The following is a 144,179-nucleotide window of genomic DNA, read 5'->3' as shown; positions in this document are numbered from 1 at the left end:
CATATGGATAAATTCTGGTACAAGAAGGATGATTTTCTGACGTCAAATTAATGCCAGAATATAATACCAGCCCAAATGTGAATATCTCTTTGATCGCAAACCAATTTGAATTTTAAAAGTTTTCTTTTTATTTGGGCCTTTATGGCTCCAACTGTTCCTATAGCCATAAAATGAATGAACTTCAGGTGTAAATTGTATTCCTTGCATTGCTGTTAGGACAAATTTCCCCCTCCTTTTTGCTGGATGGTTGGTGGCCCTCTCAAATATCAACAGTGCACAAACCTCATTAAACTGCATCCTGGAGTGTGGCCCCCGTCAGCTAATAAAACATCTAAAAGAAGAACCGGAGAGCTTGAATTCATAGCAGACACCACTGGAGGATCAAGATCTCAATTAACAAGTCTCTCCTCCCGGTAGGTTTTTCTGCTGCAATGATTAAGAGGAGCTGCACCCACACAGGCTTGTCTTTATGAACAGCTTGTTAAACCTTGGGCTCAGAGGAACACGCATGGAAATGACTGGACTTATTTCCCCGATGGCCTTGTTTACTCTCTGTCTCTGTCCCCGCTCTTATTCTCCTTAGCTGCTTGTTTCCTATCTATTTTACTTCCCTGCTTCCGTTTTAACTACAAGCACTGAATGCTGATACATTCGAGCCCTCCAGCTGAAGTGCAAAAGCTCTTTGACAGTTTTTGCATGACCTTGTTCTAGTTTATTGCCAAATAAAAAAAATGGACTAATAAGCTAATATATTATCAAAGTCTGCTGGAGGGCTGTTAAGGCCCTTTGCTTTTTCAACTAACGCATAGATTACCTTGAAGGAGCACCATGTGAAGTCAATCTAAGGTATACATTTGATATTTCCTGAATATTTTTCAGGCTTCAAGTAACAGCTGAAACATGCCAGTGGGTGTCTCTGTCTCTCCAGTAATTTTACAGTGAATCAACCGCTTTGACTTTAGCTTTAGGAAAAACCTTTTAGACATGTCTGCACATTGCAGATATTTAAGAATACGCCTGTAAAGTTCACGTCACGGTTCTGGCAGAAGAATCCTGAATAAGTGATGGAGAAAAGTTCATAAATATTTTCATGTAAGAACAAAGTTGAAGCAGAATGAATGTGTGTGTTTTGAGTTTGATATGCATCAAATAGAGCTTGATTACATTTTCTATTCTTAATGAAGAGATCTGTATTCTTTGCAGGTCTGGAAAGCCAGTGCACCGTCACCTGCTTTTAGTTCAGAGTTTGTGAACGCTTCATTGTTTTTCGCTATGGTGAAAAATTGTTTGCTCACTGTCTGCACATGTTAGGCTAAATGTCAGGAGAGTCAACCCAGACGGCTTGAGGAAGCCACAGCCGTTCTTCATCACTTCCAGCTGTTGTCTCAGCCAGACCCTATTCATTACACACCATCCTCTGCCTCTCAAAAGCACAATGCAGCACCTGTCAAACGGCAAGCTGAGCCCATCATGGACAGTAATGCATGTATTTGTAGAACTGAGAGCCCAGCAGAATGGAGCAGACTGGATGTTTAGCTTGTTCTTAGCTCTGTTAAATGGCTAGGATGCCATGTGTATTAAAGTTTGACGACTTACAGTTAAGGAGAACAAAAACAAGTGAAAAAATGAAAGGTTTTTAGGGAAGGCTTGAATTAAATATTACATAAACACAGTAGTTCCATTAAAATGGACAGTTATGAGAAATCAGGCAGTTTACCTTCTTGTTAGAAAAGCTGAGTGTAGATCCGTTCCCCCGTTTTTGGAAATTTATCATTTCATTTCTGTTACTTTTGCGCACATAAAGTTAGCATTATGAGTTTTAATAATGACATCACTAAAATGGATAGGCATAGATCTTTCAAAACTGTGTGCTTCTTGAATGCTACTGTGAACCCACCATGTTTCCTGGAAAGGGTTCTGAAAATGGGAACTCCTGGATTGGTTTGGCTTAAATTTATTTTATCCCTGCTTCACAATTCTTATCTTGTTGTCACACATAAGTCAGCAACCTTGGAATAGGTTAGTAAACAGGTGCAGAGGTAGTAGCATTCTTTCTGGCGAGACTGACCTCATTTTTTCACTTCTGAAAATTGCCTACAAATAAAGTAAGCAGAAAAAAATCTAATATGTGGACATTCTGAGCGGTAAAAGATTAGTGAATTTAAATCAAGATGATTTGATATTCCAAGTGTTTTAGGAGGTCATGAGATATGAAACGATACAAATCTACTTACCTTCAACAGCGTGCACATGAGAATAACAGGGATAATGTACTGAAAATATTAAGAGAAGTCTTGAAGCTTCAAATAAAATTGAGTGTTGTGAAGAGACAGTGTGCCAGAAGCCATCAAGGACACCACAACAGAACTCAGAATGCAAATGATTAAAGAGTTGCTAAGCTGTGTGTAACATACAACTGGTAGAAAACACTGAACGTGCCAATACTTTGTATACCTCTGATTGGTTCAATCCAATTAAATTGTAAGATTCTGTCAATTTTAACACCGATGAACAAAAAGCTGTTGAAGAATTCCTTCACTCCACTTTCTGCGATTGGGAACTTTGTGTGTTTCTGTGTGTGGAAGCACAGCCCTGTGCGGGAATATATTCTGTCATTCATTTCATTACTGTCCATCAAGCTGATCAGCTCCGACAATAACGGCCCAATTCCACAGTGTCAGCCGATGAATCATCTGAATGATGAAGACAAGTTTGTATATAAACCGATCCCTCGGTGAGCATCTGGGAAGCAATAAGGACTTTGAAGTGCTCTGAAAACAAATTAAGCATCCCAGAACCAGCATCCAGTGGTTTAGTTAAACATTTGTTTGTCTTCAATTTATGATTTGCCAAATTGGAAATGGAAATATTTAGCCATGCACTGTTAAGCCTAAGTATGTAGGAGTGTGAGCTTGTAAGCTTCCATCTATTATTTGTGTTAACCAGAAGTCCCAGAAATATATTTCTATCATACATGTCTGCATCTGCCATTAAATTGTTGCCTTACCATGTGATTAGTGATAGAAACTATTAGAGGACAGAAACAATTAGAGGACAGAAACTGAAGTTTTCTAACAAATTAGCTTATTGAAAGACATTGAACTGTCACATTATATTTTTTTATTTAATTTGGTCACTTGTGGTGCCACTAGAAGGGAAGAAGTCTTAATCATATTACCTTAGCCCTGATTGAGTCTCACAAACTAGTCAATTAACGTGACAACTCTCCAAAGAAAAACTACTTAATAAATTCTCATAAACATGGCATTCATACGGAAGAGGATTAGGGCCACCGAAAAAAAAAAAAAAAATTCTGACTTTAAAGTCAGAATTCTGACTTTAATCTCAGAATTCTTTTTTTTTTTCCGGTGGCCCTAATCCTCTTCCGTACATTCAGTAGAGTTGGTGGTCAAAACCTCTTACTTCACTGTGAAACCATGCCTTACAGAAGTATTCATTTCTCTTAAACTGTTCCACATTTGGTCCAATTATAACCACAAACATTTATTTTATTGTGATATTTTTCAATAAACAAACACAAAGTAGCATCTAAAATTCGAAGTGGAAGGGAAATATTTTTACAAACAAATATCTGAAATGTGTGATGAGCATTAGATGGGAAGTTTGTCTCTCTTTGCATGGCTTCTAACAAAGAGCCAGCTCTTGACTTATTATCTGTAGTCTCATATTTAGCTGAGCTTGGCTTGTTCTGTTACAAAATGCCCATTATTCCTGATAAGATACTTCTAATAATGACTGTGTCAGAAGTGGCCTAACTCAAGGAGTTTGACACAGATGTTTCTGTGTGCTAGCTCTTGAAGCTCTGACTCCAGGTACACTCAAGACTTAGTGAACTCTTCAGTGGACTTTTTTCCATAAAGAGAGAACATGGAAGCTCCACACAGTAAACGCCCAGCTAGGATTTCAAAATCAGGAATAATAGGATGCTGACTTAAACATTTTTAGCGACGGTGCAGGATTTGAGCTAAGGAAATTGAGATAACTGTCCATGACCGTAATTGCAAGGTGGATGATTTCGTCTTTGCCAAGAATCTTAGGTGGCAGTCATACAATTGTGGGGGTGAATGGATGAATGTGAAATTCACGGTAAATCACATTAAGGAACCTGGCTGGTGTTAAAAGTTACATGTGCAACAGGGAATCTCACAGCTAGGTCCATTATCCAGCTGTGTATGTGTGTGTGTGTACCATTCCTGTAATGGCATTCACTCAGGAAGAATGACTTTTCCCCATTTACGCAGGATGTTCCCAAAGTAGAGATTTCAACCAACGACCCTTCAGTCATATTAGAGTTGCACCGACTCAGCTCTACTGTCACCTAATTAGTTTCAATTTATGGCATAACAACAGCACTGAGAGGGTTTGTTGTAGTCGTCTCCATTGCCATAACTCCTCCAGCGTACACGTTTCCCTTCTTCAGTGAAACATATCCTAATTAATGGACTGAAGTAAAAGTGGGAAAACAAGGATGTATTATAACTTGTCCTTTTTTCCCCTCCCCCTTCCAATTAAATGTAATTGATGAACAGTGACCCAAATTCCAGCCTTGAACATGTGCTTTTTGTGTCCAAGCAGGAACAGACTCAGCATTATTGTTTAAGTTCAATAAAATGTGATTCATGTGTTTGATGAACTCCTCTCAGGTCCAGGTGTTTTCACCTCGCGTTCAGTCCTTCTGTTAACACCTCAGCATGGTGCCATGGTGTGTTTTCACTTCAGCTCCGGTTTCAGTGCTTCATTCAGCTCCAGCTGGCGGGTGGAACTTTGATTTGTGCCAAGAAGCTCGTCTCATCCTGCCAGCAAATTGTCTGTTGAATGCTTTCAATTAGGCCACTCGACCAACTCAGGAGAGAATAGCATGAAAAGGGGAGGCAGAAGGGTGCGAAACATTGCAGCACAATTAAGACTGGCTTTAATCTAGTTGGCCAGAGCTTGAGAGGCTTGTTAGCTTTAGCCACTCATCATGCATGTAGGCCATGTCCAGATGAGGAACTTTTGGATTAGCATATCCAAAACCAAAATCATAACATGTTTATAGTGCGAAAATGCAGTAGGCACACAAACTGATTTATGCTTTCTTTTGTCAACTTCAGCATCAATTTCTGCATTTCAGTGCTTTTTACATTTGGGTTATTAGATCTGGTTATTGGGTAAAATGACACAAAGCATTGCTAAATTATGTTGACAGCTGATTGCAATCATGAGTTGGTGCAAAGCAAACATGTCTGAGGAGCCGGAGATAGACAAAGGGTTTCAATTTTGTCAGCAAATGCATCACAAAGGAGTTCAGCTGATTAAAAAAAAACAATGTTTGTGGAAGAAAATTGGAAAGGATTAGCATATTTCTTATTATTCAGCACACATTACTATAACAACAGTAATAATGAATTCCCCTTCAATTTGGAAGAAATTCAACCTATAAGGGAGAACACGTAACCTTATCTCCTTATTTATTATTCAAAACAACAGCAAGAAACTTTGCTTATTATTAGTTGATTTCTTAAAGGATTACTCCAGCTCCTGTCACACTATTTTCTATCTCGCCTTATTTGCTTGATGTTATATTGATCCAAACATTTGAGGAACATCAAATCCAGTCAGGTTTTTTGGGGGTATGTTTGTTATCTGTAATGAACTCCTGTTTTGAATAATGCATGTGTTTTGGGATCAAGGGTGTGGAATTCAAAGTGTTCTGCAGTATCAGGAAACAGGACATCGTATTCTCAGCTTTGGGGATCAACGCCACTCAGGTTTTGGGGAGGAAATTTCGATGCTCTGAATGTCCAGTACTGGTCAGGTACTAATTGACCAATGTGGCAAGTTTCAATTTCAAGCATCCGGCATACAAACCTGAAGACAGCTTACCACAGAAATAGCAAAGGAATAGTGTGAACTTTCCCTGATGGAAATATCCCATGAATTTTTCATGGAAAAATCACATATGAAAAAATATGTGCCACATCGAAAGTAATTTGCGTTGCATAAAAAACACTTTACTTTGCGATGCTGCTGTTACTTCCCCCTCTGAGGATAAAGGCTGCATCTGTTACATGTGGATTTTGAATGTTCCGTAATAAAAAGTTAAAAACAAACATGTAATTCTTGTGTTTGACATGAGTTTCACATATTTCCACATGTTTACACATATGAGAAATATCCGATTGCATGTTCCATGTGTGAATAGAACATGAAACATTTCCTGCATGTGACCCACATGTAGGCAATAGGGACCACATGTGAAGACATGAATTTCGTAGGATTTTCCTGGAAGGGTTGAGTCGGAGTTGTATCAATTCAGTAGCACATTTCATATCCTATGGGTTGGAAACGCAGAAACAAAAACCTGGAATGTTGCTTACCTCAATAAGTGTGCCATCCTGGGTTGGAGCTGTAGAGTTAGGCTTTGGATAAGGATGTCTGGTCAATTGCTCATGAATCTGATATTCAAATGATCGCTTGCTTGTTTGGTAAGGTTTGTAAATTTTAACATTTCAACACCTGCTCTTTCATTCTTTCTCTCTTGCTTTTTCTTTCCTTTTTTACAGAACAAAATATTTGCATTCTATAGAATATTATTTTTTGAAGACTGCTGCTAGCAGCGAAGTCTTTTGGGTTTGTTTTACTTATTGAATCTTACATTACTGAAAGAGAGATCCAGGCCACTAAATTAGCTTCGGTCAGCTCAGCTCTTCCAACCCTCGTCCTTGGATGTGAGTCAGGGAAGCTGCACATGTTTTATAAAGATATGCTGATTGAGAGTCATCACTAGCTGGAGTTCATGCTGATTTTCCCTCACTCACCACTTAGTATTTCAAATTTGGCTCTCACTTATGACAGCTGTAGAAGCCCCACTGGGCTGCGTTATTTCCATTCTAACCAATAATGCAAAGGCTGCTTTGGATGCATCACCGTCGCTTTTAGAGCCGCAGCTTCTAGCGACGCTACAGCTGGAGCCGAGGAGCCGAGGGCCCGAAGTGATACCATAGAATCACTGTGATTCCCCAGCTCACTAATACCTTCTTCAGGTGATGCTGGAGGGGAGAATCTCCAACCCAGTGGAGCATTTTGTAGCAGATGCCTTGTGAGTCTGAGTCCCTCATTGTTACCTTAGTCAGGCATACTAAGTAATTATTGCTTCAAGTATCAAGTGTCCATCAGTTCTACACTTTTTTCAACCACCTTTTGACTCATTTTACAAAATAATCCTGTGGTTGCAGTGAATTTGTTCTATTTCCAAAGATGAACGGTAATGTACACCAAATCAGAGTAGTAAATCTGTGCTTTCAATCAAAGGATTATTGATCATGTTCATAGATTTTAAATGGGATTTTATGCAAATGGCAACATAAAGTGGCACATAATTTAAAAGTTTGGCATTTTGTACAGATTACTGAATGCAAATTGTATCATTTGTTTGTTTCCAGCCCCTTTTGCTTTGCTATTTTGATCAAATCCAATGCAACCAATCAGATTAATGAAGTCCTTCTATCTCAGATTTAATTTCAGTTTAAAAGCAGCTGTTCTGTGAATGCCTCAAAGGTTTGTTCAGGAACATCAGTGAACAAACAGCATTAGGGAGACCAAGGAAGACAGCAGCCTGGTCAGGGATGTAGTTAAGCAGTTTAAAGAATAGTTAGATTGAAAAACAATATGCCAAGCTTTGGACATCTTCTGCAGCACTATTCAGTCCATAATTCAAAAATAAAAAGGGTACAGCACGGGGGGCTGGTTAGAGTTGATGGGACAAGGAATAGAGCTAAATACGGGGTAATCCTGATATAAACCCTGCAGGAGCCTGAAACTCCTGGCAGAATAATGGCCATTAACATACAAGGAGAAATAAGGTTCTGGTTTAGACCAAGAGCAATTATGTGCTAAAATAATTCAGTCCAAAATATTGCACTATTGCATGTCTAGTTATCGAGTGTCACTAGTTGCGTTTCTATTGACCGTATAATTATGCAAATCAGAATCACGAGAAAAAAAAAATTGCTTAATGGAAACATGCCAATTTTGAAAAAAATTTCATTAAATGTCTTTGGTTTTCCTTTTGATTGTATCACACTGAATTGGGAACACTTCTTTTGCATCACGAGTCATGTAATCAACAACCAGATGTTACTACAGGAGGAGACGACACAGAAGAAAACAGGAAATGGTAGGAGGAAGCGTACATGTGTGATTTTAATTGAAACTTTTAGATGCATTTGTTCTCCAACACATCTGAATGAAAAGAGTGAAAGCCTGGTCATGAACCATTCACTAAATTTGGGTGTGTTGGAGCAGAAATGCATCCAAAACTTTTTAGACCCAAGGGCTGGTGTGGCAGACCCTTGGTCTATCACATCAAATTTTTCATAAAGTGGATTGAAATTTGAGGTTGTACTGAGAGAAAAGGTGACAAAGTTGAGCGAGTCTGAATATATTTCTTTGGCATTCCACATATTTTATCGCAGCACTTCCACCTGCTTGTCAGATCAACACAGATTTCAGAGCATAAGACCACAGAGGAAAAAGTCTCCATTCTCATTCATAAGCTGAAAGCATCAGACGAGAGGGCCGGTCCAAGTCTGTGGAGTGCTTTTCCTATAATAGAATATGTGCTCAGATGAGACGTTTGTCGTCTCTCTGACTGCTTGTGTCAATGTAGCATCTGTTGTGTGCACCTGACAAAACACAAAGGGAAGATGAATGAGACTGAGGTGCTTTTTTTCTTTCTTTTCTTCTATTTTTGTGCTACATTGCTGCTATTAACAAGAGGCTGAATTTTTGTGAACAATCTTTCGGTCTGTTTGTGCTCCGTTTTGTATTTTGGCCACTTTCTACTTGACATTTAGGTTTTTGCAAGAATATTAAAGGTGCCCTTTTCAAAAAATCGTATTCTATTAGAAAATAAATGACAGTTGTAAGTAAGCACAATAGAAGGGTATTATATGGAGACAACACCTGTTTTTATCTTTTGACAATAAGAAAGTTTTCACAACTTTGCACTGAAGAGAGTTCATGTGGACTCTACGGAGATATAAAAATGGAAGACAGCTCTACTTTTAACTCTGATGTGAATTATCTGGTTGGCAATCTCATTCCTGAATGTTAAGGCAAATTATGTTATATTAATGTTCAGTGGAATGAAAAACACAAGAGACCTTTGTGATGTGAGTGGAGGTTGGAAAAGCTCTCTGCTCTTATCTTTGATTTATTACTGCATTAGAATTCTGGGATGGCTGATTTGCTTGGACCAAAGAAAAGTAAAAACATTTGGAAAAGTAATGGGCACTGATTGTTCTGATTTCACCTGAGTCATAATAGCAAGGTTTGAAGGGTACAGTTATCACAGTAGAAGCCATTTTAGTTCATGTTATTCTCCCCGTCTCCATGTGCTTTTTATATTTTTGTCGAGGCACTGTTAGCCATAATTGCTTCTCCATTCTTGCATGCTATTCAAATCATCCTTTTTTTCAGTCTTTCTGAATCAAGTTGCATTTTTGGTTGGACTGTACCGTTTCAGAGACAAAAAAATGAAGCTGTATAATCCTTTGAATATATTGCATGTTTTAACATTAAATATCACGTTTATGTAGATCACACAAATTGCATGCAGTCCAACAATTTAGAGCATTTAAATCTCAGAATACATTCACTACCCAAGCAGCATTTACAAACTATTTAAGAGCTAAATTTGCAGAGTTTGAACAGGAATAGATCCACATCCAGAAATTCACAATAATATGGTAAAGAAGAAGCCACAAGTGACTCTGTATAATTTTAAACATAGGATTATAAACGGACCCTTGTTAACAAAGTAGATACTTTTCCTTCCTCCATTTAACCAATATTATGTTACTTTAATAAAGTCACCAAGATGTTAGGCAATAAAAAAATATTTTGAGTAAATTTTTTGATTTAAAGGTTGGGGTCAAAACTGACCCCAAATACCATGGACACTAACAGAAAGCTAACACTATAGGAACGATATCGACATAAAATAACAAGAATATGTGATAAGTTAACTGTCTACATTTTCAGTGTCTACCGAGTACGCAAATAGAGAAGGTCCCCTGTGTTGGACTGGGAGCACGCAAGCTAACTTTGACCCTCCTCCACGTTCACCATCTTCCCTGCTCTGACATTCTGCTAATGAGAAGTCTGCGGCTGAAATTTTGTTTATTGCAGACAAATGAAAACCTAAATATCAAATCAATGGAGATAATCTATAGCAGGTATTGCTGTCACTCCTTCATGGTAAAGGAAATTCAAAAGTTGGGCAAAAAAAGCATAATAAATACTTTTAGACCTACAAATCGAGAAAAAACTTTAAACAATTATAAATTTCCTAACTTAGGTGATATTCCTAAATTGTGATTTATGGTTGACTAACTTAATGCTTGTTAAAATAAATGAATGGTAAACCAAAGTATTCATACTTCTTGAAATTTTATTTTCAATTTTGTGATTTTACATCCTCAAACATTGTTATTTACACATATTTCATGTAATAGACCACAACAAAGTTATAGATAATTGTGAAAATGTAGTTGAAAATGACATGGTTTTCAATATACAAATCAAGTAACTTTCTTCCTGGTTCCTTTTTTCTGTTCCTTGGTCTTCATTATACTGAGGTTTGTTCTGTAACAAAACTCTTCACTCAGCAGTTTGCTGATCTAAGCTTAACCACAAAAGTGAAGTCAAAGTTGAAAAGATAAGGCTTCTTACACACGGAGAGAAGCACGGCACATTTTTTGTAAATGATTATGAAAAAATGTGATCCCACACAGCAGGCTGCAGTGCCCCAGAAAATAATGTATGCCAGGCCAAATTTAAGTGGGGCTGCAAAACATAAATGACAACAAATGTTGCAGAAACACCTAAAATTATCTTGTGCATCTCAAAAAAATCATCCATCAAAAATGTATGAAACCCCATGATTGGAGGTATAAAGATATTTATGTTATTCATATTGCAGACACTGATGCCAAGTTTTATAATGCAAGTAATTAACATAAATATTCCTTATTTGCAATTGAGAAGTCTGACTCATATGTTTTGTGAAATGTATTATCTTGTATTATTATTGAGCTGAATGACTTACTGTTGACTAATTTTGTACTCTATTATTTAACATGGACTGAATGTAATAAAAAAAACATTTAAAACACTTGAAATAGACAGTATTCGCTCTTAGGCTGAGGAATAATCATGTTTCCTTTCTCCAAGTTTCCCCATGTGTTTAAGAAGAAAGTGAACGCAGAGCAACTTATTCTCATCACATACAATTTATATCTTGATATATCTGCTGACTCTAAGAAAGAGCAAAATCAGCATCAAGCACAGCAGTATTAGATGTTTATCACAGAGCCCAAAAGTGGCTTAGAGCATTTTCTTCATAACAAGCAAAGAAGTGTTTTAAGGGGCAAGGAGAAAGTACTGAGACCAGGTACTATTAGACCTCAGTGTTTTTTAAATCTAAATATTAGTGCTTTAATATCTTTACTATGTCTGTGTCCTAATATTTTTACATGAAAAAACAGCACATTAGAAATGATTATAAATGCTGTGTAATCTAAATATATGTAGATCACACGCTGGAGGAGCTTAGTCTTAAAATGAGCCCCTTCTGAGTCTACAGATCTAAAGATATTACTGATGCTCTGCAACAGTCACACCTTATTAACAGGGTGACCCAATTAAAAATATGAGGAGGGCCATTTTCCACCTTAGCTTTGTAAGGATTAGACAAGATGTGAGCCCTAGAATCCTGCCATCCTTCAATGTGTCATACATTGCTATCTTTAACAGTACATCTCTGAACCACACTGTATTTTTGACAGCGTCAATGTTTCTGTGGGACAGATGGCGTGATGCATTAACGTGTTGCACCACGCAAACCACTGCATATTTTAAACTGTTGTCATCCGTGAGTGGAAAAAAAAATGATAGCGGCAATTTCTGCCCTTACTGCTCCGTAGATGAACATCAGAGCATGGACATGATGTCAAAAGAGAACTTCCCAGACTGAGCAGATGCTGCTGGCAGGAGCAGGGTTCGCTCGGACCACACTGACCGCAGGCGCCTGGAGTAGCAGCTAACCTCATTTATTTTCAGAGTGATTATTTCTCTCTGGCTAATTATTCCTTTGATATTTTCATAGTTTTTCAAATACTGTTTGTCCACCTTAAGAGGAAATTACAACTTTGTGATGACTAGTGTTGAAATATAAAGAAGGTAAATGAAAACTGAGGTACTATTAAAATGTTTCTGTGCTTGTAGCCTGCGACTGTTGGGAGCATTAATGAGGCATTTTAAACCCGCTCTGCTTGGCTGCTCAGTCACTTTGTCATAAATCTGAAACCAAACATTGGAAATTATCTACCCACTGTTTTGATAACTCTCAGACAGTCCATGAATAACCCAGCTGACATTTTCATTGCAGTTCAGCGCTGCTGTTTCCTGTACGACGCTACGCCCATCTGTCTTCCTCTTTTAAAGTACTGTGCCATTAGTTATGGATTAGTTTTTCTCTCAATAAACGGGTGATGATGTGATAGGTGAACGGGTAACTGGCAGTTAAAGCCCTTTAGTCGGGCGAATGGAAAGCTAAATGTTGCTATTTCATCAAACACGTAACTCCTTTGAGGGTTAAAATTTCTTCAGTCAGGGCAAATTTGCACCTCTTCAGTTAAAAAAGTAAAACAAATGTTTGATCAAACATCATAAAATACAATTTAAAAAAATCCTAATGGGGAAACCTTGCGTTCAGGCCAATTGTGCCATGATAACCACTGTTTGCTTTTGCTTTCTTGTGTGTTTATGTTCTGATCAATTTGTGGGTTTTCTTTATTGTTTCTTCTTGTCCTATCCAGTTATTTCCTTGGTATTGGACCTGAAGATTTTGCAAATGCTAATGTCTTCCTTGATATTGTGCTATGTGTACTTGCCTGAGGCCAAATGTTCTGTTCAAATACCATATCACAATATAATTATTTCACAGATTTTAGCTTCAGTTTGCTTGTATGTCTACTTCCAGACTGTTTTTTGGGGGGGGGGTTTCACACGCATTTTTTTCAGTTGTGGAAACAAGTATGATTGGTCTGTGCTTTTCTAGGAATTCCTCACCTGGGAATTCAGCTGAGGAAATCAAAAAACTGTTGATGGAACTGTCACAGAAGGTAGTTGAGTTTTATCAAACTGATAAAATTATAGAAAAACTATCATCATAGAACTGATTACATTGTTCAAACTAAATTTAAGTAGTGTAAAATGAGTGATACTATTAAAATCAAGACACGCGGCGTGCTGTGGTGGCGTAGGGGATAGCGCAACCCACATTTGGAGGCCTTGAGTCGTCGTCGCGGGTTCGATTCCCGGATCTGGTGATATTTGCCGCATGTCTTCCTGTCAGCCTACTTTCACATAAGGGACACTATAGCCCACAAAAGATCCCCTGGAGGAGAGAGAAAAAAATCAAGACACAATCAGCAGGTACAAGATTTGTAGTCATCTAAAAAGTCTTGGATCTAAATACATTTGGAGTTTCTTTTCAGGTGTGTAGACGTAGTTTCCTCAAGCCTTCAAAGAGCCATATATACAAAATTCCCTGGTTCATACCTCAACAAGGACATGAACTATTTAGTATTTAAGGTATTTTGCTCTAAAATAAATTGAAAATTTGAGCTGTGCAGAAACTGCTGACTCCTGTCAAATTCTGCAGCTTTTCATGAAGATCAACAGAAGTCTTAGGAAATAATTTTTCATGTATTTGCTACTTCTAATTTAAATTAGCATGTCACACTTTATTTTTTATGTAATGCATATTTTTTATATCCTTTAAAGGTATTTAAGGTTTTCAATATTTCTTTCTATTCTTCTTAAATTGTAAAGCAGTTTGAAATACAATGTGGATAAATAGTGCTAGAAAGAAAATTGCCTAATATTTATTCATTAGGTATGTATCTGCAGCATCATGTTGTTGCAGACGTTGGCTTCATTGTTTCTTATCCAAAAATTCCAGAACAAAGGAAAAAAAAGATTTTTGTTCAGATCCAATCTGAAATGAAATACGACCAGTAATCTTGGATGTGTGAAACCATTTGACAGCTTGATGCAGCAGTTGCTGTCGCATTGGTTTCACTAATTATACCTCCACTCTGCAGTGGAGATGTTGGAATTGGCTGGAGCAGAGGTCAGATGGGGAATCTTTAGAATACAACAGAGATGAGCAGCAGCTGCTGATCATGACTCATTTTTGTTTGTTTACTACTCTTGTTGCCACCGCACAGTGAACATTGAGAATATGATTATTTCAAATTATTTTCTTTGTTCATCCTTTAAATTACACAGTTCAATTTGCATTTTCAGAGCTACCGCCTTACCAACAAAGTGCCAGGTTTTTATTCATTGTGCATTATGGGATGTGCATTTGTAATATGCTAGATCAGATAAAATATTTTGTTGCATAAATAGATTTTTACACTTGAATACTTCTTTTATCTAATCCATTTTTAGAATATAGCTCAGAATGCATTAAAAACCCCTTTTATCAAACAAGAGGCTATTTGCTTTTAAATGAACACCAAGCACAACCAGGCAATAGAAATATAAATAACTGAAAGGATGAAGAGTGCTCCTTTGTTTAAACAGAGATATAAAATGTACAGTTGCATTAAGTCTTTAAGCTCTATTGGTTGACAAAAAATGGAAGTAGAGCACTCACAGTATTTTATAGGAGCAAATGTCATAAGTTTAGGCTTTTAATTATTCAGTTGAGCCGTTCTTTTTTAAGAAGAAAAACATTTTCAGTGACATTTTTTTTTAAAGATACATCGTTGCTATTTCCTTTTAATGTGACTTTGTGTCCAATTGGACCTTCATCCATTTCTACTTAATGCTTCTCTGAGTTTTGTGGCTTGACTCCTAAGTTAATTACTCTATGATCAATTCCATAATGTCCAATGATTAGATAGCAAAATAATAGTAATAATAATAATAATAATATTCCATAAATGTTTTTCATCCAATCTGTCTGTTTTTTTATTAAGATAGAAAAATATATAGAAGTTAAAATTTATTTGTATATAAACTCCTTCCTTCTTCACTATTATCTCTGTTACTCTCTTGTAAAAATTTTACTTGTTTTAAGATGGAATAGAATAAAAACAAATTGCTTGCCTTTCTTTTCGACTACGGTTGCTTCAGTGGAGATAATCGGCAAGAGAATATTGTACTGGAACAGTAATATTCTGACTGTATTTTTGTATTTTTCCAATTGTTTTATGTCCTTTCAATGTGTAGATGAAGAGCACTTGTTGCACATTGTACCATTTGGGCTCACCAGTGCCCCCTGTCAGTGTGGCACAGTACATTCTGCCTCTACCTCAACAAAAGTTTCAACTTCCCCTCAAATCGGCAGCCAGGCAGACAGACATAAGTTGAAACAGGACAATGTTCCCACAAACACATCAAAATTGGTTTTGGAATGAAAAACGTGGGTGACTATCAATCCTCTGGAATGGCCCCAACCTTCTATTTCTGGAGAATTTGTGTGCTTTGCCTAAACCTGTGCAAGGAACCAAATCAGTTTAAATGAACTCCGCCAGGTTCGCCAAGAAGAGTGGTCAAATACCTTGTCAGAATAAAACTGATGTGTCCTAAATGTATATGAATTTAATTGTGTACTTTTTTGGTAGGGTGTTGTATAAAATGAGCATTAAATCTAAACAGATCAGTTAGGTCATCTGATATTATTTTAATAAGAATCCACATTCAATCTAGGATTTAAAATAAAACTAGAGACTGACGTTAATTAAAGGCATTTTTTGCAACATCTATAAAAATAGCTGAAGTTCCTAGTTGTAATGTCTGATAATCTGTCTGTGATGCAAATATCTCTAGTCCATCCATTTAGAAGCTTATTTGTGCTGAGTTAAAAAATAAGTACAAAAAAGAGAAAGGAACAAATAATACTTGCTTTGATCAGGTCTTCATTTTAATCACTTTAAGAGAATTCCTGCATTTAGAATCTGCATGATAAAGATAAGTGAGCAGAAATTGTAGAAATTTCAGTTTGTCAATTTATACCACTGTATGGCTGCGTGACTGGATGAATTAAGCATTGTTTCCCTATTCACCTTATCATTTACAGTTATTCATTCTCAACATAATAATGCCTCTTGCCTTTAATCAGGGATTCAATAAGATGTTACACTTCAAAATATCCCTTGCTCCAGATGAACTTCTTGTTTAATTTAGCCTACAACTACCTCCCCGAGACCATAATTAACCTTAAACAAAATCAGTTTCTCCTTATGAAAGAAACAAGCCACTGGTTATTCATAGTTTTATCCGTCTGCCAAATCCCTCCCTAATCCCCCTCGATGTCTCCAGGCGTATCGGTTGGCTAGGTGGAGGTGGGCAGCTTTTTAAGTGAGATAGATGGAGTTTAGTTTGAGGCTGCTGCAGTTTCTTTTTCTGACCCGGCCATCCCCTGCGGGAGACTGGGATGAATCTGAGCCTTAGTACAGTTCTGTTCTCAAGCATTTTCTTGATGTTAAATCTGTTTTTAAAAGATTATTCAGCAAACTGGCCTTCCCTGATCTTTATTTGGTTCATTAGTTCTCAATACTAAGCCGGCTTCTATTAACACAGATTTAAGGACAAGTTCTACAAATTGAGTGTCTTTACTTGACTGTTACATGGAAAGGGTTGGGACCCAGGAATGTTCCAGAAAGGAGATGAGGAAAATATTGCTATAATCCAAGTGATTCAATAGGATTTAATGAATCTTTAAGTCAAAATGCAAGAAATGGCAAATATAGGTTAAAAATATCACAATAGCTTCTTAAATGGAAATATTTGGTCAACAAAATAAAAGAAAATCTAAAAAAAGAACAATATATTAACAAGTCATGCACTGAAAATAAGATGTCTAATTAGACATTAAAAGATGCCAAAAAAAATGAAATGAAGCTTTTTATAAGCTGATAAAAACATCTAGATAAATAACAATCCATCCATCTGAAGTTGGTTACAGTCCTGTCTTGCAGCAAGAGGGCTCTGGGTTTCCGAAGATAGTTTGCATGTTCTCCATGTGAAGATGGATTCTTCCCTGGTACTCCGGCTTCCTCCCACTGTCTGAATTTTGGTTATAGAACCCTGTTGACAAAGTTCAACTTGTTTTACAAATTGGTAAAAGATTTTCTGTGAAGTAAACCCAGCCAACCACATTATGTGTCTGACTTTTCAGCAATCCGTCTTCCTAAATGATTTGTTGAAAAGCAAATATTCTGAGTAACATGAAGACTAAGTACTGGTCTTAGTCTAATGGTTTAGTTCACACCCTGGTCTTACATGGTTTCACATCTGATCAGATTTTCTTTACGCAGCATTTTGATGTCAGAAGTCTAAGTGGAAAACATTTCAGTTGAGAGTTTTGTGTTTTTCATCTTTCCACTGTTAGTTTACTTTGCCATTTATTCTAATAATTACAATTTTATGTTTGGATTAAAATGGTAAAAAAAAGTGGATAAAGGAAATTCAAAAAAATTATGTTAATATTATTTACATTTTATAATAGTTGAAGGAGCACCTTGATGATCTCTTGATTCTAAGTCACCATGCTGCAAAGGAGGTAGAGCCTAAGGACCCAGGAGTGTCCGTCATGTTGGTTGAAATTGCTGAGGTAAGTAAAAAGTTACCAGGTAGCAGGACACCAGGGATGGAAAAATCTGCACTGAGATGCTCAAAGTGATGCTTAAAGAGAAAGAAAGTTTCTGGGACAAGTTTACTGACATCAAAAGTGCTTGAAGAGAGAAAATCTGCAGGGTTGAGGAAGCTACATAAAACTGCAGTATGTAACTTTTATAAACAACATGCTTTTTTAAAAACAGATTTTGTAAAACTGTTACAAGGCAGTGACAGTTTGATATGTGACAGATAATCTGTAGAAAAAAAATTAAGCTCTCCTGTCTCCTTCCTGTGGTACAGTCACCTATAGAAATACACAGCTCCCAGTTGAAAACAACTAATCAGAGCCAGGAGGAGGGTGTTAGCGCTGTCAATCATGCTCATGTACACCCTTCTCCCTTTAAGTCTGCTAGGCAGCTAGTTCGCCACACCAGAGCCTATTGTGAATGCTTGGGGTAGTTAGCATGGCCACTTATGACAATTTTTCTGTAACAGTAACTTGTTTCTCTGCTATTAGCATAATTAGTAGCACTTAGACAAGTGGCAAGTACTCATATATATCATCAGTCTTCACAAAATATTACCCATTTTATATTTAAATAGATTTAGATCATAAAAACAAAATCCAGTAAACCAGTAACACAGTTCCAAATAGGCTGGTCAGTTAGCACTTTCGAGATTTTGGTTTATTAATGCTTGAATCTGTGATGGACCATTTTGATGCACATTAGGATTCATGGTGATTCATGTCCTATATTGACAGACAACAGAGAAGACAGACAAGACTTATATTTTCTTTGTAAATGGAAACAATTATTTTAGAGAAACAGATTCATTTAGATGTGTCATAATGACACATTTCAGGTTTGACCAGATGATTGCTGTATTATTTATGCTAAAAGATCGCCTTATTAGAAAAAGAAAAAAAAAAAACTAAATTAATTGGAGGTAAAAACAAAATACTAAAATATGTGCTTTGGAAAAGTAGTAAAACTTTGACGTTGCCTTCCTCTAGCAAAGCCCTGAGGCCATTTGTTCCCTTTTGTTTGCTGCATGGATGGTTTAGACGAGATGTAACCTTCAATTCATCTATCCATCTCTGTTGTTTATAAAGTGAACGTCCTCTTCAGGGACAATATCTCCTAAAACTATTCTCTGTGGGATCCAGGTTTTCCACTTGCGGCCCAGTGAGCTGATTATGTCCTGTAATTATCATAACTTATTCAGCTGCTGTTTGCTGATCCTATCAAACCTCTTTAGATCACAATTTTAAAAATACTGCAGACTGTTGCACCTTTACTGGGCGCAGTCTCTCAGACAGAATGAAAATTACCTAGAATCCTCACTTAAGGTGAGACAGACGCTTTTGTCTGAGCGCTGTGAAGTGTTTTTGCACTTACAAGGAAACGAAGCATGACTTGGTTTGTGATAAAGCAAGATAATGAAGCAAGAGTTGAAAGAAAACATCTTCTATCCCCTTATGGGCCTGTAGTCGTTTCTGACTTTTATAGTTCTTATCTTTTACAATCAGAATGAGAGTCGTAAGACTACCAAAGCATAACAAGCTCCCATTATTTTTTTGATTTATTTACTTTGTAGGGTGTTATTAGAAACAAGATATAAACTGATCGATTCACATTTAGACCAGGGCATAGAACTGATTGTTATTCATTAACACCTGATCATGACCAATCTAGGATTATCAGGACTTATACTGATGCTCTGATACTTCTTTGTACAGTAACTATTCTCCAGCACCATTCACCCTAAATGGCACCTTTGGTTAAAGAAAAAAAAAACAGTAATAATTAAGATAAATTAATCTTTCCCTGCAACAGCATAATTTGGTGCTTTATTTGACAGAACTAAATTAGTGACTAACTGAAGTTTTTAATAAAACACGAAGTGGGAAAATATGCAAGCTACAAAGTAGATTAGAACCCAGGATCTTCTTTCTGCAAGCCAACTACACCACCATGCTGTAACTAAAACTAAGTTTTCTTTGGATTTTTGAGCAGAATAATAATCAAAATAGAATGGCCAAATGAACATATTCTTTATTATTTATTAGATCATTAATGAGGGACTGTTGCCCTACTAAATAAATTTTAGCCAATCAAATGTTGTAACCTCGATAGTGTATGTGACAAAAACCAAATGAAAGTTCTCATAATATGTCAGCTCAAATCTCAACAACAGTAGTAATAAGTTGTTAAACCATAACTCTTTTTTCAATAGCCTCTTTTGATTCCAATATATTTCTAGTACAAATTCAAAGAAAAAATCAGTGGAGATGCTTTTATAATATTTGAATCGTAATGGCCTTTAAACAGCACTTGGGATTGAGATGTGTAAAAACCCAACATAATAGGCAATATCCAAAAGAAATCACATACTATATTTGCCTGAAGCTGTGCATCAGCCGATACACAGAGAACTCTATAAGAGCGGGTTGCTTGCAGTACATCTGCTGCGTTTGCCACAGGATGCAAATATATCACAACAAAATCCTATAATTGCATATTTCCTTCCCTTTTCCAAAGTCTTTGTTTTATTTGCAGCTAACCTTCTACGTTTTGATAGCTGAAAACTCATGAGTAGTAATGTGTTGTTGCTCTGTCAAAGTAAGGCTAAAACGGACTTTGATAGTGTAAAGATGCTTTGAATAAGCTTGGAAACTCAGGAATGCTCTGAGGAATGCAGTCTTTGGATTAGCGAGGAAGGTCCGATTTAGAGGTTGACCTCCCTGCGACTTCACACACTTTGGTCATGTTAAAGCATTCTGAATTCAGATTTATCATAACCAGAAGTTGGGAATCCACAAGCCTGTGTGGAATAAGGGGAACACAACTGAAACCATACTTGTGGATCCCATAACAAACCTGGTGTATTGCAGAACACACCAGAATGTAATCATTCAGGGAAATAATGAGCACTGTGTACTTTTTTTGACTGTATCCAAGTTGAATAGATGTCTGTCAAACATTCATACAGACACAATTTCCTCTCAAAATGCAAAAATTTACTGTAGCCTGAAACCTCAATCAGCTCCGTTCTGCCTGGGTGGTTAGATCTGATGAATGCTGAAAGAATTTGATCTCTAGGTAGCTATTAGTACTGGCCTTATTTTGACTCTCTTGGCTCCGAAAGCTCAATCAATGCAGTACCTTAAGAGAAAATAAAGTTGCTCTGGCTTGTCAAGTTACGTGTAAATTTGGAAAATAGGTGTAACGGCAAAATGCCACTGTATTGTATATGTTTTTTATGTTTTTTTAATTTTTTTTTTTTACATATTTCAGCTCCATTTTAGTGTGTGTGTTTAACTGCATGAGTTAAAACACTGGTGAGTCAAGTGTAAATCTTCTGGGATGTGTGACTGATAGGAGCAGAACCGGGCTTGTCCATGTCTGAATTAGTTGTGTGGTGCTCTGTGCTTGTTACAGTCTAATTAACGTCTCTTTCTTCAACAGAGTAAACTACTTGCTCCTCTGTTTAGTCTATGATAAATAGATTAACAGAACTTTATATTATCCATTTTTTTTTCTTCTGTCGTGTGTTTAAGGCTTACTAAAAACATGCCACAAAAACCCAGCCATCAAGCATATTGTTTTTGCCCAACATGGCCCGCATTGTGTGTGAGGCTCAGATTATAGATCAAATCTTTACCTAGCATCACTCAAGAAGGCTAAACTGATGGTGGAAGTGAAGAAACTTCCTACAGGGAAATAACTCTGAGGAAACAAATAACGAAAATGTGATTCTGCAGACAAACCTCTATCTGCCCAGTATCAAGGTGCAGTAGCATTATGATTGCCTTTACAATAAAATATTATTTGTAAATATGCCTTTATTCAGTGACATAAGAACTGTGATGAAGCTCCTGAGGACCATAGATTAGTCCTAATCAGGTATGCAGGAGACTTAAGCTATTTACTGACGGGCATGCCAAATTCATAAATGGTGATAGACATTATTTGTGTGTTTTAATAGAGCCAAATCAGATTTTTTATTTTTTTTGCTAGTTTCATTGCAATGCTTAAAAAATATAATGTTTAACTTGGATGTCCAATATCAGATGAAATACACTGGTCTAGCAAGCTGACAGCAAGATATAGTTTTCGTTTGTGGTCACTTGACTGGCCGCACACTAGATTTGTTTCCAAGTTTCTGGAAAAGCTGTGAGATGGGGAAAAAAGTCTTCTTAGGGCTTGATTAAATGATGTCTTGCCACTGGATATGAAGGGGAAATCACAATTTTATGGTTTAATCCCTTAATGTCAAAGCGTTATGACAAGCATATTAAACAGGCTCTTTCCCTTTCAGTCTTTGTGGAAGAATACAACCACGAATAAAATTTCATTTCAGTGGTACCCATGTCCCTTACTGTACTTTTACTGAAGCAGTTTAGTTTTTAGTTGGTTTCCAAGGCAACTCAGGTGTTTCTGATGACTTTCAACTTCAAGACAATGGGCAATCAGCTCAGAAAAAACTCTTAACTAATTTTATGACAAACTTTCGATGATGTGCTGGAAGGACTTGTAGTATATTTCTTATGTTCATCTGTGTCTTGATTATTTCTTCAGCTTTAATCTTCAGCTTTATGGATCCCAAGTCCCTTCAAAGCTTTAACACACAATCTTTTCAAAACAGATCAATAAAGTGAAGAGTATTTGTAATTGTCTTATCAATGGACCCACAGCCACATGTAGGTGTTTGATTCTGAATTATATCAATGTGTTTTCTTGTTGAAATACTACAAAAAGAGTCTTATAACAGCCTGCCACTTTTCTTTTCGGAAGAAAAGTGGATTAAGTTGTGTGTGTGTGAGAAAGTGAGGAAGAGTGAGATGATTACGATGATGATGATTCGCTAAATAGAGCTAAGAGGCTTTTAGTTTGCAAGCAGTTCTGCAATCAATATAATATGGTGACCCAAATTGAAGAAACTTTAAAGCATATGAAAGAAAAGTAAAGCAAAGAGTCAACATGTCTCTATTTACATTTCCTCGGATAAAGGCTAAGGCTTTTAATTATTTCAAATGTTATGGACAGGAGGACTTTTTAATAAGTCTTTATATGAAACAGGGTCTGCATTCACATTCTGATTATTAGTGTACTTGTCATTTCCTGGCTGACAAACACCCAACCTGAAAATTTCAAAACCCCTGGGGCATTCTGACAGAGGCGAAGCTGCCATCCATGAGAACTGGATCAAAAATTAAAACCTCTGCCTCAATGTTGTCAGAGATAAGGGTTTTTGAGTAAAAAATGTGTTATTAAGGATCAGTTGCCACGGAGCTTTCAGGGCACATTAAAACATAAAAGTGCATAGTCCGTTTTTATCAAACTACACTTTGTTTGCTTAGAAAGTCCGGTTCATTTGGGGAGGTGTGAATGTGTAGTCAAACTTTGCTCAACAAAAAGAAAACTCTGCTAGGTCTTTGTTCAGTTGAACTGAACTCTGGTGCTGTTCAAATGCAAATGTGAATGCCAAGCAGATCAGAGGCCGTTCCAAAACCAGGAAGCAGACTGTAGTGCAAGGGATTGAATACAACCAAAAAAAACAAACAAAAAACCCCACCACTGTCTAGCATTATTGGTAGAAATACCAAAAGACAAATTATTCAACCACTAAGATCTGACACTCCATTTTTTTTTTACATTTCTCAAAGATGGAAGTTGCAATCAGTGTCTTCTTCAGAAGTTTTCGTGTTGATTCCTTCTGTGTTCCTTGATGCAGCGCCACCACAGTCAAGTGAATGAACAGGTTTTTAAAGGATTTGGTTTGTTTGATAGTATAATTTGAAAGTGAACCAAACCAGCTATAAATATAACTAATGTTGCCATTTTCATCCTCAATCGATCCAAATATTCCCTGAAAGTCAGTACTTTCAGTAGTTATAATAAAACTGAAATGTTGTGACTTATAATAGTAGTTATATATTTACAGACACATGTAGAAATACACTCCCACAATGTATTGAGTTGTACACTTCCCGTGTCTAAAACAGAGAGCACAACAGGTAGCACACAGCGCTGCATTGTTATTTTCCATTCCCACCATCCTTTTATTTTTTGCTTATTGCATCTTTGAATTGTTCTGTATTCAGCCAACGATGCATTCACTGTGTAATTATCTCCAGAGCTCATAAGTTAAATTATGTACAATCATAAAAGGCCTGACGCCACAGACGAGGACCCATATGTTTTCTGTAACAATATTTAATACAGACGCCCACAAACTGCCCTGTTATGGTCTGAATGTTTCTTGATCATATTTTCAAGGCTGTGTTAGTCTTGCTTTTTGTCTGGTAGTGTTTGTTGACCTCAGCTGCTTTGTTCCCTCCAGGCAAGATTCCATTATTCTCCCCAGCCCAAATCCTGCACCTCAATGTTCTAAAGTAATTTTCAATCATTGTTTTGTTACTTGTCATCATTTCAGAATCTGCAACAGCCAAACCTCGCATTAGTAAAATTGCAGTAGAATGTAAAGTGCAGGGGACTCATGTTACTCTGTTTCTGTCAGATTTTTCAGGAGGTGATTATCGGTAATCTTGTCAAAACAATCAAATCTATATTATTTTTAAATTCATTACCGTTCATTATTAGTGATACCTGTCAGTTGTATCTGTTGCCATGGAAACATCCAAATTGTAACAGGGCAGTTGTGCATTTAGCATTTTCTATTGTTTCTGGTAAAAAGAAAAATTGCACTCAATGGTTGTTCTAGCTATACATCGTCTTTAAGTTTTATCAATTAATGGTGTCTTTGCTCTTTATATCGTATTTTCCTCATGCACCAACGAAGAAGCTGTGAGATAAAATGAGAAGAAGTTTTAGAGAAAGTCACTTGTGACATTTGCTCCATGTTATTGAGAAATTCAGAGTCATTCTGCCGGTGAAAAAGAGACAAATTAGTCTGACTTATTTCTTTTTTTTTCCTTAAGGAAGATAGAAGAGCTGCACATGTTGAACTTTATAGTCGTAACTCTGATATGTTTTGTTATAGTTATTCTATAATTGAAGAAATGTTACACAATAACATTTTCAGGAAGTGTGAGCCACAGAGGGTTCGATTTAGGAGAGCTGCACAATGTTGAAAATTCTCAGGGACTCAAATCAACTCCTCACAGAATCTAGTGCTCAGACTATCCTTGACCATCCTGCCAGTTCAGGTGGATGGTCATATCTTGTTTGGTATGAAATGGTGCCATATTGTCTTCATTTTCAGTTTATTGATGGGACAGAGATGTCTAAAGCTTGGGATCTTGTTCAAAACCTAACTCTGCTTTAAAATGCCATCCCTGAACTTTAATACTAATAGAAACTACTCACATTGTCATATATTGTCTATAGACAAAATAATATACTATTCTTTTCACAGGTTATATATTTTCTGTTAGCTTGTTCTAAATTAAATGTAGGCAAGTCAAAAGCTTTAAATTTATTGTGGTGAAACCATTATTTTGTTGGCCTACTTGATTAATGATGCCAAAAAAAATGAAATCTCTTTTAACCTTTGTAGCAGATATCTGAAGGTTTTGAATGAAAATTGGCAAGTATTCATGATTTCAACCACCTTTACAAATACCATGATGCTGTGAATTCAGTTGTCTTACTTGAAGGAGCAAATTGCTTGTGTACTTGCAGTTGTAAATAATCAGTCCCTGTTTTCAAGGGATACTTCATATGTGCAAGACTTGGTGGTGTTTTTCCATGCAGGTTGCTTCTAAGCTCTGGCCGGCTTATGGCTGCTGCTCAGCCTTATTTTCCAAGCAATCCACATTCCATGTCCCTTAAGTTGGCCAACTTGGTCAGCTAGCTCACTACTCAGAAGTTGCTCATGCAACTCCTTACTATAACAAGCAGTCTATTGTCTTTTTTCAAAACCAACAACAGAACCACATTTGTTTATCCAGGAGCAATTTCTGCCCTATCCTGCTACATCCATGCCCATCCATTAATTGTGTACAGCTGCTAATCCTTGGAGGGCCGCAGCAAAGACACAATCTCTAATGGTCATCAGGCTAAAGGCAGTTTACACTCTGGACAGGTCACCAGTCTATCACATAGCAACAAGAAAACACAGAGGAAAATCATAGGGATTAATAACCCAAAAAGTTATGTATTTGAAATGTGGGAGGAGTCTGGAGTACCTGGGGAAAACCCATTCATGCACAGGGAGAAAATGCAAACTTCATCCGTTGTGCATCAAGGCAGCAGTTCTACCTTCTGTGCCACCATGCTGTGATTATCGGAGTTCAAATATTTCAGTTGCATTAGTATTTCTTTTTTTTTTTGTCAAATCAGACAATAAGGTCAACTGAAAAAGGTATCTTTTTACTTTAACAAACTGTATTCATCTAAACCTTTTCCTAGATGAATCATGATGATTATGATTGCAATACTATACGTTTTATGTCTACTCTTAACAACACCAAAACATATGTGATAATACTACCACCAATAAATGAAAATCAGCACATCTGAAGTCTTTAGCATTTTATTACATTAATTTATTGAGTTTAATTAAGTTTTCCACAGAACATGGGAATTAATTACTTTGTGGCAAATTTATCAAACTGAGCTTAATCAAACCAACAATGATGTGCTTTTAATTTCCCTCCGTTTCTTTAATTTTGCCAAAGCTTTTAGATTGATCCGATGGGATTTAATTCAGACTGAGATGAAAACGGGAAAGGAAGACTTAAGGGGATTTGTTCTCACCAAAAGAGATTTCAGTGATGGCGAGGTTGGAGGTCCAGGATTTAGAACTTGCATGGTGGTTGTGAGTTGGTTCCAGAAACTTCCTGTACAACTCGACCTTCCAGCCTTTATAGATTCATGAGACAGTGCTATTGATTTAAGCAGGTGTAAAGGCCCCTCTCCTGTCAACGAAAATTAAATCATGTCCAAGGGCCACCAGATTATTGCACAAGACACCAACAGCCTAGGACACCTTTATGTCAGAGAGGCTGACAGTATTCATTTTATTTTAACCTTTAATGGCAGAAAAGAAACAGCCAAAACTTTCCCAGAATTTGTTTTCTCACAAAGGCTTGTACAGGTTCATAAATCAATCACCCAGATTGTCATCTGAGATTTCATTTAGTTTATTAGAACAATTCAAAAACTCATGTTATGTAGCATCATTACACATAAAATGTAGGACTTTAAGTTTATTTCATTTAATGTTGCTCAGAATAGCTTAGAGCTAACGAAGACCAAGTTTTTCAAATATCTAGTAGACAGTCAGTGACAAGGAAGATCACCCACAAAAGTGGTGCATCCTAGCAAAAAATAGTTTAGTGTAAGGAAAAACAGTGATTCAAATTTGTTATTGAGTGGATTAAAAAAAAAGTAAGTGAAATGTAAAAATTATAGTTCCACTGTGCTTGATTAGCATCTGAATTCACCTGACATAAACTCTTGAGGCAATGTATAAGCTAAGCTCCGGAGGAAAATACTAGACCCAACATAACATCATCTTTGTGCCACACCCTAGTTATGTGGCATTCATACAAAAGGAGCTGCTAAATACTGAGTACATATACCTTACAATATGTACAATGAGGCAGGATGACATTTATGTATTTAAAAAAAAATCACTATTTATGGACCAGTTTAATATTCAAATTTTCAAAGAAACATTATTGCTAGTTTTCATTTAAAGATTTCATATAATCATCAAACTTAACAGAAATAGACACTTGTAATCACTCTGAATGTTGTGAATTATATGAGTTTCACTAGTTTTCAGTGATGTTCTGTTTTACTGAGATGCACCTGTATTATGATTATGATTATTTTAGGCTGGGGATTGTCTATTAAAACCTCAATCGTGCAATGTATTTACATTCTGCTCAGTTTCCCCTCTCAATTTATTCGGGATCTGTGCTCATCCTCCCAAAGAAACCCAGTGATTGAGTTCTTTACTCTGTTGACTAAGCTAATTAAGTTTATAAAAAAAGTCTATGTTTCTTAATCAAATCATTGCTGTGAATAATTTCAATCAAACTTTTAACACACTTCCACAAATTGATATCAACTCAATTTAGCTGTGTGGTTTAGTATACACATTGCTCAGTGCTTTCAACAATCATTGGTCGTAAGTCGTCTAAGGTCTTCCTGTTGTGTGTGTGTGTGTATGTATGGTGAGCATGCTCAGACCAATTTCAATCCCTTTCATGAACGACTGATTATCAGAATCTGTAGCCTAAGTCCAGGCACAGCAGCAGCATTAAATTCTTCAGTGCAAGCGGAAGACGAGGGGAAAGAGTCGGCATGGCCCACAAAAGCGACTGTAAGTTAGAATCTTTTCAGCACTTTTGTAGTTTTTTTTCTGCTAGAGGAGTTGATTATAATTGAGATTCAGCTTCTAATATGAGAGAAAAAGAGAGAATGAGTGTCACCAATTAAATGCCTAGATGACATATAACACCACTCAGTGAAACCGGAAACCTTTTGTTTGTTGCCTCAAGATTTCACCTTGATTGGATTTTTATCAGCAGTGCATTTGAGACCTAATTGTATTCCATCACACAATGACTCATGCTTGGAATGTGAAAATGAAATAATAGGCTAATAATTTCAATTGTGAGTTTCACCTCAGGTTGTCATGCAAATGGAGGTTTTGTATTAAAGCTCAAAGGCATTAATTACAATGAAAATGGTAAGATTCTGTAAGAGGTATATTGATGGCTGTATTTTTTAAAAGCATTAGGTAAGCTTACTGAGCCTATTGTGAAATCCATCAGGAATTTATTATTGCGACAACAGGCAGATTAGTCTCACTGAAAACTCTTTTCCTTTCCCCTCCCTTTCTTTTTTCAGTCCAGTTCTCCATCAGGGAATACAAACTCTCAGATCAAGATGTGGTCATGTCACTCTTTCACGATGGGATACTTGAACATGTTTACCCAGCGTTTTTCAAGGCAATAAGCAATCCAGACCATGTCGGGATTGCTCTCAGTATTTCCATGGCTGGCTACGTCCTTGGAGGTAGCTCCTATTTCCAAGCATTGCTCTTTGGGACCCTTTGGGCTGGCTTTATTTATTACTGCTGCCATGACATCTACGATAGCTACATGATGGGGAGGCTAAACACAGACATGGCCGACATTCAAGCAAGCTACCTGGAAATCCCAGACAATGGCTTTTGGGTGGCAGAGGCAGACGTCAACGGTCAGGTCAAGGTGGTGGGAATGGTGGCGGTGACGGGCCAAAGGGGGGTGGAAGAAGGGGAAAGGTTTGACGACTTGAACGGTGGAGTGAGCGTCACAGAGTTTGCTCAAGACGCAGGAGACAGAAGTTACGCCCGGATGACTCATGTGGTCGTGGCATTCGCGTGGCGCCGCAGAAACCTGGGCTCGCAGCTCACACGGAAGGCTCTGGATTTCTGCAAGGATCGAGGCTTCTCCCGCTTCGTTATGGCTCTTAGCTCACCACAGACCGCGGCCATTTCTATGTGTCAAAAACTAGGCTTTGTTCAAACGTCATCCTACCATAACACCCATGCTAATCCCTGGTTCTCCAAATTAGCAAGAATAAATGTGATTGAAATGGAGAAGTTAATTTAAGAAAAATGGACACTAGTTTGACCTCAACACCTGAGACTGAGCAAATAGTTCAGTAAAGCAAGAATATTCCAACTAATTTATGTTTATTGTCATTTTTGATTCAAACCATTTTCTGTATGCGCTAGCTAGTTGCACTTGTTAGCTTGCTCATCTCATAGTTTCGATGAGAAGAATAAATATTAAATTTTCTCTACAAAGCGGCATCAATATTCACGGTTTCTTTGTAGTTTTGTTTACTGTGATACACTATGCATACACCTGCTCTCATTACAGTCCATTGCCCACAAACCTTCAGAACAATGAGACAATTAGTCAACTCTTTCGCTTGGTCGAATTAGCTTATTGTTTGCAAATGGAAAAAAAAATAAATAAATGTATATGAAGCATTGTAAAAGTGATTATGGAACATTAAACATAATCAGAATTAATTAGCTATTCTTTAGTTGTCCAGAAAATTAAATAAAGTGTTTGTGAAAACAGAGAAATACTCATTTGAAAGCAGGAGAACTTTCTCTTAAGCTTCTTTCTAGGGGAAGTAGAATCCCTTTGCCTCAGAGGAATTAATGCCGGCTGACTTCTAAGACCCTACAAGTCTTTGCTTAAAATACCAATGAAATGCAGTAGTATCAGGACATTGGCGGGTTTAAAATTCTTTGGAGATAAGGTGTGAGGTGTGTGTATGTGTGTGGCATAAAAAGAAGATAAAGACTTCTCAATACTGCAGAGCATTCCAGTGAAATACACATAAAGAATCCTGTGTTTGATATCAAATAAAAGCTTGACATTTTGCAATAATATTTGCTCTGAACAGGACACAGGACCATGAAGGACCATGGGAATTCAACACCTTCTTTAGATTTTGTTAAGCGGTTCTGACACACCCCAAGAATCATTAGGTAAACAACATGGAGTTACAGATTTTTCATCCTACATTGCATCAGAAATCCCCCAAAGGTAATTAAATTTCCCAAAAATTATCAGTGCCACACAGCGTTGGTTTATCTTGGAAGTATGAGCATGTTACCAGGCATTAAGCCTACAAGCAAAAAAAATAAAAAAATAAAAAAAATGCATCGAGAATCAAATCGTGCAAGGACAGGTGTGGCCAAAATGAGTTTCAAGAGAGAACGCTGGCTGGATGGAGCAGCTTGGCAGTGAGATGCACTCACCATCAGAGACCTTCAGGCATCAATCATTCCTGCTGAGCCTGTCAGAAAAACATTCGGCCGGTGGCCAGCAGGCAGGTGCTGAACCCGCCAAAGGAAGATGAGAGTTAATGCAGGCCAACCTGTTGTCATCCTCTCACAATTACCAGCACAACTGGCTTCAAGGTAATGACAGCTTAATTGTAATTCCACTCATACACATGCAGCACTGAGAAGTTTCTTGCTGTTTGGATCTGGTGTCAACGTTAGATGAAGATTCATCACAAATCTTGTGGTTTTGATAATCACCATATCTAAACTTGTGCCAATGTACATCAGGAAAACGGTGAACGGTTAAGTAACAAATTACCCAACTTCAGTCAGTTTTTTTTCTGTTTTAAAAATGTATTTAGTCTTTTTAGCCCCTAAACTGTCACCCCAAAACGCTTACATGTAAGTCAATGGGTTCATGAGGCCACTGGTGTCTTCGTGATAGTTTAAAGTACTTATCAGCTTCAACTCTGCCTGATCTTAAACATTAATGTTTTTGGCACCTTCATCCCAGAATTTCTTAGAAATTTCTTTGGAATTGATTTGAGAGACTTTTCTATTGGTTTGTCATTATAGGACTGAAGATTCCCAGTGTGAGATAGCTTAAGATCAATAAAAAATGGGCACAATCTCTTCAAAGGAAGAGATCAAAAATCCAATTGGAAAACATTTTTTGTCTGCTCTTAGAGGAAAAGTGATGGGATGGTATGGGGTGTGTGTGTGTGTGTGAATTTTTTTCAGCATAGCTGGAGATAATATTGTGTCTTCCTGCATTCTTGCAGTAAAGTATTTTTTCCTTATCTTATAAATCAAACTCTTATCTCAATCTAAGCATTTTTGCTTATGATAGAAGGAGTTTATATATCTTTTAGGCAAACTTTTGATGACAATAACAAAGCAAGTAATCAACATTACAAGCAGCGACTGTGTGTAAACAGGGCTGTTTCTTTTAGTATCCTTATTGAATAGGCAAACATTATGGTGATTAATTGCTTAAGGATACCAGCTCACTTTGTGCTGCTGTATTAGAGCCAAATGTAGATTGTTTGGATCATTCATCATCATATGTTATTCACCACTGCCTTGAATAATCGCATTTCATCTTCATTGTTGCACCACAGGAAGTAAGTTACTTTTGGTTCATTCCCTAGAGCTTCTCTGCAGAAGAACACCTGGCCAATTACGTTAGCTGAGAAATCCAAGAAACATCGCAAAGCTTTTCCTGTCTACATTTTCTTCTAACTTTTGTTACTACATTTAAAAAGCTGAAATTATGCAAAATCTGCCCCTAATTTCATTGAATGATTGGACATAATCCTCTTTCGGAGGAGAGGTTAAGACCACACACCAGATTCTGACAGTAAAATCAGTAGAAATTTGTTAAATGGGTCACATGAATCCAAGCTAAGGAAGCTGGAGCATGTGGGAAATTATTCTCATGAATATTTATGATTCACAGATAAAATATTAGATGAATGTGTAATTTGATGCATTTTATATGTATGGGAATAGAAGTTGTGCCCATTGAGATTTTTCTTAGTTTGTTACAATACAACCAGAAACTTCAACGTATGAAATTGATGATCTTTGGCAAGACAAACACATCATAACAAGTTGAAGGAAAATTATACATGTTAAAAATATGAAAAATATATAAAGTATTTGTTTTCAAACTTCATTCTTTTGAGTTATGTATTCAGAAACAATTTTTTTTACCCATTCGTTTTGCAAAATAGCTTAAGGTCCATTATCATATGTCACTGATAGTGTGTTTAGGACAGTGATCTGCAAACAATAACTTCCACTCTTCCATAAAGACCAAATTTATGGCATGAACAACCAATGGTTTTTAAATGTTAGTACATTTAAGAACACACATACAGGTTCTCCCACCTGTATATGCTGCTCTTCTAGACCTCCTATGATCTTCTTGGATGCTTCTCTTTAGCTGGACCACCCCAACTTGGTAGATTTATAGTTGTGCATAATTGTTCTATTTTGGATAATGGATTAAAAAAACTTCAGTAATAGTTTAACCTGACTGGGATGTAAAATTCACAACTTTTCCCTGACTTGTCTGCTTGGTTTTAATGTTAGTACTCCTTTGAGTCCTTCACAGAACAACTGGATATATACTGAGATGAAATTATACACCAGAGGAGTTCTGAAAGCAATTGTTTTAATTTGAATTTTTTATAGGGTTGTCAATTTTAAACAGAACGTATCATCTTTCTCCCATGTTAGAAACTATCTACTTCTTCTTGTCCTCAAAAGTCATCAAAAAACTGCATCTAACTGTTGGGGTGAAATGTGATTAATGTGAAAAAAGCTCAAGAAGTGCGAATATTTTTGCATGGCCCTGTGGTTGATAAGTGTTTTAAACAGGAAACAGCTGCATGGTGGCTGAATGTCGCAGAGGACGAGCTTCTGCCTTGTTTGCTGAGCTGCAGCTTCAGTGGAAGAGGACTGTGGGGATTTGTTCAATGAAGTAATTGGACACAACAACAACTGAGAAATTGATTGCAGCTGCTGTAATTACAAGAAATATGGGACAATCAATTTTTATTACAAATCCGATACAGTGAGGTGTAAAAGTTCTGGAGTGATCCTCTTGTGCTTAAAGTGATTTTGGTGTATATTCTTTGAGCTAATGAACTAAGGGACTCGTATCGCAGTCACATCTCAATCACAACAGTGGCTTACAAACTGCAGTTTTAAATAAGGTGCTTCAAGTAACTGTGACAACTGATGGAAAATGGAAATCAGTTTTTAATTTGTCTTTTATAAGCACTGACTGAGAAAAGTGAGCAAGCACTGTGCACACAGGAGCACTGATAAAGTCCTTGCACAGAAGAAAGGAATTGCATTAAACATTTAAAATCTGGTTAGTGCTATTTTATTATGTTTGGATCCTTAGAGCCAAAAGATGGAATGGGCATGTACGTATATATCTTAAATTATTTTAAATATGACAAAGGTTTTTCAATTACTCCATGTAAGAAGTTTAGATACAGTTAGATTGGTATACAAAGCAACAGTCAATACCAGTGTTTTGTTTTGGGGTTTTTTCAAATATTTTGGTATTTTGTTGTAAAGCTTCATTTTATGAAGATTAAATTTACCTTGTCAAAAACAAGTCTGTTCTTTTGAAAGCTTATTTTTGGTGTTGTTTTCTTCTTATTGGAATGCTTTTCATTAAATTCATTTGAACACTATCACTAATAATCATCATATGGAACATGTTTGCATAGGTTTAAGCAACATTTGGCTGCAGTGAAACACATGGAGACAGAATTTGATGGAGACCAGAGCAAACTGGATTGGAAATCTGAATGTAGATGTTAAAATCTGTTAATGCCAGCTGATTAGCTAAATTCTTCCACCTCTTGTGATGTCTATGACCTCAATACATATAAAATAGAATAAGTTTTTTGTCCCTTTTTAGATCTTTGTATTTTGTGAAATACTGCAGAGTAAATCCATTGTTAACCAAGTTTTTGTTGTTAGAGTAAAATTGTTTACACCACTGGGTTGTTTCTATGAAGAATCAAACTGTTACATAAAAAAAACAATTAGATGAAAGAAATGAACCCAGGAAGCCAAGAAGACATACATGAGGTTTTCTTCTCATTAAAAGGCAAAGCAGTACAGCATAATACAACAAATTCTAATTCACAAACATGTGATTCCAGTGATGAAATGAAAAAGGCAAATTACAAACAACACAACAATGAGTAAAATATTCCAAAGTTGGATAAATGCACTTTGGGCTGTCACATAGAGGAATTGCAGGAAGTCAATAACGATTTCCTGGGTTTTTCGCTGGTTCAACATGATGAGTGAGTCTGCGCTTCTGTTGCTGACCAGCACGGAGTGGACTTGGAGTAGTATCCACTATCGCTCTTAACTTAATCAGCTTTCTACTCTCCGACATAAAGAGCCGAGTTCCAACCCCAACAACATTACCGGCCTTGCAGATCGGTTTATTCAGCCTATTGGCATTCACTCCTCTCAGTCTGCTGCCCCAGTCAGAGCTCTGGTGACCACAAACTCATAAAACATCCTGAGCATCGTCTGACAGATGTTGTGAGACAAAAGTTATCTTAGAAATAGAAATAACTTTTTTAAAAAGTGAAGTAATGGGCTCTGCTGCAGTATAAATTTGTATTTATAATGATTCACTCACATTGAAAAAGAAGCTGCAGGTATCCTGGTCCTCATTATATTCACCAACAATTTAATTTTTTGTTGCTGGGAGTTGCAAATGTTGCAAATCTGTTTTCTTAATAGCCACTCTATCACTTTATTCTTTCACTAACATGATCCAGCAAAATAAACCCAGGTATATAATTTTCTTTAATACAGTGACATACAAAAGTAATAGGAAAGACTAGTGTGGTCAGGGATTGCAGGACAAAACTGGAAGAAACCTGTTAGAGACCACAAATGAGACAAGTGCAGATTTCCAAAAATGTCACTATTATTTAACCGAAAATCTACAGAAGGAACTAAAGTGCATGAAACCAATCTCCAGAATGTTCAAGATTTGAAGACATTATGTGTAGATGAATGGGTCAAAATTTCTGAGCAATGAATGTTTTGCTCAGAAAAGGCTTTTCTATGAAATTTGGAATCCATTTCTGTAAGTGTGTACAATGCTTATTCACAATGTCTTTTCAATTGTTACTTGCTTTTATTTCTTAGGTCATTAGCAAGTTCTTAGGTTGTTGTCAAACAAAATATTAGAAATATACCTACTGATGAAAATATTGCTGCATTCATTACTTATTTGTATATACTGGTATGTACTGTGTTACCAAGGGCGTAAATCCCATCTCATTATGGGGGGAACCTTAAACATAAAAATTACTTGAGAGAAATTTTGGGGGGGTCGGTTCCATTGAAATGTAACGTAAAATGTGGTTTAAAAAGTTTTTAAACCATATTCAAGCTGCAGAACCAAAAATGACTAGTAATGCGCATCAAAAGTTTTTCTTTTTTTTCAGTAAGCAGCCTGCAGAGAAATAAAACTAAAATTAAAATGTTGCTCAGATACGAGTTTTGTTCAGTCTGACTGATTTCATCTCTGCTACATCTTTACAAAAACTTAAGCTTACAAAAGCTTTAATGAATAACTTGGAGTTCTTAATGAAATTCCTCAAAAACATTGATTTATTGAAATGGCTCCCAATACAAGTTATGGCGTATTTAAATGATAACTTGTTAAGTTGCTTTATTTTTAAACCTTTTTTAGTTTTGGCATGTCCTGGGTGACGGAGAACAAATAAGTAGATAGAAATAAATATCTGGGGAGTATCATAATTTAAATGTAACACCTAAAGCACGAGAGTTTATATAGAAAAATATTGAGATTTTATTTTGTGGTTTTAAAGGCTCTTTGTTGAAGAAAGTGAGAAATAAAGGCATAACTTTTTGTTAATTTGTATCTGTTCTCTCTTCTGTTCTCAGCTCCCACACACAGAGCTGGGTCCATTTGCTCAGCCTCTCCCTCCCGTTTCAAACTCTTTTAATTAACTAAAACTTAAAGAGCTAAATATGAATGAGATGTTTGCTACCTTTAACAAAAAAGCTTGTCTACGAAAGCAGTGCAGCAGTTTTGCTAATAAGGCAGCTTATCATGAATCAAAGTAACGGAATAACAAACTGCAGTCTGATTTTTATTGTTAATGTGTTTCTTCTTATTGAGCAGTGATAAATAAAAGTAAATAAAATGTTTACATGTATTTTGCTGTAAGTATTTACTTACTGGAGGGGTTTTATTTATGATACAGAGCTACAGCTAACAGCTAGCTCCTCACTTGTTGATGCATGTTGATGCATTATTGCCTTTAGGAAGAACATCTCTCTCTAAGCTCTTCCCATATAAACTGGACAGCACAGCTAGCTATAGATACAAGCAAGAAACGTAGCAGATAAAAACTCCATTTAGCCATTGCCTTAGTAATATTGCAATGCGTTTCTATTTAAGTATGTAAATACTGTTACATATTTGTAACGGTATTTTAAACGAGCTACGTGTTGCATTGTTTGCTACATTATTGAGCTTGTGAAAACCCAAGACTGTTCACAAACAGAAAACAAAGGAATACATGCAGACATGCATTTGCAGGTCTGTGAGGTGTAAGAAATAGACAAGAATCAACAAGTCTGTTGCTCCCCCAGGACTTCCCAGATTTCACATTATGCTGTAACAGATAATAAAAAGACTGTCTAGCTAATAAGCCATAGAAAATTGACCTGCAACTACTGAAATTAATGTCATCTTCTGCTAAAGACAGATAACTCCGGGTGAGTTTCTGCACAACTACATTAAAATCATGTCCACACATTGATATACAGAATTTAATCACGATTCCAAGTTTTCAAGGAAAATACATTACATTCCTCCTTTGATTGAACTACATGTTATTCTAAAGGTTTCTGAAGTTCCATGACAAGAGTTGGAGGACAGTTTCTTATTATGCCCATTCAGATTATGTTGCTCTGCGGTGAGGATATGCGGCCTGTGTTGCTGTGCGAGGACGACGTTTCGCTCAGGCGTGATGAGCCTGCAGCTCTGAGTGAGAGAAATAGACCTGTTAAGGCCTTCGATTTCTCCTTAAGGAAGCAAGTGACACTGGCGTAGTTTCTGCTATCAGTTATGTAACAGCGAACATGGTGGCTGTCATATTAGCACAGATTATGCTGCTGCTTGTATAATACGCTATAATTCCTGATGTCTGGGCCTGACCTTTCTCTGCTTTCTTGGCCGCAATAAAAACCTCTGAATCTCTTTTGGGGAAATAACTCATGAATAGTTCAGCAAAATGTCCCCCATCCAAATATAACAACGATTACTGTGTCAAACACTTCAGACCACAGAATATTTATCCAAAATAAAATTGTGGTCTTAAAATTACAGTCTTAGGGCATAATGTGTGCATTTTCATAATGTAATCTAAATCTTTATGCTGCTTTTGACCATACAGGGCCTTGCAAACTCACACAATCATTGTCTATGCTTTGCCAATTTGCTTAAAGTCATGGTAAGTTTAGCTTTTTTTAAAAAAAAAAAAGAGAAATTCTCAAGTATGTAGAAAGTAGAAATCCTAACTGACTTACAAGAAAATTCAAATTCGAAAATACTTTGTTGATCCTGAAGGGAATTAAATGTTATTGTAACTCGTATTAATTCAAATTCTTCAGTGAGTTATTGTACATAGTGATGGTTCTTAGCAGGAAAGATCTCTTGTAGCAGTCTGTATTACACTGAATCTGAAGAAGCCTCTGACTGAAGACACTAATAGTCTCATGAAGAGGATGGTAAAGTCTTTTAAATCAAAAGCAGTTTCAAACCAAAGGGGATTGTCTGCAATAATGTAGTGTAATGTTTTAATGTAAAATGTTTCTGTTAATAACAGGTTCTAAAATAAGACGTGATATCTTACTAGATCTCTTGTACCTGCTCTTGGAAACTTTGCATTTTCCTCAGCTTTACATGCCGTCAGTATTGAGCTGTATTGACAGTGTGCAAATGTGGAATATGCAAGGTGAAACGCAAGCTCTAAGATAAACCAAATGGCTCAGAAACTGGTATTGACTGCCTTTGGAAACTTAATAGAGGATTTAATAGGTCGAGACAGAGAAACAACGTACATTTTTCATGAAGCTGTGTCTCTAGAGTATTAATGTTTGGACAGGCTGACAAATATATCTAAACAGTGTATTGTGCTTGCTGCAGCTCCGGAGTCTCTGAGGATCATTTTGAGGTGGATTCTTCCTTCCAAAATGGATTTCTTTCTAAATGAAACACAGACCTACCTGCGTGGACAAAATGGACTATACAGTGAAGCTGTTTTAAAGTGGATCTTGTCGGATAAATACATTTCAAGCATTTCCTCACATTAAACAATCTGACTACTTGCACCATGATCATTAAGTGTTTCTGGACTCATTTGAGTATAATAATCTTCTGCAGAACAGTTACTTTGTTTGAAAGTAATTGAACATAATTACTAAAGTATTTCTAACAATGAAACCAAGCAGTACAATTCTTTCACAGGATAGATTCTTTTTTTTTCGGGATTTACTTTCCTAAACTTCTGTGATAATTTCATTACTGTCTATTATCAAAATTCGTAAAACTGTCTCAAAAAATATCTCTAAGGTGAAATTTGTATTGCTTCAAAATCAATACAACCCCACTGATAGGGATATTCTAATAATAATTCCTTTTCTTCATAAAAAAATTAAACAGCACTATTTTACTGCTGCAACATCAGGAGACATTCTGATTTTTTTGTCCTAAGAGAAGTGAAATCAGCACCACAACCAAGGAACTCTTCTGTACTAACAATTATCGGGCAGATGTGCGTGCTTTCTTCTCTCTTCCTCCATCACGGTGCACAAATTAGGAATGAGTTGTCTGTGTGAAACCACTGAGGTGATGTGAAGCAGACGCTGCTTGGAAAAACATAATTTGTTTGCAATTTTGAACAGATTTTTTTTTTATTTCCAAAAAGATTATATTTGCTTCTTGTCACAACTGCTGCCAGAAGAGCTGCAGGTTTAAGCAATGCTAACGCCGCAACTCCTAGTAAAACTATCATTTTCACCAACGTGTTGATAAAGTGAGGCATCAAAATTTACATTTACATTTTTGTTGTACGTTGCGTTTCAGAAATGTGCCATAAAACAAGTTATATGGAAGATAGAAAGAACAGTTTTAACGAGCAGGGAAAGGTTTGTCCTCTATACACCGTGTTCCAAATTACTATGCAAATTAGATTTAAGTGTCATAAAGGTTACATTTTTTGTTGTGCTATTAAATTTATAGATGGTATTGTGTGTTAGGGCTCTTTGAATCACTACAATTAATTTCAGAGAGCTGGGTTGATTAGTTTGTCTGATGAGCTCAATTAAAAGAAATCTACTTAAGAAGGATGTTCCATATTATTAAGCAGGCCACAGGTTTCAAGCAATATGGGAAAGAGAAAGGATCTCTGCTGACGAAAATCATCAGATAGTGTAGTGCCGTATGACAAGGTATGAAAACATTAGATATTTAACGAAAACTGAAGCGTTATTGTACTGTGAAGAGATTTGTGGCTGATTCAGAACAAAGATGGTTTTATACAGGTAAAGGCAGAATGAGGAAGGTTTCTGTTAGACAAATTCATCGAGCAGCTGTTAAAATGCCCTTACAAAGCAGCAAACAGTTATTTGAAGCTGCTGGTGCCTCTGGAGCCTCAAGGTGGAGGATCCTCCAGAGGCTTGCAGTGCATGAAGCTTCTATTGGGTCCCTAACCAGAGCTAACAAGCAGAACCGGTCTCAGTGGGCCCAGCCGTACATGAAAATTAATTTTCAAACAGACTTGTTCACTGATGACTGCTGTGCAACCCTGGATGGTCCAGATGGACGCAGTAGTGGATTGGTGGTGGATGGCCACCACATCCCAACACGGCTGTGACATCAGCAAGGAGGTGGTGGAGTCATGCTTTGGGCCGAAATCATGGAGAGAGAATCATTGGTCGGCCCCTTCAGAGACCCTGAAGGTGTGAAAAGGAGCTCAGCAAAGTATCTGGACTTTCTGACTGATCACTTTCTTTCATGGTTCAAAAAGAAGAGCCGTACCTTCCATAGCAAAATCACCTTCATGTATGACAATGAATGCTGCAAGGAATATACTGTGTCATTGGCTGCTATGGGCATAAAAGGGGAGAAACTCATGGTGTGGTCACCATCCTCCTCTGACCTCAACCCTTGGGTTGAGGTCCTCAAGCAGAAGATCTGAGGGTGGAATGCAGTTCATATCAAACCAGCAGCTCTGGGAAGGTTTTCTGACATCCTTCAAAGAAATTCAAGCAGAAACTCCACAAACTCACAAGTTCAATGGATGCAAGAATTGTGCAGGTGATATCAAAGAAGGGATCCTATGTTAACATGTAACTCGATCTGTTAAGATGTTTTTGATTGAAATAGCTTTTGATTTTAGTTCATGTGACCATTTAATGCTGCACATTCACAGAATGACCGTTTGCAGTTCTTTATAATCCATAAAATGTTTAGAAAATCTGCTGTGCATAACAATTTGGAACAGTGCATTTTGAGTTTTTTATTTTTTGAAAAAATACTGTTCTCATGAGGAGCTTTAAGTAAAATTAGATTTATACTGTAATAGTTCATGACTTGAAAATTATACTGACCATCATTTGCATTGACCATTTAAGAAAATCTGAGAAAATATCACTTGCGTAATAATTTGGATCACGGTGTGAACCCCATCTTTTCCTTCTTTACTCCCAGAGGAAATCTAAAAACAGCTCCAGATTCTTGGACATCAGCAACACTGTGTTAATAAAGACTCCTGAACTGACTTCTGTGAAACAACATTTTTAATTGCTCCATGGTTCTACAATGCACTTTACAAAGACTCTTTCATTTACACCTTTACACACTTTTCATTGAGCAACTTCTACAAATTTTGATTAACTCCAGCCTTGACTATTGTAAAGGACTTTAAAAATGACACTACATGCCTGGAAAATACATACTTTAAAGAAAAATATGTTTGCAGTCTTAGTCTCTTTTCCTAGTGGCCAAAACATTTATCAATAAACAAAGACCTAGGGGAAAATCAGTTTTCTTAATAGCTACTCTATTATTTTATTCTTTCACTAACATGATCCAGCAAAATAAAAGACAAAGATTTAGAAACTACAGTTTTGTTTGCAAAACCATCGTGGATTGTAAATATTGTCTCCAAACCACAGCAATAAGTCTTCCTTTCCAACTGACTGAAATCCCACTCATCCATCCTCCCACAGACAGACTCACTGTCACCACTGTGCCACACACACAAACACAGACATCCAGGCAAACCTTCATCCTTCATTTGCTGTCCCTGTTTCTGTCTGTGTCCCTCTGTACGCCTGAAGAGCCACACTAATATCGCTAAATTTGACCATCCTACACCTCCAGGCTGCCTGCCTTGTGGCTCTGGGGCAAAACGACTTTTACCCAGTTACAACTTGCAACAGCCCAGAAGCTTGAATATCGGCTGCAGAGGAAGGGTAGACAGATGGATGTTTATTAATTTTGTGTGCTGCACTGAAATGGAGATGTCTGCTGTGGGTCGCTTGTACCCTCGGCTAGCTTAGATTGCATAAATAAGCACATCCGTCCGCTCCTTTCTCAGGAGATTTAATTGTTGGACAATATTTGAAAATCCCCGCTAAGTTGCCATAAAGTTTCCATCTTTTTCAGCTTTAGTTGCTGGTACACACCAGGGTTCCTGTGCTGTATTCTCATCCTGTTGTCTGATTCATGGGCAGAAAAGAAGCTGATGAGACCCGAGTAGGTGCCACATGAGGGGCCTCATCAGTCACATCACCTCCTTGGGGTCAAAAGCACAAACCACACAGGCCTAATCATGGCTGCATCTTAAATTTGCTTGGATTTCTCCAGGACAGACTGATACTTTATTCTGTTCCTAACTGGCAAAACTTTGCTGAACTATATAATGATGGTGATATTACAGCTTGTGTTGTTAGGATCTGGGAAGAGCAGAAAATGAGCAGATTTCTTTGCTCAGGTGAATTACTAATTTATTATCTTATAAATTAAGATTTTGAACTCCAATCAGAAGTTTAGCTCCACTCATAATTAACTGGATTATTTGTTCTTTCCTTGGGTGGAATTATTATACGACAAACAATTGATTTTTCTTGTTTAACAAGAATTCAGTGTATGCATTGGTTTTTGGCCAGAAATGTATGCATTTAACCTGGGCTTATTCAGTATTGAGCCATTTATCAACACTGACCACAAGTATGTTTGAATGAGTCATAGTGAGATTTTCAAAACTGCTGTCAAGCATGGTGGTGGCTGCATCATACTCATGATATGTTTCACTGCCACAACTAATGAAGCATTTTACAAAGTCGATGGAATAATGAAGTTTGATGTTATTCGTTGTGTATTTTCCAACAAATTGTTCTCAACTCTCAATACCGCAACATCAATGACAACTAAAACAATTTTTATTCTTTTTCCAAATTTGATTTCTTTTAAATGCAATTAAACTTATTTTATGAATTATCAATTTTTTGTTAAATTGAAATTAATACCGCTGGTACTACTTTCAACTAATACTGTGGGTTAAGTGCATTATTTTAATTTTTACTTAATCTGATTAAATTAAAGTGAATTCAAAAACACTGTCTTTTATTTCTCCTCAAAATACTCAGTGAGACAAAATGTGTGTATGCTATGCTATGCTACCAAATTTCTGTGTAACACATTACGGTAAACAGAAAGCTATTTTGATGTCTTGTCTGGATTGGTGTTTTAGTTGTAAATTAAAAATCATTGAGACCCATAGTGAACCCAAAACACTATTATCTAATCTCATAAATATTTCAGTGAAGAGGAAATTTACAACACGTCTCAACAGGACCAAGAAGAAGAGCAAAAAACCCTACATGCATTGGGTTCTCTTCAGAGTCAGAAAGACATAGTAGTTCATTTTCACCCCATCGCTTGATATATTTCTTGATATATAATGAATTTTTCAAATAACTTGGTTTTTAGGATACATAAAAACTCTTCAGGAAGGACCTTTTGGAATACTTAGTATGATTATTTTAGGGAAACTGCCATGTCTCTCTAAATAAAAACCCAAATTATAGTCTGTGAATTTTTTCACCTGTATAATAAAGCTAGAATATTAGGTACATGTAATTATTTTTAATCTTTAATTGTCAAACAGAAGCATAAAGGCACCATTTATGTGTTTACTCAATAATGTTTCCTTTGCTTTATAGCATGCTCTTCTTTTGCTATTGTGTCCTTTTAGCATAAGATAAGAGGAACTTTGGTGGAGTTCCTATTATTTTGCCTCACTTTTTACCTTACAACCAAAGACACCAATGTCCTAAATTAAGATATGGATTAATAACATCAAATAGTGAATAATAGTGAAATGGCAGAAAAGTAAGTGTTAGTTTTCACAAATCCTTACAAATAAAACCCTAACTCTGTTCTGTGTTGATATTTAGCCCTACTCTAATACCCCTTAATATAATTATGTGCACTCAACTAACTTCATAGAGTACATGAGAGCTGAGAAATAGTTCACTTCTCTGCATCTTATTCTCAGTTTATAACTAGAGCTGTTCTGTGAAGGATGCAAAGGGTGGTTAGAGAATATTGGTGAACAAACAGCATCACAAAGTCCAGAGCTAATTCCATTAGAGAACCCGTGGCAAAACGTGAAAAATATGTTCACAAATGCTTTCCATCCATATTGGATATTGCAAAGAGGACTTGGCAAAAGTCAAGTCCTTTTACCAAAATGTCTGTCTCTAAAAATCCAAAAGTTGGTAGAGACTTACCCCAAAGGAAGTCTCTGTAATTGAAGTGAAAGATGATTCTGGAACTATACGACGCAGTTTTCACCTTTTTTGAGAATCCTGTCTATTTCGCTCCACTTAGCAAATATGCACTACTTTATTCCGATGCATTACATTTAACTCTAATGAACTACAGTGAAGTTAGTTGTAATGTGACAAATTGTTGAAATGTTCAAGGAGAATGAATATGTTTGAAAGGCACTATGCAGCTGTTATTATACATCTATTGAAGAGAATTTCTCCTGAAACCACTTTTGCTGAATTTTGATAGTCACAGCCTTTTTGCATCTTTTTGCCCAGCTCTTTTTATATTTAGTACAGCCTCAAACAGCAATAAAAGAAACGTGCTATTCCCACACCAAACTGCCATTTAAGCACAGTTTCTAGTGGAAACTAGAGTTAGAGGTTATATTATGGACTATTTTAATGTTTTCTTCGTCAGTAAACAACCACAGCTGGAGATGTGTAACTAAAAGATGTTGAAAAGTCACTAAATGCATTTTGGTTGTGCCCCTGAGATGAAAAGGAAAGAATTTCTTCTAAAACTTGTCAACACTCCAGCAAAATAATTTTCTCTTTTATAAAAACGTATAAACACTGACAGCATCTGTTGTTTTCAAACACTTCATGCCTAAATTAGTGATGGATGCGCGTGACTGTAACCTGTTTTTGTGATTTGCCGAGTACGTTTTGTCCCCATTAACAACTTATTTTCCCATCAGTGTAGAATTCACTGACAATCCTTTTGCTCATTCTTCCTGCTCGCAACTCTGTTTGTTTTCCTTTACCTTGCAGGTGTGAGTGCTAATTCTACATTTTCAAGCATTTTCAGCAGTAAATGAAAGACTTGAATGATGTCCTCCCTCTCAGCAAATGGAAATGGTTTAAATACGGGATCTCTGTAGCATAGAATTTCCTGAGCCGTAATGAGCCTCAGCATTCAGGGTTTACATTCACATGGCTGCGCTTTTTCCTACCGTCAGTCCGCAGAATGTTGAGGTTCTCTGCAGCAGCAGTCAGTCAAGTCAGTGAGTCTCATCAATCTTACTGTGTCAGTGGTGAAAAGTAAAGGCTGTGAATAGGCTTCACTGAGTCAGAAGTGCTGTTCAAATACTTCCTCATGAAAACTGGCCACTGTGACAGTTATCGGTCTCCGTGTTTATTATTTTAGTAAGACAAATCAGTATATGAAGAGACATTTTAGTTATTGTTGGTAGGATTCTTGTTTGCTAAAAGAGAATCAACTTGGAAAAGAATCTGAGCTCAGAGAGATTCCATCACAGTGTTCCCTTTGTCCAAACCAAAAGATTGAAGAAGATTTCTTAGGGACTTTGTATTAAAAGTGTCATTATTTACCGAATTACACTTTATGACAACAGTCATAAATATTCATGAAGACTTACTCATGTTCATGACAGCTGTTATGTCATGTTTATGACTGTGTCATGTCAGTCTTATTCACAACCCGTCAAATAAAGTGTTACCGTGAATTCTAGTCTGCCTAAAATTTCGGTTTGGTTGAAGTGAACTATGGTGCGGCTCAAACAACCAGACTCTCCGAAAGTAGAGAGCGAACTAGTGCAGGATATTCTGGGTCAACAGAGCCAATATAAGTGTGTGAGTCTAGAACTAAAGGGAGAACTAAAATGGCTTGTGGTCTTTTACCAGAGACAAAAGAGAAATCCAACAATTGCTAAAATTTATGTTACTCCATTTTTGTTTATATTTTGCAAAGAAGGAAATTGGGCTGAACTTCTTTGAAGAGTTTTGTCTTGTTTCCTTCAATAATTCTTTGCAGCATCACCACAGGTGAGGAAGAGAACATGTTTTTCAATTAGTTTGGATCGTTTGACATCAGCTGAAAATGTAGAAAATGTTGCAATTTTGGTCCTGAATTGAACCGAGTCTATCAGGTGTGAAAGTTATCAACAATGGTTAATAAGTGTACAGAAATAATTGCTATTAAATGCATCAGAAATATTTCTCTGTGGGTAACCAAAGACCAACATATCAGAATGAGGGGGTTGGTGTGATATTTTCCTATATTCTCTTCATAAAAGACTCAAGTATGAATGAGATCAGGAGGAGCAAGCTTCAATATGAAAATAAAATAGAGTAAAAATTCTCTTGTATTAATCTTAAGGCAGTATAGAATGACTTGAAAGTCATCAATGGACTGAACAATGTAAGGAGCCGGTGGCTACAAGTTGGGGAGTTTAAGGATTAGTTAGCTTGTAGATTCTATGAATGATTTTTATTTATTTTCCAATGTCAAAAGGAATTTTTTAGAGCGTTGGATAAGTGTCCTGTCTTCACTGAACCTGCCGTGTTCAGTCTGTGTTCAGTCAGTCAGGTTTATGTTCCACAAGCAGTATAAAACCTGCGTAACAAACTGTGTGATCACTTTACAGAGCTGTTTAACCGGTCTCTTATTCAGCAGAGGGACTCCAATCTCTGGAAGGAATCTATAATTGTACCAGTGGCAAATCATTTAATGATTTCTGGCCAGCGACCTTGACCTCTGTTGTCATGAAATTCTGGGCAAAGCTGTTCTGACCGATAAAAAACGAGACCAGCTTGACCCATTGCTTACCAGGCACACAGAGCAGTTGCAGATGCTACTGTTACTCTTTTTAATTATCTACTTAAGCTTCTTGAGGGCACAAAAACCCATGCAGTGCTTTTATATTCTGGTGAAAAGAAACAACTAAACATTAAACTCAGATTTATGTGCTGAAGATGTTTTACATGAGAAGTTTTGTGCTTGAGGGTTTTGTCAGACGTGACAAAATTAAGCAAATCACTGCAAATATTTATTAGGGAAATTAATAGCATAAATATGTATTCATTGTATAGCTAGTTGGACAATAGCCATAAAAAGTGCTGGCTCATGAAGCAGGACAATGAAACTGATTCTAATTCTATTTTTACTAATTAATTCATGATAATGTTATAATATTCCTCAATGTTTTTGCTGCTAGAGCATTAATTTTCATAAAATATTTTTCCTGTCTGGCTCAATTTTGACTTTAAAAAAACGTTTAAGAAGTGTTTGGGCTCTTCACCTGTAGCTGTTTGTCTATTTTTAGCAAGGTTGTTTTGACTATGATGTAAATTTAAAAGTTATTGTACGGATAGTTATTGTCTCAACAGTAATTTTAGCAAATGTGAGCTTCATTTTCTAAACCATCACTATAAAAAGTAACAACTTATTTTTAAAAAAGCCGGACATCAGATATGGCATATAGCAAGCCCAATTTAGTTTTTCCCCATGTTTGCTTGTATTTCTCAATGTAACCATGACAACAAAGTTCCTGTCCATCTTTCCCAACTATTGGGATGTCAATGGTGAAGTTCTGGACTGCATCGGTTCATAGTGATGTATTTATTAATTTGAAAACCTTTTACCTCCTTGAACACACTACATGGTTTCATCAGTTTGAGGTCTGGTTTTTATTGCCAGATCTCTAGAAAATAAGCATAAATCTGGAGCTCTTCAAACATAACACATCTGATCACGAATTAAAACAAAACTCTCAACAGCTGCTTCAGTTTTCATTCTGGCCTTCTGTCCTTCCCTTCAGCCAGATCCCCACCTCTCTTTCATCTCTATGAATCTTTGTATTCATTAGCATTCTCCATGTGTGCTTTGCCACCTTTGCTGGTTACTTGACTCCTGTATTTAAAATACACACCTGTTCATTGCTCGTCAAACACTGTACCAAATACAAGTGAAAAACATAACAGATGAACAGATGTCCAACACTTTAAAGAGTTTGTATTAAAATAAATTTTTTCACCTATTTTCAGAACACTATCACATAGCAGGCAATGCACTGCTGTGTGTTTACAAAATAAATATCAAATCGTCTATTTCTGTGAATGTTTGATTATGCTGTAAAGTGGAGTCCTTTGAAAATAGGTAAATAAGTCAAAGCCCGTTTAGATCAAGGCCTCTTTTATAAGGGTGAACTGGCCGATAGGTCAGCAGCACACACTTCACAAACACAAATCAAAAAATGATTACATTTTACTGGCAAGGAAATACAATTGTACCAGCGGTAACAAGTACGATTGTAGACAAATATCTTTTACTTATTAGCTGTAAGTGAGCTCAATTAAGGGGATTTTGTCCCTACTAATGATAGAGGGCTGCTCTCCTGGCTTCAATCAGGTTCTTTGATCTGATTCTGAAATCCGATTTGGATGATGAAGTTTGACTGTGAACATGTAAAACATCAGTGTGCAATCACATGTCTTCAGTCAAACTGGTCTGGCATGTTATCTGTTGCAAAATTTGCAATCGCTATGGTCTAGATGTTTTCAGAACCTGTGTTTTACTTCTTTCAGTTTCTGCATTATAGTCATGCATTCAAGCAAAATGAGTATTAAAACCCACATTGCACCAAGTCTTTAATCCAATTCATAAATTCTTCATAATCACAATCAGGTAGGCAATCTGTTTGTAAATAACACTGCAGCATAATCACTGCGATTAGCTCCAGCTGAACAAGTGCTATTATTATGCCGACTGTGTCAGGGTAATCCAAGCTCATCATGCGAATGACCTGCTGCAGAAGCCCAGCAATTAGGTCTGTGACACCCTGTCCAAACACACTCATGGAGCAGAGCAATCAGATGTTTGGTTTCACACTGATCTGTTTACATTTTAGATATAAAGGTTTCTAAAAGTTAAATCAAACTGAGACCAATATAACTGCATCAGCTGAATGAGTCAGCAACAAACTGCACGGATAACAGCCACCAAATATCCAAGAAAAATAGCAGAATTTTCTTTTCCCTTGGGTGTTTAACAGGGATCAGACATCACCTCGCCGCAGATGCATCTCGTTCAGCTTCAAGCATGTTTAACACGTATTTGTCTGATGGATTGGTGCTTTTACGCTGTCGTCATCCTGAATATTCATTTTGAGGCTGTCTCAAAATTGGTCTTTTCTTGCTGTTAGATGCAAAATGTTGACAACTCACATGCCTATTGTCAATCACAGCCATTAATGCACCTTTTATTTGAGACATTCCTAAACTGCCTTTGCCAGTAAGTAACCATCCCTTTCTCCCTGTCCTTTCTTCTGAGTTTTCACAGAAGACAGTTGACAAGGCAAAGGCAATTCATCTTCATTGTGGCATCCACATTACCATTAATGTGCTTTTTCGTACATAATGCATCTCATCTCCCTCAAGAATGCAGTCAAAGGAAAAGTACAATATCCTGAGAGATGAGCTTGTCATTCACGGTTATTATCACCAAGTCATCAAGGAAGAGCAGAGTGACTGATGACTGAGCTGAATTTACCAAAAACACTCAAAACAAAAGCCTTAACATATTTAGCTACCCAGAAAAATGATGACATTGAAAAATGGTTTTGTTATCTGTGGAAATTTGTTGGATTTTGTCACATTAGAAGCTCAATCTTCAACGTATTTTTCTGGTATTTTATGTTACCGAGCAAAACAAAATTGAGAAGTAGAAGAAGGACATATGGTTTTACTTAAAATAAAAATAAAATCTGAAAACTGAGGCATGCATTCACATTCATCCCATTTTGATATAACATGGCTGCATTATAAAATATAGTGCAACCAGTTGCTGTTAGATGTTCCAGATTCATTCTTGTTTTATAAAATAATATCACAACCTTGAACTTATCACAGAGGACTCATTTGTCCGTGAGTAATGGAAGATTGAAATGGCTGTAACTAGTTACATTTATACCATTATATTTTATTGAATGTTTGGGGAAAAAAGAAATGAATAGTTTTATCCAGAGGTAGGCACCATAAACAAAAAAGTTGTGCTAGTTAACTAAATCACTATAAACACTTCTGCCAATGCTAAAGCTCTACTCCAACACATTATTTAAGAGAAGCTAATGCTAAAGCGCTAACTTCACTTCAAATGACATCTGTCCTTGAAGACTACAACCCTCAAGAACCAATTTAACTTTGACATTATAATTTGCATGTTCAATAATGCCCTTAGGTATTGTATTTATGTTTACATCTTGCTCTCTATTGTTCATGTTTTATTTTGTTCCTCTATATTTCTTATTTGAAAAAAGTTACTGGTAAACTAAACCTGCTTCCAACTAAGAACATAAACTGAAAGCTTGCAGAACAGCTAAATAAATTTATGCTTTAGAGTTTATTTGGAAGCTACAAAGTATTATTTTTTATTACTATTATTTTTAGAAGCCTTTTCAACAGATATTAAAATGACACAGTCTAGGTGCGGACCTATAGTAGCTCCAGTTGGAAATAGCTGCCAAGAACTGATAAACTATTCAATCTGACAGAGATGGAGCTTTTTGCAAGGAATGGAAAATGTTTTTATATTTAGATGTATGAAAGACTTGCAGTTGTATTTGCAGTGAAAGGTGATTTTACAAAGTATTGACTTGGAAGAAGGGGGTAGATAAATAAAACAGCACTCCACACTTTTCATATTAAAAAAACAAACACATTTTCATTTTTATAACCAGGTTTGCTCTTTCTTCCAGTTCCTATGCACTTTTTGTGTTAGTCAATCACGGGAAATCTCAACAAAACACAAGGCAGTTTGTGGTTGGACTTTGACAAAATGTGGAAAAGTTCAATACATTTCCGTCAAAAACTAGGTCATAATAGACAAAATTACTTTGTTTTTCTTGGCAGCAGTCTTTTTCCACTGCCCTCCATGCACAGTGCTTCATATTTTAATGTGTTTGTCAGTTTAAATGTAGGAAATTCACAGATGAAAATCGCCTCATGATTTCTTTCTGTGGAGTGGTTTGTCTAAAATATCTATCATTGCTCTCACTCCCTCTGGATCGTGACAGTTTCATTAATAACAAAGGTATAAATGTGTATAAGGATCCAGTTCAAATATTATTACGGTGTCTTTCAGTTACTCAGCACAGCCTCTCTGACCCAAACCCGCAGCTTCTGAGCTTAACCAAACGAGATTTTCCTGAGGTGTAGAAGTCAGAATTAGGCCTGTTGTAAGCAGAGATCTTCTGAAAAATTGCTCTGCATGCAAACGTGGCTGCTATGATTTCTAAGCCCAACAATCAACCGTTCTGTTCTCTATTTGCATACAGCACTCTCATATTCAGCATGGGAACTCAAAAGTACAAATTTCACAGCAACCTTGTCGCTTCATGCATAAATTTGTTTGCAACTCAGTTTGAAATGGCTCTGATAAACTGCTTTCTCCTCCTGGCTTTCATTTCTTGTCTTCGGATCAAAACACATTATTATTTAATGACCAATACTTTGATCTTCCTAATGCATAATGCACCAGTATTAAACACATCATTTAGCCGAGCTGACTGGGAAAATGAAACATTATCAAATTTATGGTTTGATTAAAAACCACTGGAAAGTGGCAGGTTCAAGGGAAGATGATACAGAGTGTTTTTTATTGGTCGAGCCCTAGATTTGGGAGGAGTGGTGTGGCTTTGCCTTGTCAGTTTAACAGTGGGGACAGATTTCTATCCTGGTCCATCTACTGAGGAGATCATGGGAGTTTGGTGGACACATCCACGTGGAAAGCTTAAGATCATTTCCCTCCAGGCACATTGTAACTATCTCATTGTTGTATAAACAAAGCAAGAGCTATTGTATGTTCACATTCATGGCAGCCATCCATGGATTCATATTTATGTTTCTTGGGTTTGGAAAAAAAGCGTGGTTTTGCTTAGATACTACAGTGAAATAAGTTGTGACTTTTAGAGACCTAAACTTAAATCTAACCAAAGTTTGAAGGAATTTTAATATTTCTCCAGTATAGGTTAAGGTCGAGTGTCTGAGTTCTGCTTTAAATATCGAGCAAGAAGCTCTAGGGGAAAATTTGGAGCTGGTCTCCACATCGAAAGAAGTCAGCTGAGAAGGTGCAGGAATCTGATTACAAATGTTAATGGATGGATCCCTTGGAAAGTTTTTCTAGATGAATGGATGGATTGAATTAAGGTTTTATTCTTATTTATCACAGTAAATTGAACCAGTTTTTGGCCAGCATCATTTCCATGCACTGATGGGATAATCACATATGGATATTTTACATTTAATGTTTCATTATGATACTTAATTTTTGTAATTGCTAATTCAGTCTAGAAACTGCAGTTAGGTTTATGCATCATAGTCATTATCATTATTACAGCTCCTGTAGCGTCTGAAATATTTGGAGCACTTTGATGTAGAAAAATTGGTTTTGAAGATTGTTTTGGTCATGGTTTCATCGCTATTGTTTTATTCCGTTGTTCTACATGTTGAGGCTGTAATAATCCCCTGTGGGATTAGTTTCCGCCTTACCGTAATGAAAAACAAGGGCATTAAATTTCACAAGTGAGATGGTAACTTTTCCAGCAACACATGCTGGACGACTCTGCCACAAGCTTAATGTTTATCACAGAAAAACTGCTGCTTTAATGTGTGGTAATGATCTGAGCGAAGATGTTCAGTGTGTTTGAAACTAACCGAGAAATTCAGGCTCTGGGGCCTCATTCATAATCACACCTCAATAAATATACAGCCCTCATTCATAAGTAGCCCCAGGTAATAGATCTAATCCTACATGTCCAATTCTTACACATGACATCAGCAAAACCATAAGGAATGGCTTTATAAAGAAATGGCTTTTGCTGAGTTTTTATATTGAATCACAATGAAATCAATCCCCCCCGCCCCCATTCTTTCTGTATTGTAGCTGTTGTGTTTATCCATTCCAAGTGGCAACAGGCTGATTCTGATCTCATGAATCATGTAACTCATATTCTGCTACCTGAAGCACAGAGCTGCCTTATCTCCACACTTGTTTACTGATTCAAGATGAATCTTGCCGCTGGTAATACAGAGGAGAGGATGACAAGGAATTAACACCTTTTAAGTAATACTAATTGGATTGTCCTTTTTATTCATTCACTGGACCAAATGGTGTTGGCTACAGAGAAGGCAGCTCCCACTGTGATTTAAGCACATTTTAAAGCTAATATCTCCCCCTTCATCATATATTAGCATAATATTTAAATGTAGACGCAGTAGGAAATCCTAGTAGTTTATTCTTTAGTCTTTACATAAATTTAAATCTGTTTGCACTCATGACAAGTTAAATCTTCCCCCTTTTTTCTCTCCAATTTCCAAATATAGGATTCAATAACTGGATAATCAGTCATCCAGAATCGACTTTATCAACTGAGATTAAAATTTTCTTGCATTCTTATTTATGAGTGAGTTGTAAAATTACAGGATAGTGGAAGTGGAAATCTGATGGGCCAAAAAACTGCATCTGAGTGTGTTCAACAATCTCTGAAGCTGCACAGGACCGGTAAAAGTCATCAAAAATCTAGATTCTGTTTTCCCAACTATAGTTTATAAATTGAATCTCGAAATGTTAGTCCACCGCTTATTTTGCATATTTGTAATAAGAAAAACATGCAGAGAGTAAGCAACTACTGTTTTACTTCCTCCCATACTCTTCCATCAGTATGGGTTAAGAACCATACTGATGGATGTGTGGATGTGCTTTGTCTGTGTGTGTGATCTTTCCTGAATGGAGGATCTTTACTGGAGGGCGTGGCCATCCTGCTGCAGACTCCACACCTGTCTGCAATCAACCCATCATCTGCTGAAAATTTGAAAAGCTCTTGGAGATGCCATCTTTGCCCAATGATCAGCTTTTACTGGTAGAGTCACGTAAAGTGTTACTCTGTGTGAACTTCTTGCTGTCTACGCTCATAATTCATTGTTTTACCCTGTTCCATGTTTACCCCTTAAAGTTGTTCTATTTCCTTGGGAGCATGACTTTTTTTGACTGTCCAAGCGGAAAGAAAAGAATAATAATGTCCACAACCTCACTCCTAGGTTCAGATCTTGGCTTTGCGTTGGGATTAGACTATTGTCAGAAAATAACTCATGAAAATAAAAGGACTGAAGAATGCATTGTATAACGTAAAAGTCCTTGTGGAGAAAGCGACACAACCATGTGAATGTGTGTGCATTCAGAAGTGACTCATGTTTTTGTTGTTGAATTAATGCAGAGTTGTTATTCCATTCAGGCGTTGTTTCCTGCTGGATACAATCAAAATGAATGGTGATTTGTAAAACTAAAACCGAGAGCTGAAAACAATCAACTTTAAGTGCTGAAAACATAAAACAAAATGCATTCAAACGTACATCAACGTTGCTCTCAAAGAGACCTGTGGAAAGGTCAAAATTAGTTTAGAAATTCAAAGTGCATCACTGCATTTTGAATGAAGTGGCTTCAATCTTTACACTGAGTTTTGTGCCATTGCATTACATCCCAATCAGGGCTGCAAGTTATAAATGAGGGTTTGATTAATCTTACCGATCAATCAAAATGACCACTTATTAATTGACAAGCAGCCATTTAGTTTTCTTGTGTCAAGAAGGTCGACCATCTTACCAAAACATGAAGCGCATTTCTAAATTAAAAAATAAGCATATTTAACAATTTTTGTGTCAGCCGTATTAAATACTGACCAAATAAACAAAAACTGTTGGTTTTCTTACATTATTAAACTTAAGACATATTTATACAATTGAACAAAACAGGAGGTTTATTCTCAAAGGAATGTTAAAACTTTGCTCTATGAAGTGCATGAAAATCAAACACATTTATTGGCACCATGTCTTTTTCCATGTTACAATATTTCTGCGTTCAATCAACTTTTTTTCTGTCATCACATCCTCAAATCATCAATCAATAAATCATCAAATCTAAGAGAAGTTCTGAACAGGCTTGGTTTTATAGTAATCTGAAAAAAAAATTGGAGAAATACAAACTTTCTCATCTCCTGAAAGCATGTTTGACGGCCTGAAACCACATTTTAACAAATTAGACTTCAGTTGTGAAAATCTCCAAACATATATCTTTAAGGGCAATGTCAATATGGGGATGGATGGATTGTTTCAACAAACAGTCTTTAAATTCAGTGCACCTGCTTCAACTTATTTTATTATATAGTGGTTTTCTAAAACAAAAAGACAGAAATACACCATGTTTTTTTTTACTGTCATTGTCAAAAAACACAAACAAATCTAAAATAAGAAAGCTGTGGGTGAAAATCTAAGAACAACCTTGGTGCTTTCATGAGATTTGATGACGAAGGCAGCAACCAGATGGTGCTAATTAAAGCACTTGATTAACAGAGCTCCAGTAGTTTTACTCTAATAGAGAGGTTTTGGCATAATGTGTGTCCTAGTACTATGCCAAGGAAGAAAAACATCAGTAATGACCAGCAACTGTTGCTGCCCAACAATTTAGTAAAGGTTATGAAACCATTCACCAGCTAATTTGCTAGAGAATTGCTAGCAAATTAGTTAGCCATTCACTGCTAATTTGGTTGTGCTAATTTGACAATCAGTCATTAAACAGAAAAAAAATCTTTACAAGTGGAAAATATTTAAGAGAGCTCCAAATGTTTCTGGGTTTGGGCATCCTGGTAAAACAGTGGAATCCTTAGAAAAATTATCAGAACCTCCAGAGCTCAGTCTCAGAAACCAAATATCGGTTAAAATATTAAATGTTAGTTTATGACAGCACAACTGGTAAACATGGAGCACAGTTCATGTTGTTTGGAAGAAGTTTGTTTGGAAGTGTTGCAAGAAGAAAGCCTCTTTACACTAAACAAAAAGGGCAGAACAATTTCACTTTGCAAAACTGCATCTCAGCTAATCTCAAACACTTTTATGATGCACATTACAAAGAATCTGAATGAACCGTTAAGATGTCTGCAACAATATCCTGTGTACAGAAGAGATCAAAGTAGAGCTCCATGTTTAGGGAAAACTAAACTTAGCATATCAGTACTAAGTCCTCATTACCAGCTGGTGAAGGTCTTATTTTGCAATCTTTGAGTAAATCTGAACCCCTTTATACCAGTGGTATAAAGGGGCCCTTCGGCCCTTGAGGACTGGAGTTTGACACCTGTGATCTAGAGGAAGAGGAAGATAGCATATGTTTATACCACATGAACTCGAAGTACCTTCGAGTTCAATGTGAGACAGTCTGTCCAACGGCTGAAGCTGTAAAGAAATGGGTTAACACAGCAGGACAATGACCTCAAACACAGCAGCAAACCTACAAAAGGAAGGCTGAAAAATTGTAGTGGAGAAGTCAATGTTCAGAGGTCAACATAATTAAAAAGCACTCTTCGGTCGGTTCTTGACAGATGCATATGTCTACAAACTAAGTGAACCAATGCAATCTTGAAAGTCAGTAAGGAAAGTTTAATTTAAATAGTGATATCCTTAGATTAACATGAGAGAAAATCAACTTAAAAACTATAAACAGTGAGTAAAAATGAAAAAGGGAAATAAAAACAACACTCATACAAGATTAAAATAAAATAAAGGCTTATTCACATAAACAACTTCAGTTTGAGATTAATTTACTCTCCAGGGGTTCAATAGGATAATCAACAACCTTTGACTCGATTATCTAGAGCAGGGGTGTCCAACTCCAGTCCTCAAAGGCCGGTGTCCTTCAACTTTTAGATGTGCCTCTGCTGCACAGAATAATTAGGTCATTAGCAAGGCTCTGGAGAATTTATCTACACAAGGAGGAGGTAATGAAGGCATTTCATTCAAGTGTTTTTTGTATCTGTGGCACATCTAAAAACTACAGGACACCAGTCCTTGAGGACTGGAGTTTAAAACACCTCTGTTCTGGAGGAAGAGGAAGATAGCATATGTTTGTCAGTTATATGCCACAAATATGTTTCTTATTGCTTGGATATCCACATTTTTCATCCTTCTGAAATACTAATTTTAGATTTGATATGTATGAACAGTACTTTTGTCATTAGAAAACTATGTCCAGATGCATTTTCTTGCACTTTAAATAAAATATGTCCCCACTCCCCACCTTAAATGTCTGACTCAGTGTCCAGCTACTAGAGTCAAAAAGAGTGCATGTTATTTTTTCTCATTACTGTATGCATGACTAGAAATAGCAGTATGCAAAACATGAATGAACAAAATATATATTTTTTTTAACTCATAATAGGTTAGTATTCAGCGCGCTGCAGCACTACAATACTTTTTTCCACCAAACAACTCTGACTGGCGGTTTAATAAATGCCGAATGACTCACTCACAGCTATGCTGAGATGCTTTTTAAATCTGATTGTGTTGAATAAAAATGGTGATATTATTCCTTTAACTAGTAGCAATCTGACCTTTAGCTCTGACTGAACACACTTAGCATGCTCTTAAGACAAGCTATCATTACCCAAAATCTGCAACATATTTGATAAAGTGATGTCCACTATATCTGTGTTTTGCAGTGTGAGAACTCTAGGTCACCACCATCTTGTGTGTAATTGAAACACTGACAGGCATTCTCAAACATTAAAGAAAGCCCTTTAAAACAATGAGAAGCTTCATAATAAAATAACTATTTTGCATATATAAGCAAAGGACAAAGCATCAGCTTTCACAAAGTCTGAGCCTTCATAGTTATTATTTACTTTCAAGATATTTCTGAGATACTAACCTCATCTTATAAATTGGAGATTAAAGGGCACATCGAATGAAAAGAGACAACATAAGCTGTTATATTTGCACAATGGAATCATACAGAATAAATAAAAAGAGAACATTGTGACATATTCATTTGTACATATCATGTCAAACCGAGTACTGGACTATCTGATTTGAAAACACTCTAGCAATACCTAAAGCAATTGAGACACCAAAATGGAAAAAAAAAATTAAAGAAAGCATTTAGAAAGATGCTGAGAATGTTTAACAACTTTTTCTTGGATTTAAAGCACTAAATGCATTTGGACAGCATGCATGAAGACTGCAACATCCCTGGGGTAACATCCCAGAGGAAATCCCCTCTGAGTTGAAAGCCACACGTCTTTGACTCTGCAATCATGGCAACATGAGCTGAACGCTTACACAGTCTGGGATCTTAGAGGTTCATTCTGTATGACTACGGAAAGACAAAGTATACGTTAATGTCCATTAAACCTCACATTGAAAACTGTCTTGGCACTACCATAAGTGATAACATCCACAGTGAGTCTTTCTTATCTTCCCTTTTGGGAACAGAGCCAATCAGCAGCAGAGAAAATGACTGCTTGGTGTTGCATTGGGTTTAATCTGAGGTAAAGGAGGGCAGGTGAAGTTGTGCCACAACTTGGATTTATTTTAATATCCCTTTTACCTTGCATGTGTATGTGTTGGTAGAGCACACAAAGTTCTAAAAAAATAAAAATGTTTGTGGATTTCAAATAAAAAGATGATCAAAAAGCTTAATGGCGTAAACGCTTTTCCATGCAATTTAAGCTTGTCAAGATCGCTGTAGATAAATGTTTCCATGACTCCCGTGAATCTGAACCGTGGTAGTTTCACCAGTTGAATTTGGTAGTTCATTTAGTGAAACATCAGGAAACCCACTGACTGTTTGTTTTGAGGTTGCTGTTTACTGGCATATTGTATGTGTAAGTAAAATCTAACCATTTCAGACAAATTTAATTCCAACTGTGAACAATTTTACTGATGGCTTTCCATTTCTATTTAAATAAATAACACTGCTGTCAGGTCTAAGCATATTCTTAGCTGAGGAAATCGCTTTAAAAGGTTCAATGATGTTTAGTCATGTTGTTTAATAAAACCTTTCAATAACCATCTTTCTGAATCCATTTTAAAAACAATGTTTATTCATGATTCAGTGTTATTATTATTTAATACATGAATACACTGATGTATACAATTAAACATTTACTGAAAAAAATAATTTGTAGAAATATTAGAATAATCACCTACTGAAGCTACAGGAGTTTTAGCAGCACTGTCAACCATTAGCTAGGAATTTAACTCCCATCAGCAAACAAATGTAATTGAGTTGATACAGATTTCATTTGTTTCAATTATGTGACAATTGAAATCACCAAACCACCATGAAGCTCTACGGAGGAGTTTGATAAACGCTTTAATGTTTTGTACTTTGGAAAGAACCTTTTTGGGACAGAACTTTATCAGAGAATATTCTGGATTTGCTGTTAAAACTTGTCTTATTTTCTCCAACAGTTTCTGATGTGTGTCACTGTAAACTATCAGGATGTCTGCTAAGATAAATAACACCTTCAACCTTCCAGTCCATCTCCTTGTTTTGTAGCTTCTTACAGAATATGGTTGTGATATTTGGGATAGTTCATCATTCAAAAACAGAAAATAAAGGAACAATACACACAAACTAAGAACCATTAGTTTAATTAGTGTAAGACAGCATTTCACATGAGAAAGTGGGCTTTTTTTCTGGTTGAAACAATACTAATCGTGAGTTCCATAGTTTACAAAAGGAGTAAATTTGCTTCTATGTTTGCAGAGAAGCCATCATACGCTGAGCTGAGTAGCAACATTTACATTTTTAAATTCAACAGAAGTTTTGTTATACTTAGGCTGCTGCAAGAATTTACAAGTTAAATGCATGTTTACCAGCCTTTTCAACTTTAAGGCTCATGAACCACAAGCTGATTGTGCAAAAATGGATGCTGTTTGTACACTTAAGGTTATAATAAGCAAGTTTTATTGGAAATTAAGTCATCCCCAGAGCTAGGCGCCTGCCTCACTTACCAACTGGATTACACGGCACCTGACCTTGATTACAAACCTGCTCAATCAGGATAAGACCAGATGGATAGACGGGGAGAGGGATATGGATGGAATATTACATATGATGTTTGTGGTTATTTTGCATGTCTTCTGCCATTTATTCAATGTTTGTTTTCTCAGCTGTAATAATTTTATGGTTCTTTATGGTTATTAAGAACCATAAAATTATTACAGCAATATTTTCGAACATCAGATTTCTTAGCACCTTTTAATAAATTCTTTATTTTAGAATCCTTTTTCTTCCTGTAGTCTAGTCAAATTAAATTAATGCCAAAAGTTGATTTGGAATCTCTTTTCAAAATAGCAGCCCATGAACTAATATTTATATTTTAACAAAACTTGCCACTTGTAAGCAAATAAATAATTCCTTCAAATAGACTGTACAACATAACGTTATGCTTGACAAATTATTTACTTCACATTATATAACAAAGCAATAGCACTTAGTAAGTTTTTTTTTTTTTTTTTGTTCCAGGAAATTATAATGTAAAATATAGCATTCATTAAGGTTGCTGTTCATTTTGTCTTGACTTGGTTTTCTGAATATAATGGCATGTCAGTTTTGGTCGACTTTAAGACATGGGACAAAAGAAATTGGTGATTATATGAAGAAATTAATTTGAAGTCCTATAAAGTTACAATGTACCTAAAGTGTGACCCAAGCAGCAGAGCTGACTGAACTCATGTCATGTACTTAAGACTATGATCTTACATGAAAATGTATGAATGGCACTCCTGGATTGGCTGGTTTACATATACAATGCAATATTGTGTTAGGTAGCATTGCCCACAGGTATTTTAGGTTCCAAAGTTACATTTTAAAAAATCTTCAAATTGCTGGGTTTCAGATGACGTAGCACTGATTGTCACCCAATGCAGATGGAGGGCAGGAAGTAAATGCAGCCCATTTATTTCTGTTGATCCAGCATCAAAATGTCTAAAGTCTGTGTCCGTACAGGACATTATCTTTCTTTCTCTAGCAGAGAGAAAGATAAACATTATTTTCATGTTCCAAAGATAGTTGGTCACAAGGGAGTTAATTTAAAAAAAATTCGAAAAAAGAGGAGAAAAGTGCATCAACAATCTACACCTAATAGCGGGAGGTGCAGAAACTAACAATGCCAGAGTTTGCAGCACCACTTTTTAACAGGTAGCCTAATGATCGCAATCTTTAAATTGTATTTTCAGATGTTTTATTGGACAGTTACTTAGAAAGCCAAGCACTCATATGTATGGTAAGATATATTATTTTTATGCCCTGGCGTGGTTGTCCTCAGAGTGCTAATGTTGTTAGCAGCTAGCTCAGTGCCGAGTCCCGGACAGAAAATATGTTTATTCAGTGGGACTTTCATGGTAGAAAAAAAAAGCTAAATAAATTAAATATAACCTACACCGCCATAAAGTCACCGTGAACTGTGACTTTTCCCATACATGGTTCATGTCTGGACAAGAACTACATTCGTGTCCAAACACGAACCACGTATGGACATGGGGGTTTCTGTAGATCGGAGCAAATCGTTGACCTACATTGGACCTGAATCCAGCGTCTTACAACAACTCAACATTAACGTATAACTTCAGCATGAATTTGGGTTTGCAGAAGCTAAATAAATTATTTACCAGGTGATCCAAACACATAGAAATAACATGGTTTAGTTCGTTGTTAGCGATACTTAAAATAGCACAATTCAATACTGACCCGGTAGAAACAAGTAGACAGCCATTTAATGCTTCTTTTGATCCTAAATGCTTGACCCAACTTGAAACTAAATGATTGTATTCTCCAGGCTTTTGAAAGCTTTCTTCTCACTTGTTTATAATATAATATGAGGTCTGCAGCTCCAGTTAGTTACGTGGATCGCCTTGATGCTGGGTAAATCCTCAAGATTATAAGAGAACTCTTTTTTTACTGAGATAATACAAATAATATCCTAAATATACACACATTTTTTCGAGATGCCTTGTCTGTTCCAGCCTGCTTAGGGCATTAGCATACTATTGTGATCAATTTTGATTTGTTTTGAACCAGAGAAATCCATTTCCGACCCTCCATCTGAATTTCGCGTGTCATTTGGGTCACGTGTCTGAAACCCAGCAATAGGCAAATTTTCCACAAATAATTTGGATTTACATTCCCCAGTAAAGTCCTCAAATACTGATCCTAGGATGAGATCGGTATTTGCCCTACATTTTTAAAATTGTTGAAATCTTACTACATTCTTATCTGGTCATGATTGTTGATGAACTCAGATATCTGTTAGTCATAAAGTACAAGTTGTCAGTTTCTTAAGTTTTAAGCATCTGGCAGCTTGAGGTGAGTGATTCTTCATTGGCGCAGACAGATTGTCTAAATAGTGTTGAATGTGAAAAGGTTAGTAATTGTTGTGACACTGTTGCAATAATGAGTAGCAGTTGCAAAAACACTGTTGAGGTGGTACACATGTAGTGTACACGGTGTGTAAAAGCTACACTGCTCATGCTATGGAACTTTTTGACATGTATGAAAAATTGATAGCACGCTAGCTCAGCAGTAGCTCATGAAATTCTGTCTGCTTCTGTGTTTAATGGGTGGAAAGGAGATTCTCAATCCTTTTCATGCATGGCCGCATAGCTTCCTACAACACTGAAATTGAAGGAAGTAATAGAAATGTATAAAAGTAGAGAACTTAAACCCCTATTAGCGTGCTAAGAAGTGGCTTAGTTCATTTATGTCTTGAACTGGTTCTAAAATAAGTTACAGCTCCAACAAACTCAGAAACTGAGCATTTTGTGTTACTGATCTAATTAAGATTCATTGCTCTCATGTTCTCATATGTATACATTGGTCATGATAGTTGATACAGCCAACAAATACAGTTTACATCAACAAGAGCAGATGAAACTAAATTCAATAATCGTGGCACAAAAAAATCACAGCATCCTAAGCATATTTCAGCAAATCAAAGTTTGAACAGTGTCTTTTGTTTGTGTAAGTGCTCTTCTCAGGGCTGCTTGAGTGACAGAAACACATGGTAGCGATTAAGAATATTTCAAGTCTTTTTGACCCAAACCTGACTTCTCCCCAGAATGTGAGCATTTTCCAAAGTCACTTCCTTTCCATGTCGTTATGTATTTATTCATGTCATTTTTCAGTCGTTTGGCTGAATCCAGCAGATGAAGCAGCAATGTTTTGATTATACTGTGACAACACATTATGAAGAAGTCTGCAGACTTACAATTGTCCTTTCTTTGTTCTTGCTTTTTATTTTCTTCTACAGAGGGAAAACGAGAAAGCCGGAGAACGTTGAATATTGCCATCCGCCCACTAGATTTCCCTTTTCCAGCTTCAGATAAACTTTGTCCTCTTTTTCAAGATAAAGTAGAACTCCATTGGTGGCAGCTTCACGAGTCACATCTTTGTCGCCTGCAAAGGCAGAGATGACTGGCTTTCCGTTTAGCATCAAGTTAACCTGAATAATCCACAAGAAAGTAACAATTAATGAATGTGCAGGTAAAAGGATGACAATAAGGTGCAAACAACAAGCACAAAACTGCAACACAGACATTTATTAAAGTTAAGACAGGGTGTGCTGGCAAATATAGATTAATATTCTGTCAGTCTGAAGTTTGACCGCATCCTCAGGTGAGCTTTTCAAATTGGATGAAGTTTTAGGGAAACCGCTCACTTTTGGCTGTTTTGAGACTAAGATACTTGAAGTTGAGGATATGTGAAAAAGTTAAAAATGTTTCCTCAAACTTTTATATATTTGCATCTGAAGAACATGTAAATAAGAAACACAGCCTTGGGAATACCTCCAAGAAGCAAGATGCTTCCCTCTGTGAAGGAGACTTTTGGTTACTTGAACAACAAAGCAACCCAACTTCCTCTCAGTCTAAAATTTGTTTGCTATAATGTGTTGTTTTTCTTCTCATTAAATGATTATTCAAATAAGTATACTTCAATTTATTATGGGACTATTTTTATACATACTTTGATCCTGCTTTTGTAGAGGTATATATTCATTGCCCTTTGTCTAGACCAGTGATTTCCAAACTTTTCAGGCTCTGAGCACCAGAATACTGGTGGAAAAGACCATCATTACCAGTTAATCATACCAGAAGGTCAATTAAACAAGAGTGTTCTGATAACAGAAACATAATCATGAGCAAAGATATTACTTTTATCTATTTAACATTGACATATAACATTTACAGCATAAGTGTGCTTTCTATTATCAGAGTGGTGCAGAGGGGTTATGGACTCCACACTTCCTGATTCACAAACCCCAGTGGGGTTCCAACCCCGAATTAGGAAACCAGTGGTCTAGACTACTAAACCAATTTAATGAGATTTAAAGGAGCAGTGGGGCATTGGAAAAGCAAAAATCCAATAAAATCCAAGGTGAATTGCTACCACTATTAAAACTGCTGCAATAAGAATGGGTCCTTCCTGAGCTGACAGAGCTGTCTTGTGACTAATGCCTGGTGAAAAGATTTTTTTATGCTGGATACCAAAACACATATCCTATTAGTTTTGTTCTGATAGTGCTGTTTGTCTGATTTACCAAAAAATAAGTTCTAATAAATATATCTTTTCAATATATGCTCTGATCTTTTTTCCTCTTGCTTTTTCTAGTTTTACCAAAAACTGCCCAGAGTCCAAACCCTTTGGTGTGATGAATGTATAACATTTTTGATTGTGAATAATTTTATACTTAGGCTTTGTTGTCTGCTCCACTACATTAACATAGTTTTTCAGTTAACCGACTAGCCTTATTTCTTTTCAGTCCCATGAAGGCACTGAAGGGAATATACACAAGACACACTTATCAGCTTAGCTTTTTCAAATCTTTGGCCCAATTAGTGAACTCATAATTATAGAGAAGTCTGCATAAAGAGTGTGTGATGTTGAGAAAACTGTGCCATCAAATGATTATCAATCTGCAAAATGGCACTTTTTTTAGTTAATACAATGCTATGGTGTGTTTCTAGAAGATGTCATTATATCGTGTTCACCTGAACTATGTTCCTTTAGAAGTTGGAAAAATCTAACTCTGATTAATAGGTTCAGTGGCCCGGCTAAACACATTCATCCGAGTGAAGCTAACAACAATCCAGCCATGGTGAGTTATTGAGGAACCTCAGACTTTTCGAGATGTTTTGACTAATCCTGGCATTTCCACTAGACCACATTTATAAAATAAGTTATTTTTTCCACTTGTCATGGATGCATTATTACCAATTCCATTGAAAGGAAGCATCCTGAAATGAAGGTATCAGATATTTTTGTTTTACTTCTGTATCATTTGTGCTTGCCTTGAGGACAGCATAGGTATAAAATACTAAATTCACCCATTTTTCTCCTAAACAAAATTGCTAAAAGTGATATTTAGAGTACATCTTTTTAAAGTTTTTGATGATTAACAATTTTTAAAGCTGATATAATTGTGTCAGCTAATATTTTTAGAAGAATTACTATAATACATTTAGCCATGTTTACAGAAAATGATGTGTGAACTAAATGAAGACAGTACCTGTATAGTTTGGCTCTGGTACACTTTAATGACGTGGAAGTTAAAACTGTAGACTCCTTTTCTTGGGGAAAGAAAGACAGACTCAAATGTGAAGTAGTTTCCTATATTCACAAGCACCTGGGAGAAAAGGAAAAAGCAAAAACAATATGTATTGTGACAACAGTCCTTATTTATTCAATACTTCAATAAAGTATTATTTCTAATGGCTTTTGTGATTACATAAAGAGAGTTATCAACCATGCCGGATTCTCTGCTGTGAGTGTCCCTGGGGTCAGACACTGAAATGACACAATTTGCCAAACATGTAACTGTTGTTTTAGGTGGATTTAAAAAATGCATTCAAAGGTTTCCAGGGTGGTTTTTTTGGGGTTTTTATGGCCACATCACATTTTCCATTGCCAGCCCCAAACCTGCAATGATCTAGAGGCTTTGTCATGTGGTATTATATACAAAATAATCTACTGACAATAAGAAAGTAGACAAATAAATATTTTTTCAGGCATTTGCATGTTGAAATCTATGTAACCTGAATATGCCTATCAGCATCTCAGCAGACCATTTACAACCATCTCATGGTGTCAGTAAAAGGTTTTTCTGCACACTACAATCACATTAGAGCCACTAAAGCAAAACGGAAAGAAAAGGTTTGTAGATTTTAATTAATGTAGGCAGCAATTCTCTTTCTACCTGCAGTTTCACACCCTCCTGATTTGCACCTGCTCAAAAGCCAATGTAAGCTGAATCAGAACCCTTCACAAATGGGATTCGCTGAATTCACACACCAAATCATTATGCAGAGACGTCAAAAGATCACGGTGTGCAATTCAGACTAGAGGGCAGACGACTGTTTCAGGGATCCCAACACTTGATGCTGCCAATGTACGTGTAAATTTTCTGATTTTTCATGTTTGGGCTCTTCTTTCATGCTCAAAGGAGACTGCAGCAACAGTCCAAGAATGCTAAGGCAATAAGCTGTATCTGCTTCCAGTTATGCCTGTCACCAACCACAGTAGAGCTTTTTAAATTGTCAAGTCTGTTTTGGTGTAGTTTGACATTTCTTGTCGCCACAATTACCTCAAATACTATTTTTTTGTCCTGAAATCCAATAGGTCTTACGAAAGTGACGCAAAATATGAAAAATACAATATTTATAGAGTATATAATACCTCCATCTCAAGGACTAGAACCAAATTGCACCAAAAAGTAGTCTAGTGAATATTGGTGGTGATAGGAGCAAAATAGATGAAAATTAAAACAAGCCACATGTTGTGCAGCTGACTTCACACAAAAGCTAATCTAGGTAGAAATCATGCACTCTATTCAGATGTGTCTGGTTGTTTATGTCATTAATTTGTATATTCAAATAAACAGCATGTATTTTGATCAAAAATCATTTTGCGTCTTTAAAATACAGCAATTGTTACATTGAAGTAAACATTCCAATAGTTGCTTTGTCTCTGAGCGTTTGGAAGAAATTCAAAATGAATCAATGGTCTACCGTATATTTTTTAGCTTACTAAGTGAAATTACTATTACTTAATTTCAGTTTAATTGTAAATTAAATAAATATTTGTATAATTGTTCTGAACTTTGTCTGACTTGTGGTTTTGAGTATGTTTTAAGAAATATATTGATATTAGCAAATCCAAGCTAGTTCATAACAGTATTAGTTTAGTATGTTTGTATATACTTTAATTTATAATCTGATCAATATTTACCTTATCTCTGAATGGATTAGATAAAGGGAAGTATCATTTTACTTTATTAAGTCATATTCTTCACTTAATGATACAGAAACTCCATTTTGTGTTTTTTCCACTCAAATTACTTTCTTCTAGTTAAATCCGAGTATAGCCTCCAAATGTCAGTACTTGGACTTCCCTGATAATCTGAATGATAACAATAAAGAACATTTCTATAAGTCAATTTTATTACTTCTGTATCAGGTGTATCCACAGCTGATGAGAGAACAACTGCAAACGGATACAAAGTTTGAATTTCTCACATCTGCTGGACTTGATTGTTCCTGCATCTATTTAATGCAAAACAGTTGCAAAAACTCAAGGAGAGTCTTTGCTTTGTAATTTTACCCAAAAAGCTATAAACTCAAAAGTGATTTTTAGAGCCAGTAGTGTAGCAGAAACCAAGCAGGAAATGTCATTTTAGGGAATCTGTCTTGTGTGTTTCCACTGTATTTTTCCGGATTCCTGCAGAGACAAGCATCTGCTTGTTATTTTTAAATGCCACAAGAGAATCTAAAAAGTATAAGGTTGAGTTTGTGTTCTAATAATTACAGATAACAGTAAAGAGGCTTTTTGTGATGTAACAGTGAGGACTGTGCCTTTTTTTGGCTAGAACTAGTTATACATTATGTCCCAGAACAGTTCTAGAATGTAATTTCAGTTTTCATCTTCAATAAAAAAGTATTTGAATCTTTAATCTTATGTTCTCTTATGCGAGGTAAGCCAAAGCATGGTGGGTGATTTCAGGCATCTTTCTTTCAAAACTAGTCATCAAGCTCAAGAAAGTAAACTGTCCATCTTCTTAGACAGATTGGTTTAGCATTAATTATTCAGTTTTTATTGTCAAAGACTATTTATTCATTTTAAACAAATAAGTAGGTCAACATTCTGTGTAGACACTTATTAGGGAATTGTTACAATGATAGTATAAACACATTAAACATGGGTTAAATTCATTATATCTCAGAGTATGAGTTGCTTGATCTGTGTTCTTCACCTGACATAATTTCATACATGTACAGAAGTAAACATATCACAAACTGTGTTTTTGCTTTTGCCTACTTCTTTCAGTAGGCATGAAGTTGAGAACAATAGGCTATTTAAAATGTTCTTCTTGGAAAAACATGTAAATAATGCCCATTTAGACATTAATTTACTATAGCAGCATGCATTAATAGAGTATTTACCCAAATTGTCTCTTCATCATTTGATTTATTGTTTCATATCATTTTTTTTAAATATCTGCTACGGGCTTTCAAAGGTCTGTCTATATCTCCATCAGGGAATGTTAAGTATCTGGTTTCATCCCTCACTGAAGCAACTGGCTGAAATAAATGTAAACAGAGTATTGTATTTATTTATTGATATGGAATAGTTTAATTATACATGTGGTTTGAGTGTTTTATGAGTATTGAATAACTATAGTTAAATAAAAATACATAACTACAAAGACATTTTTTTTTCTTAAATTGTTTATGCATATGTCAGGTTACCATGGTAACATGTCTGCTATGTTGTCAAATGAGCTGAGTTATAAACTTTTTAAAAGTTTTAAAAGCTATAGACGTGATCATTTCATCCAGATGGAGACTATAATATGCTTTGGCTCCATTTATGGGTCTTGACAGTAGAAAGAAGTTGGCATAGCATCACTTGCTCCCCAAGGGCAAATGCTAAATGAATGGCTAATAATATGGATAGCCCTCTGTTGTGACTCCACGTTGTAGGAATCAACAGGTCACATGAAATTAGGTCCAGGATTACATAAATGCTTCGCTCTTTTGCTTTGGCTCCACACTAATGGGATCACAGAATTTTAGCAAATGTTTTATTGAACTCTGAGTCACAGCATGTCAATTTTGAACATATGTATGGTGGTGAAACATATATCCATGATGCCTCCCGTAACCCAAATGGTCAATAGGAAAGCCACCACATCCAGACGATTGGACTGATTTTTTCTTCTATGCAGTCCCATTCTGTTTAGAAAACTTCAAAATACTATATGATTTCATCCACAATGCGCAGCAACATCCATATCTGTCCAAGTCTTAGATCAATCAAGTAGGAAAACTTGATTAACTCCTGTGTCCTAGCCTCATTATTCATGCACTGAAAGCATACTACCGCCACCTTCTGGATGAAATTCCACGTTTATTATATACAATATAATTATTATGTTATAACATGATAGTGTTTAAAAATGTTTTCTTTGTGACAGCAAGATCCTTCCATAGGATGTACTTCCAGTGAGATAATGATGAAATGAAGTTTGGCCGTTTGTGGTTTTGTTACAAAACCACAGCAGAACCTTCACCATGTTTGATGAGATTCTGTAAAGGGAAATCCAGAAGCTACAAAAAATAAACATAAAGTCACAGTAAGTTTCTTTTGAAAAATAAACTTGCAGGTTGCTGGTTTTAATTTAAGTTCTTAGATTAAAACCTGAAATCTAAGAATTTCGACAACTTGTCTGTCTGCTGCTCTCTTCCTTGAATTAGTGTTTATGGACATATTTAGATGTTTATTTGGTTGTTAACAAAGTGGCTGCATGTGCTTCATAAGTAACACATACACATAAAACATACAAGTCATTTGTAATTTCCACTGAAACGTTACCATTTCCATAATTATATCTCAAATGCACAGTGTAACAAACAAAATAAGCCCTGTTTTTATTTAATGTCCAATCTAATTGCTAATCCTGAATACATTTCTATTTAGAAATATGTAAATAATTTGCTTACTATCATGTGGTGCACAATAAATCCTCAAGCATTAAAAAATTGCCTTTTATTTTTAAAGAAAATCTGTCCTTTAAGTTAAACAATTGATAAGCATTAAAAACTATAAATTGTATGAAAAGTTCCAATTTTGGGGCCCCTTGCTGGCGGGGGGGCGAGGGCCCTAAGCTGCAGCTTTGTTCGCGCATGCCTTGAACCGGCTCTGGGTGAACGTTACGCGTACATGGCGCTGATGGTTGGAAGCACAAGTGTGTGTGTGTGGGCTCATACAGGACACAAGATCCGGTTACTTTCGGATCTGAGTGCGGGCAACCACACAATCTGCGTGTCAGCTGCAACCACCGTCAAACGAAACTCCAGGGTGCAGCTGCATTAAAACCTTCAATGATATTTTAATGCTCTGCATCAGACAAGTTTTACTACTAAGAAAAAGCCAAAGGAGTAAAACTGTATTGAAAACATATTGACAGAATATTAAAACTTAAAACACATTTTTAATTACATTAATTATCACAACAATAAAAAGGTTTTAACCTGATCGAAGTAGATTATTCTTGTTTTGTTGCTCATTTCTGACGGCTCGTGATTGTTGCTCCGGACTGCAGAAAAAGCCACCTTGGAGTTGGCGGCGCGCACGGAGATGCCGAGCGGAGAGGACGAGGACCTCCAGTCCGTGGCCGGGTTGGAGTCGCACACCACCAGGCATTTTCCTTCCAGGACGACCGGCTCCGTATCATTCTGAGCTCTCGCAACCTCGGAGATCATCGTCCAGCTGAGCAGCAGTATGAGCGAGTTCACCATGGCGCTCCTGTTTCTGTTGTAATAGCTCCGATTTGAAGACAGGAAGAGACCTTCTCCTGCGCGCCGCGAGTTCTCCAGTCTCTCCACCGGTCTTCACCGCCGCAGACGCGTCTGTCGCTGTGAGATTCTCTTACTGGACCCAAAAAAGAGCCATAATCGAGCGAAACATCAGTGACAATGAATCCTTATTATATCTAAATCACGTTCCGCAGAAACAAGAGAAACAAAGATTTTATCATTTTCAGTTAGAATTCACTCAGGAATCGTGGATGAGGCCATAGTGGACCACCGTGGAAGCAGGATGAAAAATGGTTCCAGTGAAATCAATCGATGAACCGTCCATAGCCCTCACTCATACTCCGAATAACGCATCTGGTAACAGCTGCTCCCGCAGTGACGTTCCGCCTTTGTGCGCGCTCAGACTTCCACTTTACGCACACTCGTGTGACACAAGAATAATTAACCATCTGTGCTTAAATATCCCAAATCTTACACTACATTTTCTCATTCTCTTCAGTTAATTTGATCTTCACAATCTCAAAGTACACTCTGATCCGCTGACAGTAATAAGAACATGCATTGGATGAAGAACGAGGAAAAAAAACATAATCTTCGAGGAAATTGTTCCCAGGTAATTTTCACTTCATGGCTCCTGACATCACAGAATCTGTCAAATTATGAATATCTTCAAAAGACATAACTTTTCATAAGTTGAAAGAATTTCTCTCCTGTTTTAAACTTGATTTCTTGCATTGTAAAATCAAATGTATATAAGTCTAATTAGTCAAAAGCGAGTCAATAAAATAAAATAAGTGTTCAGCTCATTTGGCATTTAAAGTCTGTAGATTTTTATTCACTGTTAGTTCAAGAGTTAGTTTCAGTCTAAACAGTGGTGAATTTTAGTTCAGATATTTTTTCAAAGACATTATATCAACTGCTCCTGCTGAATGTTTTAAGCAGTATTGTTGGAAAATGTTCCAAAAATCACTGTCAAACATTGCAAGGATGTATGGTAGATTGTGTTCAGTTTTGGCAGAATTAGATCAAGGTACAAGCCGGACACATTGTTCTTTGTTGTCATACCAGGACAACAAAGAACCACACAGGACAGAGAACCTAATGCTGTGAGACTGAAATACAAACATGTCTAATATCTTAATAATTATTCTGTCACAGGGCTGCATGGTAGAATGTAATGCAGTTCTAACCATCGTTGCTGTGCTAAAGAAGTGGCTGTGGATGGCTGGATGGATGGCTGGATGGATGGCTGGATGGATGGATGGATCATATCATTGATAACATCTTGAACATTTTGTGGTGAATACATTATAGTATTTCAGATTGTTGGAGTGAAGAACAATCCAACACGTCTGAGGTTGCATTTCATTTTCAGATTAAAAGTGTAAAAATAATCTCGTTTTTGGGGAGTTTAGTAAATGCAGCAGTGATAAGGGTTTCTTCTCCTTCAGGTAATTCCCTATTTAGTAAACAGTCAACATTGAAGGAACAGGAGGAGCTGCACAGAGAGTTTAGTGATGATGGACAGTTGTGTAGCTCTGATCATATCAACACTGTAATTATTCTTGCTTCACAGCAGGAGGGATGTTGGTCTTAGCCTCAGTTAAGATGACTTTTTATTTTCTTTCCATGCCTGTCTGGGCTTTTCAATATGCGTTAAAGTTCTAACCCAGATGACTGCACATCTATTTACTTACCCATTTTGCTTTTTATATTCAGTTAATTATGTCTGTATCTTTCAAAGTTTCTTCTTTATACCACCAGGAGTCAGAGTGATTTAATATTATAATATGTAATACAGCAGCCTGAGATGATTAGTTTCTGTCTTTAGTTTTATTGAAGCAAATGAGAGCCTACAATGTCACCTCATGACTCTGTCTATTGTGAAGTTGTTTGTCTCACCACCCAAAGTAGCAAACTGCTCCCTAATGAACAAACTCATTAACATGGTTACTAATGAGTCATTCTCGAATAATTATGTCTCTTTTGAAAAGCTGTCTCACCTTTTCTCTTTCTTTTTCTCTTGAAACCTTGCTACAGTTAAGATATTTTTGCATCTGATGCAGATAGCAAGGTGCTGTTGTTGGTCTGACAAGTTAAAAAGGCAAAAGTCTCTTGAAAAGCTAAAAATACTCAGTTTTTAAAATTGTGCCTGAAACCATAATTATCAAATAATCAGCAGGTAACTGGAAGTACCTTATTTAGCGAAATGATGACTACTTGCTTGCTGAAAAAAAATTAAAACAAACTTTACTTTTTCAAACATAAGACAATTAAAAGCATGGCTGCAGTTGGCACACTAAGGTGACACTTAGCTGATGTTCTGTAAAGTTATAATAAATGTATCTGTAAATATTTAACATCTACTGTTCTGTAAGAGACAGTTGAGTTTGACTCTGTTTTCCCACCCAAACAGTCGATCAGTTTTATCACTTAATTGAGTTTCCAAACAAGTAGAGAACTGGAAAGAATTTTAATAAACTGCAGGTCCAACCTACCAGCTGTTCGGCCTCCACGGCTCTTCACTCCTCTTCACTTCTCAAATGAAGGATACTGCTACTGATCTTGGTTTCACAGAACCTCACATCTAAAAATCTAAAATCTCCCTTTAACACATCACAGTGTAAAATTTTAAGTTTCTGGAGATCTTTTCAAATGAAAGCTTTTGATTTTAAATAATGAATGTGTTTGTATTTATTAAGTCAGCGAGGTCTGTGAAATAAAGCTCAGCCTACTATTCACAAGCTCCACAAAAACAACAGCTAAACCACCACAAAAATTTTAAATGCCTTTTTATTTCTTTGAAATTCCAGTCAAGCAGCTTTGGTAGTAACTCAGACCCCCAAGGTCAGGTGACTCACACCTCTTTTCTTTCTCTGCAATGCTGTGTGAAGCCTCTAAAGAAATCAAAATTTATCAAAACATCTGAGCAACCTTTAGGATTTGTTACATTGTCAACAGGGTGAAAAGTAGTCTCTGCTAAAGGAAAAAAAGAAATGATTTCAAACACTTTACTTCATTATTTCAGCTTAACCTTAAATTAAAACTGCAGTATGAAACTTTTATTAAAAAAGCAATTTTTTACATATTTGTTGAAACTGTCACAAAAAATCAAGCCCCTCTGCCTTCTTCCAGTGCTTATAGTGCTAACTAGAAACAACCTAGAGACGGGTCTTAGCGCTGTCAGTCATGACTGTGTGCACCACACACCCTCTCCCCACTTCCCCTCTGCTGTGGAACTGCTTCTTCCCGTCACCAAAGCCTGAATGCTAAGGCTAGTTACCAATAAACAGTTTTCTGTAATGCTGAATTGTTTCTCCGCTATTAGCACATTTAGCAACACGTTCACTAGTTTGATTGACAGCACTAAGATGCTCCTATGATTGGCTGTTTTTGATGGGAGCAGTGAATTTCTTCAGACCGCAGTAATAGCACAGGCAGGAGATGTAGGAGCTCAATCTTTTCATAGTGATAGATTTAGCAAATCTAAAAAAAAAGATGATAAAAGTTGCATATTGCAGCTTTAAAGGATATTGACCAAAAGGTTGTATTACATTGTGTCAATAGCCTTTGATTAAATTGCCCTAAGAGCAGAATTTTGTTCTGCAGTTTAAGCATTTATGTTTAAAGAACCCAGTACAAAATATAAACATCTAACAAATAATGCCATATGATCCACCAGTGAAGCTTGCGATGCCACTTTCCTGCATCTCCTTGAACCTCACTGTGAGGAATGGCACCAGCTTGGAGAGGAAAACTGTAAGCCATCTTCACTAACTATGCCATAAGTGCTGTGCTGCCTGTATGTCTGATTGTTATTTTCTCTCCTGCCCTAAAATGTTAAGTTTTCCATCAGGCTAGAATTAAGAATGTATTTACTCCACATTTCATGCAGCTATATCAGACTCTGCAGCACAGTAATAGTCAGCACATCTCTAAAGCGTAATTCAGTAATCAGGAGAAGATAAGATACCCAACCTGACTGAGACAAGCCAGGCTAAAGAGAAGCAGGTTACCTGGATACTAACGCTCACATTTTCTTTTAATAACCTGCAGCCAAATTAAACCTCTGCATGTATCCTAATATTTTAATGCTGAATAAAAATTCAAGTAAACAAGTAATATTTTATATTCAATCTGTCATTTTGACCTATCACACACAGCAGTGATTGGCTCACTGACCCCGGTTGGGTCATGTCAAAGAGGTTAATATCTCTGCATTGATAGCACTGTGATTTCAGTGGGTGGTTAGTATGATAGTGACCTCTGACCTCTCACATAAAAAGTTGTGTACTGATAGCCTGCATGCTTAGAATGAGACTTAATTTTTTTTTTAAATAAAAGGTGTTAGACTGTGCTTCTTAAGAGACGTATTGTATAAACAAATCTATTTCTTTATGTCTTCACACAAATTTGAAGTTGATCAATAGGAAACATTTGCAATTAAAACAAAACAGTTAAAACGGTTGACAATGTCTATATTGTATTTAATTAGAATTTTCTGTTCTGCTTTAGAATGATACATATTATCTGCTCTGATAACACAACATTATGCCAGGGACAAATGTATTAGTATAAAATATACAGCTGCCAGAAAAATATTTGCTCAAAGGTTGCACATGAGCTCTATAATTATTTTAATGTTAATTAATAGTTAATTTCCCTGAGTAGCTTGTATCTTCTAGTCTCATGTTTTAGACATAAAGTACAGCTGTTACTTCCATTAAATAAGAGCAACTTGATCCAATGAAGGTGAAGTGGCGTTCAAGAGTGGAATTATTTTATTAACCACTTTAATGCTCGTTTACAAGGTTCATTGTAATTTTACTAACAAAGTCGGCTTTATGGTCTATTCTTCACATGTTCCAGACAGAGATGATAAGACAAGACATTCCTGACATTCAATAAAGCAAAGTGCACAGGCACAATAAAACATATCATCATATTTTTTTGTTTCGTAGATGCATATAAAATTATATTCTTCCAATTTTGAGTGAATACAGTTTTCATGTTGTGAAGATTAGTTTGAATGGCAACATTAGCTTTAAGATGCGACCTACCGAATATACACTCAAGACAACTATTGCCCAAGACAGACAGAAAGTTCATAGCATACTTTTGTGCACTCATTATTTTTTGTTCTTCTGTGAGACTAACTTACAACACAAACTGTTGTATCAGGAGAAGTGGTGGGTAACCTTATCCAATAAAAAGTGTCCAAATGCCAGAATCTGTCAGCTCTGGCAAAGTGGTCTTCTTTCTATGTAGCTTTTACGTTAGCTTTGTAACTTTGTTATATTCTCATTTGTTAGTCGCTTTAGATAAAAGTGTCTGGCAAATGAATAAACATAAATACATAAACAGGATATGATAAGCCTCAGTTGTTCAGTAGTAAAAATCCAGTAAAAGCTGAACTCCTCATCAGTTTGTACAGCTGTAAAATCCCTCGGAGTTAATTTTTTTTATCTGAGAGAAGGAAGCAGGACACATGAAATTAAGGCCTATTATTGGCTGATTGTAAAAAAACAATTGGGCATGAAAAGATGATTATGTAATCTGCATGTACCATATTATGGATGTTATCTAGCGTAAGCACTGTTAATTCAGAAAAAGGAGCAGTGACTGAAGTTACATTTATATTCATATTTTCTTAAACATACACAAAATAGTGCATGTCTTTTCGAGCCTGGAGGTAAAGCTAAAGATTAGTAATCAGTTAGTGACATTGGCAACGGTTAACCATCACTCATATTTTCACATTTTGCTGAGGAAATTTACTGATGCTGTAAGTCAGCATTAGTCAGCCACTTTTAAGTTTACACTTGATAAAAGAGTAGAAGCATTATCATAAAATGTATTATGTAGAGACCTATGCATGTAAACATTAAGTTATTATCAAGTGAATGTCATATGTTAGTATAAATAAAAGTCAAAGCTTCCCTACAGTAAAAATTCTTTCTTCACTGTTTTGTTTTTTTACCACCCTTTAGTTTTTCAGAAGTCTTCACAAAGTTTTCATCACATCCATTTTATGTAGATATATGTCTATATTGGTACATAGACATGAATCTTTGGCAGAAATTTTTCAGCTACACATAAATATAAGTCTGACATAATGAAGAAAAGGATGTTTTTAGAATCTGTATTTTCTTTCAAGTTGTAAAATGATTTTCTTCCATGTTGGTGACATGTGATGGTTTTGGTAAACATCCCGTGGGCTTGTCTGTCTGAAAACACATTGCTTATAAATCAGCTGTATTCATTTCTGCCTAACAACGTCAGAGCCATTTGTACCTGAAAAAGAAGCTAGCTTTTCATTTGTAAAGTGAAATCTCCAACCACACCGACATTCCAAACCCACTCTTCCCAACAGCCTGATTAAATTCAAACATTTTTTCACACATTCTGATGTATTACCTAAAGTATACAAGCTTGCAAAATAAACATCAAAGCCCCCTGAGGTAACACTTGGGCTGGAGAGTACTAAACTGTTGACACTCAAGCACATGCAGCACTTCATTATCAGATGTAAACGGAACCCGAGTTTGTATATCAGATTGACAGAAAAGTAGTGATCAAATGTTCTGTGGCCAAATAAATCCAGGTTTACTTTTACCTTTTGAATGTTTGGAGAAGCTGCTTTTACATTGTTCTGTTGGCACATTCATATTTCCCCAGGTTTAGACTAGCAAGGTATTTTGAGGTGAGGTTTAAGAATTTAGAGGAATACCCCTTTATTCCCTATATTGTATGTATTTTCTGCAATACCTAAGTACACCTGGTTGCAAAAACATATCCTCAGCATGACACTACCACCACCAATTTTGACATTTATTACAGTTCTGTCTTGTCTCTCGCAAAGTGTTTTCCCCGTCATTGAGCTTAATATTTATTTGACAACTTTTCCAGACAACATTTTTTTAGCTTGTCAATGTACAAAGCTGCAAGTTTCAGCTGAGCTTCAAGGTTTTGATTTTGACATTTCTTGCCTGGTTGGCACCCTCTCTGCCAATGATGATATAAAACTGGCTTCACTGAGTATAATGTGAGGCTGAAGCAGCTGCACACAACAACAAAGTTAAATGCATTACAGCAGGGTTGCTATGTTTGAGCGACTTTGTTGAGAATGGTTAAATTACAACTTTGTGCGGTTTACAATAACTGAACCCCACAGCTATTTGGTCTCTTACCATTGTAAAAACCTCGACTAGAACAGCTTCCAAGAATTGGAAATGCAAAATAACACTACTGAAAATTTACCCTCAATATGTTAAGTTTGTGTCATTTGTAAATTTGTTTTAGTCTCTTTCTGTGAGAGAGTGAGCCAAGAAGAAACCTGCTAAAATATGCTCTATATCTAACGCGAACAGTGTAATCCAGTGATCTAACCTACAACAGTCTTTTATAATTACATCACAAAAAGTGAATCTGTGATTTGGTAATCTGGATGGAAAGTTGTTAAAGGTGACCTATTATGGATCCTTGAACAGGTCAGGATTGGTCTGTGGGATAAACAAAACAAGTTCATTACATTTTTTTTAGGTAATGAGATTTTAGTCTGCTCAGTTCTGCATATTTTGAGCAATGCTCAAAAGTTCTGCATATTTTGTTGTTTTCACTTTACATCCAAAGAAGCTGCTGCTGGCCACGTTCCTCCACCCCGCCCTACTCAACGTTTACACTCACACGTGAAAATGGCTGCAAACAAATGTGCAATCACACAGCTGTTTATCTTTGAAAAGCAGAAGTAGAGTCTCCTGCACAGCCAGCAAGAATGAAACAAGTTTTTTTTTCTGAATGGTAAGTCAAGAAAAAAAAACACTTCATCTTTAACAGCAGCCATTGTAAAACACATACAACAGTAACACCCAAATAGAGGTATTAAAAATGTGCAAAATTTGAATTTCACATAAGATGTTACCTTTAAAAATCGTAGATGCAACTTATTGTCTGTCTTGGACTATGGTGATATTTTATATGCTCATGCTACCTCTAAATGTCTTCTTGCTTTGGATTCTGTGTTTCACGGGCCACTGAGATTCATCACAAACTTAAAATCTCTCTCTTATCACTGTCCGCTGTATTCTCATCTCGGATGGTTCTCCCTTTCCATTCACTGTTTGATTCACTGGCATCTTTTTACTTATAAGGCAGTATTGGGACTCTGTCCTCCTTACCTGAACATTTATATCCACCAAAGGCCTGAAGGGATGTTTCACTTGCACTCACAGGACCTGCTTTTACTGACGGTTCCTAGAATCTGCACTGATTCAGGCAAAAATCTGTGTGTCATTGCTTTTAAGCTGCTTTAGAACTTAGGTTTTCAATTTTTAATGTTGATGTTGTTGTTGATCAGTGAAAGTGTGTCTATCTCTAAGTGACTACTTAGACCTGTGCGGCTGCCACTTGCAGGACATTCTCTTAAAACAGAGATTTCTACTCTACAAAAGCTGCTGTTATGAGCCACCGTCTGAAACAAATCTAAAGCCTTGTTTTTCTACAATAACATGTGTACACTTTCTGCTGTTTGTTAATGACTTTCTTCTGCAGGAGAAAATAGGTAAAAAGTGAATTTTAGATGACTTATGCATTAAATATAGCTTTGGACTTTAATAAATATCTCACAAATCGTCCCCAGACTTTACCTACAGGAGTTTACATTCATCACCTACATCCCAAAATGCAGATCATGTTTAAAAGAGCCACAATCTCACAACTGGAAGTATTGTAGATTGGTGTTTTGATTTTGAAAAGGGAGAGTGACAAGATGCAAAAATACGATGTGGAAATCTGTTGTGTTTTGTTTGTAACACATTAGGAATATCAAGCAGGGTGCTATTTCACTATAAATATTACAGCTCACATCAATATGCAATCTAATATGTCATGGTGATAAATGAGGAGAAAGCAGTGTAGAAGAGGATCAAATTTGCTGAAGTCAACCACACTTGCTGATGTTTTCAGTGACATTTGAGATCTTGTGTTAACTGCCTCTGCAAAATCCTAAATCATCTCCACCAGACCCAGATGGAAAATGGCTTAAACAGTCTAAGTCTGTAAATTAAAGTGTTTGACATAAATTTGAATTGTTATAAGATAATGAGGAGTGATGTGTTGAGGAGTTTGCGACATTATCGCTCCCTGTCTCTGGTGTGTTTGGGAATATAACCCAGATAAAGCTGTGTGGCTTCAGCACGGAACAAAGGAGCTTCTCTTTGTGGAGCTTGTGTGGTAATGTCTCAGTTTCATTACAAAACCACTAGAAAATATCAAAGATTGCAACTTTACAGTTTTCATTCTCTCGTATTAAAAAAAAGGTCTTAAAAACACTTTTCAATATCTCCTCATTGTCCAACTGCTGCTTTACATGTCTTGCTCCTAAATGTTCACAATTTAGTTAAAGTCAAATCCTCTTTTAAAATGTTGTCCAGATTTTTACTAGATATTTATTATTGAGATGTAGAAAATCCTGTAGGAGGCACAATTAAAAATCTGTCAACATTTCCATTTTCTGCACAAGCTGTCCTTTTTTTCCACTTTAGCATCTGTCTACCAACATGTTTGTGCACACCACTCCTATCCGCTCTGTCACCCGATGATTTTATGTATTATGTATACAAATTGTTGTAAAGCTGAAAATCCGCTATGGACACATCAGCAACTATTTTACAAAAATTTGAAAATAGCCAGTCATTATTTCTATTTAGTCGAGAAAGATGCATTTAAAATGTGACTTTTTGTTGCATTTTTTGTGCAAATTTGGAATAATCAAAGATGGTGAAAGTTAGTCTTGTTCATGCTAGTTGATATTATCCAAATTCCAAAACTTTTCAACCATTATTGTATAAATTTCAATATTTTTGTGTCGGTCCAGCTTTCACTTTTGAACTGTTTTTGCATTTTGACAAAAGGAAAGGCAAAACTGTCAAAATTTTACTTTTGTTGCTTCATCAGTGTCTTTTTTTCCTAATAAATAAATAATTCACTTGTGTTGAATCTTACTCATTCCAAAAGCAAGAAAAAAACTGATGCCATATCAGCAGAAGAATCACATTTAATTAGCTGTCTAGATGGCAGTTTAACACATTAAAAAAAAATTAAGTCTTAACATAAATATCGGTGAAAGAAACATTTAATGATTTATTTTCTGACTTTCCTGCTAACGAACTGGCAGTTTTTGCACACTGAGTTTTAATTAAAGTCGTCATTTTCTCACTAAAATAAAAATGTCAAACTTTTCCTTCTAATTAAAGGGTTCTACTCATTATGCCATCAGGTTTTCTTTTTCTCTGAGCAGGCCCATAAATCACATTCTACCAGCATCGGGAAGACTGTTCTGTCCTTTAAGGATAAGTGTTGTGTTGTTTCTGCAGTAGAGCCATGCTCCCTACTCACTGGGAGCCTTGGAACTTCCTTTGTAGTAGTAGAAGAAAAATCCTTGAGCCTGACTAACTGTTCAAAATAATCACACCCACTGCTGAAGGTTGTCTCTTTCAGTTTCCATTCTATCAAAGAACTGGTGCAGTTATATGTATGCAGCAATCTTTTAATTATCTCCTACAAAGAAATACCAGTCTGATGGTGTCTTTTAAATCATTTGAGGTGAACTACTACCAGTGACGTGCGGTGAGGTTCATGGTTGGTGAGGCACTGACTTAATCAAAATCAAAAGACCCCCTGCATGTTATTATTATTGAAATTTCGTGCATGCCAAAAGACTATACTTTCACATGCCATCCATAGCCGTGATAGAATGTTAACTCAATGAAACTTGGAAATATAGATATTAATTTAGTGCTATGCGGCACAGCAAATGGGAAACCCGTTGAAGTACAACTCAAACCACCTTTTTCTCTCTCTGTATCAGCCAAGCTGCTTCCCTTATGGGCTCTTTGCACCTGTCGCGCTGACGTCACAACCGCATGCGCAAATGCGGCTCTCTTTTTTCTGCTTTGTTACCATGACAGCTAGAAAAGACAAAGTCCTATTTCAGACGCAAATAAAACAATACTATGAACATTGTTGTCTTCCTAATATAATGGGCTTTTAAGTTTTCATGGATTTCCAAACAATCCTGAATTAAGAAGACGGTGGCTTGTAAATATTCGTCGCTACCAGTTAAAGCTAACGCTGCACAGCAAAGTTTACAGCCTTCACTTCACTCCAGATCAACTTCTTCAGCCTAAAGAAGAAGGTAAAGGAGCCTCTTGTGTTATTTCCATGGAATCACTTCTGTATTCAGCCTGAAATAGTTTATGGGAACCAGAGAGCAGACTGAGATGGGAAAAAGGTTTAAATGCTCTGTCTCTCATAAGTGGAATCATCAAGTTAGTCTAACCTATCTGAAACATTGTGTAAGAATTGTCAATATTGGATGTTAATATTTTGATTTTTGATCAATTATTTTGTTTGTTTGACTGGATCACAGTACATGTCACTGCTCTCATTATTAGTTTCTTATGGATTTTTAAGCTGCTGTCACCACTTTAAATGGGACTCTAAACTCTGTGGGTCTCTCTTGTTTAAATAAAAAAGGAATTTTTTAAAGTTTATTGTGCTTGGTATTGAGGATGATATGAATATTTTCAGGTCTTGAGTATGTGTACTGCTGAAGTATTGTACAGCAGTATGATTATTACATTACACTGGATAAAACAATCATTCTGCCCAGTTGAGTAAGTACAGGCAAATACATGTGTTCTGAATACCGCAAGTTAATCAAGTTATGTGGAAGATAAACTGCACTTTTGAAAACTAACTGACCATTTTTACTGTCTAATGTAAGTCTGATGTGGTGTAAAACAAAACAAAATCATAATAAAATATATGAACAGTGTTTTGTTTTGTTCTGTTTTGAAATACATGTTTCACCTGAAGGACTTGCACCATGGAGTGACAGGAAGCACTGTTGCCTCATAGCAAGAAGAAGGTTTGTTCATATCGCAGCTGGAGCCTTTTTCTCTCAAACGTCTGCCTGTTCTGCATGTGAATGAGTAGAGAATATGAAGACAAGCATGTCAGATTAAATCGTCCCTCTAAATTGACCTTAGTTGTCAGTGTGGGCATGGTGGTGTGTGTCGGTGTGTGTGTGTAATGTGATGGAACTGAGTAAATCCCACTCCAATGTAAAACTGCATAGGGACAAATAACTAAAATAGATTAAGATATGTTTGGAAAATTCCTGCTAATGGATGACAGACCAACTTGTGTTTCAATTTGAATCACTTTTTATAGAAATAAATTAAGGTAGTGTTAATTACATTAAAGGCTATGGATTTTTTGTTTTTCATGATTAAGGTTATTTTAACCCTCTGATGCATGAATTATGATCCTTTGTCAGAATTTTTTTTCCATTTTTTAAAATTCTTTTCTTAAGGCATAAAAAAGGTAGGACATTTTTTTTGTAAAAATAATTTTTTTTAAATTTTTTATTTTTATGTGATCAGTTGTAATTTTGTCCAAATACAAAGTTGCTATTTGAATAATACATCAGTAGTATTGTTCCTTAGGGGTTATCTGATGTCACAATATATTTTTTACTTGCAAGAGTCGTCTACAGTAGAAGGAGGGACCGGGTCGGTTCTCATGCTTTTTTGTCTGTCGGCCATATTGTATTTAACAAAAATAATTTCTTGCATTTGCAGCTGATGGCCAGTAGTTGATGGTATATTTTATGATGCATTAGTGTCCACTTCAGTGGTCTGTGTGCATTTATAACATAAAAATCCACAGGAAGCACAAGAAAATGGCTTTTAGATAGCTGTCCACTGTAGTGACCACTATGCATGAAAGGGTTAACATGGAACTAATCTGTTTTGGAATCTGCCGCACTCTGACAAGTTGTCAGCTTGATGGTCAAAAGGCCTGTTTATCCAGACTAAGAGTGTTGTCTGCAGCAGGTGAGACACTGACAGCTCCACATAGCCGCATTTTGAAGAAGCTGGAACATTTTTTAATGTCATGATGAGCAGAATGTGGAGGGAAGTCAGTGTGCCTTTGACTTATTTTAATTGATAATTCTGTTTTTAGGGATCATTAAGACTCAAGTCTTTTCTTTTTGCATTATTTATTTTTGTGTTACAGGCATATTGCTTTCATTTATATGTTTACATTTAACAGAAGTATGAAAAAAACTTGACTTCATGGCAGAGATGCTTCCGGCTGGACTTGTATCGTTGAGGGTTTTTACCAGTCATATTTGACCAACTTCAGCATCTTAAAAATGTCCAACAAAACTTCACATGTTCTTAAAATCCCTCTTATGGTCTCCTTCCAACAATAATCCCTGCGCAAACGTTGTCAAAATGTCCAACGGCAGCATTGAATAAGATTCACTATTTTCTGCTATCACTATGCTACAGAGCCCTTGGATTTTCATCTTTTGACAGCTTTTTAATCTTGTGGGCACATGATAGAAAATATCACAAAGGGAACTTAAGGATCTCTTTAAAAAGCTGCAACAAAGAAATATTTTTCTCGGCTCATGATGATTTGAAATGCTGCAGAAGAAGTCATAAAATTAAAATATAATGTTTCTATATTTCTCCAGATTCTGGATGAATCAGCATTCATTTACTCTTTCAACTTTTAAAGGAGACGGTACATATATGTATGACCATTAGACTGTTACTAGGGTATGCATTGGTTTATAGATTTGTATTTGATTACACAATCAACAACCCAAATTGGTGGTAATCGTACAAAATCAGCTTTGACATCAATCATGCCCACCACACTGGGATTAAATAAAACCCGGAAAACTTCTGCCTCACTAATTTATGCTCCCACAGTTTCAATTCAAGCAGTTTCAGCGTGCACCCTTTGAAAGTCATGGAGGAACTGACAGATCATCCCGAACAGCTCCTGGGAGTCCTGATCCAGAGGTTCTCCAAATTTAACCTACACATAATAAAAAAAAACAAAAAAAAAAACAAGATTACTTCCTTGAATATTCAGCTTGACAGCAATTAGACTTCATGAGACCTTTGGGTCTGCAAAAACAGTTTAAGAATTAATAACTACATTTACTTTCATTAATGATTTGGTGTCTGAGTAGTGCATGTTCTTTCTGTGCATGGCTTTCTGATGTAATTAGCTCATACACTGCTACAGCATGCATTCATGTTCTTGAGTGCACTCATACAATGAGGAAGTTATGTACTGCCTAATTAATACTTACCCTGCGGTGGTTAAGGGTCACTGGCATTGGAATTTCTGAGGTCAAATTCTGTCCTGAAAGGGTCACAGTAGCAAACCCTGCTAATTGACTTATCAAATGCTGTTGCAACAGCACAGTCTGGAGTTCAGACCTGAGCTCCTCTGATATTTATTGTACTTTTTCCTCTATTAACTTTTATAAATTAAAAGTAAAAATGAACTCTTCATAATGGAGATGAAAATGTATTTAGTTAACATGCTGACTGTCTTGCATTGAGCTCAAGAAAAGCTAAAGCAGGGACATCATTCTTTATAAATACACAGTATGAACAATATCAAAGATCATTCAACACTGCTGGATTCCTTCAGAATAAGATCCTGCTTTGTATTCATAAAACTATTCATAAGAACCTGCTCTAAAAGCAATACTCTGTCAGATACATAATTCTCAATAACACAAATTGTTGCCCTTTTGCCTTTAACGTTCAGCCCTTTAACCATGTGCTAATGGATAAATGTTACAAAGACAGTTTCTAAATTGTGTCCAGAGTTCTTGTTGTACTATTTATAGTCTAACCATTATCTTCCTCTGTATAAGAAGGAAATTTTTTCTCATATACCTGATATTTCTGCCTGATTTCATATTTCTGGGGGAAAAAAACAACTTATTCTTGTATAACACTTTGTCGAAACTCCTTTCATTATGTTAACTTCTTTGGACTCAGTCACATGTGTCCCTCGCATCTAAAGACAGGTATTTCTGGTTATTTTCTTCTGAAAAAATATTAGATAAGGTATTAGATAGAGAACATCTGTGAGCATCAGTTGGCAAGTCTTGCTAAATACATCTTTGACTAGGCCATTCTAACACATGGATATTCAATCATCTAAACCAGTTCATTGTAGATATATAGGCATGTTTGGGGTTGTGGACATTCTGGAAGGAAAACCTAATTTTCAAGTTTGTTACAGCATCTAACATTTTTTTTAGCCTTTGATTTTAAACAAAAAATATTTTTGTGTTTTAGTTTTTATTAGTCCATCAATGTTCTTTAGAAAAACTGCAGGCAAGAAGCAAGTCCATGCACATCATCACTCATGTTTCCTTGACATTTCCTGATTAGTATTTTAAACTGCACAAAAACCAATGAAATATTTTTTTCTGAATATTTCTGTACACCATTTTTAGAGGAGATTTTCCTTTTTCTTACAAAAGAAAAAGGAAAGGAAGATGCCAAATACCAATTTGTGCTAAGACATTTTGCAGAAATATTAAATAGATAACTCATTTCAAATTGATAAGGTCTGTATATGTTTGGACAATAAATGTTTCAGATGATCTTTTTCCCTCATGCATAATAAAACACTTATTTGATGCTGTGTAAAAGCTTCTCCATTTATCACAGCCCTATTGTCTGTGGATACTAGAAAACAAAATTTGAATATTTTTATGAAATGGAAAAAGAAGCACAATATCCTTATTTTATTTCAATTGAGTTGTCTCAATTTACTTTATTTTTATGTGATAGATAAAAGAGAACATTGCAAACTTATGCTTATCTGCTTAAAAATGCAATACACTTTATGGAGATTGCATCCAATTATGTATTTTATGTCACATTTAGTGTCAATACATCAAATTTTTAAAAAAATATTTGAGAATTTTTTTACATTTTATTTGTCCCTAAATCCCTGTTGACAATATCCACTATTATGTCAATGACATGTGACAAAATTTTTCAGATTCTTCTTTTTCCAAACTAAAAGGTGCTTCCCACACAAGTCGGTCTGAACTGTCCGCTACATCTTTTAGACACGTCCTTATCCTCAGCATTAGCACACAGGAAACGGAATACTAATGGCCAATGGGAAAACAAATAAGCTCCTAGGTTGCTACCGTAGCAAAAGTCAAATGTTAAAGTGACAGGGCCATGAAAATCTATGAGAAATTAGACAGCACTTTTCAAATAAGATTCCAGTGGCAAAATGCTGATGCTCAAACACCAGAAGGTATGATTCCATATTTTGGTCACTCTCCCCTGTGATTAACATATAATTCTTTCCCTGAGGAAAGTTTTACAATTAAAGGTCAACTTGTTAAACGTTTTAAATGTCACAGCTATTGTGCCTCCATTACTAATAACACTGGGAAAACTGATTCAAGATAATGCTGATGTAGCACTTAATAACATTACATTTTAGTGTGAAAAGTTTTGAATAAAGGAAACAACAAAAAAATACAGTATCTTGTTACCATTCAAATTATTTGTACTTTCTACTTTTTTCAGCAACTGCTTTATGATTTTTTCCTACTGCTATTGAATATCTACATTCTCATTCAAATGCATAAACGGAAAAGCTGCCTAGGGCAAATAATGTGACAGCATAATCTTCTATAACTAAAAATAATAATAAAAGTCTTTCTCAGGCTGTTAATTTGTCTTTAGGTATAATAAATAAAAAATCAGAGATGGTTATATTACAGCAAATCTTGCTGTTTTTAGCAACAGTTTGCAACTTAAGTGAATCAGAGCTGGAGACACAAAGACGCCAAGACTTATTAAAGTCGATTTTTGATTAAGATGTTACAAACTGGCTATAGTGGTCTGTTAAAAGCATTGTGAGAAAAATTAGGGAAAGGTGGTGCCTACAAGAAAGCTACTTACAAACTGCTACTCATCTTCTTTTCTACAAGCTTGCTGAGTGCTACTCTGAGCTCAATTTGCTAATTTGGCTTTTGTGAAACTGCCACTGTGTAGATTTTCTTTCACATCATTAACTTGCTTCAAATGTTACTGAACCCAGCTTGGAAAAAGAATGAAGTGGCTGAGCAGGAGTAGCATTGAAATTATTTAAAAGAAAAGCCTTGTTAGGTACTCCTGTGGTGTCTTAATTAAAAAATATGTGACCGTCCACACCTGTGAAGTTTGAGCACTGATCACTATGCTATAGTGATCAGGAAAAGCAGTATAGTGATACTATAAAGCCTTTAAAAAGTCTTTGTTAAATTAGAAAGCAGATTATGAAAATGCATCATTTTACAATTTCTTTTAGACCAAAGCAAGATGTGTTGCTTTTGCAGATTTCTTCGGGGCTATGTCATGTCAGGCAGATATTTTTAAAATTTTATTTCTTGATTATGCAGGTCTGATTGTAGCTACAGACAATCGATAAAATGAATGTGGTTATTCACTGTTATTGTGGCAAAAGTAACACTAGACAGTTTAATAGATTTTTCAATGATAAATTTAATTATTTCAAAACTGTATTTTGTAAATAACTAGGGTTATCATTGTCTAAATGAAAAGTTCCCCGATAATCACCCTAATCCAAGTCCCATTGTGGCAAAACCTGTCATGATGTGCGGTAGTTGAGTGGTGAGGCAGACGCAGTAGACCCAGGTTATGGAGAGTAAATGGAGATTTAATGATGAACAATGCAGAAATCCAGGCAGCACAGAGTGAGCAGAGCTAGTAGCTAATCTCTGGTAGCAACTGGTAAAAATGCAAACTGACAGCAGGCAAGACAACTACACAAGGCTAGACAAGAACAAGGAACACAGCTGGGATTAAATACACAGGGACACGATCAGGGGAAACAAGGAACAGCTGTACTCAATCAAGGGCTAGACGGGACAACACAGAGACTAGAAACCTAAATAAACACACAGAAAACCCAAATCACTGCAAAAACTAAACATGGAGAAATGCATTATACATTTTCTCTGGTTAAGTCCTTTTTTTTTTTGCCTAATTACATTTCCTCCAAACTCAGAACCTCTCTAAGGAGGCTTCTTTTAAATCATCTAACCTTCACTCAGTTTATGCAAATATTAACCTGCCAACCTTTCCAAAACGGAAAGCTTGCTTTCAGGAAGTGTGATATTTGCACCCAAATCCACCGAGTGGTTTCTGAGCTTTGCTCTGTGATTACTTTAACTTGGAAAAATCCATTGAACCTTTATGACACTGATTAAGTCCTCATAACAGATCTTCCATGTTATAAAGGAAGTGAGCACTGGCTGTTAACTCTATTAAGCCTGGCCCTCACCCTCAAGCACATTTTTTTTAAAATCTATTGTAATTTGATCTAATTGAAGAGTCACAACAACTCATGTTTACCTCACATGCATGGCAGTAAGTAGGTCTTCCAACTCTCAAACACCAAACGTGGACATATTTTTTTTGTTGTTGTTGTTATGGCTGTTGTTGTTTTCTAGTAAACGTACCTCAGCATTTGCACAGGCAGCTTTCTCATTCGAAGGTATTACAGAATGGAACAAACTCTCAGAAAATATTAAGCTTTCCACTGACATGAAGGACTTTCTTTGTAAAGTCACAAAGCAGCTCTTAGAAAACCAGCAGAGTTCACATTGAAAAATAATTCTCTGCATTAGTGATTACAGAGCAGAAGTTTGGCATTAAGTATTGATTATGTCATATTTTTATGACCCTGTACAGTGATTGTATGTAGGGTACATGGAGACTTTCAGTGAATGTTTTATCATATTCGACTGTTTTTCTAGCTCATGGACTGCAGATGGAAACTAGCTTCAGCTAAATCTGGTGAAACATATCTGTTATTAATGTTTTTCTGCATGTTGTCCTTGTTTTTGATAAACTAATAAGCTAAACTAAACAGTCAACATGCTATATACTTTCTTGGCTAACGTTAAGAAAATATGAAAACCAGTTGTCCTGAAATCAAAATGGTACAACTTTTTTGTTTTGTTTTTCTGGTGTAGCTTCTGGTACACTAATAGTTTGAAAGACCCAGACCTTAATTTAGAAGCAATCTGAACTCAGAAAATTATCAGGGGATGACTTTGCCCAAGTTTCTTGATGAGTTTTGTGGAAAGAATGCATAACTCAATAAAGTCAGAAGAAAAATGTCTCGTTTACAAACTATTTCCTGTCTTTGTGCTGAACTGAGACTTCCAGGTGCTCATGGTTTTTACTATTAAATCCTTAAAAGCATGCTGAAGCTCATTGAACTATTTCTTGAACTTGCAAAGGTTTCAGAATTTTTTGTTCGAAAGCCACCAAAAAAGCTCATCCATCAGCAGATAAAAAGAGCTATATAGAGAGATGCTGACAGTCCCTCTGCATCCACGTCTATGTGACTGTTTGGAGTGCAGAGGAGACTTTCAGTGGGTGTAATAATAACACAATTCCCTCGCAGGCCTAAAGCTCCATCTTGCACTATCATATCTCAGTGTTCAAATACAGCAGGAAGGGTGAGTGGACTCTATGATGATAGATTGTCCTCAGACATACAAAAGTGATGAGAAACTTGCAGCTACTTTTTGTATTGATTGTTTTTTGTGGAAACTCTATAAGAAAAAGCCATAGCACCAGTTAAGGTGTCAGAAGCAGGACTGAGCTGCAGAAGCCTAATCGTGGCGGTTTAGTGAGCAAAGAAAATGTTCTTCTTAATAGAAGGAGTGATGAAAGATTACAAAGGGAGCAGCGATTCCACTAAATCTGATATATGTGACAGAGGAGTTTGCTTTAAGGGAGATTTCTTGTTGAGATGAATGTTCAGAGGAGACGGCGGTTCACAGACAGACTTATGAGATATCACTGTTTCTAGAGGCTGATTCATATCAGAAATACTTTATAACCTCTATAGAAGCATTTTTGGAAGTGACCACTGAACACAGCTATAGCAACATGTGAAGTGGCTTAAACACATATAGTATAAAAATTTTGAAAAGTGTGATTAGCCTCTTTTACTGTAACACATTGAAATAAAATTAATTGCCACCCTCTGCTTTTAAAAAGAGATGTGAATCTTTCAGTGTCTAGCAATTTGATTAAAATTTTTAGGGTCACGATTTGATTCAGAACCAATTTTTGATTCAAACCAATTTTTATTTTTGCATAAATTTCTTTATTTTAAATTACCTGTACTAGGTTAGCTTAGCTTCCTGGCTTTTTCTTAAATAACAAAAAATATCAAAGAATTATTCAAAATACCTAGAGTGGACAAGACAACCTTCTGTGGTTAAGTGAACACATAATGCAATATGTGGTATACTCACAAATAGGAGCGACTTAAACGCATTTTAAAATCGATTTTGAGCATTTGGAATCGGTTCAGAATTCCAGTTCTCTGTAAAATTGACTTTTTTCCTCACTTCTACTTTTAAACTTCACCAAGTAAAGTAATAAATAGAATCCAGTGGAGCTCAAGACCAAAAAAGATGTTCTGGAAATGCCTTAGAAGTTAGTGAAGAACAGTGGTAAATAAAAAGCATTGTGAAGACAAAGGAACACAGCAGACATGTGGGGATGAAATTGTGAAGAAGTTTAAAGCCAGGTTAGGTTATTAAAAGCAGAGTATAACTGCAAACCAACAAAAACAAGGTTGCCTTTATAACCCAGCATTCTGGGCAAGGAGAGCATTAATTTGAGAGCTGAAGTCAAAAAGCTGATGGTAACTCTGGAGGAGCTGCAGAAATTGAGAGCTACCCAGTCCATACATCTGGCCTTCATGAAAAGTAGCAATGGAAAGCCATTGTTAAAATAAAACTATATAAATCCCCTTTGCAGCATGGCACACGCCATGAGGGAGATACAGCCACAATGACAAAGAAAGTGCTTTTCTTCAGTGGAGACAGGGAAGTTGGTCAGAGTTGATAGGAAGATGGATGAAGCAAACTAAAAGTTTATGCTGGAAGAAAACTTCCTACGGGCTGGGATGCAGGTTCACCTTAATGTAGGACAACCAACCTAAACATCCAGCCAAAGCTAAAAAAGTTTAAAGTATTCAAGTGTTTGCTTTGATCTAATGATTGAAGTACTAAGAGGCTGGTGCAAATGCATTCCCTACTTTATGTTGATCATTCACAAAAAAGCTCATTATAATACCTGAAGTCTAACATGACAAAATGTGAAAAAAGGGACATGAATACTTTTGCAAGGCACTGTAGATTTAACGTTACATGAACGCAGTTACAAAAAACCCCATATAATATGCATTATGAACACCTGGTGCTACAGAAGTAACCTTCCCCCCTTTGAAATATATGTAGCTGTGACAGCATAGCATCGGGGAGATAAGGTGACAAATAATTGAAGACGGCAATCTAGACACTACCAGGACGGGAGGCGGCGGGGGCATCCATCCTTGGAGCTGTACAAAAGAGAGATTGAAATAATAACTCAGGGATTACCAGTATGACAGAGTAGAGTTTCTTCATCTCCTCACAAGTCTTCGTCAGCGACTCGAGTTGCACGTTGTACTTCTCTATTGCCATCTGCGATACAAAGGAGAGCCCAAGGAGTTGGTGAGCAAACCACACACACCTCTATTCATTGTAAAACTGATGTGATTAAAAAACAAACATTTAGCAAAATTGAAAATTTAATAAAAGTTCAGTGATTTAAAAATGCTAGGATGGGATGCCAAGAACTACAAAAACTACATATTTGCTTCTTTTTAAGATTATATGAAAAAGTGGGAATAACTCCAGCTCAGTTCATCACATTTAGTAAAGGAACTTAAATTTAATCATATTTTCCAACATTACATTTAAGTAACCATCTACTTTGACATTTATTTGGTCCATTTCTGAATATGTCAAAATATTCTCATAATAAAAAAGGACAAAGCTCTTGACATTACATAGCCATTTATTTGCATTTAACACAGTGGAGACAAATTCTTGCAAATTATACCTGGAAGAAAAAGTACATAATAAGAGAGTCAGAAAGATGCAAATCAATATCATATCATGATGCATTGCCAAAGCTGCCTGCTCAGCAGAAAAATACATGGAAACAGAATTAGATGTTTGTTTTTTCTGATGTATAGTTTCTGACAGCAGGTCTAGTCTGCCGCCACATGACTGAAGAAGCCAGTAGTAGTTTTAAAGTTTCACCAGGAATCTTCCTATCCCCTTTCCTAGCCATACAAACTTGTGCTGGTGACCAAATTCAACTTGTGTTCACCCCAACTGCTATGCAGTTTGTTCTTACGTCCTGAATAAGTCATAATAATCTATAATTTCTTGGTTCCTGTCAATTTCAGAGGATGTCGGTGAGGCTGCACAATATGTGGAAAAACACAGAGCTGCAAAATATTGAGATGCTTATACATGTAAAATGGCCTAACAAATCCTGCACCAAAACAGTTCTTAGGAATTGGGATACTGTAAATATTTATATTGCAAAGATGAGTGAGATTTAATGTATTGTGTAGCTCTAAGAGATTATGACACACCAAAATGAGTAGAATGCAGTGTTAATATTATTATCAAGAAAACAAATAAAAATACAACCATGATAAATAAAAAAATGGACTTTGAATGGGACTTAAAATAAAACTTTGCAGCAGCTGGTGTATCGGGCTTTGGGTGTAGGTTTTTCTTTCAGTCTTATGCTGTTATGTGATTCTTACTTTTATATTTTGTGTTGTTTGTCTTTTTATAATAGACAACGTAGCCTACATGTGTAATAATTCTGATCAGACAAAAATCACGAGAGGTTCCTCCAGGCTCTAATCTCAGGCCACTTTCATTCAACAGATAAATGATGCTTCTATAGTTCAGATTATCGATGTCTGCTATATTTCCCGTAGTATTTATGCTATAAACACAGCCCACTACTTTTTTTTTTCAAATTAATGGTAATATTTTCCTAGTGATTGTAGAGGGAACTAGAAATGATAAGACATTTTTACTTCACCTTGAGATCTTTAGTGAAGTTTGGGTGTTGAGCTGCAATGTTTCTCTTCTTGATGGTTTTTCTGTACTGAAGTACTTTCTGCACTTCGTTCTTCAACACTGTAAAAACATAACATCCTCAGCTCAGACCTCATGGAAAGACATTATGTTTTCACAAAATATACTGAAATACAATGAGAGATGTAATGCTTTCTCACAACTCCACCTACAGCAGTATCAGCATAGTGAACACCAGTCTTTGTAGTAAAATGTGATCTACTTACCATCCACTTCTGCGGTCAAGCCTTTGATGGAAGCTTTCCAAAGGAGAGGGGGAGAAAAACACCAACACTGGTATTAAATATAAATGTACATTTCATTTATCAGCCCTTAACTCAAAAGCACCCCACAGATTTTTTTCTTCTGCTGTTTTGATCAAATCTTGACGAGCAAATACCTCCAGGGACAGTTTCAAATTCTGCCAAGTCCTGGGTAAAAGTGGCCAGGCCCGGTTCCTGCAACATGATCTGCTCCAGAAGGGCATGGAGCAAGGTGAAATTCTTGTCCCTCCCACGCAGCTGTGAAAGCTGGAGATAAAGAAAAAGCAGACTGAAGGTTGGAAAACATATCGGCTGACTAAAGGTTTTTATTCCTTTTTTGTTTCTGTAATAATTTGCCTTCTTTATTTTCTTGTGTGCATTTACAGTGTATTGAAAAATATAGGCACATCCCACTGCATTTACAAACACTTAAAAGCAAATATTTGATTATACGGCAATCTTGTACTTTAACCCCACCACAGAAAGTGAAAAAATAGCTGTTAAATTATTAATTCAAAATTATGTTTAAATATAGATACAAGTATAACCAATGCAATATTTATCTGTGGAATAAGTAAATAAATTCCCCATCAGAAGCTGGTATATATATATATATATATATATATATATATATATATATATATATATATATATATATATATATATATATATATAACAATATATACATTGTTGTTGGTCTTTGCATAATTATCAATCAGTGTAAAATACCGCAAGGCAAAATGCAGATTTCTTTGTAGATTTGCTAATGTGTTTAACATCATTATACTGTTCTAAGAATGTTGTGTTTTTATGAGAATTATGTCGAAATAAAATGCTTTAAGATATGAGTGGATTCGAAGTTGATGGTGAGACACAAGGTGCCCATATAAACACATGCAGCACTTAAATTTTAAACTTTATATTGTGCTCAAACTGAAATACTTAAGAAAAAATTCAACTTCGTTTGGAGTGCATTTATTTAGTATGGAAGAAATCCAACATTAGGAAACATTTGTTCTGGAGGCACACTTATTAACATTAGCAACTTCTATCTAAAAACGCATCTGTAAACTTTTCTTTAATTTGATTAATGTTTCAGAACTTTTACTTAGTAATTAATGAGTTCATGTTTCCCTGGTGTATTAATGTGACGTAAAAAAAAATTTAAAAAAGAGGTTAATTTTTCTTAACCACAATTTAAAATGGGAAAACGAGAACATGTATTTTCAGAAAGGCAAATGTGAGTTGAAATTTAAAAAATCCTAAAATGTCTACTGAAGGACAGTTCATTTCCTAAACAGTTAATTTCACATCAAGTCAAAGAAGAAATGTAGAAGTTTAAGGCAACAGGAATTATGAATATGTGAATACTCATAATAAATAACCTTCATTCTTGAAGGTTATATTTGTGAAAAATGTTGTGTGAGAAAATGCGTTTGTCATGAAAGAACATCTTATACATATATTTGCCAGTAAGTGTGGAGGTGCAAAACAAAACAGATGTCATAGTGTCCTAATATTGATAAACAAGAACCAAATGTGATGTGAATCATATAATAAATAAACAAAAAGATGATAGATTGTGAAATTCTACACATTTTTTAAATTAATGGTAGTAAGTCTGATAAAATAATAATAATGAGGATACAAATTCAGCCTTGTTGGTTTAGCACATAATTGAAATTCCTAAGGTAGCTCCCTTATCCTTTAACAAACTTCGTCCTTTTTTCTTTCTAGGTTATGTTGTTTACCAGCTTAGGCCTCCAAGGGCTACATATGCAAGACCTGCACCAAGTATTGATGCTCACAAGAAAAAAAAAGATCTGAGATAACCTCGATGCATTTTCTTGAAAGCGGCTGGTCATTAATTTGAAGAGAGTCTGTCTTTAGCAGCAACAGTTTACTCTTCTCAATTAGACCTGGAAACACCTCTGAGGAAACACAAGGCCTCTGCTTTATTAAACGGAGCCCAAGACGCTTTACTTCTGTGCTCAGAACCCTGGTCCTCAAACTCCCCCAGCAGAGAGTCAGACTCCAAAGACTAGATCAAGTTAAATGCAGAGGAATTAAATGAAAAGAACACCGGCATCATGTTGTCATAGAGAAAAAAGTGTCCATAAATTAACTCAATCAACCTTAAATTGATCCTTTTTTTAGTTAAGAAGTATAACATCTTCAAACAGCAAGAAAACACTTCAAGCTGCTCTCTACTTAAGAGCTGAAAGGATATCAGTTGATGTTTGGCTCTAATTCCACAGTAATAAAACGGCCTAGCCACCAAAACCAGATCATAATATGTCTTGAAATACACATTCAGCTAAAAAAACACAATTCAAAAACACACAATAAAAAAATTGTGCTCGTCACATTCAGTTGTTTTTACATGTTCGCAGCGTACTGAAAAAGTATTTGACCTGATTAAATATAAAATATAGTTTATAAGTGGTAATTTTAGATGTCAAAGTAAAAGGTCTACCCAAAACAACCAAGTCCTCTGTGAAAAAGTATTTGATCCCTAAAACTAATTAGCACTGAAAAATGTCATTAAACATAACAATGATAACAATGATTGTCATTTTCCCATCTCTTTGTAGACTTGTTTTAATTCATGGTTGCTTGTAGCTCTTTTCATGAGCAGCTAGTTTAAGATCATGCCAAGACACCACAGGTGGATAAAACTCTGACCTTTGACTAGGCCACTCCAAAATCTATACATTATTTTTCTCTATAGTCAATCAGAAGTGAATTTTGTATAGGCCTATGGCCACGTTCTTCTTTGGGAGATTATTCTGAAGCAGCAGGCAGTCCCAGATCATCACATTACCATCATCATGTTTCGCTGCCTGCATATTGTTATTTTGAACTCCTGCTTTAGTTTTACTCTAGATCTAACACGTTGCACAAAGTTAAACTTTTGTCTCATCAGTCTCTGGAATATTGTCTTAAAAGTCTACAAAATCATCATGATGTGTTTTTGCAATGGGATGGGCCTTTGAGTTTTTCAGTAAGTGTGGAGGTGCAAAAATGGATGCTGTGTTGGTTTTAAGGCTGCAGCTTGAAAGAAAAAAAATATTCTTGCATTTGATACTTACCATACTGTACCATACTGACATCATAAGTTGGTTAATGACAACTGCATATTGAGCATGTGGTGTTTGTTTTTCATCTTTTGTTTGGTTTAGTTAATTCTTCAGTTTTCTTATTTTTAATTGAAGAATCTTCTCATTTATTGTTTTAATCTTGTTCCATAAGATCAACCTGCCAAGGACTGTACTTGAAAACTAGCATCTGTTGCTAAATCTGGCACATATAAACAATACTCTGAGCTTGTTAATTAAGGTACATTTCCCCATTTTATATCTTATCTTAATGAATAAATAAGCAAAATTTAGCACTGGGGTAGTATTGTATTCATACACATGACCAGGTAGGTCTGGGTAGTTTTTTTCTGTTAGTAAATGAAATCCTCATTTGAAATCTGTTAACTTTGATGTTTGATGTGTACCACATACAGAGGCTACAGTTCTTAACACAGCCTTCCTGGGTTTGCAGCATGTCTTCCTCCTTCCCTCTCTGCTTACTTCCTGTCTGGTAGCTGTCAATAAAGGCCACTCATGGCAAAATAAAATCTCTAAAAAATATATAATTTGATGTGTGTTTTCAGATTTTGGAGCTAACGCCGAGGTAGATGAGAAATTGATTAACGTTTCTCAATCAATCTTCCATTTCTTAATGTGACAAACTAAGAAGGTCTCATTGCAAATCAAAAAAAGTGATTTGCACTGAGATTTGTTCTTACCATATTTTGGGTGCTTTTGACCTTTTCCTTAAAGATCTAAACATTTCATCTTTTTTGACCTTTTAATTTTCATATTAACAAACTTTAAAGTTGTTTAAAACTCAAGATGTTTTGAAAACAAGATAAAAATGTTTTCAGAGCAACAGTAGTGGAGCTCTAGGTGTCTCTTAAAATTGGTATAGTGGTTAAAGATCAGATTTTTTTTCTTTTTGTAATATTTTTTTTTAAGTTTCAGAAATATTTATCCACATACTTTGATAACTCCAAGAAGTAAGAATACCACGCAAAGGTTTCTTGGTGCAAATGTGAAACCATGATGTAATAACCATGAAATTTTTACCCCTAACCAGACCAAGTGAATTCACTTTTACGTGATGTAAAGAGCCACTGGCTTGGCTGTATGATCTTATGCACCAAGCCACTCATGTTCTCATTTTGTGCCAAGTTTGATTTCTCTAGTGAAACCAGGCAGCAACACAGTCACAGCCCTGATTGAACCTACCTGGCCAAGAGAAAATGGCAAGATGCTCAGGGACCAGGCTGTGTATGTCAATGAGCAGAGTTATTAGGCAGAGGCGAACCTCAATCAAAGGTCAGACGAGAGTGTTGGAATCGTACTTTGGTTAAGGACGAGAGGCGGAATCCCTTGGCCTTTTCCTTTCCGGCGTTCTCATTCAAGTAATTGCCTATAGCGAGGAGGTACTCCAGCACGGAAACAAATGACCTGGAGTTGTACAGCTGCTTGCACATTCTGATCTTCTGGTTAATCAGCTGCAAGACAAACACAAGAAACACAGACTAAAATCATTTGTCTGTAATTTAAGCTCCTACGTCTCACTCATGCTAACTTACGTACAGTAGCTGTCAAAGTAAAATGTCTACCCAAAACAACTAACTGACTTAATTAAATGACTTAATTCATTTAGTCACAGAACAGCTTTGAGACAAAAAGAGCAGCATCAGGCTTTTTGGACGCTACAGTAGTTGTGTTTCTATTTGAAATTCTGTTACAAAACCACATTATCACCAAAACGTTTTATCCAAAAACAATTTTTTTTTAAATGTAGAGTTTCCATTAAACAAATACATTTTCAAAATATCAAATTGTGCAGTTATGTCGTCAATGGAAACACAGTTAACGAAAATCATTACACATAAACAGCCTTATCACAGCACCTCAGTTGACCTCATAAAATGAATAATCAGCTTCCTGTTGTTGGGTAAGATTATTATTTGGTATGCATTTGTGTCAAGTACAAATATCCCCCTAGAATATCACACAATTTCCATGTTTAACCATCTCTGAACAGATCCTGTTGAATATGGATAGAAATCATGCTGGAGAGAAATCAAAGTGGGATTTTAGGTTTTGCCAACAATGTATTGGAGGAAAAGGGGAGTTGGTGTTGTGGGAATTATACCACTCGAAAAACTTTTTTTTTCCAACTAAGGCCCATGCCAGCCATCAACAATCGTGCCATATGTTTCTATTTTAAGAGTAACCTCCCTACGCCTACAATTGGGACAGTCTCAATTAAACTGAGGAGAAAGCAGATATCCAGCTACAGCATATAAATTGGCTCCGAACACGACCATCTGTGGAAAACCACTGTGCTTCAGCAACAATCAGATCAGCACAAAATCACCAATGCTGTTTTTATTGAACCTTCCAAAGGTGTATGGAGGTCAAAGTGTATCAAATAGAGAAAATAGTGGAACACAAGTTTTTTTTTTTTTTTCATTTTATGAAGCTTAATCGTGCTGTTATTCCTTTAAAGACATGTGTTAAAAACACCTAGCATTCATTTTAATTCTTACGTATGTAGAGGAGGCAAAATACTGATTACAAAAAGTTAATTTATAATAATTTCATTCAAATGTAATATCACAATTGAAGTTAAACTCAAATTTATTTTTATTTATTAGGCCCGAGCAGCAAAGCGCTGCGAAGGCCTATTGTATCTGTACTGTTTATTATTACGATTCTTCCCACCTCTTCGTGCGCCTTTTTGGGGGCTTTATCATATTCAAAAACTCACCAAACTTGGCGGTCGCGACTAGAAAATTTAAAAATGTTGAATTTTAAGGTTGTCGCAAAAATCGCAAAAAAAATTGCTCAACGCCGGCAACTAGCAATTTTCTGTTGACACAATGGTATGAACGTACTTCATCGTAGAGACATGAAATTTGGTACACTTGTAGAGCTCACCAAAAGACTCAGAACTTACATTTAATGTTATAAGCCAACTGTTAGAGATTTTTTGGTATTATCATTTTATTATTCCTTTAGATTACATTCAGTCTAAAGAACATTGTGATTTTCTTTTAAAGTGATTCTCTTCCTTATGTGTGTATGAACTGACCTGGAAGTCACTACTGTCTGTTTATCTTCATGTGAAACAGTTAACAATGTGTTTCTCAGACCTTTGATTAGTTATCACACCTAGGAACTGGGTTGCTAGTTGATTGTATCAGAAGTTTTACGACCTTTGTTGTTTTTCCTGACTGTCCCCTAGGTAGAAATTCCTTAGTCGTAAAACTGTGTTTGATTGTGTTCGTTTTGGGGGCTCCTAATCTTATCAGCACCAGCCCCCTTTGCTTTTGTTTTGTGTTAATAAAAAGACAAGCTCTACTGCAGAGTTTCAGAACACATGGTGAACTGGTCAGAGGAGCAGTTCTCTGTGTTTTCTCCTTTTGCAAAAGCTTGGCTATAAAATTCATAATACGTTGTCTGTGGTTCTTTATTTTATATAGGTTCGAAAGGAAAAATACCTATCACCAACTATCACAGGAAGTCGGCCATTTTGTATTGAACGTGGATTTTTTACCTCGATTTTGACGTTTACAGCCTTCGTATTTGATCGAACTCCTCCTAGGGATTTTGATTGATCGGCTTCAAACTCGGTCAGTCTGATCATAAGGTATGTTTGATTTAAAGTTATCAAATTGGTGAGTTTTGGAGCATGTTGAAGGGGGGTTATCAGGGGTCAAAGTTCACCTACTCGCCATGAAACACGAAACTCTTATATTTCCTATACAAAAACACATAGAGGGACCAAACTTTCAGTGATTGATCGTCATCTGGTGCCCTACAATACCCTATGGTCAAATGATGACATCACTTAGGCCACGCCCCCTGAGAACAGGAAGTGTCATGTTTTACTGTGAACGGTCGCTATCTTAGCCCTTTGACCTAATCAACATGAAACTGTGTCCAGAGACAGAAGACATGTTGGTGTGTTGAGTAATCCAACCCCGACCGGCTGCGATGAAGAAGGTGGGCGTGGCGGCGTTGCAAACGCCGTCGAATTTCGTTTGGCTCTGAATTCCACAATTTCGGGCCCAGCTGCTCCAAACTCACTAGGATGGATCCTTATCCACCCACCGACAGGAATTCATAACAAAATTTGGTGGGCGTGGCCTAATTTCTCTATAGCGACCCCTAGAGTATTTTAAATGAACAGCCCTAAGCCATGCTTTAAACTAGAATTACGAAACTTGGTACACATGTGTATCTTGTCCGGACGTACAAAAAAGTCTATTAGAGCCATGGTCAAAACCCAACAGGAAGTCGGCCATTTTGTATTGAAGGTCCATTTTGGACCTCGATTTTGACGTTTACAGCCTTTGCATTTGATCGAACTCCTCCTAGGGATTTCGATTGATCGGCTTCAAACTCGGTCAGTCTGATCATAAGGCATGTCTGATTTAAAGTTATCAAATTGGTGACTGCATGAGCTTGCTGAAGGGGGGTTACCAGGGATCAAAGTTCACCTACTCGCCATGAAACACGAAACTCTTATATTTCCTATATAAAAACACATAGAGGGACCAAACGTTCAGTGATTGATCAGCAATAGGTGTCCTAAAATACCCTGTGGTGAAATGATGACATCACTTAGGCCACGCCCCCTGAGAACAGGAAGTGTCATGTTTTACTGTGAACGGTCGCTATCTTAGCCCTTTGACCTAATCAACATGAAACTGTGTCCAGAGACAGAAGACATGTTGGTGTGTTGTGGATTCAAGCCCTGACTGGCTGCGATGAAGCAGCTGGCTGTGGCGGCGTGGCGAAGTGACCTGTAACGCCGATGCCATACGTTTGCTTCTAGATTCCACATGTTTCGACCGAGCTGCACCAAACTTGGCCTGACTCATCCTGGTGTGATGCCTGACAATGCTATGTCATTATATTATGACGTCATCTAAGCCCCGCCCCCTCAGAACAGGAAGTGTCTTTTTTTTCCTTGGAAAGCTCCGTTTATGGCTCTCTTGACCTAATCAAGGTAATTCGGATGATGAGCTCTGTCAATGCTCGCTTCTGGCTGAACCGTGTGGGCGTGGCCAAATGGCGAATATCAGTCCCTCGCCATATTCATACGTTTGCCTCTAATTCACACATAGATCATCCGATTGGCGCCAAACTGGATATGTATGACCTTTGTTCACCTCTAAAGAGCCCAACGGGTTTGAAATGTAATCTGGCTCCACTGCGCCCCCTAAGTTAATACATCGGCTGTGTCTCCTCGATGCATCGACCGATCTGCACCAGATTTTTTGACAGTCGTCGGGGAGCGCTGCCGAACGCATTCACGCGTGTCGCCTGGTGGACGGGCGTGGAAAATGCGCGACAGCTTCTGCGGTGGCTGGCGGGCGGCGGTGCTGGAAACTGCGGCAGAGCTTCTGCGGTGGGGAGTTGGCTGCGGCTCTGGAAATCGTGCGAGAGCTTCTGCGGTGGCTGGAACCCCCGCGGTGGCCAATAGGCCGGAGCGGCGCTTGCTGCGAGGGCCGCCCGAGGCTGCTTGCAGCTTTAATTTTCATTTGATTTTGATTTAAAGTACTCCTTGAATTAAAAATCTTGAGAATCAGTGTTGGGAGTTAAAGCTTAGGGTAATGGGACAGAGGCCTTCCAATCCCAGGGACATGGACCTCATCACCAATTATAACTCATCAAAATATTAGTGGAAACATTTTTTTAAATCCTAGTCGGTAGTAATACAAAGAGTCTGATTGTTGTAATGTCAAAAATAATATTTCCATTGATTATTAGGGAGGGAATTAAATAATTGATGAATCGTTTTTAATAAAATGTAAAGAAAAAAGTTTTTATTTTTTTAACATGGCAACTGCTTTTACATATTAATATTTTTTGAGAGAGAGATCGAGATGCTCATCTTTTTTATATAGCATTTTCTTTCAATGGGTAAAAAACACCATCAGTACTGCTCGATGTTGCTTTAGATTCACATAAATATTCATACTTATTGTAAATGAACTGCTTAATTTGAATCTTTGTGATTTTACAACTACATAAAAACAAATATAGATGCTCAAGCTTTGCTCTTTTCTGTGACTCTGAATACATTTCTCCATTCACTCCCTGAAAATGTTGCACTTGGTTTTGCCATGCCGTGCATCACAGCTTCAGGTGACACCTTACTGTCTGCTGCATCATCAGCTTAAACTGTGTGTCTTTGACATTTTCTAATACATTTGGCATCAAACTGGGCACATCAAATGGTTTAAAGAAGGAGTTGGGTCCACAGCACAGAGTAAAACCTGTCATCCTGGAAACAAGGGATAAAAACATCCCAGGTGAGAAGCATTCCCCTGGTTGGCGACTCCGTTCTTTCTCTGACAGGTGGCATGTAAATCATCTTAGTGTTCAGGCTTATGGACGTCAGTCTATGAGGATTCAGGGATTTAGAATATTTTGCAGCTAATTGGACACTAAACTTTGAGCACAACATACAGGAAAATACCGAACATTAAGGATCGGGGTCATTTTCCCCCAAAGCACATGCATGTAAATCCCATACTTAAGATTGAGTGACCTTTCTCAAATAAATCTGAGGGAGGAGAAAGAAAACAACAACAGGAGCAAGGAGCCAGGAGTAAATTGAAACTTAATGAAATTGCTAATCTTTCTTCTCGAGTCATCTTCCCGGCACACAATATGTTTGTCTCTGTGTGTAAGACAAAGAAAAATTAGTATTGCAGTGAATGGATCACAGTGCCATCACTCTTATCCGCTGTTTCTCTTCATTTTCAGGCGGTTAGCAGACAGGAGATTAGGACTGAATCAGCAGAGCAGAAAGAAACAAAAGCTTTTGAGAATCAAATAAAAAATAAAAACGCAGGAGCTGGGAGGTATTTTTGTGTGACTGCAATATCTTCACAGCCTGCGGACCCCAATGCCAATAACAACAACCCACTATGAGAATGTTAAAGATTACTTTGACTAATGATAAACTTGGAATGTTTGTATACTCCTATTGAACAGGGCTAAAATATTTTGTTTTAAAGAATATAAAGGAATATGTTTCAGTTGTAACTTTTTATTTCACTCTACCTGGATTAATTTAAGTCTTTACTTGACTACGGAGCAGAAGTTTGCAGACAAAAGTGAAAGTTTACACGTTTCCCACAGTTAAAACTCCAGAGTGGGTTTTCATTGAGCATAAAGCACTTTTGAACAATTGAACCTGATTTGATTAAGATCTATATTTTCTTTTTGATCACAGAAGTGTCTGAAAGTGCCTCTCATACCTTTTTATTTTCAAGACTATTAACCAGCGAACAGAACAAAAACATATGCTTAAATGACCCCTTCAAACATAAAAATCAAAGTTAGAAGAAAAGCTTTCATGTAATAATTTCAACCACAAATGTTCTTTTTTTTTACTTGTAGCCATTTATAAAGTCATAATTAAGGTTTGCATTAGGGAATAAATGAGCTTTGTGTGGGTGGGTGTATTTGCTGAGGAGAAAGACGTTTTAATTTTCACCTACAGCTGCTGTGCAGATCTGAATCTAAAGCATCTCCTGCTTGTTTTACCCTTAAAGCTGAGTCCCGTTTCACCAGTAGCTCCTCATTTTTAGCCTTCTGCCAAGCATTTCTAAGGGGTCAGGTGTCCTTAGAAACTGTTGCAGGAAAGGACCAAACAGAAAGAGGAATCTAGCTCATAAAAACATATTTGTTTTTATGAATGGGTAAAATTTCTAAATGTATTCTCAAATGTTAATACTTCCCCAGCTAACTTATTCTGAATGCATCATTTCAGATGTTTCTTTCTTGTTATAGACTTTGTTTCAATAATGGCTACTGGTGTTTGACTGTGTTCTTCTCAACAAGCAATAAACAAGAGAGACGTGGTATTTATCTGTACAATAACCCAGATAAGTTACTAAAACTCTTTGTAATATGTATCTAACATTTTGACATCTGAGCATTTCCAGTCAAAGAATTAAAGATGAATTGGTGTAATAAGGAAATCAAAGTCCCACAGTCAGGAAGAGTGAAGAGGCTCACAATCAAAGCTGTTTGAGGTTCAGTGTGAATTTTCCACAATCACTGATGAGTTCAGGAGCCAATAAAGATGCTGCTTTCATTTTCCTACTGGACTTGGCACCTGCCACCCTGCTTTAATAACAATAGTATCACTGTGTTTGATTGGCTGGCTAACTGGCCAGACCTGAACCTGAAAGTTGTTGTCAAAAGGAAGAGGAGAGACACCAGACCAAACAATTCAGGTGAGCTTAGGGGCACGCCTAAAGCAACAGTAGAAGGGTTTCCATTGCAAATGTGTTACACTTTAGCAATGTTCTGCTAATGTTGAAAAAAATACAGTTTTGCAATTTAGATGTTTCCATTAAACAAAAAACGCAAGTCACATGCGAATAAGTTTGAGAAATCCTTACAAAACTCGCCACGCCATCATCTTCCAACTACATGTCATATGTTCACATTCTTTAAGAAGCGGAATGCTGGGTTTTTATTAGCTGGAAATGCAATCATCAAAATTCACAACAACACTTGAAATCCATAACTCTGTATGTAATGAGCCTATGCAATTTATTAGATTTTTTTTTATTGAATTACTGAAATAATTTAGCTTTCTGACAATATTTTATTATCTTGTTACTTTCAACACATTATTGAAAATGTAAATTAACTGAAGATTTTTTTAAATCTTTAAAATACTCTTGGCTTTATGTTTTTGTTCTTCAACCAGCATAAAAAGTAATACATTTCTACATCTGCTGCAGAATTCATGCCACAAATCAATGCATACCAGCATATTCATTTGTTTATGTAGTAGAAATCAGCCTCCTGACAGCATGCAATAGGATATTTTAAACACTACCTGCATTAGCTGTCAAGGAATGAGGAAATGGGATTTACAGTAGTCAAAGATTTGACTCTGGATGATGAAGTGAACTCACAGGCTGCAGGTCTTTCATGCTGATCGGGAGCTCTCTCAGCGTCAAAAGCAGGTCGAGTTGCGTGCTCAGGTAGGAGACGTTGCACATCTGCAGCAGAGAAAAAACGTAAGGCTAATGAGTGCATGGGGAAGAGTCCAATTATCATACCATCAGACAACCCATTTCCATGTGATTATTCCAAAAGATCTAAAACAGCTGCTGAAGCAATTTACACACGTTTTTTCAGCCCATTCCTGCTGTGCAGCAGGTCTGTTAACAGCCTGATTTAACAGACAAACTGAAAGCTTGACACTTTGAAACGATTGGCTGGGCCGCCGGCTTGACCTTTGTGTCTGAGCTAACCTCTAATAAATCGCTCCACACTGTCAGACCATCCGGTTGATGCTCACATATCATCTCCCCAAAGCCAAAGGGCAGTTTGTCTGACAGATACTTAGGGAAAGACATTAGGATTGGAGCTGGAAATCCCAGCCATGTAATCATCTGGATTTTTATTTTTTTGCAGCTATATTTAATTGTGAATTCCTCCTCATACAGAAGCAGCATTATCCTGCTCATGCTATACTTTCTAAGACATTTAATATTCCTGATTTGAACAATGTGCAGTCTGAGAAAACAAATGACAACCTTTCAAAGTAATTGAATTTTATGCCTCAGTGTGTGTTTTTCGTTATTTACATTTAACCTCCATCCCTGTGATGGACCGCTGATTTGTCCATGCTGCATATTGATGTTGGCTCATAATAAACAGCACCATTTTGTCAAGCACAGTAGTGGAGGAGTAATGATTCACTAACTTCTTTTGTAGTTAGTGAACTTATACATATTTCAGCCAACAGCAGAACCTTAATTCAAACTGGGTCAATAATCCTACATTCAACAGCAAATCTACAACAGAATAGTAGAAAATGAAGAATCTACTTCAACTGGGTCAATTGGGCTTTGACTGGACAATGGCTCAGTCTATGTAGGATTTCAATAAAGAGAAATAGTTGTGTTTTGTTTTTTTGCTTAGGACCAGATTTTTATCACTTTGTGATATGTTAAACCTTTTAATTCAAATAAGGTGTAATTACTTTTCATCGTAACTGTAAAGATAGCTGCTATGTATTTAAACATCTGCAGAATGGAAACATGTTCACACATGAGAAACATTCTGTAGTGAAATCACACCTTCAGGTGTTTAACTTTTTCTGAGGTTTTGTTTTGTCAGCACAACGTTAACAATTACTATACACTTAATTTACATGGATTTTAATTTCAGTGCACCACACATACAGTGTGACATAGGGCAATTATGGAATGAAACAATTCCAATTATATAATATTTAGGTAGAATTGTGAGACAGATAACAGCACAATTTCCATTAGGGCTAAAACTCTGCAGGTTATTTCTCTGTTGGATGAGGATGCATTTGAGCTAGAAAAGAGGAACAAGTTTTCATGTGTTATTTTTCATACCCTGTGGTGAAAGACCCCCAAAATAATATGTTTTTGTTTAGCAGATAGTGAAAGCAAACATACTCTTTCAATCAGACTGTGGAAACATTCCAGCTGCCAGATTTTATGATCCAGTACAATATAAATCACAAAGATTTCCTTCATTGAAATTCCAAACATTAAATCTTTTATAAAGATAACCAGTCCTTTGCAATGTGTGCAAAGTGGAGTTTAAGTGGGGATGTACCCTAACATTGATTATTTTGTAAAGATTTAATGTTAGGCCTATGACTGGGACATTTTTGTTCTTTACATACAAAATATGTTGCACAGACAAACGACTTGTTTTTTCTTTTGAAGTTCTACATGCAACTTAGTTAACAAAGAGAACAGATCTCCATGTTTGAAACAAATTCCACTTTTAATTTTAGTATATTTAATGACATTTGCACTTTATAAAACAAACCCATACATGTAGAAAATAAACAACGTTTGGTGTTTGCATCCCCTTCACTATGATACCCCTAATTTCAATCTGGTGCCTTCAGAAGTCACTTTATTAGTAAACAGAGTTCATTGGTGTACAACTGTGCAAGCAAGAATATATTATGCAATATTTTGTCTTAAAATTCCCAGTAGAATACACTGAAGTTTGTGGTTGTTTCATAATAAAATGATGTATGAATACCTTCAAGAGGCGTTGTAAATAGATATTTATCAGGTTGTGGTCATGATTTGGTACAAAAGCAAATTCCGTGTTTATTGTTGTCGAAAGAAGATAAGCAGGGGATTTCCAGGCTGTCAACAAAAACAGAAATGAACTGTTTTTAGCCAGACTCTTCTTAGACTTTTGATGTTCTTATAAAAGTGAACATTAAGGCAGAAAATTTCATGAGAGGTTTTACAACAACTTCTCCTGATTTCAGGTGTCATCTCCTTCTTGAGATGTATTTATGCATTTTTCAAAGAAAGAAACTTAAACCCCATACTGCACACATTACAAAGGACTGGTAATAGAGTAGAAAGGGGCAGGTACAGAACTGATCTGTTCCCAACAAACTTTGACACAAATTCAAACAAGCTGGTTCAAAGTTCTCCATTTTAAGGCAATTTCCCACTTCATCATTTCCCTCTATTGTTGCAATTGCTGCCCTACCTCTTTTAAAACTGTTTTCTGGCATGGAACTAACAAATAAAACCAGTTTATAAATCATGAGACCTAAACTGTATGTACCCAATTGGAATTCCACTCCAATCTACAACAGATCTCCATAAAGACTAAACCCATTTTCTGCATTTGACAGCCCTTATGTCAGGTGTCGGATATTTCTCGGCAGCTTTATCATCTGCTATCTCTCCACTAATCTTCCACATGCAGTCCAGTTGATCTGCTTTCCTGGAAGGTGATTACCAAATGGAGCTTGTCATAACGCCCACTGTGTGAATGAGGAGGCAGGTGAATAGATTCAAAAAGTGTTCCTACAGAAAAGGCTTTCTGCCTTAATTGCAGTAATCATAATACTAAGTAAGGCAGAAAAGCCGTGTTACAATAAGAAAGTTTTGGGAATTAACTTTTTCAAGTTTCTGTGACAAGTTTGCATCTTTATTCAATATGAGTTGAAATAAATGGGGGTAAAATTAATGACCACATTAAAATTTTTTCTCAATATGTAAAATTTGACAGAATTGGGCTGCTGACATGAAAACCACATGCAATGTCAGCATACCTTCAGATAAAGTAAAACAAAGACATGCTAACACATGTCCATTAATTCATCTAGAATAAAGGGAATTGAAATGGATCAATGAAAAACATCAAACATAGCCGTAGACTCCTACCGAATAGAAAAGTTGCATGGATTGCTTAACGTCAACACTTATATGTTTGCTTGGATCATGAAGGTGTTTGAGGATGAGGATACATGAGGATACATGTTTTTTATCGATTGATCAAAATAAATGAAACCTTGAACAAACTTCATCGGCGGAGTCTTTTTGAAATGAATACAAATAGAAGTCATGGCATTCAGTACATTACTGTGTTTTTGTTTATTTGAAACAACCGCACCTGCTTTCCCAGTTTCTTTGTAAGTGACCTTTTCTGATCAGTGCTTTGCTCCTTAGTCAGAAATGTTGTGACGAACACTTTGTTGTCACCTGGTTTGTGATGAAATTATATTGTTTCTACTTAAATATTGCGGCCAAAAAATATTTTTTTTGGCCACAAAAAAAATATTTGTTAAAAAAAAAGACTGTTCTAAACTTCTGGAACAGTCAGAAGTTTAGAAATACATCTGTAATCAATGTTTTAGCCAGTGTATTTTAAATGATAAGGTTGTGAAGATCTTAATAGAGTTATTTCCTAACCATGCACGTTTGCTTTATGATCTTTGCTGATGAGAAGGCTTGCTCCGGACTGTCAATTAGAACTAGATCAGCTGATTAATTCAATTGCATTGACAGAAGGCAGGATTGCTTTCCAAATGTTGACAGAGCTCTGTGATTTTCATTCCCTTTCAGTTCTTGTTTTCGTCATGTGTTTAATATTTCTTCAATTTGTCACTCCAGTTTATTGCACAAAACTTGATTTGTGGCCTAAGATATTTACTGAGAAATACATGAGTCAAGACATGTTTACTTCCTTTTAGTCCCCACATCTGTAAAACAGTAAACAGTACCTCCATCATGTACCGGTCCACAATATGCAGCTCTGAAACTGGACCCTTGTGGGATTTATACATTTCCACATCCTCCAAAGTGGGGACGTACCTTAAAAATAAAAACAAACACTTTTCAGTTTGAATGGAATCTTAAAGACACATCAAATCAATTTATTTGCAGAGAAAGTATCCTTAAGGGAGCTTTCTACATGTTTCTATGCAAATTGTGACATTTTTGTGTAAATTTCCTTAATTCACACACACACACTTGGTCTTGCCCCTCGGTGTCTCTTGGCTCCACCCACTTTGGTGGAATTTTTCAGAATTTTGTCTGGTGGCTGGGTTATGCTTTCACAGGGGAGTTGGTTGAATTTCAAAGATATTTAGACTTTTTATTTATTCATTTTGTGAAATCCACTTCGAGTTTTAAAGGGTTGAATTCCAGAGGTGGGGACTCGAGTCACATGACTTGGACTCGAGTCAGACTCGAGTCGTTAAAATCACGATTTGAGACTTGACTTGAAAAAATGCTCAAAGACTCGGACTTGACTTTGACTTTCATGCCATTGACTTGGGACTTGACTCGACTTGAAGCTGTTTAGTTGAAAAGACTTGATATTTTTTACTCAAAGTCTTAAAATTTAAAACACATTATTTATAAAGTGGCGTCATTAATTAATGTCACTCATTCCGTATCAATATGCGCAGACCGTCACTATGGTTTTCCTCTCTCCTTATGTAAGTATGTATGTGTACGTAGCTGCAGCACAACCAATCAAATTAACAGGATTTGGACGTTTAAAAAAACGCGGCAAAGCTACAGAGCTCAGGGAACGAAATACGAAATAACCGCTCGAATATGCTTCCGCGAGTAATTTCTTTTGGCTACGTAGGTTATGAACTTTCGACTAAAAAACGAACTGCAACTTGTAAAACATGCAAGAAGAGAATATCGGATGGAGATGCCACGACGTCCAACTTTGTCCGGCATTTGAAGCTTCACAAAGATCGGTAGGTGGCGCTTTTCTTTTGCTGTAAGATAGCTGACTTTAGCTAACTTCGTGTTAGCATGTGTACTCCGGGTTAAATTGGTGATTATTTACCATAAATCTGGTCCTTCAAATGCCTCCACAAATAATGTGCACCGTGTTAGCTCAGGAAGCCGGTGGATAGTGAGCGGGGCTCCGGAACAGAAAGCAGATTCTGGACCTGAACACAGGGAACAGAGTCTCTCTGTCCCATCATGATGATGAGCGGGTCTAGTATCATCTAAGGATGGTTGGTGTATTTGAAGACATCTACGTTGGGAAATTATATTGACAATATATTGTTTACTGCAGTCAGTGCATTAAGTCAACTGTTTTTGACTTAATGCACTGACCGGCGTGACTGTCACATGTCGCACAGAACCCATTTCCAATTAGTATAGCTTTGCTGGGAAAAAAAAAAAGACCAAATACAGTGACTGTCCCAAATAAATTTTGTGTTTAGAATATCTGTCCCATATTTACGGAGGACTGAAACTAACATACATAGAAATAAAAGCAGAAAAATAAATGCACCAGACCTTCCCGAGTTTACTTGTGATAACTTCATTTATACTTATTTCATTTTTTGAAAACTATGATTGTTGTAGTGTTGATGTTTATTTATGAATAGAAGGAGTAAACTGAAGTCAAATGTAATTCATGAAAGGCTGTAATTTATTTTCTGACATCTGTTTACTTCTGACAGATTTGAAGAATACCAGATGAATAAGAGGATCACAAATGAACCTCAAATACATATTTTAAAAAGAACAAATGGTCTAATATTTGAATTTTATGTATAATTGCAAATTATTAAAAAAAATAAAATAAAAATGACTCGAAATGACTTGAAATTAAAGGTTCCTGACTTGAGACTTGACTCGGACTTGAGGACAGAGACTTGAGACTTACTTGAGACTTGCAACACAGTGACTTGGTCACACCTCTGTTGAATTCACAGAACAAACAGGTTTTGGATATTCATATGAGGCACTCCTGAATTTCCGCTTTGTTCTACAAAACGGTTGTATGATGGGAATGTGCCATGCTTTTAGACATTTTTAGACTGTCTGAACACTGTTACTCATATTTAGTTTGAAAAGACTTACATGTTAAGCATAAAATAGATTCCCAAATATTAGGATAATGTATATACCGTAATCAATCAATCAATCAAATTTTATTTGTATAGCACATTTCAGCAGCAAGGCATTTCAAAGTGCTTTACATCATATCAAACACAGAAACACAATGCAACATAGAATCAACAATCAAAACACGACATTAAGTAAAGTTCCTTCAATAAATTTGTAATTGATTACGTTTCAAATACAATCCTAAACAGGTGGGTTTTTAGTCTAGATTAAAAACCCACCTGTTTATTGGTTTTATATAACCAATAAAACGCAAAGATGCATCAGATTTAAAGCATATTTTCATCCAGGTTAATGTTAGAAATAACCAGAGTTTTTAACAGTTTGGGAAACTGCTGCGATTTTAATTCTGTTTTAGATTATCAGTAAATAGTTGGGATAAACACTTGTTTAGGAAAATATATTTACAAAAATAAAAGAGACAATAAATGGAAATTCCGTATTTTCCTTTTTGAATTTTGTTCCTCTATACAGCCACATGACCCCTTTGAAGCTATTGGATTGTATTACAATGGCCTTGAGAAATGATTCAGAACCAAGTTGGGTTGATGGTTTTTCTCAGCTTCTATTAAGCAGCAAGACGCTGATTGGAGCCACCATCTACTCTCTGGCACTGAATCTGAACTCTCATTTGGAGTTCCTTCTCCTGTCATTTCTGAACGTTCTGACCCCAAAACTAAAGGGATTCTCTTCTCAAAGAGAAACGTCTTCCACCGTGCCGCTGGAGAACAGCAGTGTCCATTAATATTGCAGCACCTATTGGGAGTGGTTCTTTCCTCGGGTCTATGCCAGAGCGCATTAAAATATATATTACGTTTTCATAGAATAAATAAATCCACCACAGCAGAGTACCTTAGATAACTTTTGCCTTCCAGGAGGGAAACTTCCCAAGCTACGGAGTAAACTGCAGGTAAGAGCCAGGAAGTGTTCTACCTCCTTTCAGTGCCTTACTCCTGGGGGCAAGTCAATAGTTTCCATCTCCGCAAATAACCAGAAATGAAACTTTTAGTAGTAAGCCACTCTGATAAAAGCTTATTTTTAGTATTAGAAGATTGTGAAGGCTGCTGTGTAAACTGTGTCTCCTGTTCACCATCTGGTTCTGGTTCTGGTTCTTCCTGTTTCACATCATCCTGGATATCTCACACCTGCATACCTTCTTGGGTGTTTGTTGAGCTGCTAGTTTTGTTTACACCCACTCAACCAAGTATCAAACACACTCAGACTAGGGCACATAAGGTCATTTGACTCTCAACTTTTGCTTATTATGCAAAAAAACTAGGGTTTGAATACAAATTAGCACTGCTTTTGGCACAAAGTCATACCTTCTCAGAGAGGTGATGTGCTCATCAGACAAACCGCCATCTTCCTCATTAATAATGAACAGTTTGTCCTTCAGCTCCCCTGGTTGCACCGGAAAACTTTTAAGGAAAATGTCTGGAAGAACAAGAGATTAGAAAAAATCATCACACTCAATGGTACATGAAAGTTTTCCTCTTGACAGATAGACCTCTTATCCAACGATGAAATAAATTTAAAAAAGTCTTCCGAAGACAAAGGGACCTTTACTTAATTACTTTCTCCCTAAAGCCTCGGGCAAATGCACAAATTTGCATCCTATCAAGTCGAAGCGTATGGGTTTTTTTTTTTCCTTCATTTTGGGTAAAACATCTGGATGATTCAGGATTCAATGTAAAGGTTCTCTTAGTGTCTAAGACATCATTCCTTCCCCTGAGCTTTCAATTAATCTGATTGGACAACCAGCTTCTCAAGCAGTGGCTTTTTGTGGTTTACCCTTCATGTGAAAAGCCAAATGATGTTTACATGTTGCTAAAACATTTGAATTTCTAAAGCTGAATTTGGACCAGATCAAATATGCATTAAAAATTCTCTCATGACTGATTGATAAAATAGTGCTAAACTCTTCTCTCTTTAGCGTAACTTTATTTTTCATACCTCTCAGCCTTTGACGTTGAAGTTGAGACAACAGTTTCCTCACGTGGGCATTTCCCATTTTTTGGGACATGAAAGACCCAGAAGATAGGTCTTTCAAGTCCCATTTTCAAATGACATCAAACATCCTGAATCATTTTTTGCACTAGTCGTAGTCCAGTGTGTTCTCCCAGCCAAAAATCCCTCACATGCAAACATGTAAGTGCAAATTAAGTCCTTTGTCGACTGGCACTCAGACAAACTGGGCATTGGCCTGGTATATTGGAGCACAGAGGCAGAGAGGGTATCCCACTGTGGGCAGGAAGCCACAGGTGTACTTTTAATTAGGACTGCGACATTTCCTGCCATTAAAATGGCTGCATGCAGAGGGACTATCAAGGTAAATGTTCATATGGGTCAGGCAGACATTCTACAGATTAATGCACTTTGGTCATACAATTCTGCATTGAATTTTATCTAATCATTATTATCGGGAATATTTACCCTTCTTTCATTTTTGGTTCATTTTTTTTTATCTGTTGCAATTATAAATAGAAAAACTGGATTTTTTTTAGTAAGCTATGTTCTGACATCTTCGCTTTTTGACCAGAGTGGGATTTAGTTTTAAAATAACATGTGGGTCATTAAAAAACGTCAATCAGTTCCTTGCAAATTCTCAAATTTACACTAAAGAGTCTATTTCTTTCTGATCTTCCATGACAGCTACATTTTGATTATTTTTATTAATTGTCCGAGCGGTAATTGTCAATTACAGCTGGTAGAATAACAATTCAGTTGAAATGCAGAAGAGAGGAATGTGTTTAAAAACTGTCAAGCATGGAAGTTTTTATTCTGAAAGGAGAAAGCCGTGTCCTTTTACCTCATTATTTTACACCCTATCATCATGCATAAAGTCAAAAGGCAGCAAGACCCAAATGCTGTCTAAGCCTTTGAATTGCACCTGACTGATTTAAACATTAAACACGATGAAAGCAGACACGGCCTTTAAAAGTGCTGGAATGTAATGTACAGCAATCCAAAGGAAAATCACACAAAAACGTGCTGTCATCTGCTCTGTAGGTGTTTCTGGCTGGCCCGTGTGGTGGTGCCACCCTCCAAACACATTTTACTGATATAGAGATGGAATGACATAACTAGTAAGCCAGTCAAATACAGGAATTGTAGCTTTTTTGCCTCTTAACATTTCAAACAGTATTGCTTTCTATATTTCTTTTAAGTTTCTTTCTCTTTTGAAAGGATCTGAGTCTTTTTGGCTGCTGTGCTGCTGCTGTGGTCTATGCTGTAAATAAGTGTCATTTAAGTGAAAAACTGCCAGGGCTCCTTTTTTAAAAGGCTGTTTTTTTGTTGTTGTTTGTTGGTTTTTTGTGATGTAATTGAATCTTTTGTAATTCAATTGAAAAATAAGAATGAGTAAACTTTAGTTATTTTAGTTTCACCTGGTAACACAATTTCTTGTAGCCTTAAACTAATACTATGCTGAATCACATTTTATTTCAACTTCAGAACTCACCGTTGGTAGGCATCTCTCAGCATCCCACGTTACCTCATGCCAATATTTAGCTTCTTTACTTTTCAAATGTTTTACAAATTTATCAGATTGTGAGATTTTTCTTCCCTTCCCTCTTTAGTCAACTTCACAGATTTTTTAAACAAAATTTAGATCTTGATTCTGGTAAGATCATCCAAAACCTACATTTTCTTCTGGTGAAGATATCATGTTATTGCCCTGGATGTATTTCTGATACTGCTAAGGAAAATGATTATTTAATGCTAAAATACACTTAATCTTACGACATGTGTAAAGGGATAGCCAACACTTTATTTGGAACAGTTTTCTGTGGAGCATGGGGGAAGCAGGGCCTTTTCTTCCCTATTGACACAACAGAGCAATAAATTTGCATTCCAGTGGGAGTGGGGGCTACGCAGGTGTCTGTGAAATCTCATCTTAGGACGTTTGGCGCCAGGGATCTTCCGTATCAGGCAGAGATGACCACGGGGTAGTCCGCCCTCTGCTTAGATAAAAAACAGACACCTTTGCTATAAATCAGGAAGTCCCAACTTTCCTTGGGGGCCTGAGGGAGTTCTAATTGGTCGAAGAGCAGAACGCCTTGACTGCATATATTAAATAGGGAAACACCTTTTTCATTTAAAAAGTACAGGTCAGCAAGCAAACGGAGAGTTTTTTCATCTTTTCTCCACGTGGGCGCCTTTGTCTGTCTCTGTGTTTGTCTGTCTACCCCTTGTGTGTGTTTTTATTTTTATGAGAAAATGCATATCTCTGTTCCTCTGCAGCTTTGTTGTCGATTGCTTTGTATGAGATTAAACTCTGTGATCTGTGACGTCAACACGCTTTGTTGTTGTTTCGTTTTAGCAGCACGCGGTCGCTACACGTCGCTGCACGTAGAGCGTCACTCGCCAAGGACTCGGAAGATTAAAGAGGAAAAGAGCCAAACGTTTTGTCCAAAGCTAGCAATTAATTGATCCTCTTTCTTAACAATACCTAAGTTCAATAAATTCCAAGTTCCTTCTAAAGCAAAGTAAAAACCCGGGTATGATGCTGTCATGTTTTAGTTTAGTAATTTGGTGCCCTGCTGGGTTGTTTTTCTGTCAAACACATCTTTTGTAATTGTCTGATCATAAGACAGAAAATCCCCAGACTTTGCCAACTTATTTCCAGAACTGAGTATGTTTAGGGTTCTTTTTCTGAGCAGATTTGTACATTACAGTATTGTTAACATCGCTTTCGCCTGGTTAAGAAGACCAGGTGAAAACTATTTTAAAGCATTTTTTTATTCTTTCCACTGGATCACCCTAAAATTTTCAATTAAAACATCATCTTCATACCACAAAAGCAGTCTAATGTCACTGCTAGGGTTGAAGAAATGTAACTCAAGTTTCCAACACAGTAAACAACTTTAAGAGTAATATTTTTGTAACCAGTATTTCAAATGTGATATGGCACAGACTATTATTTCCTTTCAAGTGAAACTAAATGTTCGTTTGGTCAATTTGATCATTACTAGAAACAAAAAAAAATGTTTATGTCCACTTTTTCAGTATTTTTAGAGATCTAATTATAAATTCCATTTGAAAAAGATCACAAGATTTGTGATGATGAAGATCATCAACAGTGCAGTGCTGGGGGAATTCCAAACACAAGTTGTTTTGCTTTATTTACAACCTTTCGTACCTGGATATTGATATAGGCAGTGGTAGAAGAACTCTGAACATTTTCGTCTATGTAACATTACTAAGACCAATGAAATAAAAATCAAAACAGAGAGACGTGTGGTAATATTCTGCTTTGAGGCATAATGGTCTTCTTGCCTCCAAGTCCAATTACAAACAAGAGTGCCGTTATTAATCAGGACTCAAAGTTTAACCTACATAAGCTGGTAAGATAGTCAACTTATAAAAGATTCAGTCAAGAGTCAAAGCAGGAACACCGGCCTTGCAAAACAAAACAAGCAGATGCTTTTTGCTGTATTTTTTAATTTTTTTATTTAGCTTTTTAGCTGAGATTAAGCATAATTTCTGTGTTGTTTTTGTTGAGTTTACACAAAGATAAATCGATTAACACAAATATTGTGTTAAGAAAGCTTTTTGCTGCTGATGAGCATTGGATGCTATAAATCTGCACATAATTGTAGGTTTTTCTTTGTTGCAACTGGTGTTCATGCTGGCCTGTAAAGACAGTTTTGAGATCAAGCCACTTAAAAATTCCATAATTCAATGTTTTTGTGATGTGATTATTTGTTTAGATTTGATTTGGTCACATTTTAGTCATAAACTTTAAAGATATTTAAAGTGATAGGTTAATGCCATGCAGTTAAACTCAAAATTATTCAAACTCCTGCCCGAATTAGATTTAAAAGTATTTTCTTTCCAGATTTATTATAAATAATCCAAATAATGTTTTATGTAAAATCAAAAACCTTGCCAGAGAGTGGTTAAAATATTTTGTACTGCAGAACACTAAATACAATCTAAGAGATGAATGTAAGTTTACTGTACCAAAGGCTAAGTGCTAAAACAATACTTATTCATTCTTGGAGCTCAGTTACCTAATGTTAGTATAGAATATGTAATTCACTATTTCTTTTTAAAAAGAAAGTTTCACAACTGAATGAATGTATTCTTTGGACAAAGGACAAAAAAAAATCTTTTCCTGTTGTATTTTCTTTTTGTGATTAAAGACTGTAAATTTAGAGTTAGGCATGTGAGCATTATGTTCTGTCCTTTTGACAATTTTGCCTTTATTTCATTTGCTTTCTACCAACTGCCCTCAGAAGTTATCTCATTTGTAAATACTTCATGGAGCTCTACTCAGTCCGATGACAGGAAGTACACAGAGTATGGACGAACTTCAAACCTACTGGGACATGGCCAATGAAAGTAGGAATCAAAGAAGCTGCAAAGAGTCAAGACTATTGGCCAAGTCATGCAGGGGACAAAGTAAATTAGTAGAAAAAGGTGTTGTGGTCAGATGAGACCAAAACTGAACTTTTTGGGCTTCATGGAAAACTAACACTGCACTGAGTTAGAATGATCTAACTTAAGCTTATCTACATACAACAAATAATGGGTTAAAGAATAATGGGTTAAATTGCAACATCAACATGTGCAATGCTGGTAGAAACACAACTTAAAGGAGTTGCAGCTGTACTTACAATGAAAGGTGACTCCAGAGTCAGAATGGAAGTACAAAATATGCTTTTCAGAAATTGATTTGAGAGAAATAAAAAAGAAATGTCTCTTTTTGCTTTTGTTATGCCCTACTTTGTCTCTGTTGCTTAAAATACTAAAGAAATACATTAAGGTTTCTGATAATGATCAGAAAATTTGTGGAAAAAGTTCAAGAGATAAGAATACTTTGATCCTCAGGCACTGTAAGACTTCCACCTCTTTATCTTCACACTCTGTTGTCTTTTAACGTCACTTTGAGTGCAGCAGCGGTGAGACGCTACATACTTGTACTAATTAACACCTCACTATTTTTTTGTTAATTATTAATTGTATACTTGTAATACTATCTGATCAAGATAGAGTCACATTGTTAGCTGGGGTGTTTCTGTAAGTGTGAAACAAAAACAGAAAAACGTGCATTCAAGTTTCTCAAGTGTGATGGGATCAGATAAAGTAAGTGTGAAGGAATGAAACCTAAACTGCATGAACAGTGCAAACTTAGCCAGGTTTCTGGGTGACAAATATGCAAGCAGAACCATTGACTGTGTGTGAGAGAGTGTGTGTGGAGACTGTAAGGACATACAGAGAGGAGGAGAAAATAAAGTCCTGGTAATAATTATATCCTACAATATCAATTGTATGTACACCATTAGAAATGTTATTTTTTTATGTTTTGTCATATTACAAGCACAAAATCCAAATAAAACATATTGAACTTGGTGTGACAAATGGGGAAAATCAAGGAGTATAAATCTTTTGTAAAAACGCACAACTATTGCACTTTACATATTTATAATTATTCATACCAAAAAATCACAAGTGTTTACATCCCTGCTGTTACTTGCAGTTTTTCATTTCTTGTAAATTGTATGTTTTTCCTGCACAAATTAGCATTTTTATCTTACTCAGTTGCACTCAGTTCTTTTAATCTGAGTGTGCTATTTTTATTAAGTACGCAGTATTATTTTCTTGTGTTGTAAATTTGCTCTTACTGGACAGTCTCTAACTTTTATGTTTTGTTTTGATATATTAATCTTTTTTTTAATATGTTTGCTTCCATTTTCTTGTCACTTTGCTGCTGGTACATGTTAATTCCCCCACTAAAGGACAAAAAAGGATAGTTTTGTTTTATTCTATTTAAACTTTCTATGATAACATAATACTTTTCAATCAGATGTAAAGGAGACCTTAGTCATGTATTGACATTTTTAAATTAACTGCAACTATAGAATGCTTTTCAAACATTAACAGTTCAATGTGTGGTATTACTGTATTCATGTGTTGCTTTCCTAAATGAATGACTGAAAGCACCGTGACACATCCAGTTTACTGAGATTTTCAGTGCTGCAAGCTAACGTTTGCAAGGGTTCATTATGCTTCAAAGCAAAGATGTGACTTTCTGTGCTGATGTAAAGAGGAACAAAGGAAGGAGGAACATCAAGCCAGGCTTACTCCCTTGTTTATCAAATGTCAACATTTTTCAAAAAGCTGGAAGCAGAAGAATGCATGGCCCCAGGTTGCCTGCAGGCTGTCATAGCTCACTTCCTGACACAACCAAAAGTTAACAAGTCTAGGAGTACTATCAGTGTGTTCTGCATGAGGGCCAGAAATCTCTGCTACTGTCTCTTAGACACCCTCCTATTTATATTTTATGAACATGTGAACTCGAATTATGTTGCCATTCTGCACATTCGCGCTGATTCCATGTAGCAGCCGGCCACTGCCACATCTGTACGTCTTACCAGCGGGGACTGAGCTACAAGCAGGACCTCTGAGGGGAAGTTTTGGAAATGCTCTCCCTCTGGTGAGGTCTTGAAATGTACAAGCCTCAGGTAATCAAAAGTGAAAAGCCATTAGATGCGAGATAGAATATCTTACAATCAACTATGGCTCTCCCTCAGGGGCAAGCATGGCCCTAAAGATTGGTACAACACTGTCCCCTGCTGGCAGACATAAGAAAACAATAATCTGTTTGCTTAGCAGCCAAAATGTCCCAGTCTTCAATGAGAAAGTGAGGATTTGCAGAATTTCCAGTTAACCTGTTTTTATTTCACACTGGTCCTCAATTCACCTCCAAAGTTTGTGAGCCATCTGTTGCCTTCCTGCAGGAATTATTGTTACTGTTTGTGTGGTGCTGCCATCTACTGGGTGGGAACAGGTAGCCTATTACTACCCATGGAAATGAGCTTTTTTCATTAGACTTAATCCGGAAGAATTGGTTTCGCAGCAACAGGAAATGAAGAATGCTCATCTTCCTAATAATGTGTTAATAATCGCTATGCTGTTGTAAATGCTATTAAAAATAAACTCAGAAATGCAATCAGAGAGGAGTTACTCACTGAAGTTGTGTGCAATCTTCTGGTTGAGCATGATGTGCTGCGTACTACTCGAGTCCGTTGTGCCAAACGATCCCAGATCTTTGACAGCGAACTGCTCCAACAAACGTGATGTGTCGATTTCAGGCTTCTTGCTCTTTTCCTGAACCCAAAATGTTTTTGTAATCTGTTGGAAGAAAAATATTATAACCCGGGTAAAAAAAAACATATACATTCTGCTCATTTATTAGTGCCCCTGGCAAAGTAAGAAGCAGACTTTTAAAAATATTATTTCATTTTAATAGGATAAATGCAGGCTGAAAAATGCACCATTTATTTGAGTCAATTTATTCAGTGGGGGGAGGAATCCTACAAGAAATAGAGCTTTTGTAGAATCATTGGTGGGGGGGGAAACTGCTGCAAACATCACCAATAGCTACTTTTGCTAACAGAACAGAACTTTCATTCTTCTCCTTTGACATTTTATGATTGGAGCAAACAGAAAAATTGATAACCCTTCTTTGCGTAGGTCTGAGGAAATTAAATTACTGTGAAAATGTTCACTATTTCTGACCAACTCTAATCCCAGCCCTCATTCCAACCCTACTTCTAACCCTAATTCCAATTCCTTTCAAGAATTTTTTGGAGCTTAAGGAATAGACTCAGGCTTGAGTCAATGCATCCTAGATAACTTATTATATATGGACTAAGGAGAAAAGAGCTGAACAGCTGCTCAGTTTTCCAAAGCAAAGTTTGCATTTCATTTGGAAATCAATGTCCCGGCATCTGGATGAGGAATAGAAAGGCACAGAATCCATGTTGCTTGAAGACCAGTGTGAAGTTTATATAGTTAATTATGTTTTGGTGTGACATGTCTTCTCCTGGGTTTTATGAAATCCGCAGTCAACACAGCTGTCTACCAGTTACATTTTAGAGCAATTCATTCTTCCTGCTGCTTACAAACTTTGTGGAGATGCTGAGTTGACCTGTTACCAGCCCACACTGCCCAACGTGCCAAAAGTTGGCTCAGTGACCAAGCAAACTTGTTTGATATAAATTTCAGAGAGGAAGAGGAAGATGAGAGACTGCAGATGCAGCAATGCATATGACCTGCAGGGCAGGTAGTTATCTACCATTGCACCTCAGCAGTGCCACAGGCTGATTGTGTCCATGCTGCATTTCACTGACGCAAAGGTGCCCAACTTTTGCATGAAAGTTGGGCACCTTTCATGCAAAGGGTGCCCAACTAGTGAGAGCTTGGAAATGATCATACTTCTCAGAAGCCTGACATGTCAGTTTAACTTATCCTTTCTGTTGCACTTATTCTGGAATTTTCAATATGAACTTTGACTTTTCATCATGCATAAGCCACAATCTTCAACTTCCAAAGAAATAAGTGTTTGAAATATTTCACTCTATGTAATAATTATAATGAATGAGTGACAACAAATATAATTTTTTTTCATGATAATCAAATTTTATAGATGTAAGTGTAGAACTTACAGACTGAGATGAGAAAGTTTAGGAAGAGTGGAGACTTTGTGATGATAAATAAGAAATAGTGTAGTGAAGAAAATATGATGTAATTCTAACTGATAATATCTAATTTTTCCAGTATAATGATATCAAAATGTTATTTACTCAGTATCTTCTGGTGAAAGAAGGTCAAGTAAAAAAGATGGCTACCTTCTCATGCCCAACGAGGTCCCAGTGGAAGGCCTTTGTCCGGGATTTTTTAAGAGTACTCTGTTTAACAGGCAGAGGTGGTGGAGGCGGGATGAACGGCGTTGGAGGTTGTTTCACATCTGGCGAGGCTGGTTTTTGAGACTCCGGGCCTGAAGGAAAGGACATGAGGCCAGCATGGCAGGGTGAGTGTGGGGGGGACAGGGGTAATTTTGAGACAGTCGCATAGAGAGAGGTTGGAGACGAGAGGGGACTCAAATTGTCTGATCCAGCAGTAACTTGAATGGCAGCCTTGCCAATGCGGGGTCTTGGGACTGGTTTTGTGTCAGCTGAGGGAGAACTCGGACCTTCTTCCTCAGGTAGTGTGCACTCTCTATCTCCAGATGTGGAATCTGAATTTTTATCGTCCTCTGGAACTAAATCTTCAGCAGCAAATCCACCACCGCACTCAAGATCTGTGTCATTGTCATCAAAGTCTTCTGGTATACTGATATGTTGTAAGCTCTTTGATTCTGCAAACATCTGTTCAGATCTGGACTTCCTTTTCCAATGTGAACACAGTTTGTGGATGGCTTTGACCCAGGCATCACGCTCCTTCTGCACAGCACCAGGAGAAACTGCTTCCTCTTGTGCAGGGATTTTAAACCTGCAACATATCAATAAAACTTCACCCAACTTCCCTGTTCAACTGAAACACTCTGATAAGTAACTCTAAAGGCATCATATTTATTATACTACAAATCAAACCATGCTGGACAATAACTGTGATGTGCAAAGAACCCTAAAAGTTTGTTATTAAAATGTCCGACTGAAATGAACACATTCTTACTCACTGGTACTCATTTCTGTGGGTGAGAAGTATAAATGTGTCATAGCCATATGGTTTCTGCACACTGGTGTCACCGTCTGATAAGTGAATCACAGTGGAAAGAGGAACTGAGGATGTCACGTCTCTATCTATGTTGCTTCGCTGCCTGAATGGGACCAGTGTTAGCTCCCCTGGGTGGAGCTGAGCTTTGTATCTGAAACAAAAGAAAGGGGAAATATGTGGTGCAAGGTGAAGCAACCATCTTAACTGTAAGTTGTATCTTTGTACAACCCACAAGTTTTATTATCTTGTGGGAACTGCTGCACTGTTTGTGTAGATGACCCACATTGACATCTTCATTGTTTTAAACTATAGTTGTGAGTTTTGAGTCATATATTCATCTATGATCTATAAGCTTCAAATTTACTGCAACATGTAATGACTGCCAACCTGATTTCTTTTACTTAAACTTTGACATAACCCTGTCTTGGCCCTAAAGATGTTTTTAAAATAATCTATCATTGAATAACTTTGGTTTTGGTTATATGAATGAAATAAAATTCGTCCTTGTGTATTTTAGAGTTTTTTCCAAGTCAAAAATAGCACTTTTAAGTAATTTAGAGCTGCCTGTGTTGTCTTAACCTTTTCTATTTTGGTTATTGTCTCCTTTAAAAAGAGGCATTTTGTGTATACATATGTTCCCCTCAGCTCTGACTAATTAGCAGATGATGCACAGCTCTATACAACAATGTCACCAGGTGACTATGAACCCATTCAAGCATTGAGTAGATGCATAGAACAAAACAATGCATGAATATGCATCATATTTTAATGATAAACTTTAAAAAGCATGTATTTGTACTCAATGCAGGCAAGACTCAGAATGAAGAGACCCACAAGGATTTCACTAATGTCTCCTCAGTGATCAGTTTTATTGTATTTTTTAAAAAAATAGTAAGCAACACAATTACAAAGCAGAAAAAATTAAAGGCAGACTCAATAATGGGAATTTCTGCAACCAGTTGTTTCAGTTTGGTCTAAAAAAAACCCAGACTGATAGAAATAGACAACATTAAAAAGCTGGAGGATGCAGCTCTCGAGGACTGAAGTTGGGTAATTCTGCTTTATCGTGTCATAACTAGAAGAACAACTGCAGACTGTTGAGCAGACTAGAGATCTTTTATATCATTGTGGCATTATTCATGTAAATAGTATAAGACTAAAAAGAGAAAGTAGCCAAGAGAGAAAACAGATAAGATTCAGTTAGAGTAACTGTATCAGGGCCTGCAGGACTTAGAGTCTGTGGTCAAGATTTCTTAAATTTCTCTCTTATGATATTTACATTTTTATTAAATTTTGTTCTTTAAACTGTAAAGTTGAAATAAGAAGGATGCATTCGTACTTCACCCATTTGAATGATGCTAGTCCTCCTCTGTGCAGCAACAATACACCTTCTTTAAGGCTCTGTGATGCTTGAGGCTCCTGCTGCGATTCAGAGTTCTCACTTTCAGAATCGCTGTATATGTTTCCATGAATGATCTGATTCACAAGCTGCATCATCTACATGACAAAAGAACGCTGTAAGCATGACAAGTCTCAACGCATATGATGATTTTCCACAGCTTTACCTTGTGTTTGTCCTCCAGCGATGTAGCCTCCAGTTCATAGTCATGGTGTTCTTTAAAAGAAATGGAGAACCTGGAACCAACCCCATCATCACAGCTCTTGACAATGGAGAAAGGGAGCTGGCGTTTGACAATGCCTCTCTCTATGCTGCACAGCAGTTTGGTCTTGAAATCAATCTAGGTGCACACAAAGTTGGAAGTTGGTGGATATGAGACTGGAAAAACGTCTCATGGAAAAAACAGAGACAAAGATTTAAAGAGGAGCAGCAAAATCAAATGAAGTGGATAATCAGTGCTTGCCAGTGGCTGACTGTAGATCCAGGACAAGTTATTGTGAAATATTGTGTCTGCCGGCCAGAAATTGAGTTGTTAGCATGTAGTGATACAGCAACAGTCTGCAGTCAGAGGCCTCTTCAGATTTGCTGCACCGCTGACTGCTACTGGAGGTCCCCTTGCCCACATCATCACCATCCTAACAATTATTTGAAGATACTTAGATGATATGAGTTATGCCAGTATTTAATTTTCCTTCGGGATAAATAAAGTATTTTTGAATTAAAATTTTAATTAACAAAACCAACTGGGATAGGGGTCAGTGATAAATTCACCTTGCTCAATTTGGATTTTTATTTGTAAAACATTTTTGAAAGGTCATGTCGGGTTAGTCTATGATTTAAAAATATGCATCTGCACTCCGGTTTGTGTTTGTAAAATGACAAAGTGTGATAAAGTTCAAGAGATAGAAAACCTTTGCAATTGCTTTATCCTAAACTTGCAAACCATGTGGCCCCTCGGGGTGTTAGTGGCCCTGCTGTCCTTCAGCAAGTAGACAAGCAGCTGTTCAAACTCACCTGTAGAACCCGCTTCTGCCACCTGTAGCGGCCATGTTTATGAACGCTGAAGTTGTACTGTTGTGTTGTACTTTTCTCAGGCTGTTCCTGTAACAGTAATTATAGATCAAAGAGGAAGTCACTTTTAAAAACAACATTTCAAATAATAGCATAAACTATTAATTGTTTCCTCAAAGGACACACATAGCACTCCTTAATCCAAATGCAAAAATAAGTTTAGCTACAGGAAACTGGCCAGAAAAAGACCTGCTTTCAAACTGACTCAGCAGGCTGAGCAACATACTAGCAAAGACAATTTGCTAGTATGTTGCTTCTAGCTTGTTTATTTCAAGCTAGAAGCTTGAAATAAACAAAAGCAAGTTTTCTTCAGCTTGGACTTTGTAACTGAGACATTCAGAAGGTAACTTTTGATGCTCTTTTGCCTGAGATAACTGGAGTGAGTACTGTGACTGAATGCTAATCATGAAAATCTAAAACCTTTGCCTAAAAGTAAAGCTAAGAATAAACCTGCAGGTAATTTTGGCAACCTGAGCACAATCAGGACGAATGTAACCCAGGCACATATTTTAATCTTGCAAACAATGCAGTAGCTGCTTTTTATGAACATGTCTAGCTGCGGTAGAACAATAAAACTTGCACTTTTTCCTCTTTATGTAATTGCTTCTCATGCTCAGTTTCTTTTCAGTGCTTTGTTTGTTCTCTAACCACTTCTTTTGGTGTCATTATAATCTGCGTTTCTCCAGCATATTAAGACCTAACCTGAAATATGATTCATCCTTGAAGGAAGGAAGAGACACGTGAAATTTATTGTTACTGCACTATAATCACAACCATCTGCTTTCTGTTTGTAATCGGACTGGACACCCACCTGGCGAAGATGCTCTCTTTCCTTTCTTGCCTGGTTCAGAGCATCCTCAATGGATATCTCTCCATTTTTTACCCTGTTCATGATGCTGAGCTGCATTTCATTGCTCAGCTGAAATAAATACACAGAGATTAGAGGTTTGACTAAAAACCCAAGATATGGATATTTATGCGGATGGCATATGAGCAAAATTTGGCAATTTCCTCATTATTTTGAGACTTTCATGACTAATTCCAATTTTTATGTAAACAAAAGTTTGCAAAAACTGTTCTTACAGAAGCTCATTGTGACTGATGGGAGCACACAAACTTGCACTTTTCATATTTGGTCACGTTTGAGACACCACTCAGTGGAAAATCATCACAGTGCAACATGAATAACCAGACAAATAACATGGTTTACCAGGAATTGTCCCCAAAAATGTCCTCATGTGACACATTTCTTAGTAAATAAACTGTCTTATTGTGGGAAAGTACTAATCTTAGGGAACTCTGGTTGAATTGAGGAAGTGAGAAATGCTTGAAAGAGTCCCATAAACTCAACCAAAGCTCTCTGTGCTGATGTGACGTGAATGAAAGTGAGAGGGCTGCCTTCTGTGGAACAAAGATAAAGTTAGGCTGTCGGTACATACTAGCAGAAGAACAGATACAGATGTCAATAGCATGGCAAATGACCTGGTAGTTACTGTAAGTAGCGCTGTAGTCATTCCAGCCTTCCACTGTAGACTATGAGTCTTACCTGGGGCAAGTCCCCGATGGATCTGTCCGGTCTGGACACATAGTCTTTCTTCTTTGTTCCTAAACCAGGCATAACAAACAAATATCCATGCAACAGATCACGGTGCTGCTTCACAGACGCAGTGCTTGGCTTTGTTTTGATTGTCATACAATAACCCGACAGACATCTGTTTCATAGGCGAGAGGGAAACTGCACTGATTTGTGACTCTCTTGTTGCGACCGCCCTATTTCAGCTCAGGTTAAAAAAAAAATTTGTTGCTCTTAAAAGGCTTTGCCTGGTCAGCCACACCTACAGAGCAGAGGCTTGCTGTAGATAGCTGCAAAGATTTCAGCTGACATGTCTTCACTTGCATGACAATGTCTTTATATTCTCATTGAGCCTTTTTGTACAAAGTTGGGAGTCAGGATATTACTTTAGATTAGACTTCATAGCTTAAAAAAAGATTATAGTAGAAATTAACTTTATTTATTCCAAAGGGAATAATCATATAACCCAAGTATCCAATAGGAAGGATATCCAATAGCAGTTAGTTTTGCAACAAATCTGAAGAAGCCTCTTACTGAAGACTGTTGCTATATTCATCCTAACAGCTTAATTTCTGGCCAGCAGAGACAATATTCCACAGTGACATGGAATACTATGATATTGGTTGACACCATCAGTTGTTGACAAGCACTGCTAATCCACTTTATTTGCTTCTGCTGCTCCTCTTTAAATCTAAGAATAAATGTAAATCTTAAATCTAAATAAGCCTCATTTTGAACTCCTCTGGGATTTGGGGTCATAGTTTAGGCACAATTTAAGATTTTGAGTTGATATTCCACTACTCCCATTTATAAACAACTGTCCAAAAGTAAAAAAAAAAAAGAATGAGCTAAAATCCTTAGAGCTGCACAAAATCAAAAACCAGAGGGAATAATTGTCCAAAAAAGCAATGCCTTAAACCAAAAAAATATAAACAAAAGTGTAGAAAAAGAACAACTTAGAACTAACTTCATAGAGCTTCTCAAGATGTTGCAATGTATGAAATATGTAAAGCAATACTCTACAGCTTTAGGGAGAATCAATTCTGACTTTAAATGTATAACTTTTTACTTGAATGTTTGTAGAATGAAACTTGTTTTAAAATATTGCACCTGCACAATTCAGATAAAAGTACTAATACGCCTCAGACTTTTCATTTCCAACTTTTTGCTGTCATTTTGCAACTACAAACTTCAATGTTATTCATTTGAATTTCATATGGTTAACCCATTAAGTAGCACATAATTTTGAAGCTGAATGATCAAAAATCATTTCACTAACAAATCTCTGAACACTGGTGAGCTTTTGTATTCCGCTGGGGCAAGTCGCAATGGATCTGTCCATCAACTGTTCTACTCCGCAATACCCTTAAAATAAAATACTACCTCGTTACCCTATTAATAAGAAGGTATTTTCTATTTATTTCCATTTCTTTCTATTGATTCTATATTTTTTCTCACTCTGTATGATTGATCAGTGTGTATTACGTTGTACTGAAACAGCTTTTGATTTGAAATTCCACAATGCAACACATTACAGAGATTGTGTGGATAATTTTTTATATAATAACAAAGCACCAGCCCCGGTTTTAAGCTTAAAGGTTCCTGATGTTGTTAAGCAACACCTCAGTATGCTGCTGCCACCAATTAAGCCTGCAGCAGTGGAAACTTGAAGCAGAAGGTGAGCCAATCAGAGGTGCCTCACAGAGTCTCTCCGCCTCTGAAGTTATTTATTAAATCAACCTACTTAGCAAGTGGGTTGGTTAACAGTAAGTGATTTGTTTCCACAGCAAAATATGTGATAGTCAAAACAGAGAAAGATTGCTTGTTTGCCGCTAATTTAATGTTTTTATTGCATAACTTTAAATCAACTGTGGAAAAAATATTAGCAATTGTTACAAAGCTATAGAAAAAAAACTACCTATTGTAGCTTGAGCAGACTTAAATCAAACGGCATCGGCTAGAAGACAAGCAAAAATATGACACTAATGAGAAAGGAATAAACAGAGAAAGAAGGAAACAAGGAAATAAGGAGCTGAAGGAGTTGATTTCGTTTTAAGGGTTAACCTAGTTATAAACAAGCCTAGATTAACTTCCAGGCCTAAGATGATGTAACATCAAGCTGTAGGGAGAAACATATACTAATGCAATATGTGGACAATGTGCGTTCATCTTTCTTTTTTTTATTTAAGGGTTCGTGTTAGAAAAGCATACTTTATCCTGGAAATAAAATACCTTTTGCTTTGAATTTTCAACACTGGTGGCCTCAAATAACTCAAGTTCTTATTGTAAACTATTCCTGAGGTTTGTGAGGCACCAGTCGAATTGTTGAGTATTCACTACAACATTTTCTTTTTCAATATTTCTATACTCTATTGTTTTTGTGTTTTTGGAAATATTTTTCATTTATTTCAGTCTTTACAAACACAAAACTCCAATATGTGTCTTTGAAACATTTCTTTGGCTGTTCACTGAGTTTGAAGGACAGAAATGTTTCTTCCTCACTGTGTTTTTCAAATTTTCAAATTATTTTATGTATTGTTTTCACTAGTAAATCAGTAGATTGCATGTGATCAGAATCTCCTGAAATATGTGAAGTTTTTTGTTCTAGTGGCTTCTTTTCACAGGATTACAGACAGCAAATAAAATAACACATAACACATAAATAAAACTATGAAAATCCTAAAAAAACTATGATGATAATGCTTATAGTATTAGACACATATACTTTATCTATATGGTATATAGATAAAGTATGCTCTTTGCAGTAAAAGCTAAGTATAGTAAAACTGTTCCTAAAACTAAAATTTTTCCCCAAAAAGTTACTCCAGTAAATGTAATTGAGTGACAGTTACTCCGCACCTCTGCACATTACTGTATTTAGTAAAATCAAGGAATACAAGACACTGAATATGATGGTTTGCATTTTTGCTGCTTATGCTCTTTGCAGTTTTAATTTGTTCACAACTTAAAAGCAAAGTAGAAACTTATTTACAATAAGAAACACCTTTTGGGTAAAAGCTGAGGTTCTCCTCAGAGGCACTTTTCAAGTTGGGAGACATTTTCAAAAAATAATAATAACAAAATACAGAAATGCAGGAAGAAGGAAACAAACAATTTAAAAAAAAAGAAACAAAGAAAGAAGGGGATTTTATCTCCTCACTTACTGTAATTTAAAAAAAACAACAACATTGTAATGCTTCCTAAAAAGTACACATCTGGTTGTGTTGCTATTCCTCACATGATTTTTGAACAATTACTAATTCTAACATACAGCCAGAGTAAGACAATAACCAGGAATTTCCATACCCTGAAACAATGTTTCCTCCCAATACATTATGTAATACTACAAGAAAAATAAGGTAAACTCAGACTCTCAGCCAAGCTGGTAAAATGGCTTGGTAAAATGATCAGAGTTTTTAGGGAAGTGTATTTAGAGCAACTGAGGGGGAATCCTCCACAGCAGTTAGAGATGGGAAATCCCCCTGATAAAAAGTTTTTGGGGAATCCCTTTGTTCTTACAATCAATACAGATTGTTTGAGGACACAAAAACAAACTCATGCTGTATTTCCTGGGAACTGATGGCATGCGGATAGAAGCACTATTACTTTCCTTATTGTTATCCATAAATTCAGTTTAAAAAACAACCAAAATTCTTTTTAATTTAACTGCAGGTGATTTAGCATTTCTCTAATGCATTTCATAATATTTAGAATACAATACTCTATGACATTTAGAATGTTCACCTGGAAATGTATTTGCTGAAGTCAAATTACACAGAGGGAACAAATATGAGGAAGGAGGAACGCGTTATGACATGTTGCATGTTGTGTAACAGAGTGAAGCAGCTGAAACTGAACAAAATCTACTAAAATATGAGCATCAATATTTTAAAGATTAACTAGAATAATCCAAGTCATTTTATAAGGCAGTTGATAGGTGAATATTATTTATTTTTATCCTTATATTTGCAAAAAAAAAACCAACAACAATTTAGATACTGAAGGGGGGGATTGCATTCCAGAACGATCCCAAAACTGAACCAAAAATGTTTTGGTTGAGAAAATACTGAGGAGGATGAACTGGGATGGGAAGGGGGAAACCACGTCATACTTGTTGCTTTTACAGGAAACGGTCAAGAATTAAAAAATCACGTGGAAAACCAGTTTCAGCTCCTCCCCTTTTGTAGTAGCTACACACCATGAGCTTATAGGCAGTTTAGAGCTGCACAGCTTGGCTGAAGGAGCGACAGTGCGAGAGACTTCGTCTGTTTTTGTCATCATGTTTGGATCCCAGCTGCTGCTTCTGAGCGTCCTTATGGTGAGTAATAATAATAATAATAATAATAAATAGGCTCATTTATGCATTGCGTAGTTGAAAAAGCGGAAGGTTATGAACCGAAGACAGCTCGAAAAACATTGTTTTTCCCGACTTTATTTCGGATCTAGTTTTAAATGATGTTTATAAATCATTATCTAACTTGAACGCCAATGCATCATTTTAATGTTGGTAATTTAGGCTCATTTGTGTCCATTCACGTTGTAAGCGCTCCTTGTAGGAGGAGGGGCAGGGCGGAGGGGTCTTGTAGTTTCACTTTCGACACTGTGAGTGAAACCTAACACGTAAAATAACGTTATGAGCAGCAAGAAAAACAAGAGAAAAACCCTGCAGCTGCTGCCCCTGGAGCGTTGAATAGGTTGAATTTTTGGGACTTTCCAGCCCGACCCTAGCAGTGCGGACTGAGGAAGTGAAGCTACAGTCAATTACCCACAGAAACTGCGCCAGAGTCGAGTCACATGATGACGCGAGTTTAATAATTACGGAATGTATTTTCTGCTTTGCAGGGCATGAGCGCCGCTCAGGGCTTATGCGACCCAACCACCCAGTATGAGGTTAAAGGCCAGTGCTGCTTGAAGTGTTCACCAGGTATGTAACCAGTCTGGAAACGTCGTTTCGTCTCGCCTTGTTGCTCTATAGGTTGGAGTTCATATATGATATTAATATTGTAGATGTGAAGAGGCTCTGTTGACATGATGACATGACACAATGACGCCATTACACCAGCTGCAGATCCCCTCACTTTTGCTTTCATTTAATTTTTCCTCTATCCTTCTCTTTCACTTTCCCAGCCTTTGGGAATTTCCACATCCTCCCTGTGGGGTTTGGTTCTGAATGTTTCAGACTCTTCCTTAAAGATGTCTGAAAGAGACAGTATTTTTTTTTTCTCCTGCATGGTAGGCGTAGTCCAGTGTGCGGTCCCAAAGTTCTCCTATGCCACAATAGCCTTTAGAGAAAATACAAAAAAAAGTCCATCCATTACTCCACCCATCCATCTGGTTCACATGTCCTGTGGATGGCTTTGACTGCCATTTTTAGTATGGCAGTCAAAGCCATACTAAAAACATATTAAAAACCACATCGAACATTCTTTCTTTGTCCTTGTTGAAGTAATTAAAACAAAGATGGAAAACTCCAACCATAAAAGATCAGTATCCTACATTTTTGTTAAATGCATCCTGTTGACAAAGTTGAATTTTCTCTTCAGTCTGTCATCAGGGACCATATTAATGACCCATTTATTTTAAATTGGGTGGGTTCACACAGGCAAAGCTTAGAATCATGCATGACTCTCCCATATGGCCGGAAAACCCTTGGTAAATATTAAGAAATATTATAGCTGTGGTAGACTTGACGCCTGGTGTATAAAAACTGAGAATTGTGAACTGACCCAAGAGTGTGAATTGTTCCCACTTGTTGTACTTCGGAGTTGTGTTCATTAGCACTATTTACTCCTCATGCAGCATGTTAGCAATGATGGAGTTGCACTAAATCCAGCCAATACCAAATGTATCTCAATAATAGCAGATGTGGGAAAGTTATGCTAACATAGTCAGAATAATGCACTGGAAAAGCAAGGATTGCTAGAAAATAAGTTGCAGAGGATATGTTGGGAGTTGTCACTATTGGGTAGGAACAGGTTATGCTAATCCTCCCTGTCAGAATAAGTTGATTTTTCATGCGTGATTAAGGAACTAAATCACTGTACCATAACTTGTTTTGCAGGAACAAAAATGGCAAATAACGACAACTGTGAAAGGCCAGAATGTGAGCCATGTGGCCCGGATGAATATCAGGAGACATACACCACTGAAAACAAGTGTGAGCCCCAGCCATATTGTGACCCAAGTAAGACCTTTACACATTTCACACACATTTGTATTTTCTTTCACTGCATGTCTTTTAAAAGTGTGACCCTTTTTCTTTCAGATAAAAACTTGTATACTGGAGTCCATGACAGTACGAAGAAAGCTGTCTGCCTATGTAAACAAGGGTTCCACTGCTCAAGTGAATACTGTGAGACCTGCAGCCCACACAAGCAGTGTGGGCCAGGAGAAGGAGTTGAGTCCAAAGGTGCGACAGAAATTTTTAAATTACGTAATTTTTTATAGAGCAATTAACAATTTTCTTTTTGTCTTGACACTATTTTTTTTAAATAATCACCCTTGACTTTCAGGGGATCAAACACATGATACAGTATGCCAACCATGTGTGGAGGGGACATTTTCCAATGAAACCTCCATGTCTGACCGCTGCATTGAACACACAAAGTAAGTGCTGATGCCCACAAATTGAGACAACAACACTTAGAATACTTTTCTAATTCAGTGAGGGCCACAAAGTTCATTTACTGGTTTCTTTGTTGTGAATTTTGACTGTGGCCTCTCTTTTCCACTCACTATTTTAGTTATTTAATCATTTAGTATCAACTTTGAGCTAATGTATCAAATATAAGTGGTTCCTTTTTTATTTTACTATAAAGTTGTGGAAGAATTTGAACCACTCATTTTATAAAACTGCCTTCCAATCACTCAACATTTCACAGAGCTCCCATCTGAAAATTGAAAGAGTATGACACAACCAGAAAGCAGAAACATTTGTTTAAAAGAATGCCATTTTGAATAATGCTTAATGATTACAGCAGGCATTGTATGGGACATAGACATTTGGAAATTGAATTATTTGGATTTCATGCAACACAGTATGCTGCTGCAAGGTCCTAAAGCAATATGCTGGGCTTCTTAAAAACTATTTAATGACATAATCTCAATTTCACTGCAATGTATTATGATGAAACACGCTCACTGTGAGACACAGTGGTAGTGGCAGCATAGTGCTGTTGGACTGCTATTATTTGGAAGGAATTGGGGAAAATAAAACAAGTATTTGGCTATCCTGGAAGAAAACGCATTAGAAGCTGCAAAGGCTTGAGTCTAGTGCATGAGGTTCACTCTCTAGCAAGAACAATTAACTTAAATATAAAGAGGAGGTAGTTGAAGTACAAAACTAAATCCAGTTTAAAATATAAAGCAATATTTTACTACTTTGTGTTAGTCTGATATATAAAATCCCATTAGCATACACTGAACTTCATGGTTCATGAGTTGTGACTGTGCATACAAAGAGTTAGGATTTCACAAATTGGCCAGATATTGATGTGACTCACATTATAAAGGTATTTAACCTTAACACTGTAAAACTCTTTTCAGATGTCCGCCAGATCACACTATTGACGTAGCTGGAACCAACCGATCTGACACCGTATGTGGTGAGTTTTGTGTGACTGAGAGGTTTCTCAACCTTACCTTACATTTATCTGTTTCCTCTGTGGTTAGAAATTTTATGGAGTTGCTCAGAATGAAACTTTCTCACTGACACAGACCTGTAAACCTGTTAGTAATGTGGTCCCGAGGTTGGGAGCAGCAGTGTGTTTTATTAGTGCATTGTTTAGATTACTTCTATGTGTGGAACAGACGAAAAGTTAAAAATACTTTTGCCTGTTCATCATTCAGGATTCAGGGATTTTTCTGTGGAACGTAACTCCAAATAAAAAAAAAAAAATCAAATTCTCCTTGGGAGGCTGAAATACTTTGATTTAATGTTTGTATTTGCAACGCAGCCGATCCAGGAGCACCTTTCATTTTTCTTTGCATTGATTGGCTTAATGGACAATAAATATTAAGGTATATTTTGTCATGTAGTTGCAAATTTCAGCTGCAGTCCTTAAACCCCTCGAATACAGGGTTCCACTGTATGTATGTTTTATGAAATGGAAAACAATTCTTTTAACTTCCAACATTAAAAATGTAAAGAAGTAAGATGACTGACATTGTTAGATACGACTTTATGTGTCAGTAACTAATTGTTTCTTTTTTCTGTCTGCTTCTCTTACAGTAAAGAAAAGCCGGGTCCATGTCATAGTTCTCACTGTGATGGGAATCTTTATGGTTGCATGTTGTGTATTTGGAGTGTTTCTGTATCGCCAACGTAAGCTTCACTCTGAAAGTTCACATTGTGTTGTTAATAGTGTTGATCAGCCATTTAAAATGTTTGTCTCTTTTCATTCTAGGTAAATTACATTTAGAGAAGGGGAAAAAATTGGTAAATATAAGTTTTATTTCAAATTGCTTGTTTGAATAAATATTTGTATATATTTAGGTGGTAGATGACTGCTTTGTTTGTTTATTAACAAAAAAATAATTGAATGTACTTTAAGTAATGGAAATATTATTTGTATTTTCTAAATATAATGATTATAAAATAGGCTGGGTACCACTAATACTCAACAATAACACATCCAGCATAAAATAAAAAGAGAAAATAACAAGTGACTTTCATAATATCAGAGGAGCATCATAAAGCAACGTTAGAGATGTTGTCAAGCATATGGAAGCTGTTGATAAATCAGCAAACTCCAAAATTACATACATAAAAAAGCTTAATGAAATAATGTTTTTTAATGCAGTAGCATAATCTCACACTGAAAAATCCCAAAAATGTGACTACATTTCCAGTTCCAGTGTTAAGTTCTTTATAAAATTCAGATTTGTTGGTCTTAAATAGGTGAACTTGCATTATTATTCCATTGACAATGTGTTACTTGAAAATGGTTTCGAAATAACAATATTACAGTTTATTGCAATAATTACTCGGACAATTTATTGTCCAGCAAAATTTGCTATTATTTAAAACTATCGGTGTATTTTTATTATTTTAGGGTTTTTTTTTTTTGCTTCAATGTAGAAAATTGTTTTACCTTTAGATACAAAAAAATGGATCTTTAAAATAAACCATATATAATTAAACCTGTACTTGTTTTTTGTCTTTAATTAGAAAACAATTAGGCATACAGCATTGGATTAGTTAAAGCATAAACCTGTGAATAACCTAGAATTTTTAACCAAAAAGAAAACAGAAACATCTTAATGCTATTAAAATTAAAATCAAGCTTTGATTCAAACTCAGACTCCCACCAGAGGTTTTAAATGCATAAAAGCAACAGTTTTGGCTCTAAGCAGATGTGGATTTAAAGGTTACTTATTCAGTAAATGATACAATGTACTATTTTTTTTTTTCAAAAACATCTATTTGATTTTCTTTTACCCTTTCACAGGAGTGTATTGAATGTATCGGACCGACGGCAACATGCGGGCCAACTGAAGAAGCCTCACTGTTTCCTGGACCACAGACTCCAGTGGAAAACGAAGACAGAAGCATCCCTTCTCAGGAAGATACAAGAAGCTTTTCTACAGTGTCCTTCGGTTCTGCTGGGGAGCACGGAAGAAGTGAGAACGGAAAAATCGTGTGTTCTGTGGAGGAGGAAGGAAAAACGGCCCGTCTCCCCCGTCAGGAATCACAAGTATCGAGTTCCTCTACCGTCGGCTTCAGTTAGTGATGTAACTGGGGAGAATTGGTTGTGTCATAATGGACTTTCTCGAACATAAAGCTGTATTTATTGACCCTAATGTGCCTGTAAATTTTGCTGGATCGATGTACAGGAGGTTGAATCATTTGTCGTTGTTGTATAATTGCATGTTGTACTTAGATGTTCTACTTGTTGCAATGAAACACATTAATGCTATTGTTCATGTTTTTGGTGTACTAAAGCACCGTGTTATTATAGTAAAAACTGCATTAAATTTTCTTCATGTTTTTAAAGGACGTGTGTACTTCACCCAAACTAAATACAACTAATTTCAGCAGACATATTTTACCTTAAAAATGTAGGGTTAACTAAGGAAACAGTTTGGCAACAATAATTTGTTCAGTTCAGCAAATTTGTTGGTATAATATAAATTTACCAAATTAACTATAGGTAGTAGTAATTAGACTGAGCTATTATGTGTTTTGAACTAACAAATAATACATCTATGCTAATCCTGCAAGTAACTATGTCCCATTATAGCTACTTGCAGGACTAGCATAGATGTATTGTTATTTTTTATGGATATTTGGTTGTCATGATAACATTATTAGCTGCAGTCCTAACAGGGAATGTTAAACCACCAGATAAACATACTAAAAAAAGACCATTAAACAAAAAATATGTTCATTACAATATAAAGAAATAAGACATTAATCAAATATAAAAGATGTTTTTTTTCTTTGCCCCTTCATTTTGTTTTTAAAGGGGCAAAGGCAGAATCCTGACCTAAATCTGAAGAGAAGGATTGGTGGAAGCTAAAGATTAGGGTAATGGCAAAGAGACCTTCCAACCAAAATAAATAATAATTTGATATGGACGCTTTAGGCCGATTGCTTTAGGTGAGGGGAGTTATTTCTCTTGTAGTTACCTCTTTAATCCTCAAAGTGGCGCAAGTGCGTTGCTGTTAGCTATTAGCAACGCACTTGCTGCAGCTTTATATGAAGCGCTACGGAAACACCAATCTGGCTTAACATTATGACCACTGATGTATGAATTGAATCAGATCATTTTAAGGTAATAGTATATTCTTTTTGTAAATTAACCCACGCTGCCACAACTGGTTCAGAAATGGTTTGATTATCATAAAAACTTTGAAATGTTGATTTTGTCTCCACATCCGTCAGATCTACGCCCAATCAAGAATCTCCTCCTGACACCTGGGTGTCATGTACCACAGCAGATCTCTCATAATCAAAGTCTCTGTCTTCTGTGGGAACTTCTGTTGCTTCAAGTTCAGATCTGAAGACTTTGATGATTCAACGTGAACGTATACTAAAATCGTGTGATCCCATTACAGTCCATAGGCTATTCTAAAATAATGTTTTTTGGAATTTAAATGTGATCTTTCGATTATCTTTAACCCTCTATGGCATGACTTTTTATTTTTGTGGGGAAGAAATATTTTCCTGCATTCTTTGGGAGCTTGGTGGTCCCTAATTACATGTCAATCATAAAATCGGACTCTGACACCTCCTGGAACCAGATTTGGGTTTGTTGCCTCAGGGTAACATTGGTCTAGAACACCAAGATTGTCTACACTGATTATGAGAAATGAAATACAAATCAAACAAAAACTATATTCATAAAAGAACTATTTTTTGGACAAAAATATGTCAAAAATCATGCCCCCCAAAAAATAAAATAAAGGAGCAATGTGAGGTACAGCTATGTGGTTTGTTGCCTGAGGGCAACGCCATGCCATAGAGGGTTAAAATGTCTCTTTAATAGAGTCATAAAACCATTTTAAAATCATTTTCTAGAACAACTGTAATGAATCCCTGTTGCTGATTGTGAAACTGTAGTTGTCCACAGCTACATTATGGTTCAGTCCATCAATTGCTTTAATATGTACTATATGTACCCAAAAGTTAAAAAAACGTAATATATATTTATAACTTAATTTTGACTTGAATACACAAATGGAAATGCATTCTGATTAAAACAGCACATACTGTATATGCACATCAGTCTAATACTGTTAAATAAGTTTAATCATGTTCAGTATCATCAATTGTGCAAAATATACTTAATCATTACATAATATGAGTGAAAATGCAAAAAGTATGAAAGGAAATATTCTGAAATAGTTTATAAAAGTGGCAAATGTACGGTTTAAGTGAGCCATCTTTTTTTAGTTGACTTTTTTTTCCAAACAATCTTATGATGAAGACATTCCCATAAATGCCTAAAATATAAATTATCATACAAAAAACAAAGAGAAATTAATATATTAATGATTTTCTGACTATTTATTCTTGTATCAGACTATAAAGGCATAATAAAATGGATATTGATGTCCCAGTGAAACAATTCTTTTATATTATGATTTTATTTATAAACTATTTTCTTTTACTTATCTTAAAGTTCTTGTCAGAACAAATGAAGACACCTTAATTTTAGAATAAGCCAAAGTTTATTTTAACAAAATACTTTTTTATGGTTAGACTAAGGAAATATAATTTACATCATCCAGGTGGAAAAATACATCTACATTTATTTACAGTGACAGAACATCCTTAGTCTTTGGTCTCCCAACAAATTCTTATACCGTAACAAACTTCAGAAATTCTGTGAGGTTTGAAGGTTCAAAGTGCAAAATGTTGTTTTTTTTTGTAACTGTCTTCTGATCAGCTCAGACTATTTCATGAGTGGTGTAGTAAGCTGGAACAAAGAGTCCGGTCCGTGAAGCCCAGTCCGCCCACAGCCTCCCAGCAGGGTGGTAAAAACCATCCACAGGTTTCTTTGAGACCTCCGAGGTAGCGGTTTCTGCCAAAGACCAAATTTTGGGTTTCTGACTGACAATGTTCTCTTTGCTTTCTGAAGTGGATGATGTGTGGTCAGAATCGCCGCTTCCAGCTTTCTTCTCTGCTCCAGCTTCCTGCACCTCCAAACGCTCCTCTGCAGCTGCAGAGCGCTCCGGCTCAGGCTCATCTGCGGCTTCCTGCCCGTCATGATGCTCTGCCTCATCATCTTGCTTCACCAAGTTGCACTTTTGCAGGGGACCTTCCTCCTCGTCACTCTCCCCCTCCTGCTCCTCATCCTCCTCATCCGATTTGCTTTTAGATGCCCAGCTGACCCTGTTCTCCTTCTTCAGGCGCCGCCTGGCGTTGGCGAACCAGGTGGAGACCTGCGTCAGACTCATCTTAGTGATGATGGCCAGCATGATTTTCTCGCCCTTGGTTGGGTACGGGTTCTTCAGGTGCTCGTTCAGCCAGGCCTTCAGCGCGCCGGTGCTCTCACGTGTCGCCACCTTGGCAACCCTGCCAAGATCCTCAGCAGCACCCGGACGGTAGGGAGGGTAGAGGACCCCTCCGCGGGCCAGGAGGGCATGATGATATGAAGAGGCGGCCTTCAAGTCAAAGCCACCGCTCTGGAAGACAGAAAGACGGAACATGAGAACAAGCTAAAGAACATGAAAGAGTCAGCCGAAAAGAGAAAGCAAGATTTATAATAGATTCTTCTCCTGTTGGCCTAGGCACCTTAAGACCACTTGACTTTAAACAAACCAGGTTTAAAAATACACCAAGTGTTCACATACTATTATAATTCCTCATAAATCAAATCTTAATGCTAATTTTTATCATTTTAGCTTCTTGTGTCTGAGCCAGGAAACAGATTTTGTGTGTAATTATTTTTACATAAATTGAGCAGATTATGAACTTTTCTGTTGTTACTTGTGAACAAAACATCAAACTTTTCCTCAACTGCTTTCCCACATCTGCTTGAATTGAACTGGGCTCCACAAAGCACCATGCGTTGAACAGAACCCCGTACCTCATGGCATTATTTTCATCATTTTCTTCAGAGCACCAAAAGAAAAAACATATATTAATAAACCGAACAGCTTCTTAACATCACACAATGAACACCTGAGTCTAATGACCAGATGACTCACTGTTTTATTTTCACATTATTTCATTGACCGGCAGCAAAAAGAGGATTTCGATGAAATCAACAATGGTAATTTGCTGGTCAGAAGGTTGTGTTTTAAATGGCAGTCATTTGATTAAATTATGTGTTTTGGTTGGAGTTTTGCAGCACCCCAACTTTTTAGAAAGTGATTTTTATACAATTTCATTACTAGAATCGTTCTAAAACAACGCTTACCATTTGATCATCTTTTTTTGCTGTTACTCCAGCCCCACTACTTAACATTACATGTCCTTATTATGGTGGTTTTGATGACTCTACATAATCCCAACTTTTTAAAAAACTGTGATTTTTGCATTATTTCTTCACCAGACCAGTTGGAAAAAGAACCGACTTTTTGCACTAATTGCTTCCCATATATTAAAGTGATTAGTTTGGCAACAGGTAAACGACTGTTTATTCAGAGCGCACGTATGGGTTGCGATTGGAACAAGTTTTCTTTGGGCATTTAAAGTAAAACAAGAAGTCTTATGAGAATATTTTATGAAAGTTGAGCTCACCATGTGCGCAATGTGCCTGTGGTGTGGATAAGGGACAAAGTTGTATCCCTGAAGTCCTGAGTATGTTATGGGAACTCCGGCTGCCATAGCTGCCAGATGCTGAGCCTGTTGTTGTTGTTGTTGCTGCTGCTGTACACCCGATGGACACCCCAGGACCGGGATCTGATATCCAGCCGGCATTACGAGGTTCCTCTCTAAGAAGAAGTTTCCAAATCCAGCTGGCGACGCGGGCATCTTTCCTGGTTCCCCAACTGTTCCTTAAAAAGTCTGTGTGGGACTCCAGCCTACCGGGTCTATTTATATACACAACCAGCTGCCGCTGTGTGTGTGCAAAGAGGAAAGAAGAGGAGGGGTGGAGGGCAGGTCCCACTGGTATTGACTGACAACTCCGTTCAAAAGACCCCCAGCTTTCACTGGCAGCAAATCCCATCAAAGCTCTCCGCTGTTCCTTTTAGCGCTTCTTATCGACAATTTCTGCAGGGAAGTCGCCCTTCCAATTTAAGTGCAACACTTTTTCACGAATGTGAAAACAGAAGACATTGCATAACTCACAAAATAATGCGTTAGTTAAAAAATAAAATATTTAACATCTCCAACTCCTGCCTCTAGGATGAGTTCACGCACAGAATCCCCACTATTTGCAGGTGATGTCTATTCTAAGTGCTTAATTCGCTTCCCAGACCGTTTGATGTTTTATGAGGATTTTAACACATCTCATGTCTCGCACTGATCGACGAACACTTAAGAAAAATGTCTCCAATTCGGTTAGCAACCTCCTGCCAGTCTCGGCTGTGACACTTTCGGCGCCCACGCATCCCTCCTTCTGGGATTTTGATTAAACAGCGCAAAGGCATCGCACTTGCGCAAAACAACAAATAAGACTGCGCTTTTAGCACAATGGAGAAGTATCACAAAAACGCACGTATTGCATTAAGAAAATGGTTTGCCAATATAACTTCCTCTGTGCGTAAAATCCATGTGCGAGCCACAACAGTCTGCTCATGGATGGCGCTTAGATTGTCCTAATTAAAACAAGGTTAGGGTGAACAGGTGTTGACTAATGTATATGATAATTGTGAAGCAGCAGATGCAAAGTGTGAGTGTGAGTCAGAGATAAGAAAACAGATTACTCGTCTTATTGTTTTTCCCCTTCAAAAGAAAACCCGAGCATTAAATCTTCAAAAAAAATCTTCTGCATTATTTTTGACCGGGAATATTTGTATTATATATATATATAGATATATACATATATCTATATATATACAGTGATGTTATCTCAATCAGTTAGCTTATAAACCAACAGTTTTATAGTCATAATTTTTTTTTAAATTCTGATTAAAAATGAATAGAGATTCTAATTTGACAACATAAACGGTTCAAATAGAAAATAGTTACAATTATCTATTTATTATCACCTTAATATTTTTTTTACTCATCAGGAACAGGCTTTAAATTAAGTAAATAAATGCATTTCTTTTTTGTTATCTTTAAGAGGATTTCTGTCTGTTGAGCTCCTAAACTTTGAGAACTTTAATGGATAGTGTGTCTATTTAAAGTGCAGTTCGTTTCTGAAGTCAGAAACCCTTGATGTTTCCTTTTTCATGTCTGCAGAAAAACTGTCACATTTCAAAGAAGCTGTGATTGCTTACTGTGCTTTGATGGTGCAACATTTCAGAGGCAAGGAGCCACCTTTTAACTTCATAACCTAAAAAGTCACCTGAGAAATAATTTCTTAATGTCTTGATTTCTTGTTAATTTCTTGTGTTTTGGCGCTGAAAGTTCTTTCCACTTAAAGGTGAAATATTTCTCTTCTGATTGTCCTCAAAGTCTGGATTCTGTCTGCTGATTTCCTGATTAACTGATGATGGTTGTGTAAAATTTCAACTGAATTAGATTGTTTTCAGCTATATCTGACTGCATTGGATTGTTTCCCATCCAATGCAGTCAGATGGATATCAATTTAATCAGTTTTTAATTTTTAAATTTTTTTATGTTCTTTGAAAAAACGTCTGCTGTAAAAAGCAAATACAAATGTTACACATGTTGGTTTTATTAAAAGAAAGTAAAGAAATTTGGCATAGTCATTTGAAAAAGACTGAAGCAGCTCAAAAAATACATATTTTTTCCAGAATATCATTAAACTTGATTTTGTATGACAGAAAAAAAGCATTTTCATAAAGTATTGAATGCATGCATTTTTGTAAATATGTCCAATACCTATCCCCTGCATTATTAGGTGTGCTTTATTTTAAACACTATGCTTCATTGGAGGACAAGTTTTGTATAAAGTGTCTTAAACTTTAATCTGAACAAAATTGTTCTGTGTTTAAATCTGTTTGGACATCATTTAGGGATTTTTTTTTATGTCTAGATTTTAGTGTTAAATAAAAGCCTCAAAAATGAAGTTAATTTATATTCGTGAAGAAAAAGTGAAGAAGGGACATAGCTGACTCAGCTAAAACTGACTCTGCTAAAACATTTCACAGATTTTTCATGCAAGAGTTTTGTTAAAATGGAAAAAGGGCATTTTGATCAAGCTCCGGCTCCTCATGATGACCCTTTCATATAGTTTTTTTTTTTGGCTTGGAGCTTCAGATTCTCACATTTGTTTTTCATTTCTCTGACATCTCACAGACCA

General features: G+C 36.5%; 5 protein-coding genes across 5 annotated transcripts; 2 read left to right on the top strand and 3 right to left on the bottom strand.

The window, feature by feature from the left end:
• Window positions 1–27,605: 27,605 nt before the first annotated feature.
• LOC102228442 (probable N-acetyltransferase CML3) lies at window positions 27,606–29,394 on the top strand. The gene is made up of 2 exons (XM_005798983.2): window positions 27,606–28,005; window positions 28,536–29,394. Exons 1-2 carry the CDS (start codon window positions 27,987–27,989, stop codon window positions 29,279–29,281), a joined length of 765 nt encoding a protein of 254 aa, XP_005799040.1. The 5' UTR covers window positions 27,606–27,986; the 3' UTR covers window positions 29,282–29,394.
• A 29,720-nt stretch (window positions 29,395–59,114) lies between these two features.
• cbln4 (cerebellin 4 precursor) lies at window positions 59,115–70,711 on the bottom strand. The gene is made up of 3 exons (XM_005798930.2): window positions 70,066–70,711; window positions 65,046–65,162; window positions 59,115–62,981 (listed from the first exon to the last, which is right to left on the bottom strand). Exons 1-3 carry the CDS (start codon window positions 70,330–70,332, stop codon window positions 62,784–62,786), a joined length of 582 nt encoding a protein of 193 aa, XP_005798987.1. The 5' UTR covers window positions 70,333–70,711; the 3' UTR covers window positions 59,115–62,783.
• Window positions 70,712–83,409: 12,698 nt separating this feature from the next.
• On the bottom strand, window positions 83,410–127,529 carry LOC111609883 (formin-like protein 13). Its single transcript, XM_023340892.1, has 17 exons — window positions 127,324–127,529; window positions 126,589–126,696; window positions 125,721–125,807; window positions 124,873–125,046; window positions 124,647–124,804; window positions 123,270–123,458; window positions 122,440–123,082; window positions 120,778–120,940; window positions 113,125–113,236; window positions 109,639–109,729; window positions 105,521–105,607; window positions 97,913–98,065; window positions 93,633–93,762; window positions 93,460–93,492; window positions 93,198–93,295; window positions 91,685–91,768; window positions 83,410–84,249 (listed from the first exon to the last, which is right to left on the bottom strand). Exons 1-17 carry the CDS (start codon window positions 127,468–127,470, stop codon window positions 84,148–84,150), a joined length of 2,559 nt encoding a protein of 852 aa, XP_023196660.1. The 5' UTR covers window positions 127,471–127,529; the 3' UTR covers window positions 83,410–84,147.
• A 3,999-nt stretch (window positions 127,530–131,528) lies between these two features.
• LOC102228192 (tumor necrosis factor receptor superfamily member 5-like) lies at window positions 131,529–137,344 on the top strand. Its single transcript, XM_023353388.1, has 9 exons — window positions 131,529–131,668; window positions 132,193–132,274; window positions 133,412–133,534; window positions 133,616–133,759; window positions 133,863–133,956; window positions 134,896–134,954; window positions 135,581–135,673; window positions 135,756–135,787; window positions 136,800–137,344. Exons 1-9 carry the CDS (start codon window positions 131,630–131,632, stop codon window positions 137,076–137,078), a joined length of 945 nt encoding a protein of 314 aa, XP_023209156.1. The 5' UTR covers window positions 131,529–131,629; the 3' UTR covers window positions 137,079–137,344.
• Window positions 137,345–139,559: 2,215 nt separating this feature from the next.
• On the bottom strand, window positions 139,560–141,815 carry LOC102227933 (iroquois-class homeodomain protein irx-1-A-like). Its single transcript, XM_005798981.2, has 2 exons — window positions 141,542–141,815; window positions 139,560–140,481 (listed from the first exon to the last, which is right to left on the bottom strand). Exons 1-2 carry the CDS (start codon window positions 141,773–141,775, stop codon window positions 139,744–139,746), a joined length of 972 nt encoding a protein of 323 aa, XP_005799038.1. The 5' UTR covers window positions 141,776–141,815; the 3' UTR covers window positions 139,560–139,743.
• Between the last annotated feature and the right edge of the window lie 2,364 nt (window positions 141,816–144,179).

The sequence above is a fragment of the Xiphophorus maculatus genome, chromosome 1, assembly GCF_002775205.1.
Source record: "Xiphophorus maculatus strain JP 163 A chromosome 1, X_maculatus-5.0-male, whole genome shotgun sequence".
NCBI classification, from domain to species: domain Eukaryota; kingdom Metazoa; phylum Chordata; class Actinopteri; order Cyprinodontiformes; family Poeciliidae; genus Xiphophorus; species Xiphophorus maculatus.
Note: the sequence above shows the minus strand (reverse complement) of the source record. Positions and strands in the feature narration are given on the sequence as shown.

What these genes read in the sequence shown, in the direction of transcription:
- LOC111609883 (XM_023340892.1), bottom strand. Translation starts at nt 127,470, where the DNA reads ATGACAATCAAAACAAAGCCAAGCACTGCGTCTGTGAAGCAGCACCGT. An exon ending in ATTTGAAACTGTCCCTGGAG is followed by an intron (nt 93,493 to 93,632) that starts GTATTTGCTCGT and finishes TCCTTTGGAAAG; the next exon opens with CTTCCATCAAAGGCTTGACC. An exon ending in ACTTCACTAAAGATCTCAAG is followed by an intron (nt 91,769 to 93,197) that starts GTGAAGTAAAAA and finishes TTTGTATCGCAG; the next exon opens with ATGGCAATAGAGAAGTACAA.
- LOC102227933 (XM_005798981.2), bottom strand. Translation starts at nt 141,775, where the DNA reads ATGCCCGCGTCGCCAGCTGGATTTGGAAACTTCTTCTTAGAGAGGAAC. An exon ending in ACAGGCACATTGCGCACATG is followed by an intron (nt 140,482 to 141,541) that starts GTGAGCTCAACT and finishes TCTGTCTTCCAG; the next exon opens with AGCGGTGGCTTTGACTTGAA.
- LOC102228192 (XM_023353388.1), top strand. Translation starts at nt 131,630, where the DNA reads ATGTTTGGATCCCAGCTGCTGCTTCTGAGCGTCCTTATG. An exon ending in CTGCTTGAAGTGTTCACCAG is followed by an intron (nt 132,275 to 133,411) that starts GTATGTAACCAG and finishes CTTGTTTTGCAG; the next exon opens with GAACAAAAATGGCAAATAAC. An exon ending in TAGAGAAGGGGAAAAAATTG is followed by an intron (nt 135,788 to 136,799) that starts GTAAATATAAGT and finishes ACCCTTTCACAG; the next exon opens with GAGTGTATTGAATGTATCGG.
- cbln4 (XM_005798930.2), bottom strand. Translation starts at nt 70,332, where the DNA reads ATGGTGAACTCGCTCATACTGCTGCTCAGCTGGACGATGATCTCCGAG. An exon ending in GAATAATCTACTTCGATCAG is followed by an intron (nt 65,163 to 70,065) that starts GTTAAAACCTTT and finishes CTTTTCTCCCAG; the next exon opens with GTGCTTGTGAATATAGGAAA. An exon ending in ACCAGAGCCAAACTATACAG is followed by an intron (nt 62,982 to 65,045) that starts GTACTGTCTTCA and finishes TGGATTATTCAG; the next exon opens with GTTAACTTGATGCTAAACGG.